At 58.6% G+C, this 106,371-nt stretch overlaps 5 protein-coding genes across 5 annotated transcripts; 2 read left to right on the top strand and 3 right to left on the bottom strand.

Annotated features, from left to right (window-relative positions):
• Positions 1-23,492: 23,492 nt before the first annotated feature.
• Positions 23,493-27,082, bottom strand: CD7 (CD7 molecule). The gene is made up of 4 exons (XM_043585462.1): positions 26,219-27,082; positions 25,004-25,318; positions 24,626-24,759; positions 23,493-23,941 (listed from the first exon to the last, which is right to left on the bottom strand). Exons 1-4 carry the CDS (start codon positions 26,490-26,492, stop codon positions 23,834-23,836), a joined length of 831 nt encoding a protein of 276 aa, XP_043441397.1. The 5' UTR covers positions 26,493-27,082; the 3' UTR covers positions 23,493-23,833.
• A 233-nt stretch (positions 27,083-27,315) lies between these two features.
• SECTM1 (secreted and transmembrane 1) lies at positions 27,316-56,852 on the bottom strand. The gene is made up of 8 exons (XM_043582657.1): positions 56,771-56,852; positions 53,439-53,755; positions 47,875-48,022; positions 31,142-31,276; positions 29,675-29,806; positions 29,078-29,389; positions 28,496-28,558; positions 27,316-28,331 (listed from the first exon to the last, which is right to left on the bottom strand). The coding sequence occupies exons 1-8, from the start codon at positions 56,850-56,852 to the stop codon at positions 28,177-28,179; spliced, it is 1,344 nt and encodes a 447-aa protein (XP_043438592.1). The 3' UTR covers positions 27,316-28,176.
• Positions 56,853-65,819: 8,967 nt separating this feature from the next.
• LOC122484698 (testis-expressed protein 19-like) lies at positions 65,820-70,930 on the bottom strand. The gene is given in 5 exon segments (XM_043582658.1): positions 65,820-67,249; positions 67,252-67,528; positions 68,103-68,122; positions 70,651-70,796; positions 70,878-70,930. Coding segments are annotated over 5 exon segments (831 nt in total). The 3' UTR covers positions 65,820-66,914.
• A 450-nt stretch (positions 70,931-71,380) lies between these two features.
• LOC122484699 (testis-expressed protein 19-like) lies at positions 71,381-82,164 on the top strand. The gene is made up of 3 exons (XM_043582659.1): positions 71,381-71,447; positions 73,752-73,864; positions 81,114-82,164. The coding sequence occupies exons 1-3, from the start codon at positions 71,381-71,383 to the stop codon at positions 81,726-81,728; spliced, it is 795 nt and encodes a 264-aa protein (XP_043438594.1). The 3' UTR covers positions 81,729-82,164.
• An 8,812-nt stretch (positions 82,165-90,976) lies between these two features.
• On the top strand, positions 90,977-96,883 carry UTS2R (urotensin 2 receptor). Its single transcript, XM_043585463.1, has 2 exons — positions 90,977-91,175; positions 93,313-96,883. The coding sequence occupies exon 2, from the start codon at positions 93,388-93,390 to the stop codon at positions 94,510-94,512; it is 1,125 nt and encodes a 374-aa protein (XP_043441398.1). The 5' UTR covers positions 90,977-91,175; positions 93,313-93,387; the 3' UTR covers positions 94,513-96,883.
• The last annotated feature ends 9,488 nt before the right edge of the window (positions 96,884-106,371 follow it).

A 106,371-nucleotide genomic window follows, 5' to 3' on the forward strand; every position in this document is an offset into this window, starting at 1 on the left:
AGGTGAGGGTGTGACCCGGAGGAGCCCAGGAGGATGGAAGGGCTCCTCTGTGCAGGGACAGAGGTCCACAAGTGTCAGTGTCACCTGTCCCTCTGCGGGATGGGGGCCGGACTTCCCAAGTGGGGCTGTTCAGATCTGACATTTGGAGTCCCGAGCCCTGGAGCTGTGGGGTTGAGGGCCATCTCCCATAACTGGACACATGGACCTTCCCCCACCTGCTGGGAGCCACGAGGCAACTGACCACCTGAGTTGCACATGGCGGGGGTCTCTGGTGTCACCAGGTTGCCCAGCTCAGGAGCGCTCTTGCCCCCACGCCAGGCCTCCCAGGAGGGCAGAGGCCCTGCTCCCACAGCACACGGGTAGGGCCTCAGCATTCAGAGAGAACGGACAGAGGGGCTGGCCCGCTGGAACCCCAGCTCCCCCTAGCAGAGAGGGAAGGGCAGGATCTCGCCATGAAAGCTTGCCAACCCTGACCTGGGAACCCAATCTCCTGCCCCCTTTGTTGGGTCCCTGTTTACTTCCCAGCCTCAGGGAGCTGGTCCCCAGCCTGGCTCAGGTAGTCCGTATACAGCAGGTGTTTTGGGGGCTGGCCCTGCTGTCACCCACTGCCTGTGGACTCGGGAGGCCCCAGAGTGGCCCCACACCTTGTTCCTGGCCGGGAAGAAGGCCCCTGTAGCTCTTCTGGAGTCCAAGGGTGGTTCCCCTTTGCCCTCTAACCCTGTTCCGCACCCGGATTGGTGACCCTGCCCAGCCCCTCCTTAAGCGTCACCTCGCCCCATCACCTCTCCCCTTTGTCCTTCAGGGATGATTCTGGCCCAAACCCCAAGCCCTGCCAGCCTCTGTCCATTGTCATCTCCGCCAGGTGGGGTGGGGGTCTAGACCTGCTCCTGCCCCTCCCCGCCCACACCACTCCCCAGAGAGCCCCTTCCCATGGCCCTGAAGACAGGCAGGGTTGTAGAGGCCTTCCCAGTGCTGGGGGAGCAGCCCGCAGGCAGGAGGTGAGGCCCACACAACTGGAAGACCTGTGGTTCTGGCCTGGCCTGAAGGAAGTTAGGATGACCCCAGCTTTCCCTGCCAGATGGACCAGGCCGTTAGCCTGCCAGGGCAACGCCAGGAGGCTCATGCCTGTCCCCATCCCCAGAGCAGTCTGGCCTCTCTCGTGGCCCACCATGTGTCCTGCAGCCGGGCTGGCTGGGAGAGTTCAGGTCTGGCCCCCAGCATCCTGCTCACACCCTTGATCGCCCGCACACCTCTGCATCCCCAGCTGTGTTACGTCACTGGGCCTGGCTTCTCCGGCTCTAAGACCTGTGGGGGGCCCCCACCTGCCCCAGGGGAGCAGGGCCTCTGTACGTGCCACCCAACGAAGCACCCCTTCCCCTGAGGCCTCCCAGGGCTGTCCACCCGGGCAGGCTTAGGGCTCCTGCCCCCCACCCTGAGGGCCCCGTGGGGCAGTCCCGGAAGGGTGGGAGTCGAGGCCTCTGAAGAAAGACAGACACCCCCTCCCCCGCCCCGCAGCAGTCTCCTCCAGCCAGGACACCTCACGAACTCAGTCGGCAGAAGGTGGTCGGGACGGGTGACCCTGGCCAGCTGTCAGCATGCTTCCTCTAGGTGGTGCCCTGGGTGCTAGGGCAGGAGCTGAGGGTACTGGGGTCAAGTCAAGGTGAGACTGGGAGCTGACTAAACCTTCCTGGGGGCACAGGATGCAGGTCGAGGAGGCAGCTGTGCAGGAAGCTCGAGGCCCCGGGAAAGGTCATCTGTTGTGACCCTGAGAGATGACCGCGGCGACATCAAGAAACGGGTGAGGTGGTAACGGCAGCTGGGCTCTGCTCCAACTGAGAACGGATTCCATAAACACAGTTTAATTCAGAGCAACTTTCCACCGCCCCCCCCAGAAGAAAATAAGAGAAGAAATTTAAAAGGGCAGAAATCAGTGGAGGAGGGAGGGGGAGAGAGGGAGGAGCAAAGGTGGACAAAACTCTCGTTCATTGACAGGAACCATCACATGAAGGCGTCCTGGCCAGAAGGAAGGGAAAACATAAGACAGTGCAAATAAAATGTGCAGGAGGGGAAAGAAGAGACACCAGGCAGACTTAAAAGTAACACAATTGGGAACACCTAAACACTAGTAACATTGAGAAACCTAAATGAGGTACACAGATTCCTGGAAAAATCGAAAATGACGAAAAGAAGGGCAAAAAGGACAGGAAGAGACGGAAACGTGGGTGTCAGAGCCCTTCCCTCCCCCAGCCCAGAGTCCAGGCTGCTGTATGAGAGAGTCCTACCCTGATTCCAGGGACCCATACTTCCTGTCCTGGACAGAATGTTCCAGAAAGTGGAAAAGAGGCAAGGGGGACCGTGGCTCCTACCCAGACAAGGACAAACAAAAAGAAAACACAAGAGGTCTGTTTCCTTGAGGAATTTAGGTGCAAAAAATCTGAAATAAAATACTAAGTAACTAGACTCAAGTACAGGTGAGGAGTAGACCTCGTGGTCCGGGTGTCTCTCGCTTCGCGTCAAACAGCATCGGTGCGATGCATCCGTTAAAGAAGATCCTGTGGTTAACTCAGTAGCTACAGGAAAGCCTTTGACACCTGTATCGAACACGGTATTTTGTTACTGATTAAAAAGCTCTTAGCACAATAAGAATAGAACAGCATTTCCTTTCCGTGGTGGGGGTCAGACGCCCAAATCTATAGCACCCGTGTATGCAGTGGGGAAACCAGTGGCCGAGATCGTGCCCGGGACGAGCCACCTTGTGACGCTGATGTTCACACAGTCCCAGACGCCATGTGACCCAGCAATCATGCTCTGCAACTGACTAAATCTCAGGGCCTCCCCCGTTCCCACGTTGAAACCCCAACCCCCGATATGATAGTGTTAGCAGGTGGGCCTATGGGAGGTGCTGAGGTCTTGAGAGCCGAGCCCCTGATGGGATCCGTGCCCTCGTACGAAGATGCGTCACAGCCTGCCCTCTCTGCCCCCTGCCACGCCACTTGAGGACACAGCAAGAAGACGGCAGTCTGCGAGTCAGGCACTGGGCTCTCATCAGACACGGGCCGCCAGCACCTTGACCTTGGACTTCCAGCCTCCGCAACTGTGAGAGATAAATATTTGTTGAATTAAGATGTGCGCCCAGGTATTTACCCAAAGGAGTTAAAAATTTATGTCCACACAAAAACCTTCATGTGGATGTTTACGGTAGGTGTTTTCATAATGGCTCCGCACTAGAAGTCACCAAGATGCTCTCCGGCAGGTGAACGGGTGGACAAGGTGGGACACTCATGCGTGGAATGTTCTCAGCAGTGAGGAGTGACTGCCAAGAGACGCTAAGGCGTGGATGGATTACAAACGCCTATTGCTAAGCGAAAGAAGTTTGCGGTGGCTGCAGACCGTGTGGTTCCCTTTATTGGACATTCCGGAAGAAGCAAGGCGGCCGAGACAGTGAGAAGATCCGCGGTTGTCGAGGGTGGAAGGGGAGAGGGAATGAATAGGTGTGCACAGGGGATTCTTAGGACAGGGAAACTGTTCTGTGTGATACCGTAAGGCCGGACAGGTGAAACGACTCATTGGTTAAAACCCACAGAGCGTACCCCCTACTGTATGAGAGAATCATACAGGGGTGGGGGTCTCAGCGTGGAATGACAAAGGAAGCCTGAAGCCGCCTGCCTGAGGGGGTGGGGAAACGATGCTGACCCAGGTCACTTGGGAAGTGAGCGGGGTCTGTAAGGGCAGAAGGACTGTCACAAGACCTGCACTGTGGTCGGTAAAGCTGTTTCGGCTGGGTGCCCGTCAGCAGTTCTGAAACCACGGCGTGCGCGCCGGGACTGAGTGATTGAGTGGAGGGGCGGTGGGGCCGGGAGCCCGGTCTCCCACCATCGGGGTGGGAGTGGGCAGATGAGCAAGGGGCAGGGTGGGCGGATCCACGTGGTGGGGTTCGATGCGAAACGCATGCTTAATATAGATACTTAGGGGGAAATGCAGAAGTGTTTATAGACGTGCGTATGGACGTGGGCCCGGCACACACATACCCATCTTGCTCTGTCAGCAGAGAAGCCATGATACCAAGTACCAACAGGCACGTCCAGACCCACGTCTTGGCTCCTCACGCCATTCGCCCACAAAAGGAACGAGGGCTGCTACTTGGGGAAATGGCTGATTTAAGGACGGGGACATTGCACGTACAGGATGATCCTGGGGGGGGCGGGGGTGGGGGGAGCCTGGGGGGCTCAGTCAGTTAAGCGTCTGACTTCAGCTCAGGTCATGATCTCACGGTTTGTGAGTTCGAGCCCCGCGTCGGGCTCGCTGCTGTCAGCACAGAGCCCGCTTCAGATCCTTGGTGTGCTGCCCCATCTCAAAAATAAATAAGCATTAAAAAAAAAAGGGTGCTCGTGGGGTATCTTGTAGTGCTAGTGTTATGGACTGAATTGTGTTCCCCCCGCCAAGAAAAAATTTCATAGGTGAAACCCTAATCCTCAATGTGACTGTACTTAGTGGTGGGGCCTTTCAGGAAGTCATTAAGGTTAAGTGAGGTCATAAGGGTGCACCCTGATCCAATGGGACTGGTGTCCTTGTAGGAAGAGGTAGGGACACTCGGGAGGATACGGGAGATGGCAGCTGTCCACAAGCCATGGACAGAGGCCTCAGGAGGGATGAGTTCTGTTGGCACCTTGATCTTGGACTTCCAGGCTCCAGAGCCGTGAGGAGTAAATGCCTGTTGTTTAAGACCCCAGGCTGTGGCACTTGGTTATGGTATCCCTCCCTAATACAGCTCGAAAGTAAAAAAGTGCTCAAGACCAAAACAAAACTGGGGCGCCTGGGTGGCTGGGTCAGTGAAGCATCTGACTCTTGGTTTGGGCTCAGGTTGTGAGTTCGAGCCCCACATCGGGCTCTGCGCTGACAGCAAGGAGCCTACTGGGGATTCTCCCTCCCTCTCCCTCTCCTTCTCCCTCTCCCTCTCCCTCTGCCCCTTCCCTCCCCACCTCAAAATAAAATAAACTTAAAAAAAAATCCTACACGAGGGGGATTATGTTAGAGGGACACAAACTGAAGGGACCCCCAACGGCCAAAGCTAGAATAATTTGAGCAACAAAATAAAAAACAGCATTGGAACGATAGACACCTGTGAGTCTATACTGACATAAAATGATTGAGTAAATGGGGACAGGAGACAAATCTGGGCACAAGAATCAGAGTAACATGTGGAGAGGCTCCATCCCCCCGCCCCCGCCCGTAAGTGTGGGCCCCACATGGTCCTCCCCGGAAAGCACAGGTCGCAAAGGAGGAGAAAAACACCTCAGCCAGGTTGTCAAGGTTGCATCCGTGGTGAGGTGCCACCCTGAGAGCACGGACCCCTGATGTGAGGTGACAAGAAGGGCACTTTGTCCCTGTGGTCTTCTCCCCAGACCCACAGACTAATCATGAGGAAACATCAGACACATTCCAACAGAGGGACAGTCCACAAAGTCTCTGCCCAGCACTTTCCAGAACTGCTGGCTCACCCGGAGCCAGGAAAGGCAGAGACGTGTCACAGCCAAGAGGTGCCCAAGGAGACGTGACCCCTAAATGTAATGTGGGGTCCCGTACAGTAAAAAGACATTGGTAAAAACTAAGGAAATTTGGATAAAGTGTGGACTTTAGTTAACGTATCAACATTGGCTTATGAATTGTGAGGATGGGGGGTGTATGGGAACTCTGTACTATCTTCATACTTTTCTGTAAATCTAAATCTGTACTAAAATAAAAAGCTGATTTAAAAAAGAAAAGAATGGGGCATCTGGGTAGCTCAGTCGGTTAAGCGTCTGACTTCGGCTCAGGTCACGATCTTGTGGTTCTCGAGTTCGAGCCCCGCGTCGGGCTCTGTGCTGACAGCTCAGAGCCTGGAGCCCGTTTCGGATCCTGTGTCTCCCTCTCCCTCTACCCCTCCCCAACTTGTGCGTGCGTGCTCTCAAAAAAATAAACAATAAACAAACATTAAAAAAATTTTTAAACCTATAATCCTTTGACGTGAAAAAAACACATCACACAAAACACATCTGAAGGGGTTGCGTATGGGGCCAGGAGGCGGGGAATGAAGAAGAATACAATAGGGACAGCTGAAACAAGAGAGGGCCCTACCCTTAGGAGTCATGATTTTATTCCATGACCCCAGGTGTATGATGAACTTGACCCTCAGGGTAAGAAGGAAACTGGCAGAGCCTCCCTTACTTTCTGGTGAGCGTGGGGAAGCCTCCCAGCCTCAGTTTACTCTTCCGTTGCAGGGGCAGGGAGGGGAGGCACCAAGCACAGTGCCCCAGGGGGCCTGTCAGGTGAAAGGAAGAGCAGAGCTGCCCACAGAGAAGACCGCTGTCGCATCATTGTGGGGAACGGTCAAATGTTTTAAGAAACAAGCACATAGAATTGTTTTAAAATACATTGGGACAGGTAGAAAGTATGCAAAGAGGGAGCCTTCAGAAAACGTACACTCGTGAAAGATCTTTGGGACCTGTTAGACTTACAATCACTCTGCCTGTCTCTGTGCCAGCATTGCACCCTGAGCCCCTGCATCCTGTGCAGAGGGCCAGACCAGGGGCAGCCCCCAGGAGCCTCCCCAGACCAGCCTGCTGCTTTGGAGTTCGCTGTCTTGGAGATCCGGAGGTAATGTCGGGGTGGGGGATGTCCTATGGGCAGACCATGCTGGGATCGGGTCACTGTCAGGGTTGCCCTCCCTGGGTGAGGGTGATTGGAAACCCCCCCCCTTAGAGAGGCCAAATTTAGCAAATAAAAACACAAGACACCCACTTAAACTTGAAATGCACAAGGAATAATGTCTTAGTGTAAGCATGTCCCATGTGACATAAGTAAATGTACAGGGACCACACTGGCTGCCGACGGCTGGGGACCGGGTTTCTCTGCGGGGTGATGGAAACGCTGTCCCGGTGGCTGCAGCCCTGCGAGCGCCCGGACAGCCTCTGCCCCTGCACTTCAACAGGTGAATTCTACGGCAGGTGCATCCTCCCAACTGTGACCCTGTCCTTCATCCGGCAGCCCCTGCGCTCCCTCCGGGGCCGCGACCTTGTCCTGTCGCGCGGGACGCGCGGGACGCGCGGGACGACCGCGCGGCGGGGCCACACGACGGCGCTTTTCTTGACTGGCGAGTCAGGCCCCCAGACCCACACCTGGCCTCATCGCCCGGACACCGGCAACGACCCCGCTCCAGGCTCGGACTCACGTTCCCAAGCCTCCCTCCCGAGACGCGAGACCGTCTCGGGCCCGCGCGTGCCCACTCGGGACACTCGTCGGAGGCCGCCCTCCTGGGAGAGGAAGAACGGAGACCCCGCGCGGATACCGCGGGACCAGACCCGTAGAGCCGTGTGCCCTCCCCAGAACCGGCTCCGCCCTAAATAGACGCCCCTGGGCTATGATTGGCTAGTTAGCATCCTGTGTCCACCCTGGCCCAATCGTCGAGGCCGCAGCTTGTACTGAGAGTGGCCGGGTCCAGTCCGGCGGCCGGGAGGGCTCAGGCCCGGTGGGCGTGCCCGGGCAGTGGGAAGCCTCTGCCGCTGGGACTCCTCGCCCAGGGGAGACGGGTCATGCGGTGTGGACGGCCCAGAGAGGCTAAAGATCCTGCCGTCTGCCCTTCAGGGTTTTGCTCCGTGAAAAGTTTCAAACACGCGCAAGCGCCGCCCAGATTCCGCCTTAGCGCGCGCGCCCCTCAATCTGTCTGGTCGTCGGGCCCCTGCACACGTGTTGACAGGTGCGGGTGCAGACGGGCCTGCGGGGTTCACCCGTGAGCCAGAAAACGCCGGCCACCGGGGGCCAGGCTTCGTCTGCACCGGCCCTCGGCCACTTTGTACCGGCCCTCGGCCACCCTCAGACCCCATCCGCACCTGCCCTCGGCCAGCCTTGGCCACCCTGGGTCACCAGGACCGTCTGCACAGGACCGATGTGCGCCTTGTGGCGCCAGCTCTCGTGAGGGTTGGCGTTTCATGACTTCCGTTCTGACACGCCTCCCAAAGTACAGAGAGAACCCCCTTTTTAAGACTTCTGTGTTTACAAAGAATAAAGTGCATCCTGGCTTGCAGACCCCCGCACCAGGCCCCCTGGTCCCATGAGGCCATGTCAGTGGTCGTCTTTTCCTATATGTTGAGACATTTTGCTACTTCACCATCCCAGGAATCACTCTGTCATTACTCATCAGCTCTTTCCGGCTATGCCCACGATGACAAAACCAGTAGAGAACAATTAGGGCATCACCTGGAGGGGGGAGGGCGATGTCCAGCCTGTGCTACAGCTGACCGGTACAGGCTGACCTGTCAGGAGGCGTCTGTACACGCCTCCGCCGCTGTGCGCTCTTACCTGACAGAGGACAACTCGGAAGACGAAAGGGACAGGAGAGCTCTCGGCCCTGTTGATGGTGGGAGAGCAGTTGTCCTCAGACGGTCGCGTTCCGGACAAAACGTCCCAGACGCAAGGATCAGTGAGTGAACGGTGATTTCTCACCCAGTTGGTCCTTCAGCAGGATGATGTGATCCCAGGGCTTTGTGACCAGCACCTGGACCGTCTCAAGGGCCTAAAAGGACCCAGGACAGTATTCTTTCATTTTTTATGATGTCTGCGCTTCAAATCATAGTTGATACAAACACAATGAGGCTTTCTCTGTTCAAATTCTTATTAAAGTTTCTAAAAAAGACTTTTATTATCCTTTTATTTTTACTTTTGTAAAGCATTTGTAATCTGAATTAAAGCGTACAAAATAAGAAGAGGCCTACTCTGTTTCCTCATGGGCGGGGGTGAGGACGGCCCTCAGGAGCGTGTGCTGTGCTGAGCATGGGAAACACCTGACCTTCCAGGTCCCTTCCCTTTGAGACCACAGTGGGGGTGACGGTGAGTGTCGGCCTGGGACAGCTGAACGGGTGAGGTATGAGGGGAGAGCCCCGCAGGACTGGGGAGGGGGCACCAAGGGAGGGTAGCAGGCGTGTGTGCAACCGCCTTGTGTAGGGGAGAGGCACACTGTGTGTGTGGGGGGGGGGGGGCCAGGCTGCGTGTGGAGAGCAGATTGTGGAGGAGCGGGCTGTGCGTGTGGCAGGGAGCCGGCCTACCTGGGCCTGAGACCTTGCAGGGGCTTTTGCATGTGCTGGGACAGGGGTCTCCCACCGCTAATGGTCCCTGTACTGTGTTCCCAGTGTGTGCTGATTCATCACCTGGGGGTGCTCATTTACACAAGGAGGTTCCCTGGCCTGGCGGATGTGGGTCCCCAAACACGGGCCAGCGCCTGCCTGGAAGTCGTGGGCTGGCCGTGATGACGCAGCTCGGGGAAGGGGAGCACTGGGAACACTCAGCCCTCTGCACGAGAGGGTGACACGACTCCAAGCCCGGCAGCATTGAATCTGCCGTAACCCCGACTCGCAGCCGATGGCAGCGGGCCACCGTGTCTGAGAACTGTGCTCAGCCCTCTGTGCCCCAAGCCTCTGCACCCGTGCAGGGCCACCGCTGGGGCTGGCAGGGAGTTTCAGCCGGGCAGCGTCCGCAGGATCCCCTTCCCGGCCCAGGTAGGGGTGGCTTCTTTGGGCGACTCTGCCCAGTGCGACCCCCAACTGTCTAGGGCGGCGTCCCCCCACCCCCAGAGGGGAGCAGTAGGCAGGCCGGTCTGCGAGCAGGAGGGAGAGCTGCCTTTGAGGCCCTGTGAGTGTGTGAGAGGCACCCAGGGCCTCAAAAGATCAACACAGCCTGACAGGAGTCACAGCACTGAAAACCAGTTTTATCCAGTGATTCTAGGGGGCGAGGGCAGTGGTGAGTTCTGATCCAGATTTATGCAGAGGTGAGTGCATCAGGAGGGGAGAAGGAGGGTGGGGAGGGGGATGGTGCAGTAGAGTCAGGGAGGCTGGGAGACAGGGCCCCATCTTTGGGTGTGGCCAGAACCCCTATCAGAGGCGATTAGAGACAAGGGGCAGGGGTTCCTGGAGCCCCGGAAGGGGTGTCTAGGAAGGGTGGGCAAACCTCCATTCTGGAGAATGCCGGCTGTGGTCTGGGAGACAGTCGCGGTGGGGAAAGGCCTTTACTGCCAAAGGGTGACGGGCCTGGGGGGCAAGCTGGAGGTCTAGGATGTAGAGGCCGCTTTAGGCAGCAGGCCTGAGCGATGGAAAGCTGTCAGGCAGAAGGGCCCGCAGTGACCACCCGGCTGGGTGCAAACAGGCCCACTAGGCCACCCACCTCGAAATGGCCATGCGCACCAGCGGACCCGTGGGCTTTGCAACCAGGCACAGGTACCAGAAAAGGAAAATCCCAGACGTTCCTATACCTCCTCACCGCCCGGCTGAACCGCAGCCACCACCCCCCATCCCCCACGCCTCTAGCAGACAGTCTCTCCCTTGCGCTGTTTTCAATAAACTTCTATCGTCTTCTGTCATCGCCTCTGTTCTGCCTCAGGGGGATTCTTTCCCAGCCGAGGCCTCCTGGCTATCAGATCCCCACCTCCCCACCTCCGAGATGGGACTGAATATGGATGGAAAGAGGGAGGCCTCCCACACGGACATTTGTGACTGGGTTGAAAGCCCAGGACTTGACAATTGCAGGAGTTTTCAAGGCCAAACCTGAGGCCCCAGGGACGGGGTGCCTGGAGTGGCCTCAGACCCTGCAGGGGGTGGACTGCCACCAGGTCAAATGGCCCAGGGAAGCCAAGCTGTGGACCACCGTGGACAGCTGTTGGGGGGGTGCTCATTTGTCTGTGAGACCCCCTCATAGGTCCACAACCCACGCCCGGCAAACTGGGGGATCCGCCTTGAGGCCCTGCCACCTGCAGGCCTCAGTTTCTCCATCCGCCAGCGGGGTCCAAGAGCTCCCCTCCAGCCTAGGACGCTAGCTGGGCGGACTCCCCGCCGCTGCCTGAGTTTGCCGCCAGGGGGCGTGCGGCCCTCCTCCAGGCCCGCGGCCGCCAGAGCTCAGTGCGCAGCAAGGCTGTGCGGGCCCGGAGGGGTTAGGGCTCCACGGCGCGCGCGGGGGAGGCTGGGGACCCCCGTTGGCCATCGTCCGGGAGGCCAGGGGCTGATTGTCCCTCCAGGCAGTCAAGGCCTCAGAAGCAGGCGGACAAGAGCGAGTCGCAGGTGGGGCAGGGCACAGCAGAGATGTGGAGGGTGTGCAGGGAGGCTGTGGACGCCTCAAGGCCCCTCCCTTGCTTGGAACCTTCCTCTGGCTCCAAGTAGAGTCCCCACAAAACCAGCTCTTCCTGGGGGCGCCTGGGTGGCTCAGTTGGTTAAGTGGCCGACTTCGGCTCAGGTCATGATCTTGCCGTCCGTGGGTTCAAGCCCCACGTCGGGCTCTGTGCTGACAGCTCAGAGCCTGGAGCCTGTTTCGGATTCTGTGTCTCCCTCTCTCTGACCCTCCCCTGTTCATGCTCTGTCTCTGTCTCAAAAATAAATAAAACGTTAAAAAAACAAAACAAAACAAAACAAGCTCTTCCTGGCAGAGGGTCTAGAGGCCAGGGAGGGTAGCCGGCTGAGACAGCTGAAACCCAGGGTGCTGGGCAGAGATGGCAAGAAGGAAGGGGCCAGGACGTGTGGGCAGGACTGGACCATGTGCAAGCAGGTGTTCCGCCGGGACCACCCAGCCGCGGGTGCACAAAATGAGTGGGGGGCACCTGCGTGGCTCAGTCGGTTGAGCATCCTACTTGGGTCAGGTCATGATCTCAGTGTTTGTGAGTTTGACACCCCCCCCCACCCCAAGTTCTCTGCTGTCAGGGAAGAGCCTACTTCAGATCCTCTGTCTCCCTCTCTCTCTGCCCCTTCCCTGCTGGTTCTCTCTCTCTCTCAAAATAAATAAGTAAACTTAAAAAAAAAATGGATGGGATGGAACCATCAGGTCTCAGCCCAGACACCGGGGAGCAGGGACAATGTGGCATCTTGAGGGGAGATCTGAGCTCAGGGTGGGCGCCTTGGGTGAGGAGGGAGGAGATGACCAGGCTTCTCAGTCTGGTGCTGGAGGCAGCAGGGAACTCTGAAGAGATATGGACGAGTTGTGTGTGTGTGTGTGTGGGGGGGGGGGGGCGGCATGTGACAATGGCACTGGAGCCAACAGAGGGATCTGGGCAGGGGTCCTGTATCTTGAGAACCGACCTGAGGGACACACGATGTCCTAGGGAGGGGATGCAAAGGGTGACTCTGCCTCTAAGTGGCCCAGCTGCAGATGACACGATGTGACCAGCCTTGTCATCAGAGCTTCCTGCCCAAGCTCAGTGGCCAAGACCGGATGTCCTTTCTGACGATGCTGATGAGGACCAAGTGAGGGGCGTCAGTATGTCCCGGGATCCCAGGGCCAGGGGATCACAGGACCACAGCCAACTTTGGGGTCTGGCACTGCACTCGGGCCCCGAAGCCTGGCAGGTGACAGCCCCTTGGCACGGGGAGGTTAAGGCGATGGAGGTGTTGAAATAGGCAGGGGTCTTTCCAACCTCAGCCTGGTCCCTTGGGAGGCTGCGGCCCAGGGGCCCAGTTGGGAAGGGAGCCACTGGGGAGGAGATGTGGGGAGTGAGAAGGGCAGGTAGAGGACTTGTGGTCAAGGTGGTCTGTCTTTGAACATGCTGAGTACGGCCGGACCTTCCTGCCACGTATCATGCCCGGAGAGAACGTGGGGTTGCCCTCGAGGCCCTCTGCCTCTCCCCCAGGAATCCCCTTGCCAGAGGTCATGTGACTTGCCCTGCGCCTACAGCAGAGCTGAGGGTCACTCCTGTGGTCCCCATGCCTCCTTGTCTCTCAGACTGTGGCAGTGTGCCTGCTTTTCAACCGCTCCACCTCGCCTGGTGAAGTCACTTCTGTGGGGCTTGGGGTTGTGAGGGCCTTCCTAGGTCTTCTGCCAGGTGGGGATCAAGTGACCTTGAGCACATGGGGTGCCCTCTGGGCCTTGCTCTCCTGGCCTGGACTGCAGGGAGCAGCTGTCGGGTGGTTGGTCCTTTAGAAGGCCCAGAAATTTCCATCGCACCATGATGGGGTGGGGTCTTACCGGATGGGGAGTCCTGGAGGGGGTAGAGGGTGTCTTAAGCACCAGGGGCACTTGGTGTAGGCCCCAGGCAAGTGATAGATAGTTTGGGGGATTCGGAGAACACGGTCCCAGAGTCGAGTGTTTTCACAGAAGAAAGAACACCCCAGGAGAGGCAGGATGTGGTCTCCCTGCCCACCTTCTAGAAACAGGAGAGAGACAGGAAGCCCAGGTTCCTGTGGTGTCAACCTGCCGGCCTTGCAGGGTGGACCTGGCCTTGAGGAACTGTGGGTGCGGCTGTCTCCCCGTGGCAGTGCCTCAGCGCCATAGGGTGCCCTGCAGGGTCACAGACCAGGCAGGCCTCGTCCCTCAGCCTCTGGGAACTGGTCCCAGACCCTGCGGCCGGCCTCCCCACGCCTGTGGGTGATGGCCAGCATGGCGGCTCTTGGGCAGGGCTCAGCAGGCCTGGGGCTTAGGGCGGCCGGTACCTCCTGGGCCTGGCTGGGCTGGGGCCTGGGAGGCTCCTCAAACACCCCCTGGCACCTGGGTAGCCACATCTTACCCGGAGCATCTGGGGATCTCTTGTCAACAGCAAACATTCCCTCGGCCCCACAGCACCAGCTTCGGGCACAGGATGACTCCTAGGAGCCCACAGTGGGGTCTCTTCTCCACTCTGCCACCAGTTTTCTGGCATCTTCCTCTGCGGTCTCCAGGGAGGCCCAAAGATTGTGCTGGATGCACAGAGGGGGGAGCAGACGGCAACTCGTTTGCAGGCCTTGGGGCCTGAGGCCCAGGGTGTGGACTGCCTCCGCCATTTGCTGTGTCGTTGGCTTTCTGGGTTCCCGTCTCCCTTCTGTCAAACAAGGAGAGGCCACCCTCTTGTAGGTCTCTCAGCGAAGCGGAGGGCCCCCCCACCCCCGCCCAGACAGCTCCCGGAGCTGCTCTCGTCTGAACGGTGGGGGCCGTGGTTTTGGCGTTGCTCTCATATGCTCGTTCAGCTGGGGCCAGAGGACCTGCCGGCAACTCCCCACTTCTACAGGGTTTGGGGGGTCTCCCCTGAAGGGGACCCTCCTTGCCGGGCCATCCATCCAGTCAGCTGGCTGGTTCTGTTGGAGGGGAGACAGAACCCGCGGTCTTGTGAGGACTAAGGGCGTTAAGTGACTGACAGAGGGGGGCAGATGTGGGGCGCAGGCCGGGGCGTGGGTCTGAGGAACTGGGGGAGCCCCGGCCTGAGCAGGCAGACCACCTTCCCGTGGCCAGCCCATCCCCTGGGAGGCTTGGGAAAGCCCTGGACAAGGTCCACCCGACAGCAGGGTGATCAGAGAATCTGGAAAGTGACGGTGCGCCTCAGCCAGGGGACGGAGGACAGGAAAGGAAAAGGGGGAAGAAGGGGCAGCAGGCGGTCAGGACACAAGTGGCAGAGGGGGAGGGCTGGCGAAGGGTCCCGGGGGCTTGGGGGCGTGGGAGCAGCAGCCAGTGTGGGGACCCCAGCCTCACCGGTGGCGGGGCAGGGCCACGGCCACATGCGTGGGAACCCCTGGCCTGCGTTGGGGCTGAGCTCTCACAGGCAGGGGACTGGAGGTTGGGCCTGGCTTTCAGGGGTCTGTGGGCGTCTGTTTGCCAAGGTGGCGGTGGTGGCGGTGGGGAGATGATACTTTATTTACCCGCCGGTCACCTGATCTGACTATGAGAGATGCAGACACCCGGATGCGGGCGCCCCTTAGGCTGTTGCTCTGTGGGTGTCGGGGTGCTGCAGGGTTTGTGCTGCAGGTGCTGTGAGGCCTGAGCAGGGCTGGGGGCCGCCGCGAGGCCCGGGGAGGGGGGGGGAACACTGCAGGCCCACGGCTCCTTCCTGCTCCCCGACGCCAGCCCCCACAGCCTCGGAGGGGGGTGGTCAGGTGTCTCTGCAGCAGCTCAGCTCTGTGCCCGCGGGGACAGTGGGGTCGGGGCAGGTGGACTTGGCCACGGCCCTGAGCCCTTGGCCGGCGTGGAGCGTCACGGTGTCCAGAAGGGACCCTTGTCACCGTCCCCAGCTTGCATCTGCTCCACACGCTGCTGTTTGGGCAGGTTCACAGCCCGCTGCCCCCGTCCCCAGCCGGGGGGACGCTGTCGTCCTCTCCGTCAGGTCCCGGCGCTCATGCCAGGACCTCCCACCCAGCCCGTCTGCCCTCCTGCCCCTGGACATTGTCCCCAGTGTGCCCACACTAGCCCCGTCAGCCTCGCAGCCCTGCCCTGCCGCCAGCCGCCCGAGTCTCTTCCTGCACCCTTGCCCGCGACACGTCAACTCCTCTCGTTTGGATCTCCCTCCTGCCCCCCCCCCCGGGGGGCCAGCTTGTTGACTTTCCACCGACCCCCCAGCACTGGACCTAAGCCCTGGGAAGGGTGGCCACTCGGTCAGCATCTGCGGGATGCGTGTGAAAGTCACTCAAGGAGAGGAACCAGGACCCTCTTGGAGGCCCAAACTGGTCTCGGCCACGGAGTCATCCATCGGGCATGGCCCGGCCTGTTCCCCCAGATGAGCACCCACCGCCCCCCTGGGTGTCCCTGTCCCAGCCAATTCCGACGGCGCTGGGGGCATTTCGTGAGGCCCACGGTAGACCCTCAGGGAAGCTTCCGGACGTTGGGGTCAGTGCTGCCCCTCAACCCTCCGGGGTCCCACCTCCCGTAAAGGAAGGCTGTGGAGGGGCGGCGTCTGCCCCCAGGTGGATTTGCGCCCTCGGTGCCCCCAGGTCAGGCGTGCTGTACACTTAGAGCTAAAGGTGCTCTAACCACGGTGGTGTAGACCCTCGTCTCCTGCCACCACGCTTGTGTGTTGGGCAGGTGGCTTTGGGCTGGCCAGGGACGAGTTACTCTGGGCACACACTACTTGCCGTTAGTCGGGTCTGTTTATGGGTGTGCGGTCTCCCCAAGAGCGAGGAGTTTTTGCTCTCTGGGAGAGGGATGGTGCACAGGGGTGAACAGGGCCCTCCCCAACCAAAGTTCATGCCCACACAGAACCCGCGACCGGGCCTTATCTGGAGATTAGAGTCTTTGCAGGCGTGGCCAAGTTAGGATGAGGCCATCCAAGATGGTCCTAAATCCAATAAGACGGTGTCCTTGCAAGAAGAGAGAAATTTGGACACAGACAGGTGGCACCAGGGAGAAGTCCACGTGATGACAGAGGCCGCAGACCGAGGAATGCAGACTGCAGGCGGCCGCCAGCCTGTGGGAGAGGCCCGGAGCAGATTCTTCCTCAGATCCTCCAGGGAGATCCAACCCTGCCTCGACTTTGAACTTCCGGCCTCCCGAATTGTGAGAAAACAAGCAAACAGACAAAAGGGAAAGGGAGGGAAGGGGGAGGGAGAGAGAGAACCTTTACGCAGCCTCCGTGCCCAGCGTGCAGCCTGACGTGCGGCTTGATCTCACGACTGTGCGAGATCGTGACCTGAGCCAAAATCAAGTCAGGCGCTCAACGGACTAAGCCACCCACACACCCCAACTTCTATTATTTTAAGCTCCCAGATTTGTAGTAATGTGTTATGGCAGCCGCAGGAAACCAATTACAATTTCTTCTGGGCTCACCCACTGCTCCTGGGCCGGCTCTCTCACCTCATCACAGGAAGGTGTGGGCGGAACAGCAACCAAGAGGTGCCCGTGTCCTCCAGAGCGTGGCCCCCGTGGCCGAGGAGCAAGGTGTGAGGTGTATACGGAGTGGACATTGCTGGTGAGGTCCATGCCTGTGGGGACATTTTCGCCTCCAGGACCATCCTCCATGAGGAGCCCAGCACAGTTATAACTATGCTGTCCCTCTTTTATTCTTTTCTTTTTTTTTTCTTAAGTTTTTTTTAAAGTTTCTTTTTAAGAGTTTAACTCTTTTTAAGAGTTTCTTTTTTGAGAGAGAGAGGCAGAGCATGAGCAGGGGGAGGGGCAGAGAACGAGGGAGACATAGAATCCGAAGCAGGCTCCAGGCTCCGAGCTGTCGGCACAGAGCCCAGCGGGGGGCTCGAACCCACAAACTGCGAGATCATGACCTAAGCCGAAGTCGGATGCCTAACCGACTGAGCCCCCAAGGGCCCCTCTTTTATTCTTTTTTGATCAGAGTCTCAGAAAATAGAATTTCCTGGAATCCCTGTGATGGAAGGGAGCCACGGCTCACGTTCTGTGCGTGTCTAGCCAGCCATGCACATCCTGGCCCACACTGTGCTTAGATGAAATGGTATTCAAACTCTGTGTTCTCTCTAGAAAACGGCACCACAAAATCCTGGTCATCTGAAGAGGAGGCCAAAAAGCAGGCAGTGACATCATGTAACAAAAAATAGAATGGTTGGGGTTGCCTGTTAATTTAAAAATACTATTTTCGGGGCGCCTGGGTGGCTCCGTCGGTTAAACGTCCGACTTCGGCTCAGGTCATGATCTCGCGGTCCGTGAGTTCGAGCCCCGCGTCAGGCTCCATGCCGACAGCTCAGAGCCTGGAGCCTGTTTCAGATTCTGTGTCTCCCTCTCTCTCTGACCCTCCCCTGTTCATGCTCTGTCTCTCTCTGTCTCAAAAATAAATAAACGTTAAAAAAAAATTTTTAAATACTATTTTCCAGATATTTTGGATGCTTTTTGAAATTCGTGATTCCTTTTCCCATTCTGAATATCCACTTTTGTACCTGATTTCTGCCTTTGAAATTGGGTTTATTTCCAGAGGGAGCCTCTCTCAGTCTTCAGAGGCTCAGTTTCCACTGGGCCGGACCTGCTGCTCTTCCCTCCAAATGCCTCCACTGCCCTTGTGTTTTCTGAATTTACCCCTGACCGTCTGTAAGGCTGTCTCCCAGACCACACCTGGGGTATGGGGGCAGGGCGAGGACTTGGGTCCTGTGAGGGGTTGCAGAGATGTGGCCACACAGCCCTTAGACTGTCCAGAGGAACTCGTGACCCTCTCTGCCTCTCCTCGCACAGCGCTGGCTCATGAGGTCCATGCTGTCTTGTGTTGTACCTGTCCCCCCCCCCTCCCCCGGCTCTCCCATCGGTGGCCTCTCTAATTCCAGGTGTGCCAGCCCATGTGTCTAGTTAAAGTAAAATGTGCACTACTACTCTGTGGAGGCACGTTTGTAATTCATGTAGATGGCATTGGGCCTGTAGACCTCATTCTGCTTCTGTTTTTTGCTCAGAACCGGATAACAGTAAGTGATTGTTAAAAAAAAGTTTCACCTATGGTTTCTGTTTGGTGCATGTTGAATTCCATGTTAATTAATGGCATGATTCAGATCTGAAGGGACGCACTAAAACCTTAGGATGAAGCGGTTGTTTTATTGATTTTTCCAGGTGCCTCTGTCATTCCTGGCTTTACGTATTTTACCTGTTTATTTTTAGGTTCCTATGTATTTACGTTGGTTCTATATTTTTGTTCTATCGTTGCTTTTACCAACACTACTATTCTGTCAGAAAATAGGACCAGTAACTCCAGCTTTCTTTTGGTTTGCGCTTGCTTTTTATGTTTTCCACCCTCTTATTTCCAGCCTATTGATGTGTCTTTGTTTAAAGCGTTTTGTCTAATGGACCACCTATTGTTGAATTTTTTCTTTTAAACCCAGTTTGACACTGTCTTTTAACTGGTGAGTTTGACCCATTTACACTTATTGTGAAAATATTTATTGTATGATTATTGCAGTTGTGATTCCTGTTATTAGGACTAATTGTACTTAACTGTTAAATCAGTACATTTTGTCACCTCATTTCATATTTTCCATTCACTGTGTAGTCTTTTGCATTTATTATTTTTTTTCTTTTCCTGTTTCCACTGGGCAGCTCTTTCTGCTGGTTTTTGTAGTATGTTCTGTTTGGGTTCTTACTGTGGCTGCCCTTGGACCCCTTCCTAGTCATTTTTCGGATTGATTTCTTAACCTTATCTTGGTCTGTGTCTTCCTTCTGACCAGATAGATGTCTCAGCATTTTCTCCCCCTCCCCCTCTCCGTTGTGCTGGTGTTATCTAGAATTTTAGTTCTAGATTGTTATGTAGATTGCAGGTTGTATGTTTCTTTAGTCATTGTTTTCTGGCAAAAGTAAACTCTGTCGTTATTGGTGTCTTTTTCTCCTGTAATGTCTCCTATGTTTGGGTCTGCTTTATTTGAACACTGCCTCCAAGAGTGATTTCAAACTCTTATGTACCCCAGAATATCTTTATTACACCCTTACACTGAGATGATAACTTAATGTTTCAAGTACAAAGTCATTCTCTTTCAGTAGTTAATACTTAAGTATTATTCCACTGTCTTCTGGGTTTTTTTTTTTTTTTTTAGTGCTTACTCATTTTTTGTGTGTGAGAGAGAGACAGAGAGAGAGTGGGGAGGGGCAGAGAGGGAGACACAGAATTGGAAGCAGGCTCCAGGCTCCAAGCTGTCAGCACAGAGCCTGATGTGGGGCTCGAACTCGCGAACCATGAGATCATGACCTGAGCCAAACTCGGACGCTTAACCGACCAAGCCACCCAGGCGGCCCTCCCTTGCCTTCTTGAATGCGGAGTTGTCTCTGGGAAATCTGACGCCACCTGAAATTTGAGATTTCTCTCTCGCCCCCGGAATGCGTGGGTGCGAGCTCGCCTTCTCTGCCCTCCCTCTGCTGGTGGGCCGTCTGCTGCCCCTTTACTGAGAGTCTCACATGATGGGGTTTGGGGGTGATGGTGGGCTTCAGAGCCTACGGCCAAAAAAGAATTCTTGAAGACGTCTTCGGTGCAAAAAGGTGATTTTATTAGAGCACGGGGACAGGGCCCGTGGCAGAAAGAGCTGCACAGGGGTTGTGAAGACCGAGTGATTATATACTACGGAGTTCAGGAGGTAGAGTCAAAAGGGGGGCCTCCAGAAGGACTGCGATGTGCTAAAGAAGATGCCTAAGACACCTGAGGCCTTGCTATTGTCAGGCTGAGGTTTTCCCTCCAGGAAGGCATTAGCATTAGACCGTAGGAGGTTCTTGGAGAAACGGGTATTTGCCTCCAGCGTCAACGGGCTGCAGGTTACAAAGAAATGTAATTTCACCTGCCATTTCCTTCTTGCCTTCGTTCCCCACATCTGTGGAGGGGAAGGTGATGTTGGGGCTCCAGGAAACTGAGTCTACAGGTTTCTGGAGATTGGGTTATTGGTAAGATTGCCTTTTTCTTGTAATATATGAAGATACTTGTAGACTGATGGAGACTCATGGCCTGCGACTGTGATCTCTATCAGTTAACCATTGGTTTTCTGTCCTTTCCTTTGTCCTTGGGCAGCTGGGAGTGCCTGAGGACTGTCACACACATCCCCTGAGGGCAAGGGGGGTGGGGGTTGCTAGCTTCTACTTTGTCCTCAGCCTGCCCCACACTCCCTCGTCATCACACAGTCTGCCTCTGGGGCTCTCACTGTCCTGTCTCCCTTTCTCAGGCCTTCCTTGAAGAAGTTTCTCCTCCACCACCCTTATCTCTGAGGGTTCCCTTACTTCTCTTCTCCTTTGGGGAGATTTCCTCTGTCAGATCTCCCCTCCCTCTCCTGCCGCTTGTTTCCTCTGGTATCACTGGGTCAATGATTATGGTATTATTCCTGACCTTCCTGAGTGGATGACTTGATGACTGTCCTCCAAGGGTGTCTGTTACTCTAGCCTTGACTCTGGTGTGCTTGGCCCTGTCCCGAGAGGTGTGGACAAGGCCCAGTTGGCCGGCTGTCCCCTGAGGATGTGAGGTATCAGGCCATGGGTCTTGAGGGGGCCAAGTCTGGTCCAGGGTTGTGGGGCCTGTTGCATCCACACGACTCCTGAAACAATGCTACAGGTACCAGTGACAGTCACAACAAAGTTTATTACAATGAGAGGCAAGGCCAACAGATCGGGACCGACACTCTTGACCAGAGTGCGGTCTGGAACAGCCGGGGTACAGAGTTTTTATAGCCGACCACATCGTCTTATCATCACCTGGAGATAGAACAAAGAAATAGTTCCCAGATGGGGGTGGAAACAGTTCAGACATGCCCTTGCCCCAATCCAATCAAACACTAAACCAGTTGATTTTCCTTAAACTTTTGTTCCCTTGATTGATAGGACAAGGCTGTTATCTTAATCTACAGTGTTAAAACAAAGCTGTTATTTCTTCAGGCTACAGGTTAGCCCTACACTACAATTTAACCCTTACAGGGCCAGCCAACCTGGAGTGTGGAGGGGTGAGGCCCCGGACAGGCTGAGACCCCACCCCTCAAGACCCTCTTCCTGCCATGCCCATCACCGCCCTCCGGCTGCCCTCCCTGGCTAGCCCCTGCGTTGGGAACTAGGCTCTCTGGGGAGCATGAGTGGCCATCCTCTGGCTTCGAAGGCCAGCGTGGGACGGAGTCGACACCCTGTGGTGCCTGTTCTCGCTGCTCCCCACTGCCCCCAGCAGTGGCCTGGGGGTGGGAGCTGCAGTGTTGCCTCTTGCCTCCAGGCCTCCGCCTCCGTGATCTGAGCTTCTGTGGTCTGAGCCCACACCTGCGTGGCGGACAGAGCACTTGCTCTGCAGAGGCCCGTTCTGAGGGTTTACTGTGGCGTTCGGTTCTCGTGGCACCTCACCACACGGGGCGGTCCTTGTCCCCATTTTATGGGTGAGGAATTTGAAGCCCGAGAGGTTCAGGCACAGAGGTAGACAGTGGGGAACCAGGACTTGGGTAGTGCTCTGGTTATTTGTCATGAGAGGAATAAACCAGGCATATCATGTTTAAGTATCTATCATCTATCTATCTATCGGCTATCTACTTATCTATCATCTATCACTTATCTATTATCTATCATCTACTTATCTATCATCTATCTATCATTTATCTATCTATCTATCTATCTATCATCTATCTATCATCTCTCTACTTATCTATCATCTATCATCTATCTATCTATCATCTATCTACTTATCTATCATCTATCTATCTATCTATCATCTGTATTTCACAACATGCCTGGCACACAGGAATGCTTGGGAAGGACTGGGGGAGTGGGTGACACGGAAGAGGAACTCAGCTCTGCCCTGCAATCGCCATGGTCTGGAGGGTGGACAGAGAAGCAGCCGGTCATGGGACAATCATGAGGAGGGTGGGGGATGTGGGAACATGGCCCTGAGCACAGAGGGGAGTCACCAGGAGGGGTTCTTGCCAGGAGGACGGTGGGGCTGTGACTCAGGCACAGCCTCTGATTGCTGGGGTGAGGTCAGGCTGAGATCTCCTCAGGTGACAAGGGCCTCCGGAGGCTGGCTGGAGGTGATGATTTCCACCTCCAGGAAGTTGCTTCTGAAGGGTGGGGAGCAGGGAAAGGGTGCAGGCGCCTGGGAGCTGCAGGGGTGGGGGGCAGTGGGAAGCATGTCCAGCCTGGCCTGGACACCACAGAGTCCAGCTCTGGAAGAGAGCATGGACCCCGCTCCCCTCACTTACAGAGGGGACACTGAGGCCCAGGAGGGTGGGACTTGCCGAGTGGTCAGGAGTGGGGACGACCAAGAGACACCTGTTGTATCCCCGGGTCCGTAGGGCAGTCTGCACTTCCTCCGGGGGTCCCTGGGAGGCTGGGACACCAGGACCTGGTGTCTCTTTGCCGGTCTTCCTGACTGCCATCTGCGTCCCAGGGGCAGCTCCCTGGTGGCCTCCAGAAAAATTGCTGAGTTTGTGTCCCAGGCTGCCCGCCCTGGCCCGAGGTGTCCTGGTAACTTCCCACCTGGGGAGCACACGTCCCACCAGCCAAAGACACAATTCTAGAAGCGGGGTTTCCAAGTAAAAGGAACATCATACCTTAATGACGTTTTAAACTTTGCCAACGCAGGGGGTGGCGGGTTAATTTCTGCTGATATTTCATTGATAACTAACAATTTGAATGGTCTCCTATGTTCATCACTCATTTTTGCTCTTTGCTCATTTTTCTCTGAATGTTTGTTTTCTTTCCATTAATTGATAAGGATCTTCATAAATTAAGCATATTAACCTTCATTCGGTAATCTTCCCCCCCCCCCAAGTTTGTAGATGCTTGTCATGTATTTATGTGTGTAGGGTTTTTATAGAGCGAGGTTTTCGACCAGTATAGTCAACTATATCAGTGTTGTGTTTCCAACTCTGATGGGGGTTTGAGGGCACAGGACGGGGTGTGGGGGGAGCAGCACGGTCTGCTGTTTCTCAGCTCAGAGTCTAAGAGGACACGTCACAGTTCGCACCCACACTGGGGGTGCCTTGTTTCCCACCCGAGAGCAAACATAGATACCCAAGTTCCCATCACCCCCCAACACGAGGGCACGTAGGGAAGGGCTCTTAGTTAAGACCCCGAGTCACTGCTGCCGGGCCCCTCCTCCACCCCCACCTCATTGTGTGATGGAGGCAGGTGAGGCCAGGTGAAGGGGGCTGAGGGGGTGGGTGAGGGCCCTGGTTGATCTGCCCCTTCTGCAGCCCACCCAGGGTGACAGGGGCCCCCTTGGGCCTGGAGTGGGGAAGGGCCCCCTTGCTCATGTCCTTCCTCAGGGTGTCACACAGAATCACACGGGCTGCAGAAGTCCCAGAAGGTGTTTGGGGAGGGTGTCAGCCCCTCCTGGGCTGTCAGCTTGTTGAGAATAGATGGAGTCGGGGACGGGGGAGAAGAAGGGCTTTATTTCAGGGGCTGGGCGACCCCTCCCCCTTGCCCCTCTCCCAGGCCCAGGGCCCAAGTCCATCCTGCAGAGGACCCCCCCCTCCCCCCCCGCCGTTTGAAGGCAAGGGCAGAGAGCAGCAGGTCAGAGAGGCTTCCTCCCTGGTGGCCCCGAGGTGCCAGAACCAGCAGAGCAGGGCAGCCCGCAAGGCAGGAAGTAAGCAAGGAAGGCCTCCTGGAGGAGGTGCCGGGAGCCCGACGGCCGCAGGGATCTGCCTGAGCGACCTCGCCGGGTCAGGCGGCCCTCCGCGAGCTGCACCTAGGCAGCCTGGGGGGCCCGCGGGGCTCACTGGTACACGTTGGGGATGGACACCGTGTTCCGGTTGCCATAGGACATGTCCTCGTACACCACGCACGCCGGGTTCTTATCCTTCAGGCGGCAGAGTTTCTTGATCTGAAAGACAAGCCCCTCCTCTCTGTCCGGGGTCCTGCTCGCTCTGGGGCGTCCCCCGTCTCCAGTGCGCACCCCCTTCGGGGGCTGTTTGACTGACCCTGGAGATGCCGCTGGGCTTCCAGGCATGAGGCCAGCCCCCCAGGCCCCTGGAGCTGCCCCAGGCCGGGGGGTGGGGGGGCAGTGGACCTTGCTTCAGAGGCCTGGGGAGGGGGTGCGCTGTCCCAAGGTGTGGACGGGGCAAAGGCGCGCCGGCCGCGAGGAGCTGAGTGACCAGGGCAGAGCTGACCCCTTCCTGGCACCTGGCACCCCTGATGTGCACTTTCACACCTGCCCACGCTGATCTCAACCCGCAGGCTCACACACACACACTGCACGCACACCAGTGCTCACCCGTGTGCACACACACTCACGCGCTCACACGCGTGCCCGCCCGTCTCTCTGAGCCTCTCCCCCCGCCCTCCTCTTACGGCTGTGTTTTCCTCCTGGGCCCACGCCCATCCCTGCTCGTGGTCCCGTTCTTGGCCCACCCCCCACCCCCACCCCCCACCTTGGACCCTGCCGTCTAAGCCCTCGGGCCTCCCAGGGACCCTGGTGGATGGGCTGCAGGGTCCTGGGGTTTCCCTGGGGCTTCTCAGAGGAGCCAGCTGACAGCGACACAGGTGAAAGCCGGGGGTTCACACTGACCTGTGTCCTCCTCAGCACACACGTCGCCCCCAGCGCCAGCCCGACGAAGAAGCAGCCCATCGCCAGGGCCACAGGGAAGGAAAAGCGTATCAGCGGGGCCTCCCGGCTCGTGTCCGCTGCCTCGGGCGGCTTGTCTGAGGAAGGAGTGGAGAGCGGCACTGGGCGGGCGGCGGGCTTCGAGATCGAGAGAGCCTTCGGGGCTCACGGAGGGGCTCTGGGGTGGGGGGATGGGCAACCCGGGGCCTTCCTGGAGGCAGTGGGCTCACGCCGGAAGGAATAACTCACGCCAGCGGGGAAAGGCCCCCAGACGAAGGCAGGGGGGGCCAGGTCTAACCGGCAGGCAGGGGAAGTGGGTCCTGGGGTAGGCACGTCCCCTACCTGTCACCACGACCAAGGTGCCGGGGCCCCAGACCTCGTCCTTTGCGACCGCCTGGCAGGCATAAGCCCCGGTGTCGGCCGGCTGCAGGCGGTGCACGGTGACCGTCAGGTTGTGCTGCCGCCCCGAGAAGACAACGCGTCCCCGAAACTGCTCATCCACCGTGGGCTCCTTCTCGTCTTCGTAGTAAATCACACTGCTAGGCCTCGGCCACCTCTGCTTCAGGTAGACCCCGAACAGGGACCCGCTGGTGGAGCAGGTGATGTCGACGGAGCCCCCCTCGGGGGCAATCGCGTAGGGGGGGTACTGCCGCACCTCTGCAGGAAGGACCCCCTGCTGTCACCGCTGGCCTGGCCAGAAGGGCAGGGACCCTCCTCACTGCAGGGGATGCTGGAGGGACAGAGGTGCCCCCGGGGCAGCCCATGGCTGTCATGTCACCACAGCCAGGCATCTTGCCCCGGAGCAGCTCCGGGCCCCGTGGCTGTCCTCGAGGGCTGAAGGGGCCCCGGGGGGCTGGGCTGCCCGTGACCTCTCCCCACACAGGGGCCCAGGGGACCTTTGGGCCGTGGGCAGCTCTGACCGCATCTCCTGTCCCTACGCCTTCTCCCTCTCTTGACTGACAGTGGAGACAGCAGAGAGACTCTCCCGTCTCCTTCTCTCTTTCCTTTCTGGCTGCCTCAGTTTCCCCATCACTTCCAGGCACCTAGACCTGGTGGCATCTTTGCCTGTCTGTGGGACACCCAGAAATGTCCCCATCTGTGCAGCTGGGGCCCAGCAGGACCAGCTTCCTGGTGCAAACACAAGCCGTTTTGATGTAATCCAAACATCAGTTTCTCAGCAAACTAAATTCTGGAGATTCTTTTTTTTTTCTGAGTCTCCCCACCCTGCCCTGTGTGCCAGATCTTTCCATCCTATTGCAGAACTTTGCACATGTATCTGTTTTAAAAGCAAACTAATAGACAAAATCCTCCCATAACAAAGGCAGCCTTGCTAATTACGAAAAAGAGAATCCCCAAGACATTTAGGTAAAGAAAAAGACCAAAGCCTCGGTGATTCTGCCCCGAGACGGCACCAACAGTGGGGTGGGGGGCTCGGTGGGGAGGTCATGCTCAGCGTCCCCAGACCACCCCCTTCCCAGGAAGGAGCATCCCCAGGTGGGGGGTACTGAGCCCTCTGGGGGCGGGGGGAGCGCAGTGGGAGACGCAGGGAAGGCTTACCTTGGGTGGCCAGGGCCCTGAGCAGGGTGCAGGCCAGCGTAAGGAGCTCAAAGAGCAGTGGGAACTCTGGGGCCATGCTTGCCGCCGCCGTGCCCACCACAGACCCAGCGACAAGGGAAAGGCAGGGCCCCCTCTCTCGGCTCTCTTCCTGTCTGCAGCACCCAACTGCCTGCCACCACCTCTGAGGCACCGCCTCAAAAGCCCCAATGCCAGGCCAGGAGGCTGTGACTGGTGGTCCAGGCATTCTGGGAGGGCTTTCTGGAGGCGGTGCCATGGGCAAGGGGAGGTGCTGAGAGCCGGGCTGGGAGGGGCGGTCCTTACTCCCTTCCCCCTTCGGCACTGTCCTGCTGAGTGCTCGCAGACAACTGGTCACCCACTCCTGTCTCCGCAGGCTCGGGGTTCAGGGCAGGAGCAGGGGAAAGCCAAGGGGGTGCCCTGGGTGGGTTGGGGTTCAGGCTCCAATTGCCCTGGTCACTTTTTTCTTTTTTTTTTAAAGTGTATTTATTTATTTGAGAGAGAGAGAGAGAGAACCTATGTGCAACAGCAGAGGAGGGGAAGAGAGAGGGAGAGAGAATCCCATAGAGAAATCCTTGAAAATACAAGCAGCAAGGAGGAAATGAACACAAAGACCCGGATCCAGAATTTCCTTGTAGGTCTGGCCCCAGTCAAGGCTCCACGCAGGGCCTCCTCCGTGTGGGGCTCTCCGCAGTGAGGGAGGAACCCGAATATTCGCTTCTTTTGAATGTTCTAGGACTTTTTAGTGCCTGAAGACAGGAAGCAGCTTCTTTTAGACTTGTTTTTCTCCACTTAAAAAATGTGTATTTCCCAGGTCATTTCATGGTTTCTCGATTGGTTTGTTTTTTTTATTTTTTTTATTTTTTTTTAAATTTTTTTTTCAACGTTTATTTATTTTTTGGGGGACAGAGAGAGAGCATGAACGGGGGAGGGGCAGAGAGAGAGGGAGACACAGAATCGGAAACAGGCTCCAGGCTCTGAGCCATCAGCCCAGAGCCTGACGCGGGGCTCGAACTCCCGGACCGCGAGATCATGACCTGGCTGAAGTCGGACGCTTAACCGACTGCGCCACCCAGGCGCCCCTCGATTGGTTTGTTTTATTCATCTTAAGGATTGGCGTCATGGGTGTTTTCCAAAGCACTGAACGTGTACTTTAGAAAAAGCCTGTATGTCCCTCTTAAGAACACACTGAATGGAGTCATACAGTTGTGATTAGAAAGACATCTGACATAAAGGGGTTTGGGGTAGGGAAGGGTCAGCAGGGGGGCGGTGGGGGAGGGGCCCTGTGGCTGGGGGGGAGAGAAGGGGGGAGCCATGTGCCACTGCCGAGCCGCCACCTGTCGCCAGCCCCCTAGTGGTGGAGCCCCCTAGTGGTGGAGGCGGGGCTGGCTCCCCACCTCAGGCCTCTATGCCCTCAGCTTGACCCCAGGACTGCCGGCAGGACGGTCCCCCAAAGCTGTTCTTGCTCCTGGTCAAAGACAGGGGTGTGCCCAAGATCAACCTGAGACCCAAAGCGGGGTGCCTCCGAGGCTACAGCAGCCCCTTGTGCACCCGAGGCCGGAAGTACACCCCCAACCCCACCCCACCGGCCCTGATGGGGCAGAGGAGGGAGAGGTCCTCTGAGGTCGAGTGTTCTGGAGCTTGAGATTTTTTCCATCTTTGACCACAGAGTCGGGGAGCCCAGAGAGCTGCCGGGGGCCCAGGTGGAGAAGAGCCTGCGGCTGGGGTGGGGAGCCAGAGAAGCGACCTGGGGCCACCCTCCGCCCGGGGAAGGGAGCTGGCCCCTGGGCCGTAAGGCCGAGCAGGGGTCCTGGGCCAGCAGACAGGGACGGGGGCCTGGGCCTGTCTGCCACCTCTGTGAGGCGCACGGGCTTCTGTCAACCAGATGGGTGTGGGACACGCGGGGCTCCGTTGCTGGGGGGTGAGTTTCGGTGCCGGTGGCCTCAGACCCCCGGGGACTTCAAGTACAGGGGACTGTGCCGTCGGCGCCAGGCTAACACGGTGACCACCAGGATGGCGAGGGCGACGCTGACACTGGTGACCACGAGCACCACCTGGAACTGGCGTCCGGCCCACCCCGGGCACGGCATCTGCGGGCCTGTGGGAGCGGGCGGGGACGTCACTTATTCTCCCGCCAGGAGTGCACCCTCAAGGGGGACACCACCCCTGTAGGCAGGAGGTGGCATGGGTGCCAGGCCCAGAGGGCGGGGACAGCCCCGGGGGACCCGAGGGGGCTCCCCGGGCGCAGGTAAGAACACTTACCGCAGGAAGAGGTGAGGGGTAGGACTCCTGTCTGGTTCAGGCCCTGGGCCTCTGCGCCTGATGCTGTCCCCCCAGCCCCAAGTATCAGATGAGTCCAGGAGGTGCCGGCTGGGCTGGGGGCACCGTTCCCAGCCCCCTCACCGCCCCTGTCCCCAGAGCTCAGGTGGCTGTGATCGGATCCGAGCCGGCTAGGGGTGCGGTGCCCTGCGAACTTTGAGCAACGTGAGGAGACAGAGTGGAACAGGGTTGGGGGGGCAGGGCCGGTGTTGGGAGGGGGGTGGTGGGAGAGGAGGGTCTGGTCTGGCTGGAGAAGCGGAGGGATATGGGGCCCCACCTGCTCCCTGCACAGGGCAGCCCCCCCCACACCGAGCCCCCTTCAGGATCAGGGGCCCAGTGCCTTTGGGGGCAGGGGCTTGTGTTGTTTCACTTTGTTTTGTTGGAACCTTGGCCTGCCCTTCCCGGGCCGCCCCCCCCTCCCCAGCCCCGGGAAGAGAGCCGCTCCTCCCCTGAACTGCCCTCCCAAACAGGAGCACAGCCCTCCTGAAGGGGAGCACAGCCCTCCCAAACAGGAGCACAGCTCACCTAAAACGTTCAGCGTGGTGACTTTAATATTCCTCTGCAGACCTTCGAGATGCCACTTGTAACACCCAGCCTGGGCATCGCTCGCCTTCGGAATCACCAGCTGTGCCACACCTCCGCGGACCTGCAGCTGCCACTCACCCCGGCAGAAGCAGCCTGGGGGCGTCACCCTGAAGAGGGGCTGGGAATCCTCCCCAAGGGCAATCAGGTAGACGGTGACGCCCAAGAAGGGGTTGGAGATGTTGCAGGACATCACGGCCCGCTCACCCCTCGACACGGAAACCACGCCTTCGGTGCAGGAGGGGTTGTCCCAGTCTGTGAGCAGGGGACAGGTCACACGTGGGTCACGGCTGGGCCTCAGGACGTTCCTGACCACCCTCCCTGGGGCCGGTGGGGGGCAGTCAGTGACGGGACAGGGCCCCTGGGGACACGGGAGCCCTGCTGGGGCGGAGGACACATCGAAGAGTGGGAAAACAAGTCAGGGACAAAAAAGGAGGGGAGGGCCATGTGGGTGCTGAGTCACCTGGCCTGAGGCATCCCGTCCTGGCGGGGCAGATTCGGGGGGAGGGGGAGGCAGGTGTCACTGCTCTGCCGACTCACCTGAGTGTTGGGAAGTGGTGGCCCTGTGCAAGGCTGCCTCCGTGTCCCCTGGGGCCCGCCTCGGCGTCCCCAGCTCCTGGGCCAGGAGCGCGCAGTCGGCACACTCCTCTCCACAAGGAAGGTCCCCAGCTCCTGCGGGACACCCGCCCAGCCACGTTGGACCCCCAGCTGCCCCACCCCTGCCGGCGGTGCAACCAGCCCACAATCTGGGGAAGGCTGAGTCCCGGAATGAACTCACTCGTCGCCGGCCTCACCCTGCAATCTGGGTGAACTCTGACCCCGGGGGCCCCAAGTGCCAGCACAGGGCGATGAGCCAGGCCCCCCATCCCGCCACGCCAGTTCCCTCTAGGGACCGGACACACACGGACAGACAGCAGACGGTGACGCGCCGTTAACCGAGTACAACACAGCGTGGCGGGTGCCACGTGTGGGCGTGTGCCCGGGGCCTCAGGTGCCCACGAGAGAGAGGGTGTGTGAGGTGGGAGTTCGTGCGAGGCAGGCACGTTCGGGGCCAGCGGGGTCCTCACAGGCCACGGTCACAGGTGTGTACCTCGTGAGGGCAGCTAAGCCAAGGGAGAGGACGAGGGAGCCAGCAGGAAACCCCCCGTGTCCCAGCGGGGGCTAGTGGGGCCTCCGCAAGCGTGTCCGTGGCGGGAACCCGACTGGAAAACCCCTGCTGTCCCCTCAGTCGTCAGAGTGCTTGCCCCAGAAGGGTTGGAAAATGCTTTCTCTCCATCTTTACAAAACCACCAAAGGGCTGCATAGACACACGCCTGTGATAAACATTCGAACAACTGGAAAGGCCCCCCTCCCCCACCGACAGAGAGGCTGCTGGGTTGGGGGGGAGCCCAGGTTGCAGGAATAATCACCATGCCCACATGGGGGGTTGACTCGAGGACCGTCAGGGGAACAGGGGGCGGCCGGGGACTCTGTTTCACGGGTGTGGGATGTGCCTGGGGCCCGGCATCTTTGACGAGCCCCTTCCGGTGATTTCGCCGCACAGCCCTGACCTAGGGTCGTGGGGTGGGACTCGCTGGGAGGTCCCGCAGGACCCACGGCTCCGAGTCTGCAGGGCCGCCCGTGTCCCGAGAGTCTGCATTTCTAACGAGCTCCCAGGTGGTAACAGAGCTGCTGGCCCAAGGGGGGATCGGGGACCAGAGCTGGGACAGAAAATCCTCACCCCGCTGTCCCTCCTCCGGCCATAGCACTTGCCGCTCACTGAGCAGGGCGCCCTTTCCCTGGAAACTGGACAGGCTCTCGGACATCTGCCCAGTGCTCTGACGGTCGTCACTGGGCGCTGGGGCGGGCAACCACTGTGTGCTGTCCGTGGAGGCGGGGGAGGGCTTGGCTCGTCCCATTACGGCCCAGGGGCGCTCGCCTCGGGGGTAGGTCACCACCCAGGCCTGACGGAGATCTGCTCCCCCCGCCCCTGCCAGGCCCCCCAGGAGACGGGATCCTGAGACTTACTTCCATCCTGAGCACTCAGGGCGGTGGCCGGGAGGATGGGCCAGAGCATCCTGGTAACCAGGAGGAGGAAGGTCAAGGACAGCATGGCAGGCAGCACAGGGAGGCAGGGAACCTCATTGGTTCTTGGGACACTCCCTAGAGGAAGGAAAGACATGAGGTCAGAGGTCTCTCGGGCTGCAGCCTGGCCAGGGACAGACAGGGGTCCCGAGCTCCTTCGGGACCCACTGTGCCCCGATGCCAGAGCCCCTGCCTGAATCTTCTCCATGCAGCCTGCCTTTCTCTGTACCCTTATCACACACGCAGTGCTGGCCACGGTCACACACGCGAGCAACACGGACAAGCCAGGAGGGAAGTCACCGGGAGACAGTCCTGCTGTCACCGTCATAATTATAACAAAATGTGCAAACCTGCCCAATCGTGTCCCTGCGGAAACGGGTGATGCCGTGGAGAGTCCTGAGACGGCTTCCGACGCCCCTGCCCTCCCCACCCTTGTGCTTTCTGTGGCTGGGTGCGGCCGCTTCCTTTTGGGAGCCCCTCAGGGGGCGTGCTCTTGTCAACAAGGGCCCAAGGAGCCCTCCTGTGGGACCGGCACATCCCCATTGGTACGCGGGGCTCACATGTCCCATCATCCCGGTGCCCACGGTGGACACTCCTGGCCTCCATCAAATGTGACCTTTTTCCTGATCAGTTTAAACTGTTTAAAAGTACTTATTTATTTAAAGGTTTTATTTTTGAGTAATCTCTACACCCGACGTGGGGCTCGAACTCACAACCCCAAGATCAAGAGTCACACGGTCCACTGGCCGAGCCAGCCGTGTGCCCCCAGTTAAAAGTATGTTAAGGGCCCGTGGGTGGCTCAGTCGGTGGAGCGTCTGACTTTGGCTCAGGTCATGATCTCACGGCTCCCGGCGTGGGGCTCACTGCTGTCAGTGCAGAGCCCGCTTCGGACTCCCGGTTTCTCTCTCTGCCCCTCTGCCGCTTGCGTTCTGTCTCTCAAAAATGAATAAACGTTAAAAAAAAAAGTATTTTAACATCGCTTGCCAGAGTATTTGTTGACCTTTTGATTAAAAAAAATAGACTTTCTGATTTGTCTTTGAGCGGTTTTAGGGTTACAGAGACATGGGCAGGACACGCAGAGTTCACGTGTTAGTGTCACGTGTACTTTTTACAACCAGTGAGCCAAATACTGTCTCGCACTTTGCGAACTTCAGGGCCCACTCACGTGCTGAGTATGAGGTGGGTCACCCATCGTCATGACCTGTACAGAGCTGTCTCTTGGGGGGGGGACCCTGTCACTGGTGTGCCCATGGGCCCAGGGCTGGCCCGAGCTGGCTTGTCCTCCACAGAGGCAGACAAGGAGAAACAGACAGAAGGCCAGGTTGATGGACGGATGTTCCTTCTCTCTCCATCCACACAGGGTTCTGGGGTCCCGGCCGTGGAGGCTGCTTTCAGGAAACAGGCTTGAGGGATGGGATACAGAAAAGACCACAGCAACCACACGGTTGAATTCAGACCTGCCCGCCAGGCAACCTGCCCCGAAATATCCACAGGCCCCAACTGACCAGTGGACTAGGCACAGTTACCAAAAGAGACAGAATTCCATACGTCACCACACCTCCTCACCTTCTGCCTTTATATTTATTTATTTATTTATTTATTTATTCATTTATTTAGAGAGGGAGGGAGAGAGAGAGAGAGAGAGAGAGAGAGAGAGAGAGAATTCCAAGCAGGCTCCTCGCCGAGTGCAGGACACAGAGCCGGACTCAGGGCTCAATCTCACAACCACAAGATCATGACCGGAGTGGAAATCAAGAGTTGGACGCTTAAGCGACTAAGCCACCCAGGCGCCCCTCACCTTCCCCCTTTAAAAGCAGTCCCTTCCCGCTGCCTGGCGGCAGACAGCCTCTCCTCTGCGGTCCTGCCCTGACCGCTGCTCCCCTGCGGTGTATGCAGGAAACTTCCATCTCCTTCGTTCTGCCTTGAGTGAATTCTTCCCCCCCTTCCCGACCAGCCACCCGCTTCCAGCTGATGTTGCCCACATTTGGGGGCCCATACGGGGAGACTTTGTGCCCCCCACATTTGGGGGAACCTTGCATGAGGAGACTTTGCCGGTCCAGGACTCTCCCTGGATTTCTCAGGATTCTCTCGGGACTTTCCCTGGTGGATGGACTCTAGGTCCTTGGGGAACTGACCACCTGTGGCCGAGGCTACCCCTTGATGAGGATGCGAACCCCCAGAGGAACCAACCGGACCTCCCCCACCTTGCCTAAAAGGGAGAAGGGTTTCCTTTTGCCCTTTGGAGGGAACTTTCCCTTCCTCTCCTGGTTCTTTTAGGCCTTTGGCAGCCTGATCCTAAGACGGCCCAGACAACCGAAGGCCTCAGGGCAGCGGGGGAGGGGGCCCTAAGTGGTCTGAAGGTCTGAGGGCGAACGAGCCGACCTGCCCGGGCCGCGAGGGCAAAGGGCCGCTTCCTCTGCTTTCTCACTCTGTCCCACAGGTCTGTTGCCAAAGTCCAGCACAACTGGCAGCTCGCCCAGGGAGAACCCATGCGCGTCACGGACTCGGTGGGAACTCTTTGCTGACGCTCAGCCGCCACCTGGGCCTGTGCGCACGCCTGTTCCCGGGTCTCTGAGCCGTGCGTCCTCCCCTTGTTTTCCCAACCGGTTCTGGCCGAACGGTGCCCGGGCCTCCCCGTTGCCGGGAGACGCCCCGACAGGCAGTGGTGCACCTCTGCTGTGCCCCCTTCCGAGGTGGGGTGCCTCCAGAAGACTCGCTCGCCTCGTATGGGCCCCGTGCTTCCCGGGTCGGCAGATGCCTTGACCGAAATCACGAGTTGGGGCTCCATTCCCTTTGGCGGGACCCCCCTTCGGAAGAGGCAGCCAGTCTTTCCTGCCGTGGGACCCCCTCTCTTTCTTCGGACTCACCCTCGGGCCGTGTTCTTAAAGACGGGAACACATCTGACCCCAACGTCTGGGGGAGAAACATCTCATCGTTTTGCTCCCTGGCCTCAGTACAAACTCCCAGATGAAGAGGTGCGGCCCCTCCACGGAGCTCCTTCTTATAATGCTATTTTCCAGCTTGTCCTCCTTTGCCAGAACTCCTCCAAATGGTTGGAAGTCCCATACATGCCTTCACGGCACTGTCCCCAAACTCCGACCTCCACAAAAACCGTAGAATGTGTCTCGCTTGCCTTCTTGGCCCCAAATCAGCTCCTCCTCCCACCCTCCCTGTCAAGGGGTGAAGACCACCCCCTTCAGATTTCCCCACCGGTGCCCCAGGTAAAAACTGACAAGGGGGAGCAAACTGGTTGACTTTTAAGTGGACGCAGGTGGAACTCAGTTCAGTATTTAAACTAATTTTGTTGGTTTAATTAAGATAGAGCATGTCTTTAGAGTTATCAGCATTAAATATGAAACTTTTATTCTACCAAGGTTTACTTGGGTCAAGTACGTCTATGCTATCTCCAACACAATTTGTCAGCAAAAAGATGACCGAAAATGATGATTAATTTTGTCTGTCTCAAAGTTTTCATGGGTAATTGTGTTTTTTGTTTGGTTTTGTTTTTTTTGTTTTTAATTTTTTTTAATGCTTATTTATTTTTGAGAGAGAGAGAGAGCATGAGCATGAGCAGGGGAGGGGCAGAGAGAGAGGGAGACACAGAATCCGAAGCAAGCTCCAGGCTCTGAGCTGTCAGCCCAGAGCCCGAGGCGGGGCTTGAACCCACGAACCGCGAGATCATGACCTGAGCCAAAGTCAGACACTCAACCAACTGAGCGACCCAGGTGCCCCCATGGGTAACTGTTAAGATAACTTTCAAAGTCTTTGGCAGTCTGAACGTTTTCAAGTTTTGTTTGGATGCTAAATTGGGTTGAATTCATTGGACATCTAGGTCTTTTCCAAATAGGACAAAGTGCGAAAGCATTGATTACTGAACAGAAGATTTATCTGCTTTTGACTTATTGCAAAGAAACTAAGGATATTCGGGTCTGTTGGAAAACATGCTTTGTGCTTAAATGTATCCATAAATTTGTCATCTGAGGAATTCTGGTATAACAGTTCACAATTGGTTGCTATTTAGTTTTCACTGGAGACTAAGGTTTCTAAGAGTGCAGAATTCTGCTAAATGTAATTAAGACTCACGGAAACAAGGGAAACAACTCTGTATGTAGGAAAGTAGGAGCCATGTAAGAAAGATCTAAGGAATGGAAATACATTTTTGTTGAAGGTAAAAGGTAATTTTGTCCTAAATGAGACCGGTTGTTTGGAGGGAAACGTCTTGGGACAAAATCTGAATACGGAAGAAAAGTTGTAGAAGGTTCATGAAGGGAAATCCTTGGAAAGGAATTTTATGTGTGGTCAGGATGGACCAAGGTTGAAATGAATGGATTTTAAAACTCCACTGCTATTCTGCTTTCTGGTGAAAAGACCAAGTTTCCTTGGATTGTTGGTCTGTTCTTGACAACAAAATGTAAACAACATTGTTTTCTCTTTATCTGCCCGGAAAACCAAAGTTTCTAGTTTTGTCTTTATCAGGTCTTTGCTGATCTGTAATCCTATTTAGCCTTGTTTGGCATTTTATGTTCTGGTAGAAGGTCATCACTTGATATTCTGATTATTGAAATGTTATGTGTCACAGAAATAACTGACTTTTCTCATGAGTTACATCATGATGAACCTCATATCAGATGGTTAACAATGTCCATTTCTGAGTGTTGTCTTTTACAGCTGTTGTTCTGATGCTCTTACAAAACACATTTCGTCTTCAAGGAGATTCATAAAAAGGGCTTTTGACAAACACAGGTAGTCAATATCTTTCATGAAACTTGAACGGGGTTAAGAGTTTCCAGAACTGGGGCGCCTGGGTGGCGCAGTCGGTTAAGCGTCCGACTTCAGCCAGGTCACGATCTCGCGGTCCGTGAGTTCGAGCCCCGCGTCGGGCTCTGGGCTGATGGCTCAGAGCCTGGAGCCTGTTTCCGATTCTGTGTCTCCCTCTCTCTCTGCCCCTCCCCCGTTCATGCTCTGTCTCTCTCTGTCCCAAAAATAAATAAACATTGAAAAAAAATTAAAAAAAAAAAAAAAAAAAAAAGAGTTTCCAGAACTAAAAAGCCGCATTCAAACGGAATAAGAATTAGAAATATGGGACTAAATGAGCTGAAGAAGATGATTATGGTTTTCTGACCCTTATTGGAAACATTGCTGGTTCTCTAATGTTTGTTCTTCTAGATTAAAGGAACTTTCTCCTAAGATACTTATGACTTACAGAAAGGTGATAAAGTATTCATTTGTGAACAGACTGAGGCATTTAACTTTTCTGTCTACCTGAACCCTCTGAAACTCAGAAACTCTCAGTGAGCATTCTTTCTTCCTTGGCACTTATAATCTTTGCAGAGGTTTGAGAAGATTCTGGTCTCCTTGTGACAGGACACCACTGGGAACACTGGCTGTTTTACCAAGGCTTTGACTGGAACGTCATATTTGAGAGTGACATTCATAGACTCACATATGACCAAAGAGCTCTAAGGAACTAAGGTGGGCTTTATGAAACATGGAGCCATCAAGCCCCTTGGAAATGTTGGCCAGACGCCTGCTGACACAGTTCCCAGCAGCCTCGCCAGCTGAGTAAAGAAGGTCACTCCTGGAAGGTGCAGGAACCTCAGGATACTTTGGGGACCTCGTGGAGAGGAATCTGCCCAAATCTTCAGGGATTGCAGGCAGGTCTGATGGCAAGTATTTGGCTTGGCTTCTGGCCTGGAGAGGCTACCAAGAGTTCAATCTAGACTCCTTATGAAAGGTTCCGGCAAAGCAGGTTTTAAGAGATCTATACGATCAACCCCTATTCTTGCTGAGCTTATGTAAACGATTAGACCCAGTTTGTTAAAACTGGACTTGTTTTTCTAATGAATCCGTCTCCCGCAGGACAGAAAGCCACTCAGGCCGTCCGGACAGGGCCCCATCAGGCTCTCCTGACCACCCCGTCAGCGGTAACATTCCACGGCTTCTCCCCACGGGCCCATCTTCCCAGAATCAAGACGGCCTTGGCCCCAGACGAGGAAGAGCTCCTGCCAGGTCCAGCCCGGAGCTGGGTGGAGATCTCTGCCTCTTCACACCTGAGCCTCGAGGCCCATGAATCTGGCCCACTGCCAATCCTCATTCCCTGGCAGTCAGTCATCCTGTGATATTATCTCAGAAAACTCCCCGAATGCTTTCATCTCGAAACTCTCACGACTTCTCCCTCCCAATTCCAAGACTTCATTCTCGACCTTTTCTTCAGGGTGACCTCTCTGAATTTTGCTGGGTCAGAAATCGGAACTTACCTGGAGCCGCTCCCCCCTTGATGTCCTGCTCTCACAAGACAATCCTCACCCCTTCTGGGACCGTGTAACACCAGGATGGTTTTCCTGGAAACAAATCTGTTCATGGCTTCTTTCCTTCTTAGGACTCCTAATTACTGGTCCCCCTCTCGTCAGTCTCTTTGTGAAACTGGTCTCTTCTAGAATCCAGCAATTCCATATACGAACATATAGTTCAACAGCCCACACCATCGGAGGGTCCCCTCCCCCACATCCCACGGGCCTGGCCGCCTAACCGCCCATCAGCACATCATATAACACCACGCTCTGGTCTATAACTGCGCCAACCCCTGACGCGGAGACAAGTGTAGGTGGGGACATCTCTCTGCCCCTTGCTCAGCAGGAAGAAGCGGCTGAGGATGCGACGGCCACCCATGTGCAAAGATCTGTCACTGCCGATGTGTCTGGAGGGAATGTGGAGGTCGCTTTCAGGAAAGAGCCTTGAGGGGTGGGATGCAGAAAGGGCCGTGGCGACTGCCTGGCTGAATTCAGACCTACCCGCCAGGCGACCCCCCCGAAACATCCACAGGCCCTAACTGACCGACGGGCTACTTACAGCCAGACACAGTTACCGAAAGAGGGAGAATCCCGTGTGTCACCACGCCTCCTCATCTTCCCCTTTTAAAAGCGGCCCCCTCCCACCGCCTGGCGCCTGGCGGCAGACAGGCCTCACTCTGCAGTCCTGCCCTGCCTGCCGCTCCCCTGCGGCGTATTCACTAAACCTCCATCTCCTTCGTTCCGCCTCCGGTGAATTCTTTCCACCCGCTTCCGCCGACCCACCTTTGCGGACCCCCACTGCGTTCAGAACCGCACTGGGGTGGGTCCCGTCGAGTGCGATGTGTCGGCAACAACAAAGCCCCCTGCCCTTAAGTCCCGGCGCTCTGGTCTCCCGTGAGCAGGAGCCCGTGCCAAGCCCAGAGCGGCCTCTGTGAGGACACGGACCCCGAGTCTCCTGGACGGAGGGTTTTGGCTAATGTGCTGTAGGGGCCTGGCATCTTATGAATGTTCTGGTAGCCATGTTCCTAAGTTTCACAAATTAGAGGCAACCGCCCAACACCCAACGGGCAGTGTCCTGTCCGTGGCGGGCATTGGTTTAACGTAACAGCGTTCAGGGCCCAGAACTGCCCGTGGTCCTCGCACACCGTTCTCACCTCCGGTGCAGGCCGTGCCAGAAGGCTCACACCCGGCTCTGACCTGGACCTTGACCCTGATCTGCACCTTCAGCCCCACGTTCTGCGTCCCCTTCCCCAGCCCCCGGGCATCGCTCCCTGGCTCTTTGATGCACTGTTTTGCCCCTCTGTGCATCCCTCACACGTAGAGAAGCTTTATTTCCGTGCTTTCTGACGGTTCAACAGGCTACGGTTTCTGGTGGCTGGGCCCCAGCCCCGGGACAGTAGGGGTGTGGCTCCCTGGGAGCCGGGTCCTGCAGGCCTCACCAGGAGAGGTCCCTTTCCAGGCGGCCTGGGTGCGGGCTGGTGCTGCCTCTCTGGCTACCTGCGTGTGATTTTTCCAAACTTATTTCCAGCTTGACTTCCGTGGCAAGAAGGGCTTCTCTTCAAGTCATTACACACACACCACGTTGGAAAGCAAGGGCAAGTGGCAGAGAGAAGGTGAGGAAGAAAGAACCCCTGAAAGACTCGCCCCGGGAGGAGCCGTGGTGTCTCCGAGCCCATCATCCGCGTGTGCTCTCGTGCGTGTACGAGCACACACACACACGACTTCGCGTAGGCGGAATCCTGTCGGGGGAGATCCTCCCTCATAGACGGCCCCGGCCCCGGCCCTCCCTCCCCGACCCCCCTCTCACTGTGGGGACCGGGTGAATGGCGGCCCCCAAAAGTCACGTCCGCCCACAACCTGTGAACGTGACCTCGTTTGGATATAGGGTCTCTGCAGAGCTAATTGCGTAGGATGAGAGCACACTGGAGTCGGGTGAGCTCTGAATCCAGTATGATTCGTGTCCTCAGAAGATGAGGAAAATCTGGACAGACAGAGACACGCAGGGAGAACACAGCAGGACGACGGGGGCAGAGACGAGTGTAGCCACTGGCCCAGGAACTCCCGAGCCACCAGAAGCTGGAAGAGACCAGGAAGGATCCTCGACCGGAGCCCAGGAGGGAGTGTGGGTTTTGGGTTTCCGATCTCCAGCACTGTGAGAAAATAAACTTGTGTTGTCTCGAACCCCCAGTTCGTAGTCCTTTGTTACTGATGAGGGAAACGAAGACAAGAGGAAGGTGGCCAGAATTAAATCTCCTTACAGCCACCGATCCCTGAGACACACAGCGTGTGCCCTTGCTCCAGAAGCTCGAGGCTGCCCTAGTGCCTTAACGTTTATGTTTCATTAAACACTAACAGTAACCTTAACAGTAGCCCCGCAAGGTCCCGAAAGCCTTGCTCCAAATTCTTGGAGGACAGACGCTATCCCTACCCACCCCCCACCCCCCCGCCCCACCCCGATTAAAAACTGTAGAATCAGTCACTCCTCACAACCCAATGCAGCTCTTTCTGTCCACGGGTCCTGTCCCCGTGCTTCAGTAAAACCACCTTTTTGCACCAAAGATGTCTCAAGAATTCTTTCTTAGCCATTCGCTCTCGAACCCCAAACTTCCACGCTTCATAATTTCACCATCACGGTCGCCCCAGGACACTCCCACTGTCCCCTGCCCCAAGCCCGCAGCCGCACACGCCCTGCTTTCTCCTGATCCCGACAATCCTGCACAAACCAGGGTGCGGGGGGAGCGTGTGGGGCCATGTCCATTACTCTGCATCTGGGTCTCACCCAGCAGGGCCCTTTGGGGAGGCCTCGGCTCACGCTCCCCCAGGCCCCCGCGCTGGATTTCAGGGCTCTGTGAGGCACACCCCCCGCCCCACCCCCGCTGGGGCCCCTGCTGCCGGGACCACCCCAGCCCGGCTCCGCTCTGGGTTTCCGTGGTGCCCCCACCTTAGCAAACTCTGCCCATCTTCCTTGGGGTCTTCTCTTTATGCGTTTGCAAGACTTGTGTTTTAAGGAAACAAACTGTCATCTGTGAGGCAAAGGTGCTCCTGCTCGATTATTTCTCCCTTGGTTATTTCTGGAATAACGGGACGCCACACGTTTATGTCATTCTGTCCTTTCCTTGAAAGCTTCGAGGTTTCATTTACAAAGTGTTGTCTGGGGGCGCCTGGGTGGCTCAGTCAGTTAAGCGTCTGATTTCGGCTCAGGTCATGATCTCACGGTTCGTGGGTTCGAGCCCCACATCGGGCTCTGTGCTGGCAGCTCGGAGCCTGGAGCCTGCTTCGGATTCTGTGTCTCCCTCTCTCTCTGCCTCTTCCCTATTCACGCTCTTGCTCTCAAAAATAAATAAACGTTAAAAAAAATTTAAGTGTTATCTGTTTGAAGTGTCCTCTTACAGAGGCTTCCCAGGTGGGGGGAATCCATGGATGGCTAAACTGGACTGACCTCCATGTTTGAATCATGAATCATCTCAAAGCCATTTTGCAAGTGACACGTGACTGGGTCCAACTCTGCTTTCTTGCAGGACAGTGGGCTGTGCCCGAGGCGTCCATTGAGGGGCACACCCGTCTTCTCCATCCAGCATCTGCCTTCGGGCCACGACGCTTCCAACCCACAAGTTTCTGGGTGCTTTGTCAGCTGATGTCACGCTGGGAGGCGGTTTCTGTCCTGCTCTCTCTGTATTTTTCCTTACGGGTCTGTCCCCCACAAGTCCATTAGCATAACGTGATCAGCTGTCTTCTTGGAACTAGAATTTGTTGATGGGTGCATAAGGGTGGCCGTCCCAAACCTGCCCGAATCTGCTCTGCATAATGTGACAGACGTGGAGATTTCACCACCGGAAACTATCCAGGGGCAGTCCTTTCTTGGTTTTGCTGCCCGTCAGCAGTCAGCAATCGTGGTGATCAGGCTAGAACAGCTCATTACCATCACACGTTGCTTGTGTGAATGGAAGGTTTTATAAAGAGGTGTCGAAACTTCGCATGCTGGGGCTTTTTCCAGGCACCTCAGATAAGATCTGCGAAAGTTTTTCCCAAGTATTTTTTTTTTTAACGTTTATTTACTTTTGGGAGAGACAAAGAGAGCGTGAGCGAGGGAGGGGCAGAGTGGGAGACACAGAATGGGAAGCAGGCTCCAGGCTCTGAGCTGTCGGCACAGAGCCCACTCTGTGGGCTCCATGATCTGTGAGATCAGGACCTGAGCTGACAACTTTACCGCCTGAGCCCCCCCAGGCGGCCCCCTAGTAATTTTACAAAATAACTTTTCTTGAATTGCAGAACACAAATTTTCCTTCTTTTTCCTTCCCCTCCACCCGACATGGATTTTCTTAAATTAGGAGACACAAAATCGTGCCCAATGGCCCATGGGCGTGCTTGCTGGTCCCGGTGGTCTGTCCGGGTCCCCTAGCCAGAGCCCTCTGTGTCTCCCGAGGGAGACCTCTGCCTGGGTCCTGTCTGATCCCTGACACCAGGCTGCGCCACAGGGAGCCAGCAGAAGAGTCACCCCGTGTTGTGTGGCCTCTGGCCCAAGCTTGCAGGAAGCCTCAGGCCCCCAGGGTTTCCATCTTTACAGTCTGTGGAGACTGGGCTTCCCTCCCAGTGGCCTCCAGACTATCCCCTGGCCTCAGGGGACACCACGTTTGCCTCTCGGCCATCGGTGGACCCACACGGCTCTCTGCTGCCACTAGCTGACGTCAGCATGGGCTTTAGTGCCCACCCTTCCCTGGTGCTCCTTGTGGGTCGGGGTCCCTGTCTTGGGGGTGGGAGGCGGCAGGCCGTGCTCTCCTCTGGCTGCAGGTGAGAGGACACACTCCAGGGGAGGACAGCTCCTCGATCCCGGCTCCGACCCCGCAGGGATAAGTGAAGGCGCACCCGAGCTAGCGGGCAGGTGTCCTGAATGCAGCGTGGACGATTCACACGGAACCAGTCCCAGAACACGGAAGCCAGCGCCAAGTTTTGGCGGCTGAGCAAGCAGCAGGGTCTCCCGTTGGTGGCCTGGTGGTCACCCGATGTCCGGAGCACAGACATGGCGCTGAGCCCTCTGTCCAGACGTGCATTTGCGTCCACCACGCTCCTCAAGCGTGACTGCAGCACTTAGCAGGAAAGGCAGGAGGTGCCCAAGGGTCTGCAGTAGCCGGGAGGAGACCCTTCCCCTCGAAACCTTCCTCACCACACGTCTTCCTGACTCTTGTCGGGGTTTATCCTTCCCAATACGTTTACGGTCACGTTTCGAGTTGTAAGGAAACTCCCTGGGATGCTGACTGAGAATAAGTAAATGACTTCTTTCACAATCCTGCACCTTGCAGGGCCTCCCTCCACGCAGAACCAGGGCCACCCAGCCCGGCTAAGCCGCCGCCTCCGCGGGGTCTTCTGTGATGTCACCCCGGCACCCCGTGACACCCCCACCCCCACGCACACGCACACGCAGGCCCACACGGGCCCACACACCCCCTCTGCGGTTCCCTCAGGTCCTCGGACGTGCTCTGCACACTGGAGGTGCTCAGTCCCCGTGGGCCTGAGCGGCCTGCCCCCGGCCTCCCTTCTGGTCCTCGCTTGGACCGGGTGACGTGGAGAGGGGGTCACCTCGACAAAGGCATGTTCGTGTAAAACGTGCTGCCTGCCACACCGGACTTTGGAAGGGAGTGGGCATGTTGACAAGCAAAAGGAAAGTGAAAGGCAGGCGGCCGTCCTGGTCACGTGAGCCGGCTGGGGTGGGGGGTGGTCACCTCCCGCCCCCAGGGCACGGCCTCCTGGGGACATGGGGAGCAGCCCCTGCCTGGCCACCCTGGGAAGCACCGAGGGAAGCCCACCAGCCAGGGCCGCCCCGCCAGCCTCTGCCGGTTTTAGTGCACCTCGTACTCTCCAATCCTAACAATCATCTTACATTGACTAATTTTAAAACCTTATCTATTTTAGCCTCACCTTGAGAAACACACATCATCATTAGGTGTGCTATTTACACATGTGTTTTCTAATCACAATTAACCGGTTACAAGACAAGCCAGGAAGCATCACGGATTCCTACCAGCACCTGGCGTCCTCTGTTGTGTCCTCCGGGGAGGCTGGAGCTTGTGCCCCCAGAGGGCAAGGCTCCCAGATGGGCACTGGCTGGGGCTCCAGGCTTCTCTTCCTGGGGCCCAGCCCCCGCTCCTGTGACCTGTGACCCCTCCCCCAGGCTCTGAGGGCCCTCCCCTCACCCGCAGTCACCTCTCAGCCACTCTTCACACTCTCCTTTTGCTGGGAGAGGTCCTGACTCTCCATGAAATCCCCTGGTTCCAGGCAGGGGAGAAGGGGACACGTGGGCTGCACCCCTTTTCACCTCCAAACTGTGCCCACCTTGGCTGGTGTCATGTCCTCTGTCACAACCCCTGTGGCGCTGGGTGGCAGTGTCTGAGCCAGCCCAGATGTCGCTGTGACAGTCTGTGGGTCAACACATGAGACAGACCAGGCCCCTCCTGGTGAAGAAGAAGACACAGTGCCTGCTTCGCTCCCAAGGCCTTTGTCCCTGAGCTGGTGCTGGACTTGAGCTGGGGCAGTCTCATCTGCTACTGAGGCAGGCAGGGGGTCATCTAGGCCGTGACTGTCCTGAGCAGTCCCCTCAATGACCCCCCGATCCCCACCCCCAGTGACACTCAGAGCCAGGTTTCTACCTGGGAGCACGTTGGAGCCACCAGAGGGTCAAAAATAATCATCAGTACCCAGGCCTGCCCTACGGGTCCTGGGTTATTGGTCTAAGAGGGCTTGGGCCTGGGAGCAGAGCTGAGGGGCTGGGGGAGACCAGTTGGGCAAGGCTGGGCTGTGGGTGGTCTGCGTGCTCCGGGCTGAGAACAGCTGCTTAGGGCACCTCCAATCCCTGGCGGGAAAGAGCGTGGACTGGAAGAGGAGGCGGCTTCCCGCTAGGCCGGGGCTACGTGTCAGCGAGTGTCGTTCAGAACGAGAGGGCCTGTCCTCCCCGCTCCCACCCCCAGTCCAGGCCAGGTGCCTCGAGGGTCAGGGTCCTTCAATGGTGCAGAGCGATCCCTCGAGTGGCTGCAGAGCTCTGCTGGGCCCTGACACCAGGGGACAGAGCCGGGGGATCAGGAGCCCCCCAGCTTTGGGGCAGACCTCCAGGACCATGGACAAGTCTTAATACACTCGAACTAAATCTGAAAAACACGGACACAAACTTCCACCTTATAGGAGCACGGGAAAACCTGCCAGAAAAGAGCCGGACTAGGGACGCCCGGCTGGCTCAGTTGGTAGAGCTGCAACTATTACACTCAGGGCCGTGAGTTCAAGCCCCGTGTTGGGTGTGGAGCCGATTTGAAAAAAAGAAAAGAGGGGCGCCTGGGTGGCTCAGTCGGTTACGTGTCCGACTTCGGCTCGGGTCATGATCTCGCGGTCCGTGGGTTCGAGCCCCGCGTCGGGCTCTGTGCTGACAGCTCAGAGCCTGGAGCCTGTTTCAGATTCTGTGTCTCCCTCTCTCTCTGACCCTCCCCCGTTCGTGCTGTGTCTCTCTCTGTCTCAAAAATAAATAAACGTTAAAAAAAAATTTTTTTTTAAGAAAAGAAAAGAAAAAAAGAGCTGGACCGGAGAGGGGGGAAGCTTCCATTGTTCTCTTGCACATCCTGCCACCCTGAACCTTCTGGGGTCCCACAGCTGTCCTGGGCCCCACCTGACTTTTTCTACTGATCATTGCCCCTTCCTTTTGGACCTGGGCATAGATCTGAGCCAGGCTCAAGGCACGGATGCCAACGCTGAACCTCAGGCTTATCTGTGAGGACAGTGCCCGTCTCGGCTGCCTACCCTCAGAACAGTCCAGCGGTCAGAGGGCAGGGCAGGGAGCCGGGTCTGGCAGGCAGGGGTCCCCCTCGCCGTTCATTGTACCGCTGCACCCCTCCCGGCACTCCTGCTCTGGGAAATCCCGTCTTTACTGGGAGGTCAGGGGTCATCTGAGTGCGGTTTGGATGTGCTTCTGGGGACTTTGCACTTCAGGCCACGATCACAGCGGGCTGCTCTCTGGGCACAGAGCCAAAGGCAGCAGAGGCCCCACAGAACGCTGTTGCTTTTTTTTTTTTTATGTTTATTTATTTTTTGAAAGAGAGAGAAAGAGAGCACCAGCTGGGAGGGGCACAGAGAGAGAGGAAGACAGAGGATCCAAAGCGGGCTCTGTGCTGACAGCAGAGAGCCAGAAGGGGGGCTTGAACTCATGAACTGCAAGATCGTGACCTGAGCCGAAGTCGGACGCTTAACCTCCTGAACAATGCCATTTCTAACTCCTGCCCCCTGGTATGCTGGCTCTGCTCGTTTGTCCACTCGTGTGAGGAGCGGAGCCCAGGCCTGGCCATCTCTGGACAACAGCCCTTACCCAGAGCGAGAGCGGCACCCCGGCCAGCAAAACTCGCCACCGGGGAGGCCATCTGGGCCTCCAGGCCTCAGTGACCGGGTCCTGGAGGCCCCCGAGGGCAGCTGCAGTCCCTGGGCCGAGCTCCTCCTGCCCAGTGGTGGCTGCGCCCTCTTCCTCCGGCCCCTGACTGACCCCACCCCCGGTGGCCGTTGTGCATTTGGTTGCAAGAGCAGCCAGGCCCGGGTTTCGTGGCATCGGTGGTGCCGCCCCGTGCGCAGAAACGTTCGGTTGTTCCGGGGAATTTATCCGGAGAAACTTCTCCCTGGTGAGACAGGCAGCTCTCTGGGCTTGCCAGGGACAATACGGACCCCCCGTCACACTTGAACCTCGGATACGCAACCCCCCATTTTGGAGTATGTGTTCCATGCAATATTTGGGACGTGCTTACACGTAAAAAAAAGGACTCATTTCCTGAAATCAAATGTGGCAGCCCCACTCGCTCTGCCTGAGCCCTCTCACCTGCCACCACCGTGGCGAAGGACAGAAAACCGGAGAGAGAGGGTGACAGGGAAGGAGACTGGGAAGGAGACAGGGAAGGGGGCGGACGCTTGGCGTGGTGCAGGGAGACTGGGTGTGGGGCCCGGGGCCAACAGACGTAGCCTCACGGCGGCACCTACGTACTGACACAGGAGTCACAGCACCGGTGAATGATTCACAGGCTCAAGAGCTATCCGCACTTAGGAGTCACTGACGCGATTTGGAAAACGCCTGCTTCTGTCAGCACTGCCAGCAACTCGTCCCCCTTTGGGACGAGGGGAACTGGGAGCCGGGTCTGTTGGCGGGCCGGGTGCACGGGGGTCCCCCGCTCCCGCAGCGCCTAATAGCGGCTGCTGTCGCTCTCTCCCCAGCTGCGGGGGTGCAGTGACCCCCGCACGTACTTCGGTGTCTGTGCACAATGCTGACCTGGCCAGCCTTTCACCAACACTGCAAGGGAGGTGACTAAGCACCTGGGGAGACGCGGGGGGGTGGGGAGCCCCCCCCGCAGCCAGAGCTGGTGGGGGAGGGAGTGCCCGGGACCAGGTGCTTCTGCGGCATCATGGTCCTTGCAGCCGTGGCCGGGAGGGGTCCCCAGCCGGGCAGTAAAGTCCTGCAAGCCCGGGGGCTAGGCTGGCAAACACTTCCCACCTCCCCTCTGCTTGGCTGTCTCCCGCCGGGCTCACAAGACACCTGTGCCAAGAAGCCTCGTCCCCACCACCAGCCCAGTGAGACACCGCCCTGACTGCAGGGGCCAGAAGCACGTGTGCCCCCCACCCACTCCGTCACCGTCCCCAGGGTCCCCAGGGACAGGAGGGCCTCTCAGGGGCTCTGGGTCCTCTAGCCACAGGTCTGGAAAGTGGTTTTCGGCTGCAGGTTATTAACCAGCAGGGGGTGAGGCACCGCATAGAGCTTGCCGCTGTGGCCAAACCACACGTGCGTGAGGGGGGTGGGCTTGCAGAGGGACCGCTAGAAAACTCACCCCAGGGAACAGGCTCATCTCTGGGCTTCTGGGGCACAACATCGCCTCTTGGGCAAGGAAGTCTTAGGCGGTGGCTCTTTTCTGTTTTACTGCTGTGTGTGCGAACGTGTGTGGGTATCATGGGCGCGTGAGTCCATGAGCGTGAGTGCACACACGTGTAAGTGTGAGTCTGGGGGAGCACGAGTGCCGTCCTGCCGGGCCTGGGCGTGAATGGGGCAGGGGGAGGAGGATGTTCTGTCCCGAGGCAGTGGACACCCGCGACCGGACTCCCTGCTCCCTCAAAAGCTCAGCCTGGGGGTGCCCCGCAGGGAGGCAGTCCCACGGTGACCTGTAGCCCCCCTCCTCTCTCCCCCTGTGCCACACCCTTTGCCCCCGGCCGCCTGGCCCACAGACTCTGGCGGGACGCTCGGGGCCACCTGTCTGTGGGTGAGGGTCCCGGCGCCCCGCGCTCCCGGATCCCCATCCCCCAGTGTGTCCATCCCAACACGTATCCTGTACCCTCCACCGCGGAAGTGCACCCCGCGTCCTCGGCCCCGGCTCTCCGAGCCCTTACCTGCACCCCGGCTCCCTGCGCAGGCGGCCGCTCCTGTGTGCACAGAGCCAGAGGAGAGTCGCCGGCCCGGCGGCTGAGGGCGAGGGTGGAGCCGGCGGGGGTGGGGAGGAGGCTGCCCCAATGGGGCTCCAGGATCCACACCCAGGGCCTAGAAAGGGAAAGAAACGTCTAATTAGGGGAAGTCACTGTGGAGCCGGGAACTGCCCCAAATTCACAGAAAGTGTTTACGACCTGCTTGGTGGTCATTTATTCTACCTTTATTAGAAAGCACTTCACTAGCCGGTCATTCTAAAGAAAACAGGAAACCGGCAGGAAGCCTCTTCCAAGAAAGCGAATCCCGAAGTTCCAGGAAAGCGAATCCTGAAGTTCTCTGCGCTCAAGCTCAAGTCTGGTCACCGCTCCTTGGAGCTGGTGGGTCCATCCCCTGCACGGATCAGGGACCCCACGATCCTCACCTGGGCGCACAGGCACACACGCACACGCACGCACAGGCACCTGTGTTCGCTGAGAATCCACAGGAGCTCGTCAAGCCTGCAAGTTGGCTCAAATGCAAGTTGGTCCCTCGGGGCTGGGGTTGCAGGCAGGGGCAGGGGTAGGAGCGAGCAGGGGCAGGGGCACCGGGCAGCTCAGTGGTTGAGCATCCCACTGCAGCTCGGGTCATGATCTCACAGTTTGTGGGTTCGAGCCCCGCATCGGGCTCTGTGCTGACAGCTCGGAGCCTGGAGCCTGCTTCCGATTCTGTGTCTCCCTCTCTCTGCCCCTCCCCTGCTCGCTCTCTATCTCTCTCTCACAAATAAACATACAAAAAATTAAATTAAGCAAAAAAACCTGCACACAAGTGTTCATAGCAGCGTTATTTATACCAGCCAAGAGGTAAAAAATCCAAATGTCCATCAGCTGATGACTGGATAAACAGTGTGGTGTATCCACAATGGAATATTATTCAGCCATAAAAAAAGAACAAAGATGGGGTGCCTGGGTGGCTCAGTCGGTTAAGCTTCCGACTTCAGCTCAGGTCATGATCTTGCGGTTTGTGAGTTCGAGCCCCATGTCGGGCTCTGTGCTGACAGCTCATAGCCTGGAGCCTGCTTCAGATTATGTGTCTCCCTCTCTCTCTGCCCCTCCCCCCTACTCACGCTCTGTCTCTGTCTCTCTCAAAAACAAATAAAAACGTTAAAAATGTTTTGAAAAAAAAAAAGAAAAAAAAAAGTTTTGAAAAAAGGGGCACCTGGGTGGCTCAGTCGGTTGAGCACCCGACTTTGGCTCAGGTCATGATCTCACAGTTCGTGAGTTCGAGCCCCGTGTCGGGCTCTGTGCTGACGGCTCGGAGCCTGGAGCCTGCTTCGGATTCTGCGTCTCCCTCTCTCTCTGCCCCTTCCCTGCTCGTGCTCTGTCTTCCTCTGTCTCTCAAAAATGAAGAAACATTAAAAAAAATTACAAAAAGAGAAAATAAGTAAACACTTTTAAAAAAAGAGCAGTGAGCGGGAGCAGTGGCCGCCCTTTATTAGCCTTTGAGCAGAAGGAGGCCCTCCTCCCGGGTCTGTCCACTGAGGGTCTGGCAGTGCCCGGGACACACAGCCGGGGCCTGTGTGAGCCATGCCCACAGACAAGAGGAGCCCCACAGACAAGCTTTGGAAGCAGGGGCTACCCGTTTCTCACGTACAAATGGCTTCGGTGGTTATAAAACTCACTGTGGTTAACGTCTCCCCTTAACTCTTGGAAAATGGGAACAAGGAGGCACGTGTGAGGGTTGCCGTGATGTCAAGCGGCGCAGGTGTTAGCTTGCCCTTCCACTCTAGGGGACTCTGTTCTGTCTTGGACTTTGGCCGGCGGGCGCCGCACCAGCTTTCCAAGGCTGGCTGGCCGGCGCCCGGCTCCAGTCAATACAGACCCAGCGGCGGTCGCTGGCCCCTCGCCCGCGCCCGGCGGCTCCCTGCCCGTGTGCGGATCCGGCCTGCGGCCGGTCCCTGTCCTGTGAGCTCACATCTGGGGCGGGCACGCGCTCCAAAGGAGGGACTCTGCCTGGTGGGTGGGAGGGCTCAGAGCTGGGCATCGGTGCAGGAAGACCGCACGAAGGTCAGGGTAACACGCATCCCTCCGTGGAGGGGTTCAGAGGCCACAGGCTCCGGCACCCACCCAAAGGCCAGTGAAGCACCTGGGACCTAAACTCCTCCTGCCCCCTCCTCTGTGCCCGCCCCACCGCCTCCCATGCACTGCCCCCGGGCCTGGAGGCAGGGCTTGTCCCGAGGCCACCTCCCAAGCCACCCTTCCCTCCCCACGCATCCAGCCCGCCCCCCCCCCCCACCCCCGGGTCCCTGGGATCAGCAGGGGCTCCTGGGCGGGGGCTTGTGGCCAACGAGTGCCTGGGGCATGGGACTGTGCAGAGGGGAGGGGAGGAGGGTTCCACTCCATGAGGGGCCCGAGCGTCAGCTGGGGGCTGAGTCTCTTGTCCGCATGCGATGGGGAATCTGATGTAAACGTGCACCCTGGTGACACACGTATGTATCTTGAAAGTCAGTGAGTTTGTTCTGGAAGTCGTACAGAAGCCTCACAAAACCGCTCAGATGTGCAGTGGTGGGAGCCGGTGTATCTCATGGCGACTCCTGCTTTGTCCCCCGGAGGTGATGCTCACGGACACGTCCTCCTCGCTGCCTGGAGGCCTTCTGTGTGTACAGACACTCACACGTATCCGACGTGTGTCTGCTTCCCGGTTCTGTACAATCCCGGGATCCCGCCTGAGAAGGGCGCTCGGCCCCTTCCTTCTCCCTTTTCTCCTTCCCTGCCCCACCCCCCCGTGTCTCCGAATCACGCTTCTGCTGCGTTACGGGGTGTGTGCGGTTTCGCTTCCTTTGGGTTCCCGGAATTTCTGGTTTCAGTTCTGATTTCCTACCTAGCCGAGCACGCTGCCACGGCTTGCTCTGAGACGCTCGCTGGGCTGGCTCTGTCTGCTCCCAGCTGGCGACCTCACTCCAGCTTCCGTCTCCACTCTCGGGGCTCACCCCTCCTTGAACCTTGCTGCGGTTTGGTGCGGGCTCCACTGATCGACGGCTGTGAACGCCTCGTGTGTCCTCGAGAGGCGCGTGGATTCCCTGACGGTGCCCCTCACGCCAAGGCGGTCAGTGGGGAAGCGTCACCTCTCAGGTGCTTGCCGTTTGGACCGGCTTGAGCTGCCCGTCGTTGAGAGGGAGGGGCTGGAATCCCTCCCTGTGACGGGGCCCGTCCATTTCCCTGCAGGTCTAGCAATCTTGAGTCGTACATCGGAAAGCCATATTATTAGATGCCTTCAGATCTTAACTTGATATTCTTCCTGGTAAGTTGAGCCTTTCATTGGCGACCCTTTTCACCCTGATCATCGATTTACTTCAGAGTCTGTTTTGTCTGATATCAGTGCAGCGACACCAACTCTCTTTGGTTAGAACATCGCCGGTCTTTTCCGGACTTTTCCTTTCAGCCGCTGTGTGTCCACAAGCTTTAGACGCGTCTCTTGTACGCAGACGGAGTCCCCACTTGTATCCGCGCTGCCTCTCGGCCAGCGTGCCCGGCTGCTCTCTCTCCCAGCGCCGCGGCTCTTTGCATCAGCCCTTTCTTTTTTCCTTACCCGAGATTGTTGCTTGCTTCTTTGTTGTTTTCTTGTTCTCCTTGGTATAATTTAATCCAATTCTAATGTATCTGTTTTAGAAAATTTTAAAGTTTGGGGCGCCTGGGTGGCGCAGTCGGTTAAGCGTCCGACTTCAGCCAGGTCACGATCTCGCGGTCCGTGAGTTCGAGCCCCGCGTCAGGCTCTGGGCTGACAGCTCAGAGCCTGGAGCCTGTTTCCGATTCTGTGTCTCCCTCTCTCTCTGCCCCTCCCCCGTTCATGCTCTGTCTCTCTCTGTCCCAAAAATGAATAAACATTGAAAAAAAATTTAAAAAAAAAAAAAAAGAAAGAAAATTTTAAAGTTTTAAGATGTAAGACTATGGGGCGCCTGGGTGGCTCAGTCGGTTAAGCATCCGACTCTTGGTTTCGGCTCAGGTCATGAACTCACGGATCGTGGGTTTGAGCCCTGCACAGGGCCCTGGGCGCTGACAGCTTGGAGCCTGCTTGGGATTCTCTTTCTCCCTCTGTCTCTGCCCCTCCCCTGCTCATGCTCTGTGTGTCTCTCAAAAAATAAATAAACTTTAAAAATTTTTTAAAAATAAAATGTAAGACTAAGTGTAAATTTTTTTTAAATTTTTTTAATGTTTATTTATTTTTGAGACAGAGAGAGACAGAGCATGAGCAGGGAAGGGGCAAAGAGAGAGGGAGACACAGAATGTGAAGCAGGCTCCAGGCTCTGAGCTGTCAGCACAGAGCCCGACGCGGGGCTCAAACTCACGAACTGTGAGATCATGACCTGAGCCGAAGTCGGATGCTTAACCGACTGAGCCACCCAGACGCCCCAAGACTAATTGTAAATTTTTTTTAATGTTTATTTTTGAGAGACAGAGAGAAAGGGAGAGCGTGCATGCGTGCACACGCATGTGAGCGGGAGGGGCAGAGACAGGATCCGAAGCAGGCTCAGCACTGACAGCAGAGAGCCCCATGCGGGGCTCCAACTCACCAACCGTGAGATCATGACCCGAGCCGAAGCCGGATGCGTAACAGACTGAGCTCCCCAGGTGCACCTAATCGTAAATTCTTGACTCACCTATTTCTGCTTCCAGTGGAATTCAGTGCTTCAGTGCTTCCAGTGGAATTCGGCATGTTGTCCTTCCGGAATCTGTTCCTGAAACTTCTGGTTGTTTTTGTCCTGAGCATGGGATTTTATTGTTCTTGTGGCTTCATTTTAGATTTACGTTTTTTATTTAAATTTTTTTTCAACTTTTATTTATTTTTGGGACAGAGAGAGAGAGAGAGAGAGAGCATGAACGGGGGAGGGGCAGAGAGAGAGGGAGACACAGAATCGGAAACAGGCTCCAGGCTCTGAGCCATCAGCCCAGAGCCCGACGCGGGGCTCAAACTCACGGACCACGAGATCGTGACCTGGCTGAAGTCGGACGCTTAACCGACTGCGCCACCCAGGCGCCCCTAGATTTACGTTTTTTAAAAAGTTTGCTTATTGGGGTGCCCGGGTGGCAACAGGCCACCCCACTTGTGCTTGCGTGCTCTCTCTGCCCCTCCCCCAGTCTCTCTCAAAATAAGTAAACTTAAAAAAACGACCTCATGGGTTCTGACTGAGGTTATAAAAAAAAGTTTATTTATTTGGGGGCGGGAGGGGCAGAGAGGGAGAGAGAATCCCAAGCAGGCTCCATGCTGTCGGCACAGAGCCCGACGTGGGGTTGGATCTCCCGAACCTGAGCTGAAATCAAGAGTCGATGTTCAAGCAGTGAGCCACCCAGGCGACCCCGGAAAGAATCACATTTTAAGTATTGATCCTTCCGAGTGAAGACCAAGATACACTTTTCTCTTTATCTCAGTGCTCATTTATTTTCTCCACAGCATTACATAATTTGTAGAAGCGGCTCACATTTCTTACTAAATTTAGAAGTATTACTGTTGCTGATTCGGGAATGCGTGCGCACACCGCAGGACGCCGCCGCCTCACACGTCTGTTGGCGACAGTGCCCAGAGACTCCTCCTCCCGCGGTCCTCCCGCGAGCCCCTCAGAGGCTGCCACGGCCCACGGCGGCACATGGCACGACGGCTGCGGGTGTTTGGGGGCCCCATCAGCGGCCACGGGTCTGGATGGGAGACCCTGCAGGGCCTCGCAGTCCGGCTCCGGCCACAGCCGGCCTATGGCAGGCACCCCCTCCAGCGGCCGCTGGGCCGCAGTCTGCTGGACCAGGGACGAGATCCTTAATGCCCACGCCCTTTCCCCCGGGGAAGGACCCAGCCGGAAGAGAGGCAGGGTGGAGGCTGTGCCTGTTCCCGGAGGAGAAGGGCAGGCTCGCCAGTGTGGGCCTGCCACCCTCAGTGATTTAGGAATTAAAACTCTCTTTCCCTCTAGTAACGACGAGGTGTTTGTTGTAGAACGTTTACCAAGCGTAAAAAAGCCCCAGATCACCTGTGTTACTGCCCCTAGAGGGAACCTTCTAGTGCTTACGGGTGTGGTGACTTCTCGCCAAGGGTGGAGGCAACAGGGTTGGTGGGCTCTGTCTTCCCTGTGCCCTGAGTGAGTTCCCGGGCCGTTTTGTGAGATGCCCGCCAACGGCTCTGACCATCAGATGCCCTGCAAGGACCCCCCACCCCCGGTTCCACACCCACCCCCCCCCCCCCACTCTGTGGCCTCCCCCTGCTGTGGGAAGATCCAGTCAACCCTGCTGTTCTCAGGGCACAAAGGACCGTGGTTCCATAGCCTGTCCAGCTACTGCCCCCTGCTCGGCCTCCAGCTGGTCCCCAAATAGCGAGATGCCTCTTGTTCCAGTCCCTCTGAGCTAAGCGTGGGCATCTGGGCCCAGCTGGGCATGCAGGAGTGAGCACTCGCCCGTCACTCCCGGTGTGACAAGTGGGTTGGGGGACTGCAGGCGGCAGGTGCAGGCCCCTGGGGAAGGCAGGAGTGCGAGTCTGGCCCAGGGTGGCCCGTCCCTGAGCCAGCCTGGCCTCCCCCCTCGCCCTGGCAGGAGGTTGGGGGCACTGGCCTGGACCCTGCTGCCAGACCCCGGGAGAGCCCTCAGCCGGCCCGGCCAGGGTGCAGGCGCTGCGGAGAGGGGCGCTCAGACCTGCCCCTCAGAACTCTCACCCTGCAAGACTGCGGCCTCTTTGGCAGTGTAACGTCCCTTCTGATGTCCTCAGACTTTGTTGTTTCCTCTCACTGCCCTGTTCCAACAGCCCGGATCCTCCCCAGCTCAGTTGTTGACTTGGCTTGTGGAAGGCGGGGTGGGGCCGGCTTGTGGAGGGTGGAGCAGGGGCACCCCCGGGAGATTAGCCTTAACCCCAACCCCAACCCGGGTTGTCGGGCGGGACCATCCTGTGGGATTAGATCGTGCGGGGATTTCCAAGCCTGCCGCCGGCCCCTGAGTCGGGCCGAGTGCCCCAGACCTATACCCCGTCTTCTCCCTTTGGCTCCCTGCCCCCAATTCCTAGAATTGGCTCCAAGGCACTCCTGGACTCTGCCCGGCCATGGGGGCCTCCTCTGAGTGGCTCAGCCGAGGGGCTTGGCACCCTCCCCTCAGAGGCTCACTCAGCCCTTAAGTGGGGGTGGACGCCACAGAGGGGCCAGGGGGGCCGTTTGGGAGAAGGACTCAGCCACCCTGGCCCAATGTGATGGAACCTCAGCTCCAGGACATTTCCAGAACAAAGGGACACCTCTTGGCCCTTCCCCACAGTCCCTTCAATCCCCCCACCGACCCACAACTGGCTTCTCAGGCGGTCCATTCCGCATTTGACTTCCTGCCTCCCCTTGCTGGCCCAGGGTTGGACCAAACAGGCCTGAGGCCGCTGGGCTGGAGACGGATGAGATCTTTGTCCAGAGTAGGGAATGCCCCCCAAGGCCAGAGGGCCAGAAGGGACCCTGGGGGAAGGGCTGTGAGCAGAGGGCCCGGGGCAGGAGGTCAGAGAGCCCTGAATGGGGGCAGGTTCAGCCCCGGGCCCCGGGGAGGTCCCCACATCCTGGAGCCTGAGACCTGGGATGGGCTGCCCGGAGGCAGGGAGGCCCACCACTGGAGGGCAGAGCTGAGAGAGCAGCTGGGCGTAGAAACCTGAGGGAGAACACCACTCTAGGCTTGTCATCGCCAGGGGCATGGGTGTGGCACGCGGGGGGGAGGGGGGTGCGGGGCAGGGCGGTGTGGGGCACAGGGCAGGGGGATTGGGGTGCAGGACAGGGGTCTGTGGGGTGCGTGCTGAAGGGTGTGGGGCAGAGGGTGTGGGGCACAGAGCAAAGGGGTTGGGGCACGGGGCAGGGAAGTTGGGGTGTGGGGCAGGGGGGCAGCTGCCAGCCCGCGTGTTGCCTTCAGCAAGGGGCCAACAACCAAGGGTGTTCTGTTCTGACCATGTTCCTGCCCTTCCACAGTACTGTGTACTGCTCTGCACACAGTAGGTGTTCAGTGAATGCTGCTAACCACTCTGCACACAGTAGGTGCTCGGTCAGTACCGCTAATAGGAGATCAGATTTTCAGCCCTTTTCCCACATGGGGGAGGCACACGTGCGCCCCCCCCCCCCCGCCCCGCTGCAGCCCCCTCTCCCCGTCTGGAGGCGGCTGCTGATCCAGGGGGAGGTGAGGGACTGTGTAAAATTTCTGGACGTGAGAGACTCCACCTTCTCTTTCGACTGATGAGCTCCCGACCTGGGCCGGACACGGCAATCGTTTCACAAATAGCTGCTCGTGAAATGTCAGCACAGCCATTGGCATTGGGATCAGTAGGCTAGTACAGTAAATTACAGTAAGTTAGGACAGTGAATTAGTATATGCCAGCGATAGTTTTTTTCATGTTTATTTACTTGGAGAGAGAGAGAGCACATCAACAGGGGAGGGAGATAGAGAGGGCGAGAGAGAGAGTCCCAAGCAGGCTCTGTGCCGTGAGTGCAGAGCCTGACAAAATGCTTGTTCCCATGAACCGTGAGATCGTGACTTGAGCCGAAATCGAGAGTCGGACACTCAGCCCACGGAGCCACCCAGGCGCCCTGCCAGGTATAGGGTTGTTTGTAAGTGCCAATAAAATAATCAACACGATAGTAATCAGAGGTGGCTCCCCCAGTCAGCAACACGGTTTTTTTCTCTTTTCTTCATTTAAATCATGTGATCACTGCTTCCCTCTTTCCTTGTAGAAACGCCTTGCTTTCCCCACCGAGCGGCACATTTTTCTGATTACTCTGGAATATGTGCTTCCCGAAACCCCCCGCCCCCATGTTCTTACTTAGTTTTGCTTTCGTTTCTCCATGGACAGTGGCGTGCATGTTTTCTGGAGAATTCGGAATCAGGTCCTCTTTATAAAACAAACCGGCCCCAGAATTTGGCACGTTGCCGTTTGTTGCAGAACCTCGGGCCTTGACGGTGGGGGTGTGAGCAGTGGCCCCCACCATGTGGGTCCTTGGGGGCAAAGCTCAGGGACCCTCCCTGCGGCCCCAGCAGGTCTCGGAGCGGAGACGGGCCTGCCGCCAGCTTTCAGCGGTTTGGATGCGGTCAACACGGCTGCTTTCTGAATCAGTCTGATCTTTTCGAACTATGTGTGTCAGTTTAAATGAGCTTCTTGTAGATGGTGTAGAGCAGATTTTTATTTGTCTGATCTGTTTTTTACCCAGATAAGACATCCTCTGTATATTCATAAGGAAATTCATTTCATTACGTGGTTACCTGGATTTTACACTATACTTCTAACAGACCTATCGACAATGCTTAGAAACTGAATATATCCACTTGACTATGTTCACAACGGGCCCCCTTCGAGCCTGCCATCTGGGCGTCTGGTCCGAGGCAACGAGAGGCCAAACCTCGCAGAACGTTTGGGGGTCCCTGCAACACTGAGCCCCAGTGTCAAAATGTGTGCCTTCCGGGTGGTGTACAGGTTGATCAGAACTCGTGTCTCCACTTACGCTGAGATAGAGACTTAATGAGCATTTCTCTCTCCCCTGGGGAGCGCCATCCGCTTAGTTCCCGTTTTGCTGCTGGACGCCACACCTCACTGGCCTGGGTGACAGGCTTGGTGAGATTCAGAGGCTAGAGGGGCGGGTGGGTCGGTGGGTCTTTTGGTCCTGAGGGAGGGGCCTGGCCAGGGGCCTAGGAGTCACCTCAAATGAGGGATCTCCACTCTTGCTCACCCCTGGCTGGCATGTGGGGCGAGGGACGTGGGTCCTGGGGAGGCACCTGTCGGGGGGAGGTCGGTCCTTCTCAGAAGCCAGGCTGGCAGTGGGCAGTGGGAGGGCGTCGGACAGAGTGGCCGGCCAGTGGGCAGCCCACGAGCCCCGAGGCACCTGTGGGAGGCAGGCGGGACCGTGGGAGGGTGATGGGGTGGAGCACGGCCTGTCCTCACCCAGGACCCGCCACTAGCAGTCAGGCCTTCTCTCGCGGCTTCTGAGGAAGCTGAGCCCGAGTGGTTCTGCCCAGAGCACAGACAGAGTCAGCCTGGCCATCTGCTTCCTGCTGTCCCCTCTGTCCCGTGGGCCCATCACACGGCTGCCAACGGCACCCGGCTTTCTGCAAGCTCAGGGCTGGTCTGAGGGATGTCTGTCCGTCGAGATGTCTGTGACCCTCACTCCTCAAATCACAAGGGGTTGGAAACATCTGCGCTTGCTCTGCACAAGGGTGCAAGCGTTGGGCGTGAGGCCGAGGGCCGAGATGGGGGCCAGGTCGTCGGGGGAGGCCCCTGCCGGCCCAGGCAGGCCTCCAGGTGGCTGCCGTCTGGGGAGGCGATCCCACTTTGCACGTGGCCCCTCGTTGGCAGGTCTGAGTCTGCACGCTCGGGATGGGCCCGGGGGCCAGCTGGCACTGGCCAGACCCACGTCACAGGGGACAAAGGCCGTGGTGGCCTCCACTGGCTGCCAGTGTGCTCTGCCTTGGGAAAAGTGTACTCAAAGAAAGGACAGATGCAACCAGAAGTGGCAGGATCCTGGCGGCGGCTGGCCTCCGTGTGATGGCTGGGGTGGGGTTCTGTGTTCGTACCCCAGAAAAACCGGCTGGAGACAGGGGCTTCTGCTCAGAGGAGGGAAACACAGTCAGAGCCTCTGCAGGGGGACCTCACTCCTCACTCGGGGCCGGGCTGACCGAGGCCCCTCCATCCGGTGATGGCACGCTCTCCACCACGGCTCCCACAGCTGCCGTGGACGGCCCACGTGGACTCATCTGCCTCGGCCGCAAGGGTCGCGGTCACCTGTCTGATAGGGCAGGCCCGTGGACCGTGGAGTGCGGGGAGCACGCTGCCTCCTTCCAGCCCAGATCCCGACGGACGCCTCATGCTCCCGACAGGCTCTCTCTTCTGCTGCTTCATCTTTGCCGGGACAGCTCTGGGGACCTGCGGGCGGCTCCCAACCGTCAGTCCCCACGTGGGCTGGCCGGCTGGAGCCCCCGGACGCTGCTGGCCCTCGCCTCGGACTTCCAGCAGCTCGCCTGTGCGGGGATCGTGCCACTGCCCGGCTCAGCCGGCCCCGCGGCCAGGGGAGGCCCTGCAGGCCGGGCGGTTCCCTGGTCGCCGAGGAGCGGGAGGAAGGACGTCCCGCACAGGAATGCTATCTCTGCCTTCGAGGAAAAGGAGGAGCATCCCTCCCGCCAGCGGCGCACTGACCCCCACCCGCGGCCAGCCCTGTTCTTCTCCACAACCCCCGTCAGGAAAGGACGCCTTTCCCTTCCCAAGACCACCGACTTCTCCCGCCTCCCCGTGTCACACCCGCCCCTCCTGACTGTCCCGGCGTGACGGGGGACCCGGCCCATCTTCCCGTGGCCTCTGGAGGCCTCACGGGCCCTGGGCCATCTGCGTAGGTTACTTAGGGGCCAAAGGAGAGACCTTTATTCTTTTCAGAATGGGGCTTGGACCAGAGATGCGGCCATCCAGGTAGGCAGATAGTGAAAAGAATATGGTCAAGTTCTCTTATCACGTTCTTCCGGATCCTCTCAGACTTTCTGAATTTACACAAATAAAGTCAAAGAGAATGTGCTCTGTCCACTCCCACCCTCGGTGTTTACAAAGGCAGGGGTGAGCTCTGTCCCTGGTTCCCCCGGAGAGACCTCTGCAGGGAGGGCCATGAGTGCCCACCTTTGTCACCCCAGCCGCCTGCGGGAGAACCGCCCTGTTCCTGGGTTTCCAGGCCGTGAGTGCAACCCACTGCCTCCCTCAAGGGGCGTGCTGGGTGGTGACAGGCTTGTCCTCCCCCCCTCCCCTTGCACCTTGAGACTGGCTTCACCAGTTCCTCTCCTGATGCCATCTGTGCCCCCGTCTCTCCCTCTCGGCTCCGGTTCTGTGCCTTACCTACCTCGTTCCCTTGAGCTGCCGCCTGTCCCCTCCCCGGGCTCTCGCCACATGGGGCTGTCACGGGCTCTATCACACGGCGTCATGTGTCCAAATGACAGCACCCGGCGAAGTTCCGCACGGCTAGCTTTCCCACGTCAGCCTGTAGCTGTTTGTCCCCGTGAAGTCTCATTGGCATGAGGTCAAACAGCCACGTGGGCCATTCCTTTGAGCCACGGCCCACATCAGTCTTCCGGGTGCAGCTTTGCCGGGGAAGAGCCGCCCAGCTGGGCCCCAGCATCCGCGTTCCCCGAGTGGATGCTTCCGGGCCACCGCATTCCTAGACCCCTTGCATGAAGGTGGGCCCCAAAGATACCCAGTGTCCTGAGTAGTGAAGTTCAAGTCCATTCCTAAGAGAGTTTTTCGTAAGATTAGAAAAACCGCTTCTAAAATTCATACGAAAGAGCAAAGCGTCAGGAGCGGCCAAGAGGTCTGAAGAGCAAAAAGGTGGGCTTGACCCTCCGGGGCCCACAGAGCTTCCCCGCTGCCCGGCCCCCAGGCCTGATTGTGACGTGGCGCAGGCCCCTCTCAGGCAAAGTTGGCGGCTTGGAGGAGAACTCGGACCACAGCCGGGCACAGTGACGTCTAGTTCTGGGCGAAGCTCTCTGACCTCTGCACACCTGGGCTGCGTGGGTGTGCCCGAGTGTGCGCTCTGAGTGTGGGGAGGGAGTGTGGGGGTGGATGTGAGGCCCCTGGGGAGGCACACCCGTCCTCTGATGGGACGTGGAAAGGGGGGAGCATCACCAGGGGACAAGCCTGCTGACCGAGGACGACGCCGACTCAGAGAAGACGGCGGTGACGGCCGGGGGTGGGCCGCTCCTCAGACCCTCGTCCAGACCTGCTGCTGGCGAGCGAGGGGCGGTCCGAGCCGATGGCCGGCTGGTCCCAAGGAGGCAGGCGGCTGCCCGCCCAGCCAGGCCACGCGCCCGGGAGAGCACGGCACACACGGGCCCTCGGAGGCCCCGAGGTACCGCCCGCTCAGCCCCACCGTGCACTCCCACGCACACGCGTGTGCACTCCCACGTGCACATTCACAAACGTGGGCTCACAGTGGACACCCCCACGCGCACACACGGGAGCTCCCGGGCGATCGCTGCTTTCCCGGCGCTAAGCTGGAAATAAGACCCTGTGACAGGTTTAGGTGTACAAATTGTCAGAATAACTCTTATTTTTTAAATTAGCCACCGGGACGCCTGGGTGGCTCAGTCGGTTGAGCGTCTGACCCTTGATTTCGGCTCTGGTCAGTATCCCAGGGTAGTGAGATCCAGCCCGTGTGGGGCTCCGCCCTGGGTGCGGAGCCTGCTTGGGATTTTCTCTCCCTCTCTCTCTGCCTCCCCTGCTCCCGCTGTCTCTCAGAATAAAGAAACGCGTAACACTGTTTTCCTTTCATTAGAACAGTACCCTCTGACTTTCTGATTTCGTGTTTCCTCCCACCATGGAAACCGGGGTCTGGGCTTCTAGTTTATGTCTGGGGCTCAGTGGTTGGAGGGCTGGATTCTAGGTCCTGAGGCCCGAGGCCTCCCACCGGGGACGAGCCGGAGACGTGGGCAGTCAGGGTGAGGGCCCCTCCGCGAGCGACTGGAGATCCCGGGGGCCGGCCCGCGCCGCCCTGGCCACCACCTTGTCACCTCAGCCTGCTCGCCTCCCCACGCTCGCCTGAACCCACATCTGGTGCACATTGTCTGGCAGCAAACCCATGGTTCTAGTCTTCAAAAGCCAGCTTACGTACAAGTGAAATAAATGTAAATATTCTTCCTTATATTCAGAAACACGGCCTTGAGTTGGAACTGAGTAGTTAATAGTAAACCAGGCGCAGCACCAAGCAAACCTTCCACCTAAACCCCGATGGATTCTCGGGACTCTGGGCCGATCCCTCCACGTGTCATCGGCACCGCGCCTGGGAGACTCGGAGCGTCCACGCTGCACCTGAGACACAAAGGTTCCGGGAGACACCTGCCTTCGGTGCCACCGGACGTGATGGAGTGCGTCGCACTCATCACCTTCCTGTTCACGGAAGAAAGTGGCTGTAAAATAGCGTCCACCATTCTGAAGTGTGCGTGTTTAGGCCAACGTGGACGGGGCTCCCGTCACCTCTGCCAGGGCCTGTTCTGTGGCCCTGCTCCCCGGCGCCCTTCCGTCTCCCTAAACCGCACGGCAGACTGCTTGGCCTTGGCTGGTCCATTTCGCTGGTGCCCGTGGGTCCCTGATCCCCGATTTCTCCTCGGCCCCCTCCCCCCGCATGTTCTTCTCCAGGCTCTGCTGGAGGCAGAAGAAACGTGCGGTGAGGAAAGGCCAGGGGGCGGAGGCCTCGAACGTGCAGGCTGCTGGGAACGTGAGATGGTGCGGCCGCTGAGGCAGGCGGCGTGGCGGCTCCTCTGAAGGTGACGCGTGGGGTCACCACGTGTGTGACCCACGACCCACCCTGGGGACACACCTGAGCAAACCGGAAACAGACAGGCAAACAAAACCTACAGGAAGGCTCGTGGTGGCTTCCTTCATTATTCCACCAAAAGGTGGAAAACCGAAATGTGTACCAGCTGACGCGTGGATGAACAACGTGGTCATCCGCACGATGGACTGTCGTCCGCCCCAAACAGGAGTGACACTGACACAGGCTTCGGCGTGGATGAAGCTCGTGGCCTTGTGCTGAGTGAACGGAGCCCACAAAGGCCACACAGGTGGGTTCCATGAAATGCTCAGAACAGGCAAATCCACAGAGAAAGAAGGGAGAGTCGTGGTCGAGGGGGAGCAGCTGGGGGAGATCCCGACGCCACAGGGTCCCCTTCGGGCGATGAAGGGCCCGCAACCAGACAGGAGTGATGGCGCAGTACCACGGATGCACTAACCGCCCAGGACTGTGCAGGTAAAGACAGCCTGTCGGGCTGAGTGTGCAGCTGCCCTTGGCTTTGACCTTCAGCAGGGTCCACGCTCCCATCCCCTGTGCAGGCGCCAGGTGGCGCGAAGGGCGATCCCTCTGTCCCTGGCTGGAGTCACAGCCACGCACCCTCCCGTGTCTGCGGGATCTGACCTACGTCCTCCAGGCCCGCTGGGGAGATTCCAGGTGACACGGAGCGGTTCCCTATGATGGTGGGGCCGAGACCACACTGTCCTCGCCCTGGGGCAGCTGGGGGGCAAGGCAGAGGTCTTAGAGAGGCTGGCGTCCCCGACAGAGCTCCTGCTATGGAAAAGTTCAAACTCAAACACAAAAGCCAAGTGGAACAGCCACCCTGAATCCGCCCCTCGCCCTCCCCACCCCTGGCCTCTTCCCCGTCCACCCTGCCGCCATTTGGAAGCACGGTCTGGGGCCCAGGCTGCGGGCCGGCTGCTTTCAGTCAGTGAGTGACTTCGTCACCGCTCCCCCTCCACACGCCTGGCCCTCCCCTGTTGCTTCATCGATTCGCACACAGCTTGGATTTGGCGTTAACGGCATTTCTCTGGCGAGTTTTCCTGATTTCAAAACCGTTAGAACTGGCTGACATCTAGACCCATCTGGCGGTCCCCCACACCATGACACAAGGATCGGCAGTTGCTACGGACGGGACACGGGTCTCCCAAAGGTGCCGAGGGTCAGACTTCTGGAGTCCTGCTCTTCAAATGGGAACACAGGCTACGGCTTTACGCAAGGGCCCCATGGGGCGTCTGTCACGTGGCACATCACTTCCTCCCCGGGAGTTCCTGCCCTGGCCGCAGGGCCAGCGCGTCACTTTCCCACATTACCTGGCATTTCCGAAGGGCCTGGATGTTAAGGAGTCGGTGTTTTAAGCTGTGCCTGATGACCCTGGGGTCAAACCCTCTCATGGTGACGTGAGCACCACCCACTTCTCGGGGCCTCTCTCCAGTTCGCCAGGACAGACCACGGCTTTCCGAATGAGAAGCCCAGAGCTTGTCAACTTCAGGCCCAAACAGCTGCGTGTGAGGTTCCGCAGACAAGGACGACCTTCGGCTGGGGACGCAGGGCCCTGGGCTCTGACACGGTACCTTGCATCTGTCCAGTTCCCTGGGGCTGGGCCAGCTGGGGGGACCACAGCAGGTAGCCTGGCTGAGGCCTGCGACCCTTGAGTGGGGGGCACTGGCCTGTCTTGGGGTTGAACGTGTGTCTGAATGTACCTGGGTGTCATCCAGGGTGAGCCCCGGACGAGCTCGACCATCCCTGAGGCTTTGTGACAAAGACCAGCTCGGGTGGCTGGGCAGGCAGCGTCACCTGCGCACGGGACCACAGGGGGTGTTGTGGGAGCCCACGCTGACAGTCACCTGCTATTTATCGGCCAGAGTCCCAGTCGCCACGGGAAGAGCGAAACAAGAGTAGCCTTGGCCAACGTCCATGACGGCTCAGGGGTCAGGGCCGTGTCACCCTGGGCCACCACCTTGGCCGTCTTCTGTGCTTCTCCGGGGCTTGGCCCAGCCTGGACTGTGCAAAGGATGAGAACGCTATGGCTGTTCCGTTGCCTGTTCCCATGGTAGTTTCAAGTTCATTTCAGAAGCCATGGAAAACACGGAGGAGCTGAAGGTGTCAATGTCCCGTGTCACCCACGCCCAAAGGTGGCCTTTGCCAGCATCTGGGTCTCAGCCCTCTAACTCTGGGTCCCAGTCTCTAAGGCCAGGCCCTCTCCATCCATGATCCAGTGATCATTAGTTGGCTCTTCTGTTTACTTCAATTCACCAGACTTGGCCTGGGGGGAGGGGACCCAGAAACCAAGCTCCAACCCTCAGACACTGCATACCCACTCTTTTACACGCAAACACGTGCACACTCACAAGCATATGGTCTCAGTGCACACTCACGCCCACGCCACACGCTCTTGCCCATAACTGTGTGCGCTCACATGCTCACAAGTGCACACTCATGGCAGGACTGTGGCAGGAGGCAGAGCCGGACTGGGGGAGGAAGGACTGGGGCAGGAGGCAGAGCCGGACCGGATGTGCCTCCTGTCCCACTTCAGCCCTGCAGCCAGGGCCTCTGCCAGAGAGGACCCTGGGCCCCGAGAGCTGTCGGGACCCCACGGAAACTGTCCTGACTGCACGGATCAGAGGACAGAGGCCAGGACAGACTGCAGAGACGAGTGTTCCAGCAAGTTTCAGAGGACAGGCAGTTGGCGCAGATTCTTCCTGGAGCCGCGGGGTACTGGGCCCCACCTGGGCCGGAGCATGTGGCTGGCGCTCCTTTGCAGGAGGCGGTTGGTTCCGGGAGGCCACCCAGCCTGAAATGACCACCAGGGGGAGCCATTGGCATGGTAAATCAGCCACATCCAGGGCCAGGAAATCTGCGCTGCCTGGGATCCCCAGGCCACATCACTGGGGCAGGTCAGGTGCACCTGCCTCTGTGGGCCCCGGAGGTATCCCCTGATGGCGCCCCTGGCAGGTCCAGCTGCGGGGTCCACGGCGGCCGCAAGGGATTGACCTGAGGGCCTCCCACATGGGTTTGGTGGCCTTCACTCCGGGAGCAGGGAGGTTGGCCACCTTTGCACAGGGTCCTCCCCAGGAGGAGCTGAGGGTCGGAACCTTCTAGCAATGCTCTCTGCAGGCTGGTCCTGCTCTTGCTTCAACACGAATGGATTGAACTGAAGTAAATATTTAAAACTGTCTGTAATCAAAAAGGTTGTTACTGGTTCAGCGCAGAAGACAGACTATGATGGGCTGGCTTCCTGGAGGCCAGTCGGCCAGAGGCTGGGGGAGGCCAGTCCAACACCACTCAGATTCACCCGGAATCCTAATCCTCGATGCGTGTACTACCCACCCCTCCCAGAGCAGAGGGACTGTGAGCCGGCCATGTGGTGCTGCCTCTGCCTGCCGGAATCTTCCAGCTGGGGAGCCTACAGCCCCAACTCCAAAGGCACCCAGAAGTCTCTGGAAAGAGCTGGCACAGAAACCAGGTGGAGTGCTGTGGGACCAGTGGAGGTGGGGGGACCCTCCGGGTTCCCATCGTCACTAAGGAGGAAGATGGAGACTTCCCCTGTGACTAGAGAAGTGATGTGGCCAGGATTGATCTGTCCCAGAGAAGGAGACGACACGGCGAAAAACAGGGGCTTTCTGAGGAAGAGCTCAGGACAAGAGCTTGATGCAAAACTCTTCTGACTTTATTTAGTTAACAAACGACACACAAAGAAATGGGTACTAAACGGTCAAACCGCATAGAATAGCCAACATCCGAAACCAGGCCTCTCCCAGCGCACACCAGCGTCCCCACTGCCGCGACAGGGTCTCCTGGAGCCCCAGAGACCGTCCGGGCGGAGGCAAGCACACATCCCCGTCGCCCCCACCTCCGCATGCTCCGGGGCGCGCGTGTCCCACTCGACACACCCCTGCGTGTGGCCAAGGGCGGGGCCGGGGTCCAGACGCGCACCCTGCACCCCACTTCACAAGCGGCGCGGCAGCAACCGTTCGCGAAGCGCGTCGCCAGGGCGTCGCGTTCCCGGCTCCGGCTCCATGGCATTTGGCGGAGGAGAACCTCTCTCCCGCTTACAGGCTTTTAAAAGGGTCCCTTCCACGGAGGCAGAGACGGTCCCGATCCTCAGTCCCGACGCAGCTCCCCATTCTTCATCCCCAGGCACCGGCCCCCCTATTCTTGGCCGGTGGCTCCCCTGGCTGTCGTGGGGAGGGGGCAGCCAGGACGACGGTGGCCACTTGGGCCTCGGGCCCTCCGTTCTGGGGCCCTCGGCCGAAGGGCTGGAAGCGGGCCAGCTCCCCCAGGGCCGAGGCTCCCACGGCAGCCAGGCTCCCCCCACTGGGCCCGCTGCTCCCGGGCTCGGGCTCGGTGGTGCCGGGATCCCACCCGTGGGAGGAGGAGGCCGGGGGCCCGGGTGATGCGGGGGTGGGGGGGGGGGCCGTCCCCCCCTCCCCCGCCCCCGCCCCGGCCCAGGGGAAAGAAGAGAGGATGGCGAGTCCCCTCTTCAGCAGGGCTGTGTCCGCAGGGACCAGCTCCTCGTCCCGCCCCGGAGGAGAGGACTCCAGAACGCGCAGCTTCCACCGGTGCAGGTCCTGCTTCTGGGGTGCGTCTTGGGGTCCCACCGCCCACACCTCATCGGGCTCCAGCAGCACTTTCCAGCACTTTCCAGGACTTTCCGCAGGACCCACCCCGGCGTCGTCGTCGTCGTCTTCCGGAGGTAGACGGCATCGCAGCAGCCCGCCACGGAGAGGCGCTGCGGGTCCCTTACCCAGGCCTCGGCCTCGGCCTGGGCCTCGGCCTCGGCGGGGTCCACGGCCCGCGTGGTGCCCCGCTCCAACACCGTGGGCTCCCCCGGGGGCAGGTCCACTCTGAGAAGCCCCTGCCACGGAGCAGGGGGCCTCGGCCAGTGTGCGCAGGCGGGGGCCCCCCGAGCCTCCAGGGGAGGCTCTGGGTCCAGCCAGCGTCCTCAGGGCCCTGGCCCCGGGGTGCTGCGTCCTGAGGCTCCAGCTCGGTGGGCGCGAAGTGGTGGTCCGGGCGCTCCTCCTCCGACCCCGGGGTGGGGGGTGGGGGGTGGGGGGGCAGCCCCCCACTCCACAGACCCCCTCCTGGGCGGGGCGACCCTGGCCCTGCCCCCAGCTCAGCCCCACCCCCGGGCCCCGGCGGGGGTCCGTGGGCTCAGGGTCCCAGTCTCCCTCCTCCCAGTCTTCCGACTCCAGCGAGTCTCTGAGCTCCAGGAAGGCAGCCTTGAAGCAAGCGAAGCAAATCCCCAGCTGGCCGCCATGTCGAAGCTGATACCTCCAGGACGCGCGGAGGTAGGACACGCCCTCGTCCCCGTACCGCACGCTGACCGGGCGGCACAGGGCCACGCTGCCTGCCTCCTACCGCGGTGGGCAGCGAGGGTGGGATGCGCCGGGCACTTCAGGTGGCCTGGCCCACAGGTGGGGGGAGGGGCGGGGGAGGAGCAGGAGGAGGAGGAGGAGGAGGAAGGCGAGGATCAGGAGGGGGACAGAAAGAAAGGGGTTTCTTGTGCAGGCACTTGGGGAGGGGAGGGGTGGGGTGGGCGAGCTGGGTCCCAGTCCAACAGAGACCTGCAGAGGTTGGGCAGGTTGGACTTCCGGAAGATTCTTCAGCTCCCGCGATGGCCCTATCCTCTGGGAAGCTGCAAAGGAGAGAGAGCAAGCGAGGTCGGGTGCCCCTTGCAGGCCGGCGGGAGGGGCACCGGGGGGAGCCGGGGCAGGGGGCCGATGGGTGGAGACCTGGCCCTTTCAGCCCTGCCCTGCCCAGGGCAGCTGCTCGCGAGGCCTGCGGGGCACACGGCCCCTCCCCCCCAGCCCCCCAGCCCCCCAGCCCCCCACCCCCCCAGTCGCCTTGCCCGGCAGCACCCGAGAGGACCTCAGGGAAACCGAGGGGATCTGATGGGAAACTGCCAGAAGCTGATGAAACTCAGAGCACCTGGTGGGAGCTGAGGGGACCTGAGGGAACATGGGGGAACCTGAGGGAAAGTGCCGGAAGCTGAGGGAACCTGAGGGGATCTGACAGACACTGAGAGAAGCTGATGGGATTTGACAGAAGATGAGAGGACCTGACAGAACCTGAGGGAATCTGAGGAAACCTGACAGAAGCTGAGAGAATCTGATGGGATTTGACAGAATCTGAGAAAACCTAAGACAGAACCTGATGGAAACTGCCAGATGCTGAGGGAACGTGGGGGAACCTGAGGGAAACTTCTGGAAGCTGGGGAAACCTGATGGGATCTGAGGAAACCTGAAAGAACCTGAGAAATCCCGAGAGAAACGGACAGAACCCGATGGAAACTGCCAGATGCTGAGGCAACCTGCCTGGAAGCTGAGGGAAACCTATGGAAACCGATGGAAGCTGAGAGAACCTGACAGAACCTGAGGGAAAGTGGTGGGATCTGAGGGAAACTGACAGAACCTGATGGATCCTGATGGAAGCTGAGGGAACGTGGGGGAACCTGAGGGAAACTGCTGGAAGCTGGGAGAACCTGATGGAAGCTGATGGACGCTGAGGATGGAATCTGATGGAATCTGAACGAACCTGAGGGAACCTGATAGAAGCTGAAAGAATCTGATGGAACCTGATGGAAACTCAGGGAACCACCCCCAGCCACCTCAGCCTCTCACCCCACCTCACCCCACCCCACCCCACCCCGTGGGCCCGTGTCCCCTGGACCCTCTCCTCGCCCGAGGGGCCCTCACCCTGCCTGGCACCTCCCTCCTACAGGCACCCCGCCCCCCCAGAAAGGAGGGAGGCAGTGCACCTGGGAGTATAAAGGGCCCTTTCCCATGATGCCCTGGGCTCATCTGCATATCTCCCATGAGCCTCGGCCCACCAGCAACTGAAAGTGCGGAGTCACCCACCTCCCTCCCAGGAGCCCCGTGCGGCCCCCAGGCGGGGCAGGCTGTCCCCCTCTGGCCCCCCCAGCACCGCCGGGGCTCCGCGTGTGTGTGTGTGTGTGTGTGTGTGTGTGTGTGTACGTGTGTGTATGTGTATGTGCTCTGGCCCATAGAACTCTTCTCGTCCTTTCCGTCTGAGGGTTTCTGGAACTGGGCAGGTGGACGCTTCTCTGATGGCCCTTGTCCCTTCGTGGGTGACCTGCCGGCTCCGGGTCCTGTCCCGTGGTTTAAAGTGGGTTTTTTCTAGTTGTCTCTTGATTAAAGGTTTTTTATGAATTCCAGAAAATGTTCAATTCTCAATTATTTACATTTGAAACACATTTCCCACTTTTGTGCTTTATCTCCCTTTGTTTAGACTCTGTGGATGAGGTCGAATGTGTCAATCTCTTCCTCGAGAAAAGATCTTTTTAGAAAAAATTTATTATTATTATTTAATGTTTATTTATTTTTGAGAGAGAGAGAGGGAGACACAGAATGAGAAGCAGGCTCCAGGCTCTGAGCTGTCAGCCCAGAACCCGACGCGGGGCTCGAACTCATGAACCGTGAGATCATAACCTGAGCTGAAGTGGGACTTTTAACCACCTGAGCCCCCCAGGCACCCTCTATCTTTTTGGTCAGAATCTTTAGTTCACCAGACCATAATATCAGTTTCTTACATTTTCACCTTATTCTTTCACTTTTTTGCTTGTGTCCTTTGCCTCATAACTTTTTATTTAAATGTCCTTTGTAAAAAATGTAACACAAGAGTATAGCTACATGGCTGTTTAAATAATTTACCAAATAATCAGGTCATTCAGCCCTCCCTTCCAAACTTCCAACCAGTGTGTCCAACTGCACCTGGCACGTCCCCCAGGACATCTGATGAGTGTCCCTGATGAACAAATGCGCAGCTGGGCCTGGACGGGGCAGCGCCTGGAAGAGAAGACACAAGCTGCTTCTGTCATTGGGTGACAGCAAAGTTCCTTGGATCAGTGTTTCTTGAATTTTGCTGCAAGTCAAATTGTCTTGGATGTTTGAGAAGTCCCCGTGTCCATGTCACACCATGTGGTGGACCCCCCAAGGTGACCCCCGGTCAGTCATGCCCTCCCTGTGATTGAAAGTGGAAACTGTGACTTGTTTCTTACCAATAGAAGGGGCAGAGTTGACGGATGTCACCCCCTCGATTGCATTATTTTACATGTACGTACATGATTGTACACGTGTACGTATTATGCACGATTAGGTTATGTGATTGCATCATATGCACACATTGTATACACACGTACACTATCATATATTGATATTTATACTTACACACCTCATGTATGTGTGCGCACACGTGACCGCACACATGCACGTATGTGTGCCCCAAATCGACTTGTTCCCGTCTCCCCTCTGACGGAGGGGGCAACGGCCATGCTGTACTGTGGGTGGGGGGTGGAGCCTTTGGTCAGTGGGAGGGGCAGGCGGCTGCCTCGGGAGAGTGGGTGGGGGGACCTGCCACGACCTGCAGGGATGCAGCGCCCCCCTTTCCGGCCCCTCCCAGGCTGGCGCGCTAATGAACCAGAGCGGCCCTCCTGGCGAATCCTCACCTGTCTGCTAACCTAGCAAGCCGTCAGCGCCCTGGCGTCGCTTCTGCTGCTGATACACGCCTTTATCGACGCCTCTGTCACGATGTGTGATCCCTTTGTTCTCTAGCTCCCCTCCCGGCCAATAATCCAGAGCGTACGACGGAGCCTGACTCAGGTCTCTATTTGACACAGAGAGAAGAAACTCAGGGCACAAAATGAAACAATTTGGGGAGACATTTTTCCATTTCCCTTCTCAGTACCCAGGGTTATCAAGCTTCTGCTCCGCCAGGGACATCTTTGTGGCAGAGGCCATGCCTCCACCCCTCCCCCGCAGCCCCGCTCCCCTCCAGCAGATGAGCAGTGCTGAGGACTGGGGGGCCGTGCCTGCAAGCGTGGCCCTGTGCCCCCTCTGTGAGGACCGGCAGACCGGGCATCTGAACCCTGGCGGGTTGGAACCACCACCCACGTGTCTAGTCCCTCTTGGCTACCTCACGCTGGGTCTCCCTTAGAATGTGGACCCTCCAGGGCAGGGCCGGGTCCCACCCTCCACACTTCCAGACCCAGGGGCTGACGCTGGGTAGACGTCCCCACCTCCTTTCCCGGGTCTGCTGCCGCCCAAAGCCCTTTGGGAGAAGACTCGACAGCCCCTGGAATCTGCCTCAAGTTCCTTCATGTCAAGCCTCGGGAGTGCATGGTGCTCCCGCATAGCCAAGGCCACCATGTCCACCCAGACCCCACGTAGCTACGCGGGTTTCCATCAGCCATGCCACTTCCCGGCAGTGGAGGCTCCGTGCCCAGCCAGCGCAGCCCCGAGAGGGACCAGATTCAGGGTGAACGTCTCTGCAAGGAGGGAGCACCGTGTCTTCCCCAAGCCCCCACATGACCGCCTCCTTGTGTGCTGTCCGCCTGCCCAGCCCTGGTCACACTCTGTCTGGGAGGCACCTGTGCCCCTGGATGGAGAGGGGGGTGCACTGGAAACAGGGCATCCCCCAGGTCCCCCAGCCAGAGACACGATCATCCTACGTGAGCCGAACAGATAACCACAGACAGATTTATTCCCTTACAGTTCTGCACGTCTGAATTCTGAAGACTGCAGGGCTGGCTCTTTCTGGAATCTTCAGGGACAATCCCCTCTCTTGTCTTTTCCAGCTTCAGGAGGGCATGCACACGTCGGCTCACGGCCCCTTCCTCCATCCCCAGGCCAGCAGCACAGAGCCCTCTCTCCTGGCTGACCTCTATTTCTGTCCTCTCACCTTCTCTCTCTGACTCCGACCCCCTACCTCTCTCGTAGGGACCCTTGAGATGCCATTAAGCCCACTTGAATCCAAGCTAACCCCACCCCCACCCCGCCTCAAGGTCCCTAACTTGATCACACCTGGAAAGTGTCTGTAGCCGGGTAGGTGATATACACCCAGGTTATGATATTAGGACATGGACATCTTTGGGGACGTCATCCAGCTGACTTCAGACCCGGCCCGTGCTCTCGATGGCCCTTGACCCGCTCTGGAGTTTTCGGGAAGAGCCTTTCTTCTCTCACTACACGTGGGAAGTGCCTGGGCTTTTGGACTCCAGCTTCTCGCATGTGTCTATAGGCCCTCAGTCTGTGAGGCTGGGCTTGCCGCCCCTGACACCAAGGCCTAGAAAGATCCCGCAGGCCTATTTGACCCGGAGGAGGAAAACGGGATGAGGACTTTGGGCTGAGGGAAACAGCTTCTCAAAATCGCAAAACTGGATTCTGCAACAGCTGCCCAGAGGCCAGCGCAAGCCTCCCAAAGCTCAAAACCGGGTCGGCCCGGCCTTCCCAAGCGCTTTGAATTTCTGGATAGACAGAGAAGTAAAGTTGGACCACTAAGGTGTTACCAACAGCTTACTTTTACAGCCAAGGCATCTTTCCATAAAAGACATTTTTCACACCGGAGGTAAAAAGTCCATACTTCCTGACAAAAGGATCTGAAATCGAATAAATTTCACTCCATGAAAAACTCCCTCCTACTTTTTCATTAGGCTTCAGAGCAAGGGGACTCCCTGGCCTGCAGTTGCCCCAGAGGCCTTCTGAGTAGCCAAGACGAAAACGGTAGGGCACAGGAAGGAAAGAACTTACGCGTGGATTAGAAAGAACCCGTAAAAACGGAAATGGACGATCCAGATCCGAAGCTCAGAACCTTCTGTCAGGCTGTAACACATGTAATACGGATTGGACACCGCAGAAGACAGCCCCGGTGAAACGGAACAGCGTCAATCTCCAAGTCCAAGCATGAAAGGAAGAGGGAGAAAACAGGACTGAGCATGGGGACAGAGGCACTCCGGCCGGAGCCCTACAATGGAGGGGCTATCCCTGGGCGGAGTGCCTGAGGGCGGGGTCTTGAGGACAAGAGACAGGCTGCCCATTGTCCACCCTGGGCTGCTCTGGATGCAGGAGCAAGTCCAGAATAGTCCATCTCCAAGGTCAGGGGAGGCCAGAGCACGTTTGCGGAAGGAAAGTGTCACCCAGATGGCGGGACCCTGGCTCTGGGCCAGGTCATTTTCCCCTCCCAAGTGAGTGTCCAGGTTACTGTCACCCACCCTGATGACAACCCGCCACCCTGAGGGGCTGTGGCCTCTGGAAGGCGCCCCCTGGAGCTGGTTCCTCTTCACCGAACCTCGTTTGCCACTGAATTTAGCAATGCAGTGGGAATGAGTTCCCTTGGGAAAATCGTGGTTCCCCTGCACGACCCCGTATAATCATGCTCATTATTATTATGTGTGGAGCAAGGCTTTACAGTCACTTTTAATGAGAAATGTGACATTTTTCTGGTTAATTCTCAAAGTGAATCACAGGCACGCAGAGTTGCTTTTGCACAGAGCACAATAGACTTAGGGCGTGGGGCCCCACAACTCCTGAGGGCAGCAACAGCCCCAAATTCCCATTTCTCGCAGGAGCCCTGGCCCCGTGCCCTTGCCCCTGACTCTGGACTGAGCAGTGAGCCTCTCAGGTCCAGGCTGAGTCACCACGCAGAAGAGGAAGGTTCTCGGTGTCCCCCACCGACAAGGGCTGCCCCTGGCCACCAGCACCTTCGGGCCCCTCCCTACCTTCCTCTCCCCACGCCTGGCTCCTGTTGCCCAGCCCCTTCCCCACTGTCTGCGGGTCTGTCCAGCAAGCACGCTGGCTGTGCGCCTGTCCTTTCCTCGTGGTGCAAATGGAGAGAGGGCCGTGGGCTGTGTGGCCTGTGACTCTGCAGGACGTCCTGACCAGGAGATGGGAGCCAAGGTGGGTCCTAGAAGGGCAGGGAGCTGACTGACTTCTTTGAGGTTCTAATCCCCTCATTCTCAGGTGTCCACAGGCACTTGAAGCCCACCCCTCTCCAGAAAATACCCTCGGAAGCCACAGCATATGGGGACAGCCCAGGTTCTCATCCCCCACTTGAGGCTTTGCGTCCTTCCCAGCCCAGCATCTTGTTCCCCCCTACACACAGCGAGGAAGAGCATCCCATGGGCCCTATCTGCAGGCTGATGCGACATTTCTGTATTGTCACCCAGGGGTGATGAGCTTGGGGGTCTCAGGAGAGGGGCATAGGCCTGGCTCTCCTCCCTGGATGCCAGTCCTGTGTCTCCAGTACATTCCTCCCCTGAACACCAGGCAGTGAGACTCCTGCCTCACAGGGCTGCGGGGATGCCGTGGTCACACCCCAGGGGGAGGGACTGAGGCTGGGGAGAGGCCTCCACGTGTGCCCCATGGCTCTGTTTGGACGTTGCCAACAAGAAGCCACGGCGAAGGCGGGCCCTTTTACAAGTGAGTCTCAGGGCCCCTTCTCCTCCCAGCACTGCCCTCGGGGGGACTTGTCATAAAGTCATCTTCTCGAGGGGCTAAGAGAGGTCAACTTTCAGAGCAAATGTTTCCTTTCTCTCTTGTCCTCGCCATCTTCATGCCCCCGGGAACATCTCCTTCAACAGAAGGCTTAGGAAAGCTAGGCCATCCCCCATTGTGGCCCGTGGCTTCTCTCCACAAGCCAGCGCGGCTCTGAGGGGTCCCAGGAATGCTCCGGAAGAAAGGAGCTCCCGGCTCCCCAGGGAGACCATCCGTGCACATTTGCTGGGAGAGACAGTGGCTGAGGACAGAAGGAAGAGCTCAGCCGGTTTCCAGCAGGTTCTTGTCTGCCGGGATGAGGCCCCACGCCCAGTCCTCCTGCCTCCCGCCTCCCGCACACAACGCCATCCGCAGGGATCCCGGCACCGACTCCCCACGCGCCACCCCGGGGTCCCGCAGCCCAAGCTCTCGCTGAGATGTGGCTCAACAGCAGCACCTTTTAACCGTGGGATTTCCTCATTCCAGTGAAACACAGAACCTTCGGCCCCAGAAGGCACACTGGCAGGCAGACCTGGTCCGGAAGGGCCGGCGCTTTCCCCATCGTGGAGGTCCCACGGCAACGCCACGGCAAACCTGGGACACGAGAGCCAAGGGGCCGTTCCCACCGGGACTTACTGTCACTCATCCATCCGTTGTGCCCCGTCGTCCCTCTGGCAAATGTCCGCCGAGCGCTCATCCTAGGTTGGGGAATTTAGTGGTTAAAGAAAAAAGACCGTTCCCTGCTCTGGAGGCTGCATTTCCATGGGAGAGATGGACAGTAGTCTCCTGGGTAGACAAGGACCATAATTTCAGACGGGAGCGAGTAGGACGAAGAAAATCAAACAGGGACGGCAGGGAGAGTGGAGCCTCGCTGCAGAACGCACTGTGGGTGGGGCGAGGAGCAACTCTTATGACGGGCGCCCCCAGGAAGCCTCCCGGGCTTGCGCTGCCCAAACACCGGAAAGGGCAAAAGGCAGGTTTCGGGGAAGAGAGTCCTTTGCAGTCAAACCTGTAAAGAGTGGCGGCTGGAGGCAGAAGGTGACTGGGCCCCTGACAGGAGAGCGGGCAGCTGGATGGGGAGCGGGCCAACAAGGAGCCATCTTCAGAACAGACGGGGAAACAGAGGCAGCCGAACTATTTGGTTCTGTAAACTCAGAATGATAAGACGAAACCAAATGAAGACAATTAGTTGTATGCACCGTGTGCACATGACATGGACGTCAAATCCAAGACACTGCGCTGATGGCAGACTTATTACAGCACTAAACTTAATGTCCCCATAGAAGCACGTGCCTCTGACAGAGACTGGAATACGGGCTGGAGACGCCCACTCACGTGTGACCCGGGGCGCCCCAGGCGAGTGCAGGGGCAGAGACACTACTGGCTCTGAGAGCTATCTTACAGAGAACTCGCGACCCTTACTCATTTTCACGGCTTACTGGGAGTCATTAGCCTTGTCGCTCAGAGAATTATTATTTGTCCTTGTCTTCGTGCCTTTCTGTTCCTTTGGAAACACAACTCTCACTTTATGGGGCAAGTCAGTAAAAAAATTGGAAATCAACGGGCAACTTTGAGAGCGCATCTGTCCTCCACGGCCACGGGGGTCCCATCTCCGTGCCCGCGTCGCGTGCCCGTCCCGTGGAGGCGGGGGCCCTCCTTCCCGTCAGCAGGCAGGGTCTCCCTGAAGACTCTCTACAGTGAAGCTCTGCCTCTCCTGGCTTAGTGCCCGTGAGGAGGAATGAAAGAGAAGCCAGTAGAAACTTCTGCATCTCGGCGGAGCTGAGGGCGGCCTTTCCTTGCCGTGGAACAGCAACCGTGCAAACGTTGGCTCAGACCCCAAGTACTCGGTTCCATCAACATGTGCAGCCTTTCCGTCTCAGTGATGATTACAATAACAGTTTCCAAGAAGGTTTTCTTCGGTGAATCACTTGATTATTTAAACACGCTTTCCTTTCTTATTAGGGCCTGACTCCAACTGGGTCACCTGCCCTCAGATCCAAGCCCGTGTGGGCTTATAGGCTTTTTGGGTCAGGTGGTTTCTCTGGGCACAACCGGCCGTGCTCAGGTCAGATTCCCGGACACGCTGGCGGGGTCTGTGCCCGGGAAAGGCGCCAGGCCAGGTTGGCTCCGAACCCATCCAGGGGATGCGGTGCCTGGGAATGAAGTAGGTCAGCAACACTTTGATGGTCATCCCGAGGACGGAGGTCACCAAGCCAGCCAAGAAGCGGGAATGTGTCCACCCCACAAACATCTCTGGAATGTTCTCTAAGCCTTGGAAGCTGCACAGTCCTCTCGGATGAGACACAGACAAGCACCGTAGCAGGCTCAAAGGCACACCGGGCTTTGGCCTCTTTCGTCTCAAGGGCCTCGGCCCTTGGGGCAGCGGGGGGCTCTTAAGCTTGACCAGAGAGGTCATCCCGGCCCTCTTCTAGTCTGACAAGCCTTGGCCACACTCACTCTTTTGGGCTTCTCAACCTTCACCCTTGTCCGTAGAGCTTACGTGTCCTGGGCCTATGGACACGGCGCTTTGGAACGCGGGAAGCTCTGGGGCCGGGGTCTGGTCCTTGCTGGCCTCCAGGTCGTGGCTTTGGTTAGGAACATGAGGCGGGTCCAGTCACACACTATGCAGTTTGTGGCAGGTCACGGTAAGCTGCCTTAGTCGCAGGGTGGTGTGACTTGGGGGTTGGGTGGGCCATGGGTATTCGGGGATCGTGCAGAGCCTGGCTTGGGCATCAGTAAGGCTAAGCCAGGGGAGGGTGGAGGGTTAATGACCCGATATCTGTGAAAACTTCTAAGTTCACCCAGGTGTCTAGGCACCGGTTCTTGAATTGTACAGCATATTGGAAACATCTGGAGAACTTAAGAGACACTGATGCCTGGGGCCCATGTGAGAATTCTGATAGAACCATATGCACAAATGTTAGTTTTCTGTTGCTTCATAACAAATGACCAAGCTTATTGGCTTAACAGAGCACACATGTACTTTCTTCCGGTTTCCATGGACTGGGAGTTGGGATTTGCCTTGGCTGGGCCCTCGCTCAGGGTCTCACACAGGTGCAACCCAAGTGTCGCATGGATTGTGCTCTCAGCTGACAGAAGTCCTATCCTGTGGTTGTAGGACTAAGGGCCTCGGCTTTCCTGGCTGTCAGCTGGGTGCGCTTTCAGATCCCAGAGCCTGGCCACAGCTCCCTGCTTGGCTGTTTCCCTCTTGAAGCCCGGGAGGAGACAGCAAGAGCTGGCTTGGGGTCTTATGTAAATTCATAGTAGTGTCATTGCAGTCGGGACACCCCTCTGCCACATAATGTGACTTCATCAGGCAGCAGCACCCACCCTCAGTACCGCTTCTCGGTTGGAGGGAAGTCGTAGGCTCCCTCCAATCACAGGGAGGGTGTGGCCTCTGGGGGTCACCTCGGGCCTGTCTGCTACATGCTGTGACGTGAGTTCCCAGGAAAACCTTAATGTGCAGCAAGTTTTGAGAACCGCAGACCCCAGGAACTTTGCAGCCGTGTTCCAGAGGCTGGCTGTGTCTTCTCCAGGTTCACCAATTATGACAAATGTACGACCGGTGCCGATGCTGACAGTGGGGAGGCTACACACGTGAGGGGCAGGGTGCATAGAGGAACTATGTACCTTCTGTCCAATTTTGCTGTGAACCCAAAATGCTCTAAAGATAAAGTCTATGTTCAAAACAGAAAGTGTTCAGAGAATCTTTATTTTATTTTATTTTTTATTTCTTTTTGATTTTTTAATGTTTATTTTTTCAGAGAAAGAGAGAGAGCGAGCATGAGTGGGGGAGGGGTAGAGAGAGGGGGAGACACAGAATCCGAAGCAGGCTCCAGCCCCCAAGCTGCCAACACAGAGCCCAACATGGGGCTTGAACCCACGAACCGTGAGATCATGACCCGAGCGGAAGTTGGATGCCCAACCGACTAAGCCACGCAGGTGCCCCAGAGAATCTTTATTTTATTTTTTAAAAATTTTTATTTATTTTTGACAGAGAGACAGAGCATGAGCAGGGGAGGGGCAGAGAGAGGGGGAGACACAGAATCTGAAACAGGCTCCAGGTTCCCAGCTGTCAGCACAGAGCCTGACGTGGGACTCAAATCCACGAACTGTGAGATCATGACCTGAGCCCAAGTGGGATGCTCAGCCCACTAAGCCACCCAGGCGCCCAAAGAATCTTTATTTTAAAAGTGAAAAGATGGGGCGCCTGGGTACCTCGACTTTGGCTCAGGTCATGATCTCACGGTTCGTGTATCGGGCTCTGTGTTGTCAGCTCGGAGCCTGGAGCCTGCTTCAGATTCTGTGTCTCCCTCTCTCTGCCCCTCCCCCACTCATGCTCTGTCTCTGTCTCTCTCTCTCAAAAATAAATAAAAACCATAAATTAATAAAAAATCAAAATAAATAAATAAATAAATACAAGTGAAAAGAAGAGCCAGACTAGGGGAAATGTGTTTCAAATGTAAATAATTGAGAATTGAACATTTTCTGGAATTCATAAAAAACCTTTAATCAAGAGACAACTAGAAAAAACCCACTTTAAACCACGGGACAGGACCCGGGGCCGGCAGGTCACCCACGAAGGGACAAGGGCCATCAGAGAAGCGTCCACCTGCCCAGTTCCAGAAACCCTCAGACGGAAAGGACGAGAAGAGTTCTATGGGCCAGAGCACATACACATACACACACGTAGACACACACACACACACACACACACACACACACACACGCGCGCGCGCGTGGAGCCCCGGCGGTGCTGGGGGGGCCAGAGGGGGACAGCCTGCCCCGCCTGGGGGCCGCACGGGGCTCCTGGGAGGGAGGTGGGTGACTCCGCACTTTCAGTTGCTGGTGGGCCGAGGCTCATGGGAGATATGCAGATGAGCCCAGGGCATCATGGGAAAGGGCCCTTTATACTCCCAGGTGCACTGCCTCCCTCCTTTCTGGGGGGGCGGGGTGCCTGTAGGAGGGAGGTGCCAGGCAGGGTGAGGGCCCCTCGGGCGAGGAGAGGGTCCAGGGGACACGGGCCCACGGGGTGGGGTGGGATGGGGTGAGGTGAGGTGAGAGGCTGAGGTGGCTGGGGGTGGTTCCCTGAGTTTCCATCAGGTTCCATCAGATTCTTTCAGCTTCTATCAGGTTCCCTCAGGTTCGTTCAGATTCCATCAGATTCCATCCTCAGCGTCCATCAGCTTCCATCAGGTTCTCCCAGCTTCCAGCAGTTTCCCTCAGGTTCCCCCACGTTCCCTCAGCTTCCATCAGGATCCATCAGGTTCTGTCAGTTTCCCTCAGATCCCACCACTTTCCCTCAGGTTCTGTCAGGTTCTCTCAGCTTCCATCGGTTTCCATAGGTTTCCCTCAGCTTCCAGGCAGGTTGCCTCAGCATCTGGCAGTTTCCATCGGGTTCTGTCCGTTTCTCTCGGGATTTCTCAGGTTCTTTCAGGTTTCCTCAGATCCCATCAGGTTTCCCCAGCTTCCAGAAGTTTCCCTCAGGTTCCCCCACGTTCCCTCAGCATCTGGCAGTTTCCATCAGGTTCTGTCTTAGGTTTTCTCAGATTCTGTCAAATCCCATCAGCTTCTCTCAGCTTCTGTCAGGTTTCCTCAGATTCCATCAGGTTCTGTCTTAGGTTTTCTCATCTTCTGTCAAATCCCATCAGCTTCTCTCAGTGTCTGTCAGATCCCCTCAGGTTCCCTCAGCTTCTAGCAGTTTCCCTCAGGTTCCCCAAAGTTCCCTCAGCTCCCATCAGGATCCCTCGGGTTTTCTCAGATTCTGTCAGGTTCCCTCAGGTCCTGTCAGGTTCTCTCAGCTTCCATAAGTTTCCCTCAGCTTCCAGGCAGGTTGCCTCAGCATCAGGCAGTTTCCACCAGGTTCTGTCAGTTTGTCTCAAGTTTTCTCGGATTCCTTCAGGATCCATCAGTTTCTCTCGGCTACTGACTGTCAGGTTTCCTCGGGTTCCCTCAGGTTCTGTCAGGTCCTCTCATCTTCTGTCAAATCCCATCAGCTTCTCTCAGTGTCTGTCAGATCCCCTCAGGTTCCCTCAGCTTCCGGCACTTTCCCTCAGGTTCCCCCATGTTCCCTCAGGTCCCCTCAGCTCCCACCAGGTGCTCTGAGTTTCATCAGCTTCTGGCAGTTTCCCATCAGATCCCCTCGGTTTCCCTGAGGTCCTCTCGGGTGCTGCCGGGCAAGGCGACTGGGGGGGTGGGGGGCTGGGGGGGAGGGGGGCTGGGGGGCTGGGGGGGAGGGGCCGTGTGCCCCGCAGGCCTCGCGAGCAGCTGCCCTGGGCAGGGCAGGGCTGAAAGGGCCAGGTCTCCACCCATCGGCCCCCTGCCCCGGCTCCCCCCGGTGCCCCTCCCGCCGGCCTGCAAGGGGCACCCGACCTCGCTTGCTCTCTCTCCTTTGCAGCTTCCCAGAGGATAGGGCCATCGCGGGAGCTGAAGAATCTTCCGGAAGTCCAACCTGCCCAACCTCTGCAGGTCTCTGTTGGACTGGGACCCAGCTCGCCCACCCCACCCCTCCCCAAGTGCCTGCACAAGAAACCCCTTTCTTTCTGTCCCCCTCCTGATCCTCGCCTTCCTCCTCCTCCTCCTCCTGCTCCTCCTCCCCCGCCCCTCCCCCCACCTGTGGGCCAGGCCACCTGAAGTGCCCGGCGCGTCCCACCCTCGCTGCCCACCGCGGTAGGAGGCAGGCAGCGTGGCCCTGTGCCGCCCGGTCAGCGTGCGGTACGGGGACGAGGGCGTGTCCTACCTCCGCGCGTCCTGGAGGTATCAGCTTCGACATGGCGGCCAGCTGGGGATTTGCTTCGCTTGCTTCAAGGCTGCCTTCCTGGAGCTCAGAGACTCGCTGGAGTCGGAAGACTGGGAGGAGGGAGACTGGGACCCTGAGCCCACGGACCCCCGCCGGGGCCCGGGGGTGGGGCTGAGCTGGGGGCAGGGCCAGGGTCGCCCCGCCCAGGAGGGGGTCTGTGGAGTGGGGGGCGGCCCCCCCCACCCCCCACCCCCCACCCCGGGGTCGGAGGAGGAGCGCCCGGACCACCACTTCGCGCCCACCGAGCTGGAGCCTCAGGACGCAGCACCCCGGGGCCAGGGCCCTGAGGACGCTGGCTGGACCCAGAGCCTCCCCTGGAGGCTCGGGGGGCCCCCGCCTGCGCACACTGGCCGAGGCCCCCTCCTCCGTGGCAGGGGCTTCTCAGAGTGGACCTGCCCCCGGGGGAGCCCACGGTGTTGGAGCGGGGCACCACGCGGGCCGTGGACCCCGCCGAGGCCGAGGCCCAGGCCGAGGCCGAGGCCTGGGTAAGGGACCCGCAGCGCCTCTCCGTGGCGGGCTGCTGCGATGCCGTCTACCTCCGGAAGACGACGACGACGACGACGACGCCGGGGTGGGTCCTGCGGAAAGTCCTGGAAAGTGCTGGAAAGTGCTGCTGGAGCCCGATGAGGTGTGGGCGGTGGGACCCCAAGACGCACCCCAGAAGCAGGACCTGCACCGGTGGAAGCTGCGCGTTCTGGAGTCCTCTCCTCCGGGGCGGGACGAGGAGCTGGTCCCTGCGGACACAGCCCTGCTGAAGAGGGGACTCGCCATCCTCTCTTCTTCCCCCTGGGCCGGGGCGGGGGCGGGGGAGGGGGGGACGGCCCCCCCCCTCCCCCCCGCATCACCCGGGCCCCCGGCCTCCTCCTCCCACGGGTGGGATCCCGGCACCACCGAGCCCGAGCCCGGGAGCAGCGGGCCCAGTGGGGGGAGCCTCGGCCCTGGGGGAGCTGGCCCGCTTCCAGCCCTTCGGCCGAGGGCCCCAGAACGGAGGGCCCGAGGCCCAAGTGGCCACCGTCGTCCTGGCTGCCCCCTCCCCACGACAGCCAGGGGAGCCACCGGCCAAGAATAGGGGGGCCGGTGCCTGGGGACGAAGAATGGGGAGCTGCGTCGGGACTGAGGATCGGGACCGTCTCTGCCTCCGTGGAAGGGACCCTTTTAAAAGCCTGTAAGCGGGAGAGAGGTTCTCCTCCGCCAAATGCCATGGAGCCGGAGCCGGGAACGCGACGCCCTGGCGACGCGCTTCGCGAACGGTTGCTGCCGCGCCGCTTGTGAAGTGGGGTGCAGGGTGCGCGTCTGGACCCCGGCCCCGCCCCTGGCCACACGCAGGGGTGTGTCGAGTGGGACACGCGCGCCCCGGAGCATGCGGAGGTGGGGGCGACGGGGATGTGTGCTTGCCTCCGCCCGGACGGTCTCTGGGGCTCCAGGAGACCCTGTCGCGGCAGTGGGGACGCTGGTGTGCGCTGGGAGAGGCCTGGTTTCGGATGTTGGCTATTCTATGCGGTTTGACGGTTTAGTACCCATTTCTTTGTGTGTCGTTTGTTAACTAAATAAAGTCAGAAGAGTTTTGCATCAAGCCGTGGGCTGAGTCATCTTTCAGTTAGTCCTTGTTGATAGGCTTTGTCATCTCAGTGCTTTGGATGAGTCCTTGGCAGGTTTCGATCTCCCAGAGTAGGAGACAGAAGTGGGACAGCACAGGGCAGGTGAGTCAAGTTCGGCTCCTGGTAAGAGTTTGGTTCCCTGGTGCTTCTCACGTTATTTATAAGCAAACACATGCACACTGAAAATAAAGGGGCGTGTTTGAACAATAATGGCTATGGCAGGGGCAAGGACCAGCCTCCCAGGGTGCTGCTCCTTCTCAGGAGTAGGGTGCTCTAGCAGACACAGGGCGCCGTGGGCAGAGAAGATGCTGTGAAGCAGTCGGTTCTCCTTGGAAATGACTGATCTGGAGGTTTCTGAAGCCCTCTGTTGGTGTCTCTGGGTGACACAGCCTTCCCATGATTCAAGGGTGGGCTGTATCTCTTTCAGTGACAGACACAGGTCCACTCCGGAGGGTTTTACTGTGAGTTAGGGTTACCCCTAGCAACTTTGAGGGCAGTCTCCCTCCTGTGTGTGCAGAAGCCAGGCTCCCGGTTAAATCATGAAGGCCTCTGATGCTAATTAAGTGGTGGCAAAGCAATCATGCAGCACGAGTTTGCAACCCTGCACTTCAACAGCCCTGATAATTCTACAAGAGTTTAGTGAGTTGGAGTCCGTTGGGACACGTGCCTGGCTCCTCTCCCAAACAAACCCAGCCTGGTCTTGCCTTCGTCCCCTCTCCATCCCTCCAGGTTAAACAGTCCATTCATCCATTATTCCAGCCAACCCTTGTTTGGGGCAGCCTCTTTTTGTTTTTCCTCAATGACCAGGCTTCTTGGCAGTACTGGGGGTGCTGGTCAGGGCCAGGCAGTCCTCCGGCAGCGCCCAGGCGAGAGCTCCCCTCCATACCAGACTGCCGGTAGTGCCTGAGCACGTCCCACCTGAAAACAGAGAAGACACCGACTCACCAGGTGATGGCGAAAGCAAAACAAAAATGAAATCCTCCCAAAATGAAATATGTAGCCACCATCTGAATGACGTGCCCAGTAGGTAACCATGTAGGTACGTGTTCGTCACAGCACCGTTCACAGTCCAAATGGCCAGATGAAGGGGTGAACAAATGCGACACGTTCGTGCAACGGAGCGTTATTCACCATAAGAGGAGTGAGGCACTGGCGCACGCCACAGTGTGGACGAACTCCCAGAGCGTCACGCCCGGTGGGGGGAGGCCATGCCGTAGGACTCCACTCACGTGGATGTCTAATAGACAACTGCACAGAGACAGAGCTGATCATGCTTGCCAGGGACCGGGGGAAAGGGGGAAGCGGAGTCATTGCTCAACGGGTGTAGGGTCTCCTTTGGAGACACTGACAATGTTCTAGAACTGGATAGAGGTGACAGTTGCACAGTAGTTAATTGCATAATAGGTTATGAGAATTTCACCTCAAACTTAAAAAATCAAATGTGAAAGTCATAGCACATCAGTCCAGAGTAGAGATACCTGTGTGCTCGTCCCAGGGGACCCGTGAAAACAACCCCCACCCCCGAACGCCCTCAGACAGGGCTCCAATGCGAATTATTCTCTCCACTGAAAACAGCTGCATCCGTTCAGGCTGCTAAGGGCACGGCTGGCCCTCACGCTGCCTCAGATCACAGGGCGGATTTTCTCTCTGAATTTGAATCAGCACCACAAACAACTACACTCACTTGCATTCACAGCTCAGGCAGGTCCCTGTGGAGGGTCGTTCCTGTCCGATGTCCAGGCAGCAGTAAAAATTATTTGTTGTTGATCAGAAAACCGAATTTAACTGGGACCCCTGTATCCTATCAGGCGCCGCTGCACCAGCCCGAGGACAGACCCGCCTGTGGCATAGGAACCAGGCCCAGAGCGCAGGACACAGAGGGCAGGGGCCCGAGGGAGGGGCGGTGGACACCGAGCGTATGCCTCCTGGAGGGGGCCAGCGAGGCGTGGAATCCCTGCAGGTCCCGGAACATCCCCTCACCCCCGGGGCAGCTGCCCATCAGGCGGGGGCCCCATGACCCCAGAGCTGCTGCGTTTCCAAGAGAAGCAGGAGGTCAGGACTGGCCAGCTCTCCTGACGGTTTACGCCAGTAAGACCTCAATGGACACCATTGGGACGTACGTCTATGTGGCTGACCACAAGCACACTTGCGTCTCTTCCCTCCCCGGAGGGGCCTGCGCCAGTCTGAGCCCTCCCGCCCCAGGGTGTGAGGGGCTTCTTTGCGTTGGAGGAGATTTTCTCTGAGGTGGCCTGTGGTCTCCAGCAGCTGGACCCCAGGAGCTTGGAGGAAACCCAGCAGAGAAAAACAGAGTGTCTCCAATCCGCCCCTGAGTTTCCTTTGTTGGGGGGCAACGTGGGTGGAGGCGGTGCTTCAGGGAAGGAGACCTGCCCCATCTACAGACAGAAAGCCTTTATGTTTCTCAGGATTCTCTAGCACTTCCTGTCTTAGGTAGGAGGACAAATGGTGTCTGAGACTCTCCTCCCCCGACCCCAGGGTAGAGCAGGTGCTCAGGGTCACAGGCTGAGGGCTGGGCTGTAGTCACCGCCAGGACACGAGGAGGGGACGCTGAGTCCAGATGTAGCCCGTCCCCCAGAGGGCCCACGCACTGCAAGGAAGGGGGCGCTCCCCTCTGGAGTTTGACCTTCTGGCGACTCAGGCCTGGGGGCCTCTGGGCCTTGCTGCTGCAGCTGCTGCTGGAGCACAGGGCAGATATCCAGGTCCCCGGAGCAGGGGACACACGGCCACCTCGGCCTCAGCTGGGACACTGAGGTGGCCTGTCCCATCTCAGTCTCTGTCTTCAGCCTGCTGCCCGGCAGGTCACACTGCACGGGCCCCTAAGACTTAGCAGAACCTCCTCCTGCCACATCCCAGCAGCCCCGCAGCCCAGGTAGCCCCTCGGCCAGGACACCCTCCCGGACCCGCTCCCCTGGCCACCTGGGAGGTTTCTCCTCCCACTGCCAAGAGCCCAAATGGTGCTGCCCAGATGCAGGTCCCCCGGGGCCGGGTGGCCGGCCGTGTGCATGCTGAGCGCCACTCTCACCACGTAGACAGAAGACTCCCTGACGGCAGGGACCACGGCGTCGCCTTCATGTTCATCACCATCATCCTCCTAACAGCCCGTGGTTTCTGAGCGCCACCTGCGCACCTGCGTCGTGCAGCACTCACGCGCTTAAAGCTCATTGAAAACTCACGGCACTCTGACGAGGCCACTTCTACTTCCAGCGGCACTTGACAGACGAGGACGTTGAGGCACAGAGAGGTACGGTAACTCCCCCGAGGCCACCCAGTCGACAAGGGAAGGCCCCCGATTCCCACTGACGCGGCCGGAGTCCAGATCTCCTTGACCACCTCTGTGTCTGGCCCGGAGCCCTGCCGGAGTCAGTCTGGTCAGCTGCTGGCCCTTGGGATGGGGTGGAGGGGGTCCCCGGAAACCAGCCAGGATGCATGCGGTGGAATACGCCAGAGCCTTTCAGAGGGGTGAAGGAGCTCTTGTTTTTCCGATGGAGAGAAAACAGAAGATTGGAAAAGGATAAGTATAGTACAGTCCCATTTATGAACATTTTAAAGCACATTATGAATTGCACACGGGAAGTACCTGGCCAAAAAAAAAGTTTGCGAGTTGCTCCAAAGTCGGGGCAGTGGCGCTCTAGGGAGGGGGGGAGAAGGGGAGTGAGGGCTATGGATGTATTATTTCCTAAAACAACAATCTGAAACAAATACTGAAAATACAGTCATTTGATCTAGATGGTGGTCACAGTTACGTGTTATATACTGAGCGAGAGTAAAAATGATGATAGTGGCGGCGATGCTGGTCGTGGAGGTGGTGGGGACGGTGGTGACGGTCATGGGGATGGTGATGCTAGTGGTGATGTTGGCGGGTGGTTACAGTGACCATGGTGATGTGATGGTGATGGTGATGGTGATGGTGATGGTGATGTGATGGTGAAGGAAGTTCCCAGGAGAGATGTACAGGGACAGGACACCCACCGCTTTGAAGAGGCCCCTCCATTAGTTTTGGGGCTGGGGCACCCCACTGCTGCTTTCATGGATGGGGTCGATGGTCCTCAGGAAGGAAGTGGAGCTCCTGAACTTGTTTCGGAGGCAGATAGGAGGAGTAGGGCCACCATGCTGAGGGAAAGGACCCTCTGCACACTGCTACATGGACATTGTCAGGAGTTACACTCCACGGATGCACATGGCCTTGGTTAAACTGCTTGCGGGAGAAATCTGGAACCCCTGCAGTTTCTACCCTCACTTGGACATCAAGTCCCACCTTTGAAGACCCCAGAATGGCTCTCAGGGGCTTTGCAAACAGCCTTTTTACTCAGAACCGAGGTTTTGTAGACCTTAATCAGGCCTTTTCCGCAGGTCACCAAGCCTGAGTAGCCCCACTGGGACCGGGGAGGCTGCAGTGTTCAGACCCACGGTACCTCTCCAAGAGGTGGGGACCCACGTACCTTCCCCAGGGGACGAAGGGTCAGGACTGGGAGAAGACATTGTTTCGTGCACTTGAAATTTCTCCCCACTCACCCTGCACCTCAGCTTCCCCAAGCTTGGACATTTTCTTTTAATGTTTATTTATTTTAGAGAGAGAGAGAGAGAGAGCATGCACACGAGCGGAGGAGAGGCAGAGTGAGAGGGAGACAGAGGATCCAAAATGGGCTCTGCTCTGACAGCAGAGAGCCCGTCATGGGGCTCAAATTCACAAACCACAAGACCGTGACCTGAGCCGAAGTCGGACACTCAACCGACTGAGCCAGCCAGGCGCCCCCACCAAGGACATGTTAAGTCAGGGGAGCACTCTGCACCTGACACTGCTCTGTGCGAGCTCAAGTGCTTGCTCAGATGCCGGAGGCTCTCCACTGATTAACAGGGGTCACCCCCAACTGGAGACCTGTGTTTGTCTGAGCTGTTTAGAACCAGGACTGGAAAATGTGCAGCTTCTGAAATTGAAAGCAAAGGGCAACATTAGCAGCATCACCAAGGGAAGGGTCTTCTGGAAAAGTGCAGTTAGCCACTGACTACAGAGGAGTCCTGGGGAGGCCATGGGGCAGCCAGGCAGGTACATCCCTGCCGGGACCTTCTGGGGCCGGGCGTCCTCAGCTGTGGGCTGTGCAGGGCGCCCATGGCCCTGCCTGAGTTCCGGATGGGGCTACAGCCTGGCCGTTTCTGCCAAGGTGGGCCTCGTCCCACAGACAGCCTTTGCCTGGACCCTGCCAGGGGTGCGCTTCCCCACCCCCTAGTCCTGCCTCCTCCCCTTTATCCTTCTCTGGCCGGTTTGTTTTAAGGGGAAGAAAGGAGGCAGTGACAAGAATGTGCCTCTTTGACAAGTCTGTGCTGGGGCTGAATGGGGCACCTGTTAAGAAGCCAGATTTCTGTCTATGGAACCTCATTTTCCACAGAATTTAGTAATGCAATTGGAAATGAGTTCTTACAGAAAAATTATTATTTCAAAATATAATGAACCCAAAAAGCAAAGTTAAATTCACATTTATGGGAAGTGAGGGTTTTAGGATTATAATTTATGATTTAATGGTCCATATAGTGAATCACAGTCACGCAGGGTTACTTTTGCACAGAGCACAATAGATTTGTGGGGCCCCCACAACTCCTGAGGGCAGCAACAGCCCCAAATTCCCATTTCTCGCAGGAACCCTGGCCCCGTGCCCCTGCCCCTGGCTCTGGACTGAGCAGTGAGCCTCTCAGGTCCAGGCTGAGTCACCACGCAGAAGAGGAAGGTTCTCGGTGTCCCCCACCGACAAGGGCTGCCCCTGGCCACCAGCACCTTCGGGCCCCTCCCTACCTTCCTCTCCCCACGCCTGGCTCCTGTTGCCCAGCCCCTTCCCCACTGTCTGCGGGTCTGTCCAGCAAGCACGCTGGATGTGCGCCTGTCCTTTCCTCGTGGTGCAAATGGAGAGAGGGCCGTGGGCTGTGTGGCCTGTGACTCTGCAGGACCAGGAGAGGAGACACAAAGGTGGATCCTGGAAGGGCAGGGAGCTGACCCATGTTTTTGATGATGACTGTCCTTGGTCATCTGTACCTCCCAGTCTGTGGCCCTGAGGGCTCAGGCCTCAGGCTGAGCTGCTCGGCCACCTTGGCAGCTGGCCAAGGGCTGTAACCTGGAGGTTTCTGTGACCGGACACTCTTGGGTTATGGGGGTGTTTGGACCAAAGGCGGCAGATAAGCCCCAACATGCTAAGCCCCATCAGACTGAGTCACCTGCCCATGGAGGGAGAGGGTGAGAGTCAGACCCGTCTATGAGTCAGTCCACTTGTCTAAGAGCAGTGAGACTCTCCTGTACTGAGATCCACAGGCTCAGGTCTCCATCTGCCAGCGAGGAGTGGGGAGCAGTGTTCATAGAGTGCCGGGCTCCCTGAGAATGATGGAGCTGTCTGAAAAGACCTGACAAGGGGCGCCTGGGTGGCTCAGTCGGCTAAGCGTCCGACTTCGGCTCAGGTCATGATCTCACGGTCCGTGAGTTTGAGCCCCGCGTCGGGCTCTGTGCTGACCGCTCAGAGCCTGGAGCCTGTTTCAGATTCTGTGTCTCCCTCTCTCTGACCCTCCCCTGTTCATGCTCTGTCTCTCTCTGTCTCAAAAGTAAATAAATGTTAAAAAAAAAATTGAAAAGACCTGACAATAAGGATGGTTAAGATTTTTCAGCGATAAAGGAAAGAATAGCATGCACAAAAGGGGCGGGAAATTGTTAAACAAAACAGCTTCCAGAGGGGGCATAGCCAGTGGTCACAGATGAAGGACAGAACGTGGGTCATACACACAATGGAACCTTATTCAGCAGTGAAAAGGAAGTTCAGACACTACACGGATGACCCTTTAGAACATTATAGTAAGGGAAAGAAACCAGACATTAAAGGACAAATTCTGTATGACGGCCCTCACAGGGAGTGACACCCATAGAGACATAAGATTCGGGGTGGAGACACTGTTTGATGGGACAGTTCCAGATTGGGAAAAGGAAAAACTTGGAGATGGTGATGGTTGCACAATGTGAATGTCATTAATGCCACTGGGTCATGGCCTGGTCAGTCTCTCAACACCCCCCCCCACTGTCCCCCTGCAGCTTGCACGCAGGTCCAGGGCCTGATTGACAACCAAGAGTCCCAGGAGCTCAGGGAAACTGAGGGGAGCAGGCACAGAGGGGCGAGGCGTCTGTTTCACTCAGGGTGAGCCCTGCTCAGACTCCCACTTGGGCTGCCGGCCACTGACCGCGACCTGTGGTCCTTGGCCCTAGTGTTCCAGCTCCTGCCTTTTCTCACCCGGGGAGGCGCCCCCTAACCCCGTCTGCCTCTCCCCTCGACACCCGCTCCTGCCTCCTCACCTCTCTCCCAGCGGGAATGATCCCACTTGTGCTGGACTCTTCTCTGGCCAACACCGCCACGCCCCCTGCCATGCCCCCTCCCTCCAGCACCACCCCCACACTGCCCCCTTTGGTCCAGCACTGCCTCCGCACCTCCCCCTCCCTCCAGCACCGCCCCCCCGCACCACCCCCTCCCTCCAGCACCACGCCCGCACCTCCCCCTGCCTCCAGCACCGCCCCTCCCGCACCGCCCCCTTTCTCCAGCACCGCCCCCCTCACCGCCCCTCCCTCCACACCGCCCCCTCCCTCCATCACCGCCCCCCGCACCGCCCCCCATTCCTCCAGCACCGCCCCCCTCACCGCCCCCTCACTCCAGCACCGCCCCCCGCACCGCCTCCATGCCTCCAGCACCGACCCCGCACCTCCCCCTCCCCCCAGCACCTCCCCCCCGCTCCGCCCCCATTTCTCCAGCACCGCCTTCCGCACCGCCCCCTCCCCCAGCACTGCCCCCCATTCCTCCAACACCACCCCCCGCACCGCCCCCATTCCTCCAGCACCGCCCCCCGCACCGCCCCCTCCCCCAGCACCGCCCCCCATTCCTCCAGCACCGCCCCCAGCACCGCCCCCTCCCCCCAGCACCGCCCCCCTTTCCTCCAGCACCGCCCCCCGCACCGCCCCCTCACTCCAGCACCGCCCCCATTCCTCCAGCACCGCCCCCAGCACCGCCCCCCATTCCTCCAGCACCGCCCCCCGCACCGCCCCCTCCCTCCAGCACCGCCCCCACGCCCCCAAGCGCCCCCAGCCGCGTCCGCTCCTTCCAGCGCCCCCCTCGGCCCCGGGTTATTAATACCCGCGCGGCGCATTCTCAGCTGGCGGCGGGGCAGGTGGCGGCGACGACCCGGGTCCGGGTCCGGACGCGAGTGCGGCTTTCCCGGTGGGACCTAGGGGCGGGCGCCCCTCCGCCGACCCGGGAACTTGGGGACGTGCTCGGTGACCCAGGACTCGGGACGGACCCCACGCTTGGTAAGTGAGGAGCAGGACACCAGCGCGAGTGCGCGGCCGGGGCTGGGGGCGTGGGGCTGTCAGGGAGCAGGACAGGGGCGTCGAGGCAAAGGGGCGTCCGGGTGTCGGGGCGCCCTCCCGCCGGCCCCGCGGTGCCTGGCATGGGCTGCTTGCGGACTGTGAGCGCAAGGCCCTCTTGGAAGCCGCAGGATCTGGGCGGGCGGGGGGGGGGGCGCTTCACATCCCTCCTGGTGGTCCCTCCCTCAAGGCCTGCAGCCCTCAGCATGGGGGGTACAGGGGCACCCTGGCCGGGCACCCGACCGGAGGCTGGGCCGGTCCTCAGAGCACGCGGGGCTCTGGTCACTGAGGGTGGGACAGTCCAGACTCACCGTTGTTATTACCGCCACTGGACGTGCAGAGGGAGAACGCCTGAAGCCATTATTATCCCTGGACACCGGGACGTGGGGTGACACAGACCCCGCCCCCTGCAGTTAAGTATCCCACTTTTTTTGGGGGGGGCGGTTCTTCTTGTGAGGATAATCTTCGTCCAGGAAGCACAGGTCTTAAGTACATGTGTCTGTGTCCATGCGTGTGACCACCACCCAGATCAGGACATAGCCTGCTTCAGTCCCACCCCCCGAGGACTCCCCAGTGCCCCTACCAGTTGACAGAGTAGGTAACCACTACTCTGACCTCCACTGTCACAGAGCATCTTGCCGGTGCATGAAGGTCCCGTAAGGGCCCCACACAGCTGTGTTTTCTGTCTGGTTTCCTTCGCTCAACGTAGCATGGGCGAGTTTCCTCCAAGTTACCGACTCAAGCGGCAACCCCACCCACTTCACTGCTGCAGAGCACTTCTAGGGAGATGTCAGTCTGTTGATCCACGCTTCTACGTATGGAAGTTTGGGCTGTTTCCAGCTCTTGGGTATCAGAAATAAGCTGCTGTCAACGTTCTCACGCTTGTCTCTTTGTGGAGAATTGTACTTACTTCTCTCCGGGGGCAGACCCAGGCTCAGGAAGAGGACATGTCCCGCTTTACTGATGGTGCCACGTTGCTTTCCAAAGGGGCTGCGCCATTTCACGCTCCCACCGGCTCCTCCGTCAGCCCAGACACCTGTATCTGTTTTCTGATCGTAGCCATTAGGTTGGGCGCACTGTGGTTTTGAACTCTGCTTCCCTGACGACTGATGATGTTGAGCATTTCTTCATGTGCTTCTGGGCCATTTGGGTACTTCTTTTGAAAAGTTCCTGTTCAAATCTCTTTTTTTCTCCCTCCAATTGAGTCCTTAGTCTGTGTCTATTTAGTTCTTTCATATATTTTGGTTAGTAGTTCTTTGTCTTCTGAAAGTCTTTTCCTGGTTCATGATTTAATTTACATTTTTACTCTCAGCAAAGTCGCTGATTTTAATGAAGTCCACCTGCTTGGTCTCCTGTTTCATTTCAAGTGTTTTCTGTTCTTTTTTGAGAAATCTTTGCCTGCCCGTGGTCACGCAGGTATTCTGCATTTCTTCCAGAAGCTAGCTAGCTTGGTTGATTTAACCTATTATACACAGGTCCACAATCCACCTTGAATTATTTTGTGAATGGCATGAGGTAGGAATCAAGGCTCATTTCCCCCCTGTGGATAAAGAGAGATTACAGGTGCTTCCCCCTGTTTGCCAGGGGGAATATTTTCCTGGTTTAACTTTTAAAATCAGTGAATATTACTTTAGTAATCTAAACACATTTTTTTGAAGTGTGCAGGAGAAAACAGTTGGGAGAAAGGACTCTGTGAATAGCACAGCCCTCGGCCTGCAGAGGACTCCTGGCTCCACCCACTGCTGACCCCCTGGGGCTGCCCTGCGGTGTTCTGGTTTGCAGAAAAGACCAGTCAACCCCACAGGCCTTTGGACTTGCTCTGAGGCTGGGCTGGGGGTGCTGCGGAGGCATGCACTAGGGACAGCTGGTCTGGGTGGTTCTCTGGGCCCCCTGGAAAGCTGGGGAAAATGAGGTAGAGCCGTAGGGCTCTGAACAGAGAGTCCCCAAAGGGGCATCGGGAGACGATGAGGCTTGTCCCTCTGCAGGCCCCTGAGCCCGGTGGGGACTGTGCCCTCACACAGCCTTCTGGAAGCGTGGTGGTTGCCTCAGCTGCATCTTTAATGAGCGTCTTCTCCCACAGAGCACGCTTGTTGCCCACAGATGCCCCCTCCCCGTCCAAAGGAGCAGCACGCCCCCGCACGGAGCCCCGCGTGAGATGGCGCTGAGCCCCGCGCCCGTGAGCAGTTTCCCCGAGCCGTCTGCTGCCCCCAACGCATCCCTCAACCGCTCGTGGGCCAGCCCCACAGAGCCCAGCTCCCTGGAGGACCTGGTGGCCACGGGTGCCATCGGGGCAGTGCTGTCGGCCATGGGCGTGGTGGGCGTGGCCGGCAACGCGTACACGCTGGTGGTCATGTGCCGCGTCCTGCACACCTCAGCCTCCATGTCTGTCTATGTCGTCAACCTGGCGCTGGCCGACCTCCTCTACCTGCTCAGCATCCCCTTCATCGTGGCCACCTACGTCACCAAGGAGTGGCACTTTGGCGACGTGGGCTGCCGAGTTCTCTTCAGCCTGGACTTCCTGACCATGCACGCCAGCATCTTCACCCTGACCGTCATGAGCAGCGAGCGCTACGCCGCGGTGCTGAGGCCGCTGGACACGGTGCAGCGCTCCAAGGGTTACCGCAAGGTCCTCGCCCTGGGCACGTGGCTGCTGGCGCTGCTGCTGGCGCTGCCCATGATGCTGGCCATCCGGCTGGTCCACAGGGGCCACAAGAGCCTCTGCCTCCCGGTGTGGGGCCCGCGTGCCCACCGCGCCTACCTGACCCTGCTCTTCGGGACGAGCATCGTGGGGCCCGGCACGGTCATCGGGCTGCTGTACGTGCGCCTGGCCCGGGCCTACTGGCTGTCCCAGCGGGCCTCCTTCACGCAGACGCGGCGGCTGCCCAACCCCAAGGTGCTCTACCTCATCCTGGGCATCGTGCTGCTCTTCTGGGCCTGCTTCCTGCCCTTCTGGCTGTGGCAGCTCCTCGCCCAGTACCGCGGGGCCCAGACGCTGACGCCGCGCACTGCGCGCATCGTCAACTACCTGACCACCTGCCTCACCTATGGCAACAGCTGCGTCAACCCCTTCCTCTACACGCTGCTCACCAAGAATTACCGCGAGTACCGCCGGCGCTCGCTCCGCGCCAGGAGTGCCCGCGGGCCCGCCGGCGCCGGCCACTCCCTGCCGTGCCGGGTCCGCTTCCAGCGCGGCTCCGGCCACTCGCTGTGCTCCAGCAGCCAGCAGGCCACCGAGACCATCACCCTGTCTCCGGCGGCCTCTAGAGCGGTCTGCGCCTGAGCGTCCCGGGGCCCCACGTGAGCACCGGGGTCGAGAGGTGGGGGAGGCCTGAGTCCTGCAGGGAAGGGCCCCAGAATGCAGTCTGCCCCTGGAGCCCCTCCTAGGCCCCCACTGTCCCCCATCACTTAGTCTTCATCCAGAAAGTTCCCTGCTCTCCCTTCTGCATGGCTCAGTTCAGCATCAGCAGCCCAGCCATCTTCCTGGTACCCAGACCATCTAGGAGGGTCTGTGGGAGGGTCAGAGGGGTCCGTCAGGCCCGGAACCAGCTTCTGAAGACCATGGCCCACAGAGTTTTCACCACCCACAGCCGTAGACACAGTAAGTGCCCGGCCAGGGCCTGCTGGGACCCATGGCAGGCACATTCCTCTCCTGGCTGCGGTGTGGTCCCTGTGGCGCCGCTGTTCTGTGACCCATCCCTATCCCCGACCCTCCCAGCTCCCGCGTGGCTCCATTCCGCACAGTGTCAGCACTGGGACGATAAACCCTGAGCTCTGCGCCCCTGTCCCGGCTTGGCAGCGGGGATGGGCTGTGGAGGGGTGGGAAGCCTCTTCAGGATGCCTCCCACAGCATGGGGCGGGGCCCCTCGGTCTGCTCGGGGGGGACGCACATCTTCCTTTGCAGGGGCCTGGTCCAGCTGCCCTGACATGGTGGGCACGTGCCACCCAGCCTGCCGCAGGGTAGGAAAAGACAGCCCCACGTTGCTCGGGGAGGAGGGGGCAGCTGGGGGATGGCATTCCAGGGCAGGAACTGGGGGGTTCAGATCACACCCCTTTGCAGCATGGGAGTTTATCTCATGCCTCCTGCGTGCCGTGTCTGAGCTAGGCCTTCTGGGGACACTGAGGCCACCAGGCTCTGTCCACAGAGAGCCCACAGGGAAGGGTTCTAGACCTGTCCCCACCCCTCGCAGCCTCTCCACGCTACCCTGGGGCCCGGCTCCTACCCCACAGGCAGGTCTCAGCCTCAGCTTCATGTGAGACTCAGTACCATCCAGGCCCTTCCCGATCCCTTTCAAGGCCCCACTAGGATCCTTAATGTGGGGGTGGACAGCTCCTGCCCCTGCAGGCAGCCCCTGAAGGTGGGGTCTGCGGCCATTGGCCCCACTTGGGACCCCAAATGCTTTTGGAAGAGAATGGCCCTAGGTTTGCACTTTGCCCAAGACCCCAGGTCTCCGCTTCCCAAATCCTGATTTTAGGGTGTGCCAGGAAACCCCCAGCCTTGGAGACCAGAGATGCCCCCAAAGTGTCCCTGCAGCCCCCATTCATCTGCACATGAGAATGCTTTTTGCATCGTTTCTTGGAGCGGTACTGAGAAAGTTCCATTTTCGACCCCAAACTTAAGACCTGGATTGACACATCTTGTGTCAGAAGGGACCTGAGTGTCCTGCGTAATGCTCCCAGGAGTGCTGGACGCGGCTTCCAGGGACACAGAGGGAAGGGCAGGGGCAAAGGGCAGGCAGGGGGCACCATGTCCCCATGATGGGCTTGGGGGACACAGATGAGACCGGGGTCAGCAGTGTCCTGACCCCAGAGGCCTTGAGTGGCAGGGGTGGGGACAGGGTTTTTCCGAGATAGTAGTGAGGGCATGGAGGAATCTGGTGGGGTGAGGCCACCAGCAGGCTGGGGGGTCAGGCTAGGAAGCCCCTGATTCCGGAGTCAGGAGAAGCAAGGCAATGGCAGTAGCCCCAGGGCAATGGGGTGGGGGGACAGCCAGCAGGACAGTCCTGACTGCGGGGGCCAAGGCACATCCTTGAGAGAGAGGGAGTGGGAGCCGCAGGTCCTAGGAGACTTGAGGCTAGAGATTGACACACATGTAAACCCACACAGGCACCTGCACACACAAGCACACACACACACAGGCACAGGGGCAGGGCAGAAGTTTCTAGGGGCCTCATCCAGGGAAGAGGGAGAAGAGCCCCGGGAAAAGTGAGTCCCCTGTCAGGGCCGAGTCGGTACAGGGCAGACCCGTGGGCCAGGTTCTGCAGGCTGAGCTGGGGCCCAGGGGCCCTTTGGGAACACAAGGTAGAGGTCCCTGGCCCTGTGCACAAGCTGGACTTGGGACTCCTGCCTGTGTGCTTGTCTCTCCTGGTCACTCAGGGCCAAGCCTGCCCTGCCAGCCTCGCGGTACAGACCCTGAGCACAGGCTGGCACGGGTCTGCTGCCCCGGGACAGTCCATTCCATCCAGGTCTCCAAACCCCACGATGCTGGGACCTCAGGTAGCCCCAGCCTCCACTGGGGCAAGACAGGCTCAGCAGGGCGGGCTCCCCTGAGGCAGTGGGATCCAGGAGGGAGGGACTGCCTGGCGAAGGGCTGAAGCTTCAGGCGCAGGACAGGACGGCCAGAGGCTGCCGGCTTCACAGGCCTCGCACCCACCGGCCTAGGTCCGATAAGAAATGAAATCAAACTCCTGCCTCCCAGCAGCCCCCTCACCGCCTCCCCGAGAGACCCCCCCCACCCGTGGTGTCCATCGATTATCCTCTCTCTGCTACTGCACTCTTCCGGCCCCCAGTGCGGCCTCCCCTGGCCGACCCCCTCCCCTCTCCCCTGTCCCCCCACTGCTGCCCCCACCTCCGGGCACACCACTGCCTGGCGCTCTGCTGGGGCTGGCGTCCCACCTCCTGCCCGGCAGGCGACCCATCCAGGGTGCTTCAGAGTTTAAAATATGAGGCAGGGGCTCACATGCGGACACGATCGACACACACGTGTGCACCCTCTCCTAACATGTGCACTCGCCCCCACACTGCCACGTGGAGACCCAACAGGTTTGCTGTGGCCTCGCTGGCCTCTCTGGGCCCACTGACACTCCCCGTCCCTCACCCCTGGTACCCAGCACCCACTTAGTCAAGGCCAGGTGATTTATGGAGGCCTCGTCTGGCTCAAGACCCACGACCTGTCAGGCGCGGTGCCCGGCTTTATGGCTTCACCGGGCTTCTCTGCCTGCTCGGAGGCCAGGCTGGATCCTGCAGGGGGCGTCCCCTGCCTGTGCCCCCCACCCTCGCCAGGGCCTCAAATCCCAGTCTGGGCCCCCAGGGCTTTGAGGCTGCTGAAGGTCTAGGCCTTCTGAGCCGGGGCAGGAGCTGGAGCTCAGGAGGGCCTGGACCAGGGAGGGCTGCACTGGGAAGGTGCCGGGGTGTGCGGTCGCCCGGGGCCGAGCACGTGGTAGCTAGAGCTGAGCTCTGACACGTCCGGGCTTCTGTTGTTCAGTTACAGTTTTCTTGAGGCAAAACTACACACCGTGACATCCACCAATTAAAGTGCAACTAGTAATTCTGAGTCAATTTACAGAGCGGTGCAACCACTACCCAGTCCAATGTTAGGACGTCCGTCAGTCAGGGTGGCCCAGGAAACCAGGAGGACATAAGGTATAACGGATTTCTTTCGGGGCACCGGGGTGGTTCAGTCAGTTAGCGTCCGACTCCGGCTCAGATCACGATCTCACAGTTCACAAGTTTAAGCCCCGTGTCGGGCTCTGTGCTGACAGCTCAGAGCCTGACACCTGCTTCGGATTCTGTGTCTCCCTCTGCCTCTGCCGCTCCCCCACTCGCGCTCTGTCTCTCTATCCCTCTCTCAAAAAGAAAATAAACATTAAAAAAACAAAAAAGGATTTCTTTTAAGGAAATGACTCATGCAATGAGGAGGCTGGCAAGTCTGAAATGCGCGGTGTGGACCCAAGTTCAAGTTGCAGCTTCGGGTAGAATTTCTGCTTTTCTGGGCAGCCTCCTCCCTTTGCCCGGAAGGCTTTGAACTGAATGGCTGAGGCCCACCCGCCCACGTTAAGGAGAACAGTCTTCTTTGCTCAGAGTTAGCTGATTGCAGGTGTCCGTCCACGTCGCATCGGGGGGCAGCACCCCGTCCTGTCTTAGAGCTGAGTACTCACTGCGGGGTCACCTGAGGGACGTCCTGAGCACCTCCCCCCCCCCAGCGGGGACAGCACTACTCTGAGCAGGTGTGTGCACGTCTGTGTGCAGAGATGTTCTCATCCCGTGGGGAGGCTCCTATGGTATTGCAGGAATTGCCGGGCTGTTTTCCGGGCCGCACAGCTTCCGCGCCCGCAGGCCCCGGGGGCCCCCACCGCCGTCCTCCCTCCCGGTGCGCGCTGGTTTATAACAAAAGAGCGGCTGCTCCGGGTAGACCGGCTGAGGTCCGTGTCAGGACAGGGCTGCTCAGGGGCTCAGGGAGGGGCGGGTGGTGGAGGCTGGGCCACTGCCTTCCAACCAAAGGGAGCCCGGGCTTCATACTTGGAGTTCTGTCCCAGGAACCTGGACTTCCCCACCTGGTCACGTGTATGGGGGGAGACGCCACCGGCAGGCCCTTCGGGAGACAGGTGGTTTCATGGCCGTCGTCACTATGGACCCTCCTGGTTCTGTAGCATCTTGGGTCTAGGGATCGTCTGAGCCCCTTTTGGCCAGTTCCCTCTGTTTCTGAGAAGACATTGACCAGGTCCCTCCGTGCCCCTGTCCCTGGGAAGACAATGACCAGGGCCTCCGTCCCCTGACACAGGGAAGTCTCTGACCAGGCATGTCCCTGAGCCTGGCTGCCTTCAGATCAGGCTGGGCGACTGCAGGGCAGTCCCACAGGCTGAGGTTTTCCAACAGCTCCCAGGAGGGAGGAAGCCCGGCCGCTGAGGGCCTTCTCCGTGAATCCACATCACCTGGAGCAGAAGGGCTTTGGACAGCCCGCTCAGCTCAGGCCAAGGGGGTTCGGTGACCCAGCCCAGGCTGCCTCCACAGGCTCTGGGGCCCATCTGCTCGTCTGGCCAGTTTCTGGGGACGCAGGGGACTGTGTCCTTTCGGGGGGATGTTGGTGATTGCCAGTTGAAACATGACATTTTCCCCCTCTCCAGGGGAGTTTAATCTAGAGAGAAGGCTGCTGCCTTGGGAGCCTCCTGTGTGAGCCTCCTGCTTGAGCAGGCATTCTGGGTGAGGCCCCCAGGCTCCTGGCTGCTGCAGGCGAGGCAGAACCAGGGAGGGACACTGCGCATCAGGCCCCACCCCCACCCCGTGGGCCCTCAAGCAAAAGAGACAGAGGCACAGACACAGGGAGGGAGGGGCCCAGGCCATCTGCCAGAGGGAGCAGAATGCAGCCAGCAGGGTCTGGACCCGAAGACCTGAGCCTGGATGGGGTGGGCTTATGGTGCCCGCGGGTGTGGGGTTCGGCCCCAGGGGCCACGGGTGAATGAGCTGGGGTTGCAAACTTGGCCACGGTCAATGCAGCTTCTCTGCTGATCCCTGGGTGTGCAGGAGCCTCTGGTCACACTTCAGGCTGCTTGTCTCAGGGTCACAAGTGCCCCCAGAAAGCTCCAGACCTATCCAGGGGCCAAAGCCCCCAGAGAAAGAGAGGCATGGACGTGGGGAGGCCTAAGCACCCAAATGCTGTGACAACCAGGCAGACATTCCATGGGTGCCAGGCCCAGTGTCCTGTTCAGAGAGTGGGGTCTGGAGGGGCCCAGTGACCTCGGGAATGGGACAAGAGGCCAACAGGGTCAGCCTGGGGTCAGGAGGCTCCTGGGAGCTGAGTAAAACCACAGGGGAACAGCTCTGAAGGGGACCCTGGGGGCCAGGAGCCCAGGATGCTCCAGGTGCACCTGAGAAGGCATCTAGGAGCCACAGCATCCCTCCCCTGGGCAGCCCCAGGGCAGCGGAGTGTGCCGGTCCAGCCAGAAACCCCGGCCTGGGTGACCAGTTGTCCTGGTCTGCCCAGCACAGAGGAACGTCCCAGGAGTCGGGGCTCCTGGTGATGAGACCCAGCCCCCACACAGGACTGACCCCCACTTGGTGTCAGGGAAGTGGCGGAACGTGGTGGGTGGCAGCCGCCTCGTTGGGTGGCCCTGGAACCAGGGAATGACTCCCAGCTGCCCGCAGAGAGCAGGGAGTCCGCAGAAAGAGCAGGGGGCCCGGAGAGAGCCTGAGCGGTTGCCCGGCTCCCTGGGCTGAGCAAGGGGAACAGCAAGGACAGAGGCCCTGGCCCTGGGGTCCCCGGGAGAAGCAGAGCTCTGGGGGGCCAGATTTGTATCCTGATGCCTCCTGAGCCCCCCTGCCACCTGCAGTTCTGACCCCTGACCCTTGCCTGCTGAATGTCCCCGGAACCTCACAGACTTGGTCCTACCTCCGGCTGGGGCCCCCACACGTGCCCCCAGCACCTCACAGACAGCGGCCCGCTCACACCAGAGCCGGGGGGCAGTGTGGACGCCTCAGGAGCAGGCCTGGGGAAGAGAGCCAGGAAATCAGGGATGCTCAGCCCTGGGTCCTGGGGCCTTCTGAGCTTGGCCCCCACGTGCCCCATAATGACCAGAGCCTGACCCGCTCTCAGGCCTGGGTGGCCAGACCCACCCGGCCTTCACCCTATTGCTTTCCCTCGATGGCTCAGAATCTGGGTGTCCTTCCCCTGCGGCCCGTGCCCCCAGGGCCCCGACAGCCTGCACTGGAGGCCCTGCCTCTGCTTGTCCTTGGGGACAGAGGAAGCCGGTTCCAGACACAGAGCAGGGGACCACCCACGCTGTGCATGGAGCCGCTTCACACAAAACCAGGGGGAGGGAGGGGCACAGGCCATCACTCTATGTCAGTGTCAAGGTCCACTCTGAACCCATCAGACCAAACCAAGATCCTGAAGCCTGGAGGCCTCACTGGGGGGCAACCTCCTTCCTGGGCAGGGGGAACCATGGGAGACGAGGAAGAGGAAGAGGAGGCAGGGAGGAGAAAGGGGATGGAGGGGGAGTGGCGGGTGCTCTGAGGCCACAGCCCTGGCTTCCATGAGCCGGGAGGACCCCAGCCTGGGCCCAGCCTGACCTCCAGACCAGTGGGGTCCGCAGTGGAGACAGGAGGAATGTTGAACTGTCTGGTGAGCACATGAAGACTGAGGGACACTCAGGGTGATGATGAGGTCCCTGGGCACTTAAATGCTATCCACTTAGCACCTTGACCTGCAAATGAAGAAACAAACCGCCAAGGTCAGCCTGGGCCTGTGGCAACATCGAGCGTACTGTCGTGCCGGCTGGAAAAGCACTATCGCCCTGCCTCGGTCACCTCACCACTGCCCAGACCACTCCCACCCTGCTGTCCACCACAGGCTGCTTTGGGCTGCTCCCGGGCCTCTAGAAGCTTCCAGGACACTTTGCCGTGTTGGTTTTCCTTCTGGATGTGCTGACCCATCACCTGCCCTGATTGCCCATCCTGGAGGCAGGGTCTCTGTTCATGCTGAGCTCAGGGCGTCTGTGCTCTGGGGCCACAGGGTTTGGGACAGAACTGGAAAAACATCCCTCTGCAGTTCACCTAGAAACATGGTGACAGCAGTCAGGAAGGTGGAGAACAAAGGTGTCAGTATGATTTCCTCCAAGGCATTAAAACGTCCTCTGAGGCTGTAACCAGTCTAACAGGGTGGCCTGGGCTCAGAAATGAAAGAGCCCAGAGCTCAGGGTCACCCAGGAAATGAGGCGTCCAACACAGGATGGAGGTAAGGTCCACCGGGACTGGGAGAACATGGGCTGGGGCCCCAAGGAAAGTAAATTCAGGTGGAATTTTGCGTGCAAATGTGAATCATAAAAGCATCTAAAAATGAAGAGAAAAATACTGTGAATATATTTCTAGAGTCAGGAATGGCAAGGCTTTTGTAAGCATGACGTAGACCCAGAACCCAAGGAAAAGACAGATGGATTCAATTACATAGGTCATTTAAAATTCTGATGCAGAAAAATACATTTAAGGGTCTGGCAGAAATGATATCCTCAACACCAAGTGGCATGACTCATCAAGAGGCAAGTAAGCGTTTGTAACTCACGCTCTGATAACCCCACTCTCAGGATTTTATCCGAAATCCAAAAGCCAGATGTAGATAAAGATGCTCATTTCAGCGTTGCTGAAAGTCAAAGACCCCACGGAATGTACCACGGTTTTAAGTAGTGATGACACGGCATTGAGGTGAGAAGGTTGTGGTCTCGGAGAATAGCAGTGACATCACTGAGTAGACCAAAGGCAGAATGGCGGGGAGAACAGAGGGTGAGACCGTCTTCCTTCAAACAAACGGGAGCGTGCGTGTGGGTGTGTGAGCACACGTGCGTCCATTTTCGTAAAAGCTTGGCACAGATGCTTGAGAAAACCAACAGTGTTATCCCATGACCCAGGACAGGGACCCGGCGGCCGAGCCGCCCCACCCCTGTCCCGATGGGGCCCGGCCGCCCCAGAGTGCGGACCCTCCTGCCGTGGGCCCCAGAAGCCATGTCCTCACCCTCCTTTTCACAGGTTTCGCTGCTTCTCGGACTTCTCACAGAGGAGATCCGTCAGCTGGCCCGGGCCTCCATGCCGCGGTCATCGCTACTTTCTGCCGCTGAGGAGAACTGTGACGGAGGGACGGCCACCTGTTACCTCGGGTGGGCTCGTGCATCCAGTCTCGGGCCACGACAGACCACGCTGCTTCCGTCTCCCTGAGAAACTCCCAGACACACGATTGCTGGGCGGTGCGTCACCAGCAGCTACCAGTGGTCCTGTGTCTGTGCCCCGCCGGGACTGACTGTTTTTTGGGTGCATGTGGGGAAGGTACTAGAATCTCTGTGAAGCACATCTGCCCGCAGATTGAATGTTTCATGAATTTGGACTTTGGTCTGCGGGGCTGGCTTGAACCTGGGTTAAGGGGGGCCGGGGCGGGAGAGGACCTTGTAGGTGGGGGCTCACGCCCCCCCCCCCGGAACAATGACTGGCTGGGATGGGGTGCTCATTAGGAGCGAGGTCGAATGCCAGGCCTCAGGGCTCTTCCCTGCCCTGTCTCATCCCCCGGTATCCCTCCCCAGGCCCCCCGCCCCGGGCCCCACTCAGCTCCTGGAGCAAATACGGGGAGGGGACAGTATCCCAGGCAGGCTGTGGGCCCCTGCGAACAGGACAGTGGAGGGTCCGGCACCCTCCAGTGAGGAATGAATAAATGAATGAACTATGTTCCTTGACTGGGGACCTGCTGCCCTTCCTTATTTCATTGTCTTCTGTCTTCCAGGAGGCGGTGGAGGGGGCTGGTGGGAGCTGGGGAAGAAACCAGAAGCTGGGAGATTTCACAGCCAAGCAGAGTTTTCGCTTCCCAGGAGGTGGCGGGCAGGCGTCCGGGCTCCGGAGCCCAGTGGGGATGATGGGCTTACCAGGCACAGGCACATTCCTGCCCCTCGGTCTCCAGACGGCTCGGTTTGGCAGGGACTGGCTGCCGATCACCTCCGTGGCCGGGCCACAGGCCCTGGTGGGGCTTTTTCAGGCGCTCCCGGCCCCCAGAGGCCGGCCTGCAGGAGTCCCACCATGCCACCTCCCAAGGGTCCCAGTGGGAAGGGCAGGAAGAGCCAGCCTGGCCCAGGGAGCGTCGCCCACGGAGTCCGTGTCACCGGGAGGCACGCCCAGGGCTGCTGCACTTTGGAGGTTCTGTATCAACAGGAAAGTCACACTTCAAAGTGCCTCCCTGTGTTCCTCATCTTTCCAGGAACTCATTCTTTGGGAAGCGAGCTGCACCTAAACCAGCAGGCACCACTGTTCACCTGCCCTGGCAGCTCTCTGCTGTTGGAGACCATGCTCAGCTAACGGACCCTCGCGGGGGTGGGGGAGGGGGAGTGACAGGGCTCGTGGGGTGCCGCGTGTGGCCCCGTCTGGGAGGGCGTCCTGAGCGGCTCTCAGAGGCCTGAACTCACGGGATTCAACACCTGTGCACACCCAGCTGACAGGTGTTCCTGATCTGCGTCGGGTAAAGAGCCGGCCTTGGGGGACAGGACGCGGGGGCTCCTTTGTCCCCTGGAGAGAGCACCCAAAGAGCACCCCCGGCTGTGGGGCCACCGTCCCCCAACCCCCACCAGGCATGAGAAGGGAGGGGAGCGCAGCTAGCAGAAGCTGGGAGCCCTCATCCCCGTGTAGGGGGAGGCAGGGGTGGCCAGAGTCCAGCCTGGGCCTCCGACACCCACAAACCACCAAACCAGGAATCCAAGAGCCCCAGTGCCAGGGCACATTTTTCCACCGGAATTCCAGACAGATGATGCGCAAGCAGGAAGCGATGCTGCCAGCAGCCCACAGCCAGGAGCCCAGACTTGCTTCTTCCAGACCGGCCGGTGCCCGGCCCCACGTGGGGGGCGAGGGGCCAGTCCTCCCGGAACCGGCCCAGGCCCCAGAGGGGAGCCCCATGCCCTGAGCTGCCCAGGGCATGCCCCCAGGCCGGACAGCTCTGACCTGCCCCCTTCTCCCCCTGCCCCCCCACCCCCCCGGCTGGATGCTGACTGGGGTCAGAGCAGGTGGGTGGCTTCAGGCAGTCCGTGGCCTGGGGAACTCTTGTCTAGCGGGTCCGGCCCCACCCTGCCCTCCCTCCATGTGTGTACTTCCTGGTCCCCAGGGCCGCCCCCTCAGCGAGCACACCACTGCTCCCCTTTTTCATCAAGTTTTTATCCCTCTTTCACACCTGAGAAACGCGGACACGGGGGTTGCCAGGCCACGTGGGGCCCAGGTGGGGGTTGAGCCAGGAACACCTGCCCCTCAGCCCCTCTTTGCCCTCTGTGGGCCTCAGGCCCCCTGCAGCAGGACTGAAAGCCCAGAGCCTGTGTCTCACCCCACAGCTATGTGTCAGCCTGAAATCCCGAGGCTGCCTTGAGCCAAGGGGCTTGGGGCCAAGTGAGGGCTGGGCCTGGGGCCTGACCGGGGAGGGCGCCTCCGTTTCTGCCCTCTCCCTACCAACGCACCCCCCCTTCCTGTTCGGCGCCCTCCCTCCCCCAGCCCGTGGCCTTTGGGCAGAATGGAGGTGGACAGATTGTGCCCACTGCATGCCAGTTTGGGCAGCATGCGGCTGGTAGCCAGGAGCCTTCTGGACAGTCAGGAGGGGGCCTTGGGGTGGGTGACTTTAGGGGTGAGGGAGGCGCTGACCAACGGCATGGGCAGGTGTGCCCACCTGTGTTGGGCAGGAGACGGAGGGGTGGCTGAGGTTGGGGTACCAGCTGGGGTCTCACAGCTGGGTCCTGACCCATCTGAGGGGTCTGGGCTTCCTTCTGAGGGGTATGTGCCCCAAGGCCCCCGAACACAGTGTGTCTGAGCCAAGACCCGCACGACGCCTCGGCAATGGCTTGCAGACAGCCAAACCCACCCGCCCCCCTGCACTGGCCCACAGAGACAGGCACAGAGAGGCCCGCCATATGGCCAGTACCTCACCACCATGCTCCCTTGCCCCACAAAACCTGCCAGCCCCCGGCAGCCCCACAGGTAAGGAGGGTCTCGGCTGTGTGGCTGGGGTCTGTTCTGGGGACTGGGGACCCAAGAGGCGGAGGCAGTTATAAACATATGGCCCACTTTTTCCTGGGGACAAAGCCTTGGTCCAGTAACCCACCCTGGGCACGTGGAGACCCTGGATGGTGCCCATCCCCTCCTCACCCTCATGGGCATTTTCCAGGAATAGGCCCCCCTCACATCTGTCTTCTCTAGCAAGGGGCACGAGAGGACAGGGAATGCTCCTGGGCCCGGAAACCCAGAGAGCTCAAGCTGGCACCGGCCAGCTGTGTGACTGGGGCAAGATCACGAGCCCCCGCCTCTTGTGTCCACAGGGATTGGGACGTCACCCATGATGCCCACCATGAGGCCTTCTCAGGATGAGGGACTGCCTGTACCCCCGGCTCTGTTGGGTCTGCTTGGCCTCCAAGGTGTGGACCCAGAAGAAATGTCAGGGCAGGGCTGCAGGAGGAACAGGGCTCGGGCATCCGCTCTGGTCTCCGGCTGTGGACCCTCCCCTGCCACTCTGTGGGGCACAGCACACAGCTGGTGGGGGTGAAGTGGGGAACGGAGGGCAGGTGCGAGGCTGGGACGGTGAACAGGAACCTGCAGAGCCCCTGCCCAGGGAGGGGCTACCTGGATTCAGGGAGGGCAGTGGGCCAGC

The sequence above is a fragment of the Prionailurus bengalensis genome, chromosome E1, assembly GCF_016509475.1.
Source record: "Prionailurus bengalensis isolate Pbe53 chromosome E1, Fcat_Pben_1.1_paternal_pri, whole genome shotgun sequence".
NCBI classification, from domain to species: Eukaryota; Metazoa; Chordata; class Mammalia; order Carnivora; family Felidae; genus Prionailurus; species Prionailurus bengalensis.

What these genes read in the sequence shown, in the direction of transcription:
- CD7 (XM_043585462.1), bottom strand. Translation starts at nt 26,492, where the DNA reads ATGGCACCGCCTCCAGAAAGCCCTCCCAGAATGCCTGGACCACCAGTC. An exon ending in CACCTTGGTCGTGGTGACAG is followed by an intron (nt 24,760 to 25,003) that starts GTAGGGGACGTG and finishes CTCCTTCCTCAG; the next exon opens with ACAAGCCGCCCGAGGCAGCG. An exon ending in GTGTGCTGAGGAGGACACAG is followed by an intron (nt 23,942 to 24,625) that starts GTCAGTGTGAAC and finishes CTTGTCTTTCAG; the next exon opens with ATCAAGAAACTCTGCCGCCT.
- SECTM1 (XM_043582657.1), bottom strand. Translation starts at nt 56,852, where the DNA reads ATGGTGGGGGCCACTGCTCACACCCCCACCGTCAAGGCCCGAGGTTCT. An exon ending in CCTGAGTGCTCAGGATGGAA is followed by an intron (nt 29,807 to 31,141) that starts GTAAGTCTCAGG and finishes GGTGTCCCGCAG; the next exon opens with GAGCTGGGGACCTTCCTTGT. An exon ending in CACCACGCTGAACGTTTTAG is followed by an intron (nt 28,559 to 29,077) that starts GTGAGCTGTGCT and finishes CTGGGGGGACAG; the next exon opens with CATCAGGCGCAGAGGCCCAG.
- LOC122484699 (XM_043582659.1), top strand. Translation starts at nt 71,381, where the DNA reads ATGCCACTTCCCGGCAGTGGAGGCTCCGTGCCCAGCCAGCGCAGCCCC. An exon ending in CGAGAGGGACCAGATTCAGG is followed by an intron (nt 71,448 to 73,751) that starts GTGAACGTCTCT and finishes GGGTCTGTCCAG; the next exon opens with CAAGCACGCTGGCTGTGCGC. An exon ending in ACCAGGAGATGGGAGCCAAG is followed by an intron (nt 73,865 to 81,113) that starts GTGGGTCCTAGA and finishes CCACCGCGGTAG; the next exon opens with GAGGCAGGCAGCGTGGCCCT.
- UTS2R (XM_043585463.1), top strand. Translation starts at nt 93,388, where the DNA reads ATGGCGCTGAGCCCCGCGCCCGTGAGCAGTTTCCCCGAGCCGTCTGCT.